The sequence below is a fragment of the Ixodes scapularis genome, unplaced genomic scaffold, assembly GCF_016920785.2.
Source record: "Ixodes scapularis isolate PalLabHiFi unplaced genomic scaffold, ASM1692078v2 PGA_scaffold2__306_contigs__length_199485367, whole genome shotgun sequence".
Lineage (NCBI taxonomy): Eukaryota > Metazoa > Arthropoda > Arachnida > Ixodida > Ixodidae > Ixodes > Ixodes scapularis.
The window spans coordinates 103534085-103677350 of record NW_024609857.1 but is presented as its reverse complement, the minus strand read 5'-3'; the positions used below and the strand labels follow the sequence as shown (position 1 = coordinate 103677350).

Sequence of the window (143266 nt, the reverse complement as noted above, 5' to 3'; positions counted from 1 at the left end):
GCGACACGCCCGACCACCAAGCCGATTTGCACGAAGACGTCGCCGAGCCGTCGCTCCCTTCTCGTGGCTGAAGACATCGCTCGCGCAAACGTCGAGCACGACGTGTCTAGTTCGAGTTGAATATGCACGCGTACGATTTCTTTATTAGCTGCGAATGTCGCCAATGCGTGGTGCTTCCCGACTTCGACCCGGGAGTGCTTTTGCTAGAGGAAAATCGACGGCAAACTTTCCAACTTACAGTTTACCGGCTGATTTATTACTAAGGAAAGAGATCCGCCAGTAAACAGACGCCCCAGTAGCTCAGTGGGAAAGACGTACGCTTCACTCGCGGTAAAACCGGGTTCGATTCCCCGTAAAACTGTTTTTTTTTTTTCTTTTTCAAACATTTTCCGATGTTTACATATTTCTTTTTTTTTTTTTTACAATTATCACTGAAGAAACAAACAAAAAAATAACAAACAAATGTTGTGGACGACACTTCGCTGAATTAAATGGTATGGGATTTCCTTTTTGACACCTGCGAACTCAATGTAGTCACTTTCCACAAAATGCAAGGAGCATATAAATCAGGTAGCGTCCGCTTTCCGAGGTGCCCGTAAATGTTCTACAGGAATTGCAGCCAGCCATTGGTCCCGATCCCGTTGATCTTTCGGAAACTCTGTCGCACAATGCCCCTTTTTTTTCGGACGCAGGACATGTGAGCCAGCTCTTCACGCAACATCTTGGGTGTATTCTTTCCGGAGCCGATCATGGAAATTCACCACGAGCACTCACTACTCATCTCCAACTCCTCAATGTACAAAACAACTCATCTTGGAGTACAGAACAACGAGCGGAAAAATACATAACTGCAAAAGGATCGCACGACTAGCAGTTCCCGCATGCCGCATCGCACGCTGCATGTCGTGTCGTCTGCTACCGGAGAGGAGAAAAAAAAAAAAAAAAAAAAAAACGCACGGTCGAGTATAGCCACGTGACTTCCGCCACTCACTCTCTTCTCTCCACTTCTCCGACCTCCGTCGGGTTTCGGTTTCGGTATCGAGCAGTTGCGTCTTTCGACTTTATTAAAAAAATACGCGACTCTGTTGCAAAATATTAATTGGGTAGTCCTCCGACACCATAATAAAGCGCCTGGCAAAAAATGCAAAAAAAATTTTGGGGGATGTCAGTGTCCCTCTAAGGCCTCTGTCGTAGCTAGCCGATCTCAGTGTTTGCGAAAACTTAATCTTCTATCAGCATAAAATTTGAGTGTGAGATACGTGATGACACGAGGAAGACAGCATTGTAACTTTTGCGCAGTTGTGAGGTCGAATTTATTGTGTTTCCTTAAAAGTTCATGCGCCAACGCTGGGCTGAACTTTGATAATCCTTTGAAGATACGGCTTGCTTTTCGCCCAATGAAGAAAATAAGTGGACGTTTGGCAAACAAAGTACTGTAGGGCTCAAGGTGACCAAATTTCCGTTGTAGTATTCACTGGTACTAGACGGGATTACTGACATTGAGCTCAAAGATGCACTCGTGGGGTGAGGTGACTAAGCCACGTCTACTACGTTTGCATACGAACGCACAATATCCGGTGTTTCGGGAACCAAGAAAAGTGTCCCGGTCTTCGTTTTGTATCGCTCGGGAGTGTATTGTACATTCGTAAAAAGCCAGATAATCGAAAACGCAAGCAGCGTGTTCGGTCGCGGCGTGATAGCATTAGATGAAGCTGCTCAGTCGAAACCGAAACTGAGTGACCAACTATAGTTCCCAGAGTGCACTGCGTGGTATTTCGCCGCGATGGGGCGCGTCGGTTATGGAAGAAGACTAAAACGTGGACCACCCACCGCACAGCCTAACTGCCATGTCATCATTCTATATCTTTAAACAAGCCATACGTGCACACTAAAGTCACTGGATATGGAAAAGTAGCGCCATTGCCTTCCCACATGCTAGCCGAACACGAACAAATACCAACATACAGACGACAAAACCTCTCAAGGTGATTGACCCGTTGCTGTCGGTTGCTATAATGATCGCCATTTTGGACCCTTTCTGCCCTTTCAAAGGTCACCAGACGACGCGGCGACGTCACAGCGTTCACGTGACCCGCTCCGGCCAGCCCGAAAAGCCCATCTCCTCTGCGTGCAAATATCGTCCGCTTAAAATCATATTTAAGCGTCTACCTTTTTTGCGGTTTCCAAGTCTCTTGGGGTTCGGGCAAGCCAGCGGGCACGGAGAGAGTAACTAAATATCAGTGCATTATATTTTAACCGGACGACGCGGAAACATCCTCCACCGACGAGGGCGACCCGCGGTACCGAAAGCGCGCAAAATGTGACGTCTTTGGTCCTGGGCTTACTACTGGTCAGAGCCGCTAAAAGCTTTTTTTTTAGTCGAAATACAAAATATAAGTGGCGCGAACCGTTTCAATTACTGATAAAAGTAGTTTTTGTTCAGTATTTTAGATCAGAAATGACCCGTCGACATACCCGCCACCACGCGGTGGAAAAGGCGGCGCATACTAGAAAAGAGTAGTGGGATCAGGCACCGGACACGGAAAGGTCCCGGATGTTCCCGACGGCGCTGCGGTCGTTTACGGACTGGAGGATCCGACCGGCTTCGAGCGCTCTGAAGGCCTTCAGCGAGTAGCTTTGTCTTGCGTTTTGGCCATTTCGCGGTACAACAGCGCGAAGGGACTCAAATTCTGAACTGATTTTTATCCCGTGTTTGCTGTCGTTTGTGGCCAATGAAGTGTCATGCCGAATTAGTGTTTTATTCCGCAGCAAATGCAATGAGAACCGCTCTGGCAGCCCGCTGTATGCAGCCTATCCAGAACACGCTTTAGTGGCGCCCTCTCGCGCCGTCGACAGGGAGTGCGGCAGCCGTGTGCGCTCGCTGAGCTGACTATCTCTTTTCTAGCAAAATGGACAATTGGGCGAGTTGGTAAGAGTTCATAATTACTTACAGCGCGACTGGGACAAGGACAGACAGAGGAGAAACACAGAAACACAGGGGACAGAGGAGAAGCACAGAATAACAAACACAGAATGCAGGGACGTGACATCGGTGGATTTGTCAGCGCTTGTCCTGTGTCCTGTCCTTGTCCTGTCAGCGCTTGTCCTGTGTTTCTGTGTTTCTCCTCTTTCTGTCCTTGTCCCAGTCGCGCTGTAAGTAATTATGATCTCTTTTCTAGTTCACGGCCACTCAAGCAATCAAGGACGTCATGAGGGAGGTTATTTTTTGCTTGTTTTTGTAATCTTAATTTGCCTATAACTTTTAAAATAAAGCGAAATTCGAGAAGAGAAAAGTTTCATTAAGTTACTACGACCAGTGCGCTCAGGTTTGGTGCAAATAAAAAACCAGACAAGAGATGGCGCAAGCGGTCGCGACGCCAACTGCCACCAACGAACGAGCAGACGACGCCGAGAGCCGCCGTAGTTAGCAGACAAGGAACTGCAGTTCCTCGTTGTTACCGCGCCTGTTTTTGTTTCTGCGACTGTCGCCGCCTGCGGAACGCGCGCCGCTTGAGTCGAAAAGATTGTCTGCTAAAGACGCTGGCGACGCTGGCTCTCGGCGCCGTATGCTCGTTCGTTGCGCCATCTCTTGTGTCCCGTGCGAAACGGCGCCGTGTTGTTTGAAGACCGGTAGGTTCGCTGTGTTTCCATAGGAGGTAAGCCTTTTTCTTTCTTTACTTTTTCCTCAAGTAAGTTCGCTCTTTGCAAATTTTACAAAAAAATGCACCATCTGTGGGCAACGCTGCACAAAGTCGTAGCGCGATAGGTTAAGAAACCGAATTTTCCGGTCGATTTAAAGAGCCTACCGTCTCCTTGTTTCACCCTGTATAATACCCTAGTTGGGATGGGGTTTTCTTTCGTTAGTTCAATGGACCTTTTTCCAGTAAGGAGCGCCTCATGACGGTTTCGCCGCCTACTACAAATGGAGGGCAACCTAGAGCACTATATAGCTCCTACGGAGCAGAGTAGCGCAATCCTTTGAACCCCGTGTTTCGCCGACAACATGGCCGACAGAGCGGCTTGGCGCGAGTCACGTGGTACTCAGGGTTCCAGGAGGCGGCCCGCCCTATGGGAGAATACATGAAGATCGATACAACACGGCTGATTAAAAAATGAACGGCGAGTTCACACTTTTCAAAACTAGTCTGCCGTGAAGTTAGTAAAGCACTAAACACTTTATCAAAGTTTTAATAATATCGGATGCGTGTGCAAATTTTGAGAAGACAATTTCCAAGGCAATGGCGTTTGAAGCAGACGATTTTTGCTCGCAGCGGAGATGGGCTTTTCGGGTTGGCCGGAGCGGGTCACGTGAATGGTGTGACGTCGCCGTGTCGTCTGCTGCATGATGCCGCTCAGGGAATTTTTAAAAAAAAGTCAGGTCCTTGCGGGGCACAAAACTTAGCGCAAATTATTCTAAAATGTTCCATTATTATGTCAAAAACAATTGCCACTCCGTACACCCCCACAATACTGAAGAAACAGCGATTGTCTCACGTTCTCCATGCATTTCTGACCGCAGTTGGAACCTCCGGGCGTTCGCCGCTAGTCGCCGAGAGGCGGCGTTCTAGATTGCGCTACTCTGCTCCGAAGGAGCTATATTAGCCCCGAGAACAGAGCCGTTTATACTGAGAGAGTTTGGCCTTCTTAAGGAGATTTTGACAGTCTGACAACCACAGCAGCGTAGTCTGACAACCGGGGGATGACTACTTCCGTCCGCCATATTGTGGCTCTGACTCATAGGAACTCTACGCGATTTCTCAGGAATGAACAAGACAAAGAAGTAACGCCATATTGTGTTATCGCGAAATCCGCTTGTTCTAGCGGCCAACAAGCTCCGCCCATCGGCCAAACTCTCTCAGTATAAACGGCTCTGCCCGAGAACAGAGCCGTTTATACTGAGAGAGTTTGGCCGATGGGCGGAGCTTGTTGGCCGCTAGAACAAGCGGATTTCGCGATAACACAATATGGCGTTACTTCTTTGTCTTGTTCATTCCTGAGAAATCGCGTAGAGTTCCTATGAGTCAGAGCCACAATATGGCGGACGGAAGTAGTCATCCCCCGGTTGTCAGACTACGCTGCTGTGGTTGTCAGACTGTCAAAATCTCCTTAAGAAGGCCAAACTCTCTCAGTATAAACGGCTCTGCCCGAGAAGTTCGCCTGGCGCCCCCTTGCGGCGAACCGGGGTGACGTCACGGCGAGGAGAGAATTTTTCTCCGACTCGGCCCGCTCTCCCTGTGGAGGCTGTGACGACGCTAGCTGTCAGCGCGCTCGTTTCTATTGAATATTTTTTGGCGTGTTTTTCGTAGGAAGTGGAAATTTTTTTATGTGCCTTTATTGAGGTATGGCGTGTAGCTACAGGCGAAACTTCAACCAACATTTTAAGCATGGTTGACAGGGCAGGCAGCTCATGAATCACTGCTGGTATATGAAAATAAAGAAATATGGCCACAATTGCAGGAGCATCACTATAGATTTACATCTCGCACAATAAATGCTGCTGATGGTCTGAAGGAATTGGCAGGTAATGTATACTATTTTTTTTTTTTTGTATCTCTGTTTTTAAACAAAATCGCCGACGCAGAAAAGCTGCATGCTGCTCGAGCAACATGCTAAATACAGTCTGGGCCATGGAGAAAAAATCACAAGTAAGACAGCCCAAGTGCAGGGGCAAAGTAAAAAAAAAAAACAATGAACATTTTTTACATGCATTTGACCTTTGCTGGATTCGGATAGTATTTCAAGGGACTACACGGGTGGTATCTGTAGACTTGTTTATATCAACCCTCAAGTAATGTATAAGTTATACATTACTTGCTTACGTTTGTTATAATAACAAACGTAAGCGAAGGTGTCTAGCTCGTTATTAGTCCCTTAAGCGCTAAAATTGAGATTTTACTTAAATCGAATTGTCCTGAAGCTAAAATACCAGAAGCTTTTCTCACGCGGACTGTCGCCCTACACAGGTTCCACATTTTCTGCTGCTAGTGCTGTACCTACCACTGGACAGCCGTTCGAATGCTTGCTGTTCCTCCTGTTTTCCTCTGCTGTCAGAGAGTCCAGCTCTATGGACTTTGGAGGCTGAGGAAGCTTTTGGGGACCTGCAGCAGTGTCTCCTTTAATTGGAAATGATAACTCAGACTAAACGGTGTATTTTCGGAATACTCAAGGCTGGAATAAAGAATGACGGGAAAAAGTATAAACATTCCATATTATATACGGCACTATTGCCGTGCATATTTTGGCAGTTCAAAACATATCATAAAGGTAACTGGCGGCCATTCGGCCGTTTTTGCTGCTACCATACAAACTAATTTCTAGTAATTGTGCAGCTTCTAAGAAATATGCCAGCATACGTGTATAAACTATATAATTAATTCACAAGGAAGCTACATTTATGTAAAACAGCCCTGTTCCACGAGCACTTCAAAGATCATCAGATGCAGGGCCTTTAAAACATCTGCGAACCAGCGCATGCAGAGTGGCAGCGCATAGTCGAAGTCGCGAGCTAATTTACCGACCACCCAAAGGCCCATGATATAAATGCCACTTCAAATGCCTTGAAAGCGGGATGTAATATCGCCTTAAATCATGAACATGCAAGGAACATAATTCCGGCGTCCGAAACACTTGCGCCACCGCTTCACCGACCCCTCGCAAGATTGCCTGGTGTCGTGTGGACGGACGGGGAGGTTCATCGGCGGAATTGCCTTCGCCGATAGCTTTCGGGATTTGTAACCTAATTTTAAAAGTTAAAGGGACAAGCAGACTTATAAAATGTACGGAAGCCCGTCAATATCGGCCCAACTCAACGTCTTTTACGCCGGGTAAACGAAGTCCAGCTCCTCGAAGAGCTTGCGGCACACAACGCCAAACCAGGAAACCGGTGCAGGGAAGCGAGCGGATGCGAGATCGCGGAGCGGAGTCCTCCCCCTGACGTCACGGTACACCTCACCCAATCCGGGCGCGGCGACCGCAGCGACGCTTGTGTTCGCTCTCGGGGCTAATAGTGCTCTAGGGCAACCGGGCTCGCCTTCTCCCATGGAAACAGATTAGTGTCGCAAGAAAACAGTGCCCCCCAAGAATGGCCTGCAAAAAAGTGCTCGATTTCCGCCTGATGACGTCATATTAGAAGTGTCATGCTGTCGCCGATCGCGAATCTGGCGGCGTCTCAACAGTTGTGGTGTATATGGCAGACGCCTGTTCTGCCGTCCGTCGCTCTCCCCTGTGACAGTCCACGGAAGTTGGGACGCCTTGGGCGCTGTGACGACAGCGACACTCGCGTTCGCTCCAACGTTACGTTCGCTCGTGCTTTTCGCAATCATTTCTACGGCCAACCGCCAGGATCGCGACAGGGAACAGCATGACAGAGCCGTTTATACTGAGAGAGTTTGGCCTTCTTAAGGAGATTTTGGCAGTCTGACAACCACAGCAGCGTAGTCTGACAACCGGGGGATGACTACTTCCGTCCGCCATATTGTGGATCTGACTCATAGGAACTCTACGCGATTTCACAGGAATGAACAAGACAAAGAAGTAACGCCATATTGTGTTATCGCGAAATCCGCTGGTTCTAGCGGCCAACAAGCTCCGCCCATCGGCCAAACTCTCTCAGTATAAACGGCTCTGCAGCATGACATAGGGAGGCTGTAGTGGCATGACACTCCGGCTTCTGTGACGTAATTTGTTGCCACTTTGGGACCACTTTTGATGTATGGGCGGGATAGGAAACATACCAGTCGAAGACGCGCTCCAGTTAGTTCTGTGGTTATTTCCTCTATAGTTATTTCCGTTCGCTCGACGTATATTTAGTTAATATTATTTTCTTGTTTTATTGATAATATTTTGATATGGTAATTAATATTATTAATAGTCATAGTAATTCGCTAAATTAAAATTTGTGTTTTTTTTTTTAATTTTATTTTATACAATTTAATTTATAAGCTGCTAGCGCCACCACAACTCCTTCCGTTATTTTCTGCGCAAAATCGTTTCTACGAATGACGTCATTCTTGTGTCCATCCGTGTGCAGGGACGTGGCATCGGAGGATTTGTATTAAATCATCACTCGGCGGCCTTTCTAGTTCGGTGGAACTCAGTGTGTTTGGTGTGGACCGTGAACCCGAGTCGTCGGAGAGTCATGGGACTCACGATATCAAGCCTTTTCACACGCCTCTTCGGCAAGAAACAAGTGCGGATACTGATGGGTGAGTCCCTGCCGGCAACCTTTCTCCTAGGCCTACAGAACAGATGCCAAACCGCGAGCTACACCGTTGCCTTGCATTCATGGAGAAATATATTTTTGGGGGCCTCTATGCTCGCGCTTTATCGGCGCCCAGCTTTTGAAAACGTACTTAACTCACCTGCCGCGCCTACAGCATTCCATCTTAGGCTTAAGGCTGTGAATGGATATCGGTTCCCTCCGCCGCGCTCATTACTTATTGCAAATTGGTAGTTGTGCGCTACGTAGTGCCGATCAAAATAACAAGAGATCTGTGCTAACTATCCGGTAAAGGGGAGAATTGGAGAGCCACCGTTTTGTGTGCGCTTGTTTGTGTGTGACAGTTGGCTTTGTGTTCGTTTCAGTCGGTCTGGACGCAGCTGGCAAGACCACTATTTTATACAAGTTAAAGCTGGGCGAGATTGTGACGACCATCCCCACCATTGGGTTTAACGTGGAAACGGTGGAATACAAAAACATTTGCTTCACGGTCTGGGACGTCGGAGGGCAGGACAAGATCCGACCCCTGTGGAGACACTACTTCCAAAACACCCAGGTATGCGTCGCGCGACTCGCTATCTTCCATGCTGGCGCAGGTGTTTCTGGCTCGTAAATTATTTCATAAACTATTGGGAGCGTTTATTGACAACGTTTTGTACGCTTTAATGCTATGTGATAGGGTGTGTATACAAGAACTGCCCTTGATTGGGTTCCTAAGTATCGAATTCATAATTTCAGGATGGCAAATCACATTATCAGCAGTGTGCAACACTAGAGTAGATTGATGTTCTATGAAAACATCATGATTTTCTTTGAGCATGCACCGATACCCATCCTTGACGGTTTAATGTTTAAATGGATACCAAAGGTGTGTATCACTGGCTTTGTTTGCAACTGATAATTGCATATTGGCTGGTTGATGGGCAAAAACAGTGTGATTGAGTGTGCGACTGTTTAGTCTCATGCTCCACTGCTTTGTTACAACGTACTGACTTTAGTATGGGGCATGGAACCGTGGTACAAATCGCTTAAAGGTTTTTGCATCCCAGGGTAAAGGAAAAGGGAAAAACTTTGCTTTGTGGATCATATAGGGGCTCTGAAGGCGATTGGTGTGGTCATGTAGCTCTGCAGAGAGAGCCTGTGCAAATAAAATGGTAGTTAAAAGAACTGCATGTTCATGTCAGCACTTTTAGAGTTATATATAATCGACCGATTATAGCGTAGGCATTGAGCTTGTTACAGCACTGATTCATTTAAAGTGTCCCTCAGAAACTTATTCATTTGAAGCTCTTTATTGCCTAATGTCAAGAGGTTCATTGGTCATTCCCAACATATGTCTACATTTTTCTAAACCCTTTACCTGGGTGATGTTTTTCTACAACAAAAAGAAAGTATGTGTCCAACTGCAGTAGTTTTGTTTTCGTTCATCTAAGAAAGTTGGGTTAATAAGCAGCTACTTGACAGTTTTTCTATATCCACTGCAACTTCGAAATTGTGCTGGCTAGTGGGAGATTTCTACGGAGTAAAACTGAACCATCTACATTTTTTGGTAAAATCACACCCATCAGTCTACCACAAATAGGTGAGGTACTGGAGGAGGCACAGGCAGAAGTGCCTGGCTCTGAAAGTGCTTAGTGTGAGGCAGGCTTGTTGCACATCCCCCCTGCGCTTAGAATTCACACGACTCACCTTTCTTAGCTTTTATACTCAAGCTCTCCGTAACGCTCGCCACAAGTGGGAACTTGAAAAACAAGGACATTTCAAGTGCACACATCCAGCATATGTCAATGTGCATATGAGCATATTTCAGGTGCATTCTTGAAATTCTGCACATTTTAGGTGCATGTAAATATAACCTAAAATCTTGGGCATAGTTTTTTTTTTTTCCCAGTTTTTTAAATTTAATTTGGCATCCTCTGCTGATGAAAGAGCAATTGATGCTGCTAGGGATGTGAGCTTCATTGGTGGCAACATGTAGCGCTATAAAAAATCTGAGTAGCTTTGGTGTTCTTGGAAGGTCTCTGAATGCTCTGCTTGGGTGTGGCAGTTCCTTTGCCTTACCGCCTACAATGAGCACTAAACTGCTTGCTGGTTGTGTGCTTAGTGTTTTTAATAGGCACATTTTTAGGAATCCAAGGTTGTTTATGATGCTTTGTTTTTATAGTTGGATAGGCATGTTAATGCCAGATTAATGAACTGCATTCAATTTCATATAGCCTTTTTCAATATATGTATCCTAATGACAAGGCAAGTGTTCACGTTATCAGTAGGTGTTCTATTATCAGGATAAATAAAATCTTCAAGCCTGCATTATGCTGTTGTGCACACAATCGTTTCCTTTTTCAGGTTCCATTCGAGGAAACAGAGTTTTATAAAAAGTTTGGAGCACTGAACAATAAGTTTTCAACCTGTACCGAAAATCCCATATCTATAGTCTGTTCTAACTCAAGAAGGTAGGGCGAGGGTAAGACGGGCTGGGGAGGAGGAAGCAGACGGAACTCTGGAGAAGAGAGATGGAAACTTCCTCCTCTCTCTAGTGTTCTGTCTGCTTCCTCCTCCCCGTCCCGTCTTACCCTCACCCTACCTTCTTGAGTTGCAACGGACTATAGTTGCTTAGTAGACATTTCTCACACAATGAAATTGTATTTTTTCAGGGCCTGATTTTTGTGGTGGACAGCAATGACAGAGAACGCTCGTCGGAAGCACAAGATGAGCTGCAAAAGATGGTAAGGAAAGTTCTTACTGCAATATGGCATTCTTTTTCCAGCATAGGCTAAAACAAAATCAAAATAACAAGCCAATTGCACATGTCGTTCTAAAATAATGAGTGATGGAAGCAATGAAAATTTATACTGGAAAGTTTCCTCGGAGATTCAGTCAGAAGTGCAAATGCAAAGTTTCAGTGAAGAACATGCCAAGTGGCATTATCAAGACTGATAAAAAGGCAAACATAATTTTTCAAACGTGTTTATAACTAGAGCCGTGGCCAGATGGAATTTTTCACATCTGAATCTGACCAGCATCTGTGGACTACCTATAACCAAATCTAAACTGCATCTTCAAGCTTTATCTATTTATGCCACACATTGGTTGGTAAGTATGAAAACATTGCTGGCCAGGTTTTGAGACAAGATCTTTTACCATAAGCATTGTATATCCATCGCTCACATTACCAAAAGCTTGGCAAATGCCTATAAGAGTTGTCTTTAAAAGAAGGCAAATAGGGTTTTCAGGAGACCACATACTGTGACAAAAAATCTCACGTACTGTAGTGAACACAGGGATGGAAGTGTTGATCCATTTGTGCCAAATTATGCCATGAACGAAAGTCTGCTACATCTTGCGCCAAAATGCCAATTTTGCTAAGAATTGTGCCACACGTGCGCCTATAGGCCTAAAGCAAAAAAATTTTTTTTTTTATTAATGGTCAGCTCTAATATTGAGAGAAGTAAAAGGAAAATGGTATAAATATGAATTTCTCAGCATCTCTACTCACCGTATAGTTTCTTTCGTCTTGGGTCAGAGCACTGTCGAAGGCTCAAACAAATACAACCAGAAACACACATACTAAAAGCATGAGTCACGGGACATTCTCTGCACTTGATTGGTTTGGATGACTACAGAATACGTACAAGGAGACGGCGAATGCCATGATGTTGCGCTTTGATGCTGCGAATCAACCGCTCTGACCTGTTGATGCGCTGGCTGGTTGATCGCTGACATCTTCTAAATTTCCAGATGATGTCGGCAAAATAGTAGGATTGCCGATTGCGGCTACTGGGATAAAACAAAACCAGGGTCTTATACTCGTGATAAGATCACTTGATTATGATGTCCGCCACATGCCTCCGTTCCATGGCTGCAGAGTACTGTGGCTCTTGCGCTGCTCGCGTCAACCTTTGCCTCTATCCAGCGTGTGCGCGTCGAGCTTCACCGCTTTGCACCGGAGTGCTAGGAGCAGCGGCAGACCTGGGGGTGCACCTGGCTTAACCCCTTAGGTGCCACTTTTTTTTTCCTAAAGTAACCTAAATGTGCCATATTTTTTTTTATTTGGAAGTTTTATTCCTCTAGTATTACACATAAAATTTGAAAAGATTGTTACACAGAAACCAGCAGAGGCGAAAACAAATCTACCAACTAAAACGAATGCTGCCATCTATGATTCGCGCCGCAAAACTACTCGGACAAGCCTAGCTCGTCCGTGGAATTGAGGACTACCGAAAAAACCACTGGACGAGCTGAGCTTGTCCATGGCTTTTTTAGACAGAAAGTGGCTGACGAGCTCAGCTTGTCCAAGGCACTTAAAGGGTTAACACGCTAAGCCCGCAAATTATGCTCAGGATTATTAGACGTTAACCTTCTTTGTCCTAATTGTAATATCCGTTTAAAAAAAGAAAGAAAACTGAGCAGGGAAAGAGAGAAAAAAACATGGGTCTATAGACCAACTCATGTTTACAAACAAACAGGCAGCACCCCTAGCGGACGCCACCGGTGCTGCACATGCGCGATGGAGTTTAGGCAAGAAGTTCGCCGTCGTCCATATTCAAACCATTGGAATACAATGTTGTCGGCATCTGTGAGAGTCCCCGTGCTCTTTTTCGCGTTGGAATTGTTGATTCTACGTCTTCCTGGGCAATGTTTGACTACTTTAGCGGCCTCAGCGAAATTACTGAGGCTCGTTACACTGCAAAACTTTGCGTGAATAATCTGACATGCGGGGATTCATTCCGCGTGTACGTCGCAGAATGGACTCTAAAGCCTGATTCGCGTGATGAGATTTTGCTTGCTATTTTCAGTTGCGACATTGCTCGGGCTGCAGCATTGTGAACTGTAGCTGAGATGGTCGACGTCTATATTAAAAATCACAAGCAGAATCGGACTAAGTGAATCGGGCATAAACAAGTCGGTGATGGCCACGCGTAACAATGATAAACATCTTGTGTCTACTGCTTACACCGAGCCTACTTCAAACCCCAACCAACTTTCAAACTCAAGTCTTTTGAGGACTGCACTTATTTCTGATCGGAATTACCAGGTCAACATTCCGTCTATGGGACGCTGTCGTTTGAACGAGCAGACAAGCGGAAACGCTTGAAAGAGCAGACAACACTTTGAACGATCAGGCGGTCGTTTGAACTTGAAGATGCACTGAACGTAGTCCGCAGGTAGTCCGTACAACTTGATGGGTTGCCCGCGTAATGTTGGAACAAAACAAATAAATCTGACGACCAGAAGTACCCATGAATTCTACCCAAAATGCTTCCCGCACGAGCAATCTTGGTCCGACGGCACCTGGATTTCGTTTTTTACGGCACCTATCCGTGTTCTCGGACGAACCGACCAGGCAAAAGCACATGAAAACTGACCTTCAAACCTTTCCCGACTCTTTTGGTACAGCGGCAGTCGCGACGTTTTGTGAAGAAGGCAGGTGTTTACCTGGTTTCTTCCAAAAGAATGCAGGAATGCATGTTCCGCATGCGGACTTCTGGTGACTTCCGCCCACAGGCCCAGACCAGAAGCGCACCCGACGCCACCACCGCGCCGTGACGTAACAGAGCTGAGTTTGTGTATAGACCCTCATTTTTTTTTTTTGCCTGCTACAATACCTGCTACAAAAACTAAAATGCCGCTTCCATCATCGAGTGAACAAACTCGGGGTTCATGTGGGTCCTTGAAAACCTTGAAAGCCCTGAAATTTCTAGCGGTGCTTGTGAAAACCCCTAAATTTCCAAATAGCCAGATTTTTTTTTTTTTTTGCAATAAAATTTTTGACATTAATCAAATATAATTATTTATTTTACGTGTATGTTAACATGGATTTTCAAGATTTCAACTAGGAAGTTTTTTATATGGCACATTTGGACCCATTTAGCGGACGCCCGTTAAGCGCCTGGCCACAGTGGTAGCAGTCCTGGTGGTTCCAGGTCCGGTCTCGCTTGTTCGTCATCTTGCGATCTTGCCCCTCGTTCGTCTTGTTCTCTCGCATACTGTTTGCTAGCTACCTCTGGTTTGCTTGTTCCACGTCTGTTTTACACCACACATGGTGAATATAGTTTAAATTGTGCGCGATGCCCGAGAAGTGCAACTTCCAGAGGTCGTGGCTGGGTCATGAAGACTACAGATACTGAGAAAGCAGAGGCAACAAATGACATCAACTACATTTTCACTGTTTTCCTTAGGCTGTTTGACTCAACATTGTCAAGTCGAACAGCCTAAGGAAAACAGCGGAAACAAAGATGCAAGAACTTCTAAACATCAACCAGGAAATCAAGGAAAAGCTGCAGTAGCTCTACTGAAGCCTTTATTAGCACCTTTTTAGAAAATGCGCCTTTTCCTAGAATAAAGAATTTTCGCAGTGCATTTTAAAAAGTTGTTATATTATAAATTTACTAGATAGAGTATTTTAAGGGGGCCTTGACAATATCTTTACAGGCCCTTAATGGTCCTCAAAAACCCTTGAATTTCTTTCTTTGAAGCCTCTATGAACCCTGAAACTGTAGTCACATAACATGCTTTTGTCCTTGGGCATCGACTGTTTAACGGGACGAGATTCCAGCACATAACGATATCAAACAGTCGTGAGCCGAAGTGGTCCGAATTCCTGCAGCCTTGCACACCTATACTTGGCGTCAACTGTTTTGTGCTACGATTTCTAGGCCAGCTATGCTTTCTCGGTGCTGCAGCCCTGCACTTCTGCGAGAGCACGTGACTTTGACTTGCGTCTCATTTGCACACTCTCGTCCAGTAGCTTTGATGGCGTTGGAGCACTGCAGGAGCTACGCCAAGTCTGATAATGTAGCTCAAAATAGTGGACGTCGAGTATTAAAGGGATTGTCCGGTCGAAACCGGAAGTACTTAAGTTATTGCGCTCGTTACGTCGAGGGAGCCTTCATATAGACAAACGTCATTTTAATTTGGATATATAATCTCCAGTTATCAATTAAACCTTTCATGATCCTATGTACGAAACTGCACCCCGAATTTCGGCAGTGTCAATGGCTAACATCCGTAGATGCTGCGTGACGTCACAAAACGCAAAGGTTTGTCGGATGGTCGGGATAACAAGCGTTGGTCGATGGATGTCTTGTATTTTGTTTCGAATTATATAGTCTCCTAGGCAGTACCCTACTGAAATACGTTTTTTTTAATGCAGTTCCCAAGCACGTGCAAAAAAAGTCACGCCTTTTAGCAGGATGTTACTCGCAGAGAGCCATAAGCTTCGAGAAAACGTATGCCGTTTCGCGCAAACACAACTGCGACAGACGCCGATCGAACTAGGGGCGCTTGCAAAGCAAAGGATGCAGATTTCGCCTCTGAAGCAGCACTTAGGTACACGAAGCGGCATCTGGGTACACATTTCGGCGGATCCATTGGATCGGTGATGAGGCTGCGGGTCATTCCCGCAGAGGCGACGTCCGCGGGTCGAAGCAAACGACGAACCGTTCAAATGCATGTCGGACTCGTCACTTGACTTGGACGAGCTTGGTGAATCGTAGCTACGCTCCATTTTCACACGCAGGTCAAACAGATATCGGGCTGCACGCGTGCTAAATACAACTTCTGGTGTCATTTCGAGATGGCCAAGCTGTTGGTTTCGGTTTCGCTGCACAATCAAGGTCTGTTCGATTTGGCCAGGAAGTTGTGAACTATAGTTATTTACAAGTCAAGGAGGTAGCGGCAAATGCCCCTCAAAGGGAATCTTTGCATTTCGACGGTAGGTTCGCGGCATCAGGGTGATTTTGCGTCGGGAGTCACTGGCGGCAACGCGCGGTCGGTATACCGGTCACCTCGAAGACGAAGGCCTGACGATAGCGTACGTCTTGGCCAAGACGATTATCGACCGTAACTTTGGCGTCAAGTTAAAGCGAGAATCGGCAAAAAATGCCGATTCTCGGTGTTTTTCCCAGGCCCGTTAGTGGGCGTCCATAGATACCAGCGGACAAAGCATGCAGTATTATGCTCAGCTACGGGGACATGCGAGTGCCAACGCACTAAATCCCAGACCTCTGCAATGTATCGGAGTCGTCAATATGCATCCAAGAGCAACTGAAGGCGGAGACTATCAAGAGGGCAATACCTTTCCCGTGTCTGTAAGTAAGAATATCAACACTGTGGATCCCCACATAGTATCAAAAAGAAACAATTTACGTGATCCAATATTTCAACACTCACCACAGGGAGCCAAATCTACGCTAGCAGGCGCCTAAAATGCTTTTAGATTATCATAATCAAGCAAGTTTCTACCCTTGGTTAGGATCTCGATTCCGCGTTTACCGCGGGTACGTTATTATCATAAATGAGAGGAAATGCAACCTCCGTATCGGCGTTAAAACATCGCACATTTGAGCAAGCGCTGCGAAAAATGGCACCGCGAGCAGAGACGGACGAGGAGTTCTGCTATCGCCGTCTGCTCTTGTCGTCTGCTTCTGTACGGACGCTGAACCGAGTCCGGAGCCGGTGCAAGATTTTGAGGAACTGGGTCTGAACTCGTTCAAAACTGGGATGAATCGAACGCACCAGTGCAGCGGTCGTGCAACTTACGGTTGAATCGAATGCACCAGTTCCTGCACTGCCGAACTAGTTCAGCCAGTTCAGGCGAATCGAACAGACCTAAATTGACTGATCCGATTTGGGCGAGGAGTGGGTGGACGTAGTTTAATATCGTTGGCCCAGCATCACACCTCAGCTTACAAGCCTTCTGTCTGCTGAGAGCTCAGCTCGTAGCTTTCTTCTGTGAGATGATTGCTGCATAAGCAGGATCTCGATCTGGACGGGAACCCAGTCCCTACGCACGACGACGATCCACTTTGCTCGTCACTGCACGTCTCGCGGAAAAGTGTGGAACGTCATGTCTTGGCTCGCATGTGCTGCCCGGTGGTTGTGGCAGCCAACCGCGCAACAAAAATCTCACCCAACCACGAAACAAGTCGAGCACAACAACAAAAACGAAGCACGCTGAAGCGTTCACTCGCAGGCAAACAACGAGACAAAAATGCTCGCTTTGTGTTTTGTGACGTCAGAGCTTCAATGTTGCCAACGAAAGCAACGTTTACGCTAGAATGCGATATGAGCACTATAAATTCAATTACTCACGCAGAGGGGCATATAAAATTCGGACATTGCACGTACGATGCTTCTCGAGGCAATAACAATGATATTCAATTGTTTTCTCGAATACAAAATTTGACCGGACAATCCCTTTAAGTGTGCCACACTCTCCTCTTGCATACAAACTGAAGATTTCATAAACTAATTAATATTTACCCTTGTTTGCCAGTTACTTTGACATAGATTAATTAGTCAAGACACCAAACCATGCTCGTAGAAACATAATAAGAAAAGATGGTTCTAAAGGCTGAACTCCATAGGAGGAATATGCTGCGAATAACCGAGGAATTTTGCCCAGCGGCGTTTGCTCTGCGCGTGGAATCAACACAGCGGCTGCTACATTGCGCGCAAATCGAGCGTGCCGTCGGGTGGCGTTCGCCAGTTATTCGTCACATAATTCGTTCCATGGAGTTCAGTCTTAATGAAAACTTCCGCATGCCTTTGCAGGAAGAGGTGTCCCTTGTAGCAGTGCTAAACATATTGCTGCAGGATTTTAGAGATTTGATAGCTACTTTGATTGCACAACTACTTGAACAGATGTTTCAAGCATGCCTGCACTGTGTAATATATTGTGTGTCTTGGGGGAAACACTCTAGAGCATACATGAACTGTGAGGGTGGGAAGAACTACCCTAAAGGTATTTGGAAACAAATGCTGAGCTACATGGCAAAAACAGCTAAATAGTGATCCTGAAATGCATTTGCAAAAACATTGCATCGTGTCTTGGAAGTATCCTGAAAAGATAGCTGAAAACGTATTTGGGAATACAAATGCAAGAATACATTTTGCTGGCGGCAGAATACTCTACTGAAATACTATTTCTAAAAATATTCGAGATATTTTTAGAAGCTGTAGCACTAATTATGTGTGCCCAGTAGCAAAAACAAGAAAGAAGCAGGGTGTACATTACTCTAAACATGTTTGATATAATTATAAACAAACTAACGAGCACTCACCCTATGGTGCAACTTGAATTTCAGCATTCATGCTCACAATAAATTTTTCACAGGGTTACCTTTTTGCTTTTAGCATTCTTTCTATACATAATAAAACATTTTTTTTTAGTTAAAACCTCACAAACCTCTAAATCAGGGTCATGTCTCTCTGAATTACTTTGAGACATTCCCATGCTTTTGTGCAATCCGGGCACCTCAGTCAGCAGTGATTTTATTGCGTCATGGTGGAATGAGCCATCTGTTGGTTAGATATGAACACCGATATTTTATTCCCATTCGTGATTATGTGAGGGGAGTATATATACACTTGTAAAGCTCCTCCGGCTTTGCCTTTAACAGCTTGAATCTATGAGGGTAGTCAACTGCCTGAAGCATCGGGAAGGCATTCGTCATCTTTGCATAATATGGGGAAGGGCATTGTGTCTGGCCAGAGGCACAACGTTCCAAACGAACCTTGGTCTGCATAATAACGAAGCATTGGCATCTCCTTCACGGCACCCTCCTCCAGCACACACAAGCAAAGGCTAGATCTTTTGTTTGGAGGGCAATGATTCCTCAGAAGATTGTAATATGGTATTAAGAATACGCCCAGAAATGCATTTGAGTATAGCAATACAGATATTGTTGAAAACTTCTATTACAAAAATAGAAATACAATTGTGATACTTTTGTCTCGCAACGCTGCCCACCTTTCGTTAACAGCAGAAAGTTGTGGAAAGACGATGCAGAGCCTTTTTCCATTCTGTGGCACGTTTTAATGCCAATTTGTCTCTGTCCTTTTGTCGGTCAGCTGAATGAAGATGAACTTCGGGATGCTGTACTCTTGGTCTTCGCAAACAAGCAGGACCTACCAAATGCCATGCCTGCGTCAGAACTCACCGACAAACTGGGCCTCAACAACCTTAGAAACCGAAGTGTAAGTAGTTTCCAACTTGCCTCGTGTTACAATAGACCCTTTTCAAAAGTGTGCGCCATTGTTTGATCACACGCTCCGACCGAGCATGTATTGTACACGAGGTCTGCATCACTGTTTGGCACAAACCTGGCTCGGCTCGTGTCGAGCGCGATTCCCCCTTTAGCGTTCAGGCGAGGGCTCAAATACAATCGCACGCTTTGTGCCCAGGAAATGGCGACAGCGAGTGTTGCTTGATGGAGTTTTAAAAGGTGTTTGTCCCTGAACATTATCAAGAATGAGCCAGGATTGTTTGGGGATGGTATTAGTGGTTCTGGAAGTATCGGCAAATTCCGAGGGAACTGAGCTGGAACGTTATGGAAGTCACGGGAATTGGTGAAAACTTACTCTTTTGGCATGCCATGCTTTCTTTGACTCGTGTTCAAACAGTAGACCTTATGCGATATTGCTTTGTGGTCTGACAACACTGAGAGCGTCTTCATTTTAATGTTGGCAAGCGTCGTCGGTACCGAAGCACGGTGGAGGCATCAGAGAGAGTCGTACTGGCAATATGCGATGGCGCAGCAACTGTTTTCCGCCTTCCGACCATATTATGTGGACGAACAGTTTAAACAACCTACCGCAACTGTCTGACAAAACTCTCGGAGGCCTGTGCACGCTGGCGACAACCACGTCGAAGCAGCGGACCAAGTCCTATGCCTTCGCTGTGGAAGCTTACACACTGCGGGTTGTCGCCAGCGTGTGCACAGGCCTCCGAAAGGAGTAGGCCGTCATGCCTTTCATCCTTGATAACACCTTTACTTCTTTTTTCGATGTGAATACGCATGAAGTCGTACTGTCACGCGAATACATGACTCAAGGATAGTTTTGTTTTTAGTTGTTACTGGCGGAAGGTTTTTTGGTGGAACGTTCTGTGTTCTTCTAAAAGAAACTGTGCACTGGGCAATATTTTTTAAGCGTTGCAAAGGGCTAAAATTGGTTTCGGATAGCATTGACCTCAAGTGCACGGATGTTGTGCTATTAGTGAAGATTTATTCAACCCTGGCAGAATACCTGCACAGTGACTTTCTCAAAACTACCCCCAAGCTTCTTTGCACTAAACTAAATTTCTACCTCGGCTGTGACAAAGGAAAAAAAAAAAAAACTGGGTTGTAAAATGAAGTTGGCATTGCCCGTATTGCTTCATTCGACGTCCGCAACGCAAGTTTTTGCCGCTGCCGACATAGAAGTTTTAGCCACTGCGATGAACGTAACCATACTGCTGTTAACCATACGCATCTTCAATTACGGTTGGTTGCATAGATTATTAAAACTGCCATCTTTTTGCCTCGCTTAACAGCCTTGGTCGCGTCCGCGTGCATCGAGTTGCTTGCGCATCAAGAAAAAGGCAGGCTGACAATATAACATACATAAAGAAAAAAAAAAGTCATAAACAAATTTGGTTCAACTTCTTGAAAAGATTAGGGCCTAATTTAATAGTTGTAAATGGCTTCACTCCGCAAGATAACGTCCGCATGTTTCTTCGCGTTGTCACCGATTGTTTTTGTCAAAAGCTGCGTCTCAAGTAACAAATAGAAATAAGGAAAAAAATGTGAGCCCTGTTCACATTTGTTTGTCGCTGGTTTGTCGCTGCATCTGCAGTGGAACACAGCAGTCGTTGGCATCGCATCTCTCGCACGAAGTGCCGTCGCTTGTTTACATTGGGTTTTTGCCGGTCGGGTCTCTGGTTTCGTTTTCTCGCCGCTAACAAGATGGCAACCATAGTTCTCGGCACGCTACTAGATGGCGCTCTACATTTCGCATATGGTCTATTCAAGAACAGTCTTTTTTTTTTTTTCAACTTGAGTTTTTTTTTTTTTTTTTTTTGAGGGAGGGGAGTTTGTGGGAGGTTACTATCTACAGAAGTAGATAGTAACCTCCCACAAATTGTACCATTGTCATTTTTATTTAGGACTAGATTTTATCATGTTTATTGAATATGGGCCTATTTTATCCTAATTAGTCCTGGAACTCGGGTGTAAATATTAAAAAAGAACTGTGAAAGATCGATGCATTTGTAACTAGTTATAGTAGCCCCTAGGCAAGCATTGTGATTGCCCTTTTGCCAGACTGACTGCTGGGATTAGTGCAGGCACAATCAGTGCAAAGTTTATTGCTGCGTAGGTGAGTTTCTTTGTGTATTTTTACCCTTGTGGCAAAGCTGATGTGCCGCAGGCTGGAAAAAAAACAGTACAATGTAGGCAGTGACAAGAGGCTGCGACCAAATGAGGATGTTATAACAACTCATTACCCCAAAGAAAAGAAAGTTTTGAGCATGGTTCATATGATGCACAAAGTAGTTATAAAAGTTGGTTGTCAGAGATAGAAATCATTCTGCTCATTTGTTTGAAACGTGTTTTAATTAACAGATAACTGGCCTTAAATGCACATGCAAGTATCTTGGTTTACCACATAATGGGGGCAATTATATTGGTGTATGAGGAGCCCTACATTTTGTTCCTTTGATTCTTGAGGTAGAAATGAGTAATCTTGGATCATCAAATCTTCTTTTAGTTCTTCAGCCTGCAACAGAGAACTACATCAGTTTTATGAAATTCAACTAATGTATGTGCTATAATAAAACATTTTAAAACTGCTTAATAATCCAGGATTGTGCAGTTTATAATTTCTCTTATAAATGTTAATGTAAGTAAGCTAAAGTAAATTTGGCATAATTATAAACACATCTTCATATTACACTTGGCAAAAACTGCATTTGGTAGGTTACACACCAAGTTTAATATCAGACACAAAATTTTATCCATTGAGTTACAGCAAGTTACAGGTTCTTAATAACAAATGTGGATAGTGGCACGCATATGACAGTTTACTGTGCATGTGTTGTCGTTTTCCATTTGGAAAGATACAAGAAAACAAGTGGCACCAAATGTTGGGTACTCGAGTGCTTGCTGCGAGCAAGCCAAGAAGTTCACAAGAAGTTTAAGGCTGCACAAGGTCTGGATGACTAACCCCCATGACACCTGTTGGTTTAGAATTGTACCAAGCAAGAGATGCTCTTTTTGTTAAAAATCTGATTACGCTGCTTTTTTTTTGTGTGTGATAATTTGCGATGGTGGCACTTTGATGTGTATCTTTGTCATCAAAGTGCTCGTTCTGTCAAAAAGTTTGATTACGACACTTTTGCCTCTTGCAGTGGTACATCCAGGCCACCTGTGCAACGCAGGGAACTGGTCTCTACGAGGGCCTGGACTGGCTCTCCAACGAACTGTCGAAAAAGTAACTCCCTCCCTTCTTTGGGAGAGGGGGAGCGGTCTGCTGGGGGAGAGGGCAAGCTGCCACACGGGCAGAGAAGGCACAGGGGGAGGTGATCGGCCGCTGGCAGCCTAGCTTTATTCAGCCGACCGGAGGGACGAGCGGGTTCCAGACGTTTGGAAGGGGACAAGCACCTCCAGCATTGTTCCTATCTTTTTTTTTTTCTTCTTTGAGGTTCTTATTTAATGTTCGGAAGGAAGCACCGAGAACGGGGAGTTTTACACATGTAACGCCACTGTTTGTGCTTGCTCGTTTCAGTTTATGAAGGTAATAAATTATCGCTCTTCACCTTCCCTGTGGTGCTGCGTTTAGTGGTGCGTGCGAGAATGGTTATAGTTTCTTTCTTTTGGGGAGGCTTCTTATTTTGGCAGGCAACACTTGTCTGTGTTTCACTTTAAGATGCGTATCTTATTACATTGTTTTACATCTTTTTGTACAAGGGGAACACTGAAAAGGCACACCAAAAATTTAGTCATGTTGAAAACCTAAGTTTCCTCTTGCAGGTGCTGTTTCAATGTGTTGTCTGTATTCAGTGTCCATGTGCGTGTTTGTACACAATTTGTTTTTACTTGTTCTTTCGTTGGCTGTTGCTTGTAAATACGCCAGTGCAGGAGTGGACATGATGTCATGCTGTACTCTGGAAACTGTCAGGCAATTCATGGGACCAACCTGACTGGGGAAATGGCTGGCATTGCACCAATGCAGGCAGTGGTGTTGGCATATGAGCCCCCTTGCATTGTGCCCAAACAGAAAGGAAATTCCAGTGATTTGGCTTTTGGTTTGTGAAACTGAAGTTCTACTAAAGCTATTGTTGTGGCACCTGTGATAATGCACACTTATTATTCTTGGTTGGTTGGATGTTCTTTCCCCCTTGTTTTAATTTGAAGCAAAAAATCATGTTGCCTAGCCTTGACAAGTCATGAAATAAATTTGGTAGGCAGATGCGTTCTGTCTGTGTTTGTTTGGAAATTATGGTTCATTAAACTGAGTCCAAAGGGAGTCTGCTGACAATATATATGCTGTATGCAGACTTGGGTAACCTTTCCAACACCATTTGTCTTTCTGAAGCCAAGAGATGCAATAAGAATTAACTCATTATTTTCAGTCTTAATTTGCTTCTTACCCAAACCTAAACTTCGTTCTCCCTAGCTTTTCCTCAGTTTTCCCTGCTATCCAAACATGACGTCACCGGCAGGAAGCAAGGTGCACGGCCGGCAATCTGGTATGCCCGTGCCTACCTTGCTAGTGTCTAACAGCAGGCAAACGGCTGTTTGTGCAATCTGAAATAAATATTAATCTTTTTTTGCACAAAGTATGACCTTGGCCTATGTGCCAAATTAAAAGAAAAACAAAAAGGAGCAATTGTGTTTTTGAGAGATCTAACGTGATACACTCGAGCTGTGGCTCACTTGTTTCGTTAAATCGCTGGCGTAAATCTTCTATCTCATGCCAGAAATCATGCTGGCAAAGAAAGGTCGGACTCGACACATCTTTTGACAAATTACCCAAGCTCCACGGACAATGCTCGAAATGTGGGTACCAGTGCTGCACACGCTCGTCTTGCCTGAAAGCACATGCCATTTGTTTCAGATTCGCTTTTGAGGAGTTGCTGTTGCAGATGCCAGCACGTGTAACTACACTTGTAGCCTGCATGTGCTCCTTGGTGTTTGGGTAATTTAGCAAAACGTCTATAGACCATTCCAGAAAAGCATTTCTGGGGCCCTAATCTGGACACTTGGCGGAAAAGTCGGCGAGAAATTCGGCGGCTATGATTGGCCGGCGCCAAGGTCAATTGTGGCGTTGGCCAATCGCGGCCGCCAAATTCCTCGCCGTCGTTTTCGCCAAGTGTCCAGCTTAGGGCCCCTGGTCGGTGTCATTTTCAGCGTTCGTGCGTAATTGTGCATACATTGTTCGCCTTCCAAGCAATGTATGTGCACACTGAACGTAACATATGTGTTCTTTGATTCTTGTTAACGTTGAAATAATGCATAGATGGAATGAACCACATTTGTGTATGCCAGGTAGTGGGAAGTTACTGTTCATGAAGATAGTGCTAAAATGAAAACTAAAACAACTCCGCAACCACAAAGCCAAACACCATCAAGGTGCAATGACAGGCGTATAATATCTACAGACAAAAGCTAGTTGCATGAAGATGCAATAGTGCGTAATGTATAGGATTGCATCATAAAATTTAAAATTCAAAATAAAGGCAACAAAAAGTTGCCCAAAGGAAAATTCTTACCGATACGTTTTTCGTTGTCGGAGTAGAATGAAACTCGGTCAATTACTCGTCCACTAGTGCATATGGGAAAGGGTAATTCTATACAAGATTCTTTTAAAACTAATTTCTGGTTTTGCACAGCTTCCATCAGCGGTAAATTGACACGCCTTCAACATTTATATTTTCATAGTTCAAAAAATATTTTTCTGCAATAGAATAAATTAATGTTTCGCCAACTGTTCTGCGACAACAAAATGCATGCCCACAATTTGACAGGCATATCAGGCAAGAAGGGAGTATTCGCTGGCGGCCATAGCTGTGTGCGCGAATGCTGAGCGCGTGCTGACAGCAAGCTTCCACAGTTTGTTTGCAACGTGCATTCTGCACCATCAAGATTGCCGGTCTTAGCAACCTATTCATGTGAGCTCGTTCTGAGCATGCGCCCTAAACAGCACCCACAAATATGGCGTCCAGTGAATACTCGCTACGTAGTGCACTACGCGGAGAGCTCATGCCATTTGGGTCACCCTTTTCGAGCGGCGCGTGTATCACTGGGGCGGGAGGCCGCGTGTAACACAGCCTCCCGCCTGCGTTCACGGCGCTTGGCGGCGACAGTATGCGGCTGCTTCAGGGGCGGCGCCAGAATTTTTTTTCTGGGGGGGCGCTGCATGATTATACTGAATTCGGGGGGGGGGGGGGGGGGGATTAGTGTTTTCGTTGTTTATGTTCACTTTCATAACTCTTTCTGCTGACGAGCAGAAATCTCACCTAAAGTACACTTACGGAATTGTGGAGGGCTTAGCGCTGAATATAGGCATCATCCAACAGAAATTTAGATCGAACGTTTTTATTGGATATAATTTAATCCATATTCTCTCTCTTGTGTACTTAAAATGTCCCTCTTTTGTTTCTTCTGTAATAATTCCCATTGAGTATAATAGGAACCTTATTATTTTTATGGCGTTTTGTCTGTCGCAGTGAATATCCAGATTATTTAAAAAAACATTGCAAACTCTAAACGAATGTGTCCTTTAAAAAAAAAAAAAAATTATCTCGGACGTGCGCAAGTTCGTCAGCGGAAAAACCACGAGGAGGATCGCACTGCGTTTTCAAAACTCAAACTTGTTCGATTCACTCGCCTGGTCCTCTCGACTTCATTTATATGTAGGAAACCCACGAATCTTGACATGACTTATGCGTGACTGAGGTTTCGTGCTTTCTAAAGCCAGATTGTTTGTCCAGAGCTTCACAGATGCCAAACGTGGATTTCTCATTCGCTTTGGTAGAGGGATATCCAAAAACGGAATTAACTTGGATGGTGTATTCTAGCCAAGGAAATAACCTATACCAGTCAGACTGAAAGCTTACAGCCTTTTTTTTTTTTTTACTTTTTCGGTGGGAAAGAGTGCACTATCGGCTGCCGCGGCGACTCTGTCTTATACTTGGAAATGTCCAACTGACCTGAAAGATCGTCGTTTCCCTCCGATACGGTGCAAATTCGTCTCGTCTCACGCACGAAGAAGAAAACTTGTCGCTTTCACTGTTCCTTGTTCCGACGAAGGATGACGGACGTCGCTAGAAGCGCTGGGAAGGCCATCAGGAAGACTGTACGGCTGGGGATGATCCTTCCGCTGCTGCTCGATCTCCGTCCTGCTTCTTGACGCGCTTGTCAGAAAACGAAAAAAAAAAAACTGCGGTTTATCTTCTTTGCGATTTTGTGTCTCCTTTGGAGTCTTGAAATCGGGCTCAGCTGCACATGTTCGGTTCAGCAGCATAATTGTAGGGGCACTTTTTTCGTGTCCGTCATCCTAGCTGGTAACATTTGGCACCGAGGCTGAAAACTTAGCAGAGCAAGAATGGCCCTTGAAAATAGATCGTTGTGTTGAGACCCGCAGGGCCAGTTTGGTCGAGGTGATAGTTTATGGCCCCGCCCCTGGGACTCTCTTTGTATCCTTCTGAATACTTTCCTAAGATTCTACTGGGGAATCCCAAAAGACAAATAGACAAACCGGCGTTGTTTCCAACGGCCTCGCTTAGAGTCCCGCTCACCTCTTTCCCCCTTGCTTTTGGCCTTTCGTGTTTTGAGCAGCATTGCACTCGAGGCCGCCGCAAGGCAAGCGGTGCGTTCCGCGAGCACTACGGCCGCCGTGTCGCCTCCGATAGGTCGCGCGGCAATGGCACACACCCAAAAGAGGAAGAACCTTCACGTTTCCTAGAACAGATTACATTCCCCAGGAAGTGAGCGGAACGATCGAGGGTCCACTTACACCAAGACAATCCAATTGAAGGAAAGAAATTACGTTGGACGGTAGGATGACACCTACAAGGTTGAACTCCTGGATCCCGCAGCCGCGCTATTGAGTGTGGAAGCCAAGGCATTAGTAAAATCCTTCCAGACGAACAGTCGAACCGGCATCGTCTACCAAGCGAGGTGTCTCTCACCTCTTCCACCTTGCTTTCGGCTTTTCCCGTTTAAGCAGTCCTGCACATGGTGCCGCCTCGGGGCGGTGTAATCCGCGAGCAACATCAGCGCCGTGCCGCTGCTGAAGGTCAAGCGGCTATGGCACGCACCCAAAAGAGGGAGACGCGTCCGGATTTCGGGAATTCTTCACAAAAACCAGAAAGCTTATTCTCGACGAAGGGGTCCTGCTGGGCCCGCTTCCACCGAAAGAAGTCAAAGTAAGAAAAGTACGCTAGACGGGAGTGGTATGTCTCTTGTAAAGCTGTTTCTTCTAAAAATAGTGTCGTGCTTCTCTATTCTTATATTTTATTTGCCTGCTTTGGCTTCCAAGGACGGATGGCTGGCTTGAAAGGACGGATGCTCCGCGTCCATTGCTAAAGTGCCCGTAATGTGCGACGTTAACTTTCCTTTTGGGAAACCACGACCTCTGCTTTGCGGACTGAACTCCCCAACCCCCCCCCCCCCCCCCCCCCGGCAGCTTTTTTTTTTTGGGGGGGGGGGGGGGGGCAGGCAGAAATTTAAGGGGGGCGGCTGCCCACCCTTGCCCCCCTGTAGAGCCGCCCCTGGGCTGCTTATTACAAAACTTGACCAGTACACGCCGCTTCGCGGCGTCCAGCCGGCAACCCAAGCCCCACTGTCCCCGACCGCACCTCCGGAAAGGGAATCCCATACCATTTAGTTCTGCAAAGTTTCGTCGACAACATTTTTTTTTCAGTGTTTAATGTAAAAACAAGATGTCGTAAATATCGCCAAATGCCTTGACAAAACAAAATGTTTGAGAGAAAAAAAAGGTAGGCCCACCGCTGACACCTAACCACCATGCCAACGGTCGCCAGGCTGACCCGGCCTAAGAGCCGCAAACAAAACTGCAAAACTTCCAAGAGCCGCGGAAGCAAGGGGGGGACTTTTGTCCAGACCAGAGCAATACACGAAACTCGAACTACTTCCAATCTATCGGATTCAAAAGCAGTCCAACTGTACGTAAGGCAGCAATAGCGCAATACTACCAAATCGCAACCTGCATTTCGATTTAAAACGCGTTCCACTCCTCTTTTTGGGGAAGTGCTTGTGTGACCGGGAGGGAGGCGGGGGAGTCTGTCTGTCTGTGTGTGTGTGTCGTGGGGGGGGGGGGGGGTTATGGGAGGGAGCCGCGAGCCGCACTTTATCAAGTGAAGAGCCGCAGCTTGGCCACCCCTGCACTATGCTATGCCACCTTTTTTTTTCCTCCTTTAACAAAAACAAGTTTATTTACATATTGCAGTTACACATAACATGCGTGGACACTTTTACATGTTTAGTCATTCTATTTTGAGGACAGAGAGACACAAAGAATGTTTTTTTGAGGACAGAGAGACACAAGGGGGATAGAAGGGTAGGAGAGGGCATGACGTCCGCCGCGTATCCTCCCTTGATGCCTCGCCTCTTTTTCATTTTCTCCTTACCCTCCTCACTTATCAGGCCAACGTGACCACATCACGTGATCGTAGCTAGGCTTCGATCTGATAAAACCTACCAGACGGAGCGTGCGCAAGCCTGCATGGAATCCTTTTAGAATCAACCATCCATCTCACACGTGACAGGTCACGCGCACCGATTGCCAGAGAGATCTACGGTCACGTTGGCCACATCTTTTTAGCTTTTTATGACTAGGCTTCACTAATATTGCATTGTGCCCCCTCCTAGTACTGATAACCTTGATTACTCGCCATTTAGTCAATGGCTGCTTCCATTGAGATCAGCGGCTGCTTCTATCGAAATGTTTACTCCTGTCTCGCTATTTTTTTTTTTTTTACTTTCGAGCGCTGGTAGGTTTGTGAAATTGTATTGCGTGATTCACATACGCTTCCGATAAACATATCCAACTTTTGGTTTTCCTATATGCGTTGTATATTAGTTATCGGCTTTCCCAACCGTTTAGGTTGGTTGAAATCTAGGAATATTTCTGTACCTCGTCGGGTGCTGTGAATTCATTTGCAAAGTTTCTCCTGGTAAAATATTTAATTTATGGGAGCTTGTTACGTTCCTTATCACTGGTTTTTCTACAGTTCTGTAGCACACTTCATGTTCTTATGTGTGAACCAAATACAGTCAAACCCGTTTATAACGAACAGTAGGAAACACTATGATCAGTTCGATAGAGCAAGTAATTCGATAGAGCAGAAATCATTTCCAACGAATTTCCACGATCCATTCGTTGTAAGGCGAGAGATTCTTTTCCTTTCTCATCTCTTCGCTTCCGCCTTGTAACAACGTGCTGGAAAGTTTTTTTTTTTTGCATGCGTGCAGAGTTTGTTTTTTTAGTTGATCTCTTCTTCTGAATCGCTTATCTTCGTGGGCAACCATTATGGGATGAAAGTTTTTTTTTTTTTTTTCTCTGCGTGCGTGCAGGGTGTAGTTTTTAGCTTTCACCCCTTCTGAATCGCTTCTGTATGCTCAATTTTGTTCGCAACTTGAGCTTCTGGAATTTTCTTTGTTTCCCATTTTTTTTTTTTTTTTTTTTGGGGGGGGGGGGGAAAGGAAAGGCTAGAAGACGATTGTTTGTTGCTTTTTTGGAAGCCTTCCGGGGGGGGGGGGGAGTTCGATATAGGCAATAATTCGCTGTACGTGGGTTCGTTCTAAATGGGTTTCGCTGTATATATGAGGGAATATCTTATGAAATTGCCAGTTGTAGGAGGCAAGTGGCATAGCTATAATTGAAATAATAGCTTCTTTAACCCAAGTGGAGCCAAATGGTGCTGACACTGACCTCTTTGAAGCACAAGGTGAAAATGGTAAACTTTATAGCTGAGTGATCACATAAAAGGGCTGGAACAGAAGTATTCTGACTGACCACTTGGGTCCAAGTGGTCTTCTTGCTGTAACCACTTTGGTCTTCTGACTGACCACTTTGAAGGGAAATGGAAGCACTTGGGGCCAAGTGGTTTTCTGACTCCAACCACTTGGGAGGCAAGTGGTCCGCAGTCCAAGTGGAACCACTTTAACCAAAGTGGTTTTCAAGTGGAACCTCTTGCTGGCAAGTGGGACCACTTGCAAAACCACTTTGAATTTTCGCCTGGGCTGGTTAACAGCCTACTGTCAGAAAAACGTTTTTGCTCGCGCCCTCACGAATCTAGTTGCTACAGTTGCTCACTGGACCGTTGCCTTGCCGCAATCAACCCCTAGCCGGCCAGAAAGCATGGGAGCCCCAGTTAGCCCCGCCCCTGTCCTTCCGTTGCCGGGCGCACTGGTCCCTGAGTTGTTTTGCCTCCAGTCTCCTTTATGTGCTGCCATTCCCTTCCTTCGTGGTATTCCTCTCCCGCGGCAATCGAGAGGAGCCACCTCAGCCTAGACGTGAAGTAGTCCCATGTCCGCCTAGTGTCGGTGTGACATTTCACCATGGCAGTGCGCGCCAACCAAACGGCCTGTAGACCCAGCAGGACGATTGCCGGGGCTCCTCCGAGGTGCAAATACTTAAAGGTTATCCACTCGACTTCAAAGTCCTGTCCAAATGCCACCCCGAGTTCGTCCCAGAAGAGGTACGCGTTTGAGCATTCGACGAAGACGTGTTGTATCGTCTCACTCGAGCCACACAGGTCGCAGTTCGTAGACGGAACGAAAAGAAACCTCGCGTTCAAGGTGGAGTCGGATGAAGTCCGCTTAGAAAACTCGTTGCAAACATTCGTTTTATACGAGTTTCGCGTAGTGCGTATAGCCATTTCCGGCCGGAGTGCACTACGGAGTGCGTATAGCTTTACTCATCAGGGAATGACTCTATCGCAGATCGGAGCTTAACACCTACTTCCTAAAGCTCTGTAGTACCAGACATGAAGTGTGCGAGTTGAAAGACATGTCAACTCAAACTTTAACTCTTGTCCACCTTAATCCTGCCGACGAGTCGTACGGAGAGGGAAAAGTAAGGATTTTTCATTGTTGCCAGTAGAGTCGCCTTTTGGAACTTCTGCGGCCAGCGTAATTTGAGAATTCATTAGCACAAGAGAAATTTTATTTTCATAAAATATTTTGGCTATCAGTTGATAAAGGATTATTGAGACTATGGAGAAATCATGCACTCCGAGAGTAATTCTGCAGATGTGTGTGCATCTATGCATGTCAGCTGATGCTGAAGCAGTCGTGAAAGTATTTTGCTGAAAAATCTAAGCGCACTTTCTTTACCTAAAAGTAACCCGTGTATCAAAAATAGCCATAACCAAAGTGTTCTATGGTACCACGCCAGGACTGCAGCTGAAGACCATGTCACCTGGTGGCACCACGTGGTGATTATGGTAGAGCACATCCTCGTAACTACAGCAAGTTATGCATAAATGGGAGAGGTCACACAAGGTATAGATACAAATTGTACTACTCCTTATACACCGACACGCGGGCTTGACGTCACGGCGCTGCGGCGGCGCTGCGATCGCGCCGGAGCCGGGGGGTGTGGGCAAAAGCGCGCACGTTTCTCATGGGCGTCATAGCATTTCAGCATGCCGCGAAGCTGTCTTGCCCTTAATCTCACCGAAATGTGCAAGAAAAGTAGCGGAGTGAGCTTCTACATGTTCCCGGCAAACTCTGAAAGGCATAGAAGGTGGATAATATCCGTGGATCGAAAATTATGGTCGCCTTGCGCGCGAACGACCGTTTGCGCGGCAACCACTTTCTTGGAGGCAAATGCGGCTTCCATTTCAATCTCCGTCCCGAGGCTTGCTTATGTGCAGGGAAACCGTCGTCTGATCGAGACCACCCGGAGTTTGTTGCCACGGTGTTCGCGCACAAAGCACCGGCCAAGCGCTCGTCGGAGGCTCGCAACGCCCGTGCTACCAAGCAGGAAGGGATCGGCAGCAGAACGGCAGTGTTGTAGGCGTTACCGAAAAAAAGTAACGAAATACGTTACTCGTTACTTACAAATGAAAGGTACGCGTTACTGAGCTACGTTGCCTAAAAATAAAATTAACGCGTTACCGCTACCGATAAAAAGTAACGCACGTTACTTCTGCGTTACTTTTTAAATTAAGATTTAAGACGTTTTACGGTTTTGACGATACAGGTATGCATAAGCTCATATATCAAGAAACATTCTGTTCATGCAGAAACTGAACATAATTACTCTATCTCTTCTTACGGTTTCACCCAAATACTCACGAGAAAAAAACGCAAAGAAAAACATAGCTTGACGCCTAAAAACACGGAAAAAATTGAAGTGTAATTGTAGTAACGAGTAACGAAACTACGTTACTTGAAATAGTAACGTACGTACGTTACCAGTTACTATGTCAAAAAAGTAACGAGTAAGTTACTACGTTACTGAAAAAACTAACGCGTTCCTGGTAACGCCGTTACTTGTAACGTGTTACCGCCAAGGCAGCAGAACGGACAAAGCGTTACTGCTTGTCATGCCTTGTGGTCATGAGAGTAGGAAGAATAGCATACCTTGACTTGAAGACGCTGTGTGCGTTTATTTAATTAATAAATACACTTCCGCGGACCCACAGTCTGCTGATTTCGCCGGCAGTGCGGAAACCGAATCGAAGTAATCGTAGGCCTCGAGAGACTTATACGCCTGCTCCGTGTCGGCCGTAAACCGGCTGGGCGAAAGAACTAAATAAACGACGACGTGAGCCGTCGACTTCGGTGGCAGCAACTTCACGTCGGAAGTCCAGCAGGCCTTGTTTACGGCGTACGGATCCTCGTAGGCAACGCCGTCCACTCACAGTTTGTCTCGATACCGCCGCCGTTCAGGCTCGGGTAGCGAGCTCAAATTGTCGGCCATAGCATTCGACATGCGTTGCCAGGAAACACGACTCACAAATAAAGCTAGAAGCGTCTCTACAACGTCAACAACGAGCGCACGCCATACAACGCAATGGCGAAAACACGGAGAGCCGGGTTGCTTTTGCCCACATAGCTACCGCGCATGCGCGGCCTTCCGGCCGTGTTGGTAAACAGAGCCGCTCCGCGTGTCGGTCTATACTTATGTTCCCTGAGGTGAAAATTATGCCGGGGACACTGTTTGTCCTGGTATAATCCATAGATCTGTTTTAGCAAAGTTAATAGAAGGAATAATCTTGACCTGCACACATGATTGATGATTCTTGATCTATAAGTCACAAACAGGCTGCTTGCATGTTTTAAAAAAGCTTTTTCTGCTTTCTCAGAATTCAATTTTTTGTCACACAAAATATTTTGCTCATAGTATCTTTCTCTAAACTTTGAATTTTAATACTTTTATCAGGGTTTAATACTCGATAAACCAGAGTGCAGCAAAACTAATACTTCTGGAAAATGTTACCTAAAATATTTTCTAATTGGCAAAAACTTTAATAACTCATTTCTAATCGTTGGCAAGAAAATTCAGCTCATGACAACTTTTTCTTTTTTTTTTAGAATGATCCTTAACTTGTAATGGTGGTTTCGTTGTACTTTCAACTCTTTGCAGAGCATGATGATTTGTGGCATTTTTTATTATTGATATCGTAAAACAGTTGGGCGGAAACATTTGTGATAAAGTTGAAGCTTTCTTGAAAACTGATATGAAAACAATCACTTACGTTTGTGCTCAGAATAAACATTTATAATAGATGTGGAAATTTAAAATAAAATTAGCTTGGAAATGACACAAAAATGTTGAAGACCAAGCTCACCCCTCACTGAGAATACGGCCATTTTACAATAAGCGCCCACGCCTGAATTTTGTAACATTAGGAAAATACACAAAGGGCATATCTTTACATAATGTTGACCTAAGGAGCACCCATTCCCCAGTTTTACATGTTTATCTCCAAAACTTGAGTGGGCACTTGCTCGGGACTTTATGGCAGTGAAGTCTTGGCAAAAGTCATATATCAAAATTAAATGCATAGCTTCTGGAAAGTTGGGTTTAGCAGAATTGCACGCTTAAGAAACTTGACTTGTTAGCCCTTGCTAATCTAAAACCCTTGCTAATCTTTACAAAGCATGCCTACCTGTGGTGTTATGGTTATCCTTTATCAGTCTATCACCAAACAAATTCTTCTTGGTCAAAGGTGAACGGCTGAGGAAATGTGTTGCAATTTTTCTGGAGAAGTTGCTTTTGCTCCAGTATCATTTGAAGAGTCCAGGTTTATTTGCTACATTGGACAAGGTTGACAAAATTCTGGCTCCACAGATATCAAGCACAATTTCAAAGAAGCTTGAACCATCAACAGCACTAACAAACATTCTTGTTAGAGCAATGACATGATATAGTCCATCATCCAATTTGAAAATGGTATTTTTGTCAACACCATCTTGAGATTGCGCAGACATGCAACCTACCAATAGAACTTATTCGAGGCGTGCAGCGTCTGCAGCACCAAAAGGAATGTCGGGAACGCTAGGCACAACTGGTTCTAGCAGACGACAAAGCCGACCTTGGAGGCAACTGCGAGCAACTCCAATACCCTCTCACTCTCTATAATGTCCGATGGCGGACGCTGTGGTACAGGTCTATTAAGTTGCAGGGCTCTTTGGTAGAAAGGAGATTCCTTAATGCATAGAAACCACTTGCACAGCATATCACGAGAATAAACGGAACACAACATAATCAGCACACTCTCCTTTGTTGAGCACCACAAAAATGGGAGCCACCTGCTTCCATTTTGGGACTTCTATGTGAAGAAGAACGTACCAAAATGTTCATTATCTCATGAAACAAATGAAAGTCAAATTTTTTTGGGGGAAAACTTTATGTAAAGGTGTTTGCACCAACATCCAAAAATACTGCAACATTTTAGGCAATAAATGAGTTGCACACAATTAATGGCATACAGATCTGCCTGAAGAATTTCAGACTTTTAGCCAAAAAGGACAATTCGTCTTGGAGCATGAAAACATCCTGAAATGTTGCCTCCTAGCAAGCTGGCAATGCAAACATGATGTTATGTAGTTCCAGAATTCGCTCATACACCTGCAGGAAGAAAAACAAAAACAGTTCAGAAAGATTTTTAGAATATTTTTTTTTCCAATGCTGTGGGTGAGCTTTACTTATTCACATATTATGCACATGCTCCCCCAAAACAATTTACTTTTATCTGCAGAAATAGACTATGCAGTGCCGTATAATCAGTCTTAGACCAAACATAGTGCTAGCAGTTCGGACCAGATGGCAGTTCAGAACGAACCATTATCTTATTAAGAAGTTGCAAGTGATTTTCTGAACAGTTTCTGAAACTCAATGGAAAAATGGGGTCCATTCCCAGTAGCTGACTCCATCCACCTCCATGTATCTGTGGGCTCAGGGGTGTGGGCTAGCCCACACCAGCTCGGAGCACGTGGAGCGAAAGCTTGTGCTGCAGAATCCAGGGATCCTGGGCTCAATCCCCATCCCTGCCCGTTTCAATCTGGATGAGCATCGTACCGGCGTACAGTCGTGCATCACTACTGCGTGGTGCACGTTAAAGACCCCAGGCTGGCAGTTGTACTAGACTGGCTAAATTGTTCATCTACAGCTGAGACACCAGACGCCTATTGGGGCTGACTAACTTCCAACTGTATAAACATACATACACACAAGACAATTACTGTGTCTATTTAATCGATCCGGAATAAATCGTAGTAACTCTCCTTAGATGAATATACATAGGTGCTTCGCACTTGATTAGCAGGCTTAAAGGGCAACTCCGCTCAATTCCAAAAAATCTAGGCTTGCATGTGATTCCATTTCACAAAGCACTACTAAACAGCTCTACATCTTCGGATTTGCGAAATGTGGAATAATATTTGTGTAATCTTAATTTAAACATCAGCTGATACCGAAATTGAAACTTCGGTTGCGTCAGGCAACATTGGTCTCGAGTTGTCAGAGTCATGGCCACGTCACGTCGAACCACGTGGTCTTGTGACGTTCGTGGGGGCGAGGTACAGGACACGCGACGCGGGATGGCCCGGGGGAGACGGGGAAGGGAAGAAGACGAAAGAGGAGAGGGGGAACGAAGAAACAGACCGATAAGCGCGCAAGGCAGCGCAAACTAGCTCATCCGCGTTACGGTGATCACGTGGACGCCGTTGAGCCAACAGCAAGAGGAGAAACCCATGACGTCATCGTTCAATTTCGCTCTGAGAAGTAAAAACAAACAAAATGTGAGAATGACGTAGTCATGCCTCTGACGTAGTGGTTCAACGTTTGCCGCTCCAACTCCGTCGCATTAGGGAGTTTTCGTAGATTGTTTGCGCCGTCCCGCAAGGCCCTCGCAACCTGCTACGGTAGCGGGAACTCCACAGTCAAGGCTATCGGCGCGCAGGCGCAGTAGCCACTTCTTCGTTGAGGAACGCTTAGCAGCGGGGGCAGCGCGGTCTACGAAAACTCCCTATGGACTGCGCTGACGATTGCGCCTCACGTCGCAAGCTAGAATTGGCAGATTTCGGCGACTTAGCTCATTTGAAAGTTTGCTGGCCAGTTTATTAAATATATAGACGTAATTAGATCGTAATATTTGACATGGGGTCTTCCTATATGATACTGAAGAGGGCCGCATAGTTTCCTAAATATCAAAAATGAAGCGGAGTTGCCTGCTTTGATGTTGACACAACTACATCGGTTCAGAATTATCTAAACAAACACAATACGGTAGACCACAGGGGCCAGTAAACAAAAATACTCCACTAAATTTAGTGACTCGAAAAAAGAAAAGACGCTTTTTGGTTAGTTTTGGCACAATATTTGCACTTGGGAGCAGGATGGCATGGCGAAAGTGTATTGGCACACAATGGCACGATCGGTGTTGCACTTTGACCCCTGTAGGCTTCGTCGGCTACCATTTTCCCATTGAAACTTTTCGAAAATTGCCCACAACTTTTGAACCGGATAATGGCAAGCTCCGAAACTTTGGCATCTGGTCCGGACAGCTAGCCACTACATTTGGATGAAAGCTGAGCATTCAGCAATGCAGTTTATTTCTTGGGGGACACCCTGTACATATTTGCACTTCTCAAAGACTGCCAATGCAAATTCTGTCTCCGAGATGCTGCCACCACATCAGCTCGTGTGCACTGGGGTCTTCTTTTAGAACTATCAGTATGTGAGTATGTGCCCCAGGTTTATGGAAGCTAATGACCACCATAAAAAAGGAAAAAAAAAATCTGTCATGGTAGTGAAAGGTTGACTCCCTGCTAAGACTGAAGATGCATACACTAATGACTGAATGGGGTCTAGCATCTAAAGTTGACGATAACAGGATACAAGATGAACATGATTTCTTCTTTGCACAATAACAATATAAGCAAGTCAGGTGATGCAGGTACCTTCAGCTCTTTGCCTGAGCAACCACAAGAAATGTGCTCACGATACGCATCAGCATGTAGCAGGCAGCAGAAAAGAACACAAAGCTGGTGGATTGCCTAGAACCTCTGCCAGCGACTTTCATTGCAGCAATTATGATTCTGTAAACCTCTCAATATAAATGTATTCTGCAGATTACTATCACCAGGGGCAACATGAGCAGTATGTTATGCTACATCATGAGGCTCTACACCACCTGACTTTCAGGGGGTCATACAGGTCTTTGGGACAAATAATTCAAGGGTCTAATTTCTAAAATAAAAACAATATGTGTAGCTTTTGCTTCTAGAGCTTTCGTTTTTGTAAATGTCTTACTGCGCACAATACAGAATTCATGAATTGTGTCCCGCCCTTGCACGAAAGCTGCACTAGTGAAAGAAAAGCATTACCGGCTGCATAGTTGGCCTCCTCCGTTTGTCTGGGTCAATGCAGCTTTCTGCGAGTTCATGAACCTTTCTTGCCAGATCCATGTTCCACTCTCCTGCAGACTCATCAAGGGCCGGCACAATGTCATCAGGGTGTTCCTCACTCAAGTAGGACAGCTAAGGAAGCAAATCAAAATGTGAGGAAGTTACGGTTGTTGTAGCTAAACAGAGTAACCAATAACAAAATAAGCTATACCTATAGACCGACACGCTGTTTACAAACAAGCTTGCGTTTGCCCACACCAGGTGTGGGTACTGCGCGTGCGCAGAAACCAAATTCGCGTGAAGTGAGGCATCTGCGCATGCGCAGTGCCGTCGACAGTGCCATCGCAGCTGCCTGACGTCAGGGCCGCGTGTTGGTCTACAGTCGGTGACAGATCAAGAACGAGGTGGTCGCTCCTCCCAACTCTTTCCACTTTAGCAGAGTGAATGCTGGAGTGGAGGCAACCTCCCCTCCATCGTTCACTCTGCTGAAGTGGAAAGGGGTGGGAGGAGCTTCCACTTCGTTCTTGACCTGTCACCGACTATAGGATTCCATGTTTTCTGGTTTTGTTTTAGAGCGCAGCTCTTAGGGGCCCGTTCCCGGCTTGAGCGGCGTCGCCGTAACCAAGGTCATCCCAAGGTCACGTGACCCCTCCCAAGGTCATCTCAAGGTCACGTGACCCCAAGATGACCCCACGTGACCCTTTGAAGGTCACGTGACCCCCAAGTCACGTGGTCGCCTCCCCAAGGTCACGTGACCCCCGAGGTCACGTGACCCCTTCCAAGGTCACGTGACCCCCAGGTCACGTGACCCCTCTGAGGTCACGTGACCCCCCGAGGTCACGTGACCCCTCCAGGTCACGTGACCCCAAGGTCACGTGGGGGTCACCTTTGGGGTCACGTGGCCTTGAGGTCACCCCCAGGTCACGCCTCCCCGAGGTCACGTGACCCCCTCCCCGAAGTCACGTGACACCCCCCCGGAGCATATTAAAGAATGAGGGGAGGAGGAGGAGAAGGGGGAGGGGTCTACCCTCCCCTCAGTACCCTTCACTCCTCCTCCTCAAGAGCTGCGCTCCAATTCGGCGTTACAGGGATTTGTAAACGGCTTTCACTTTTTTCGTTAAATTCGTAGGGTGTTTTTCGAAGTTTTTTTTTGCTGAAAACTTGGGGTTTATTGCGAGTTTATTTTGGTTAGATTCTCAATTCTTTAAAATTCGAAGCTTATTTTACTGCATTCCAAATTTTTAAAAAGTGAAAAGAAACAAAAAAATACAATGTCCAGGTACCATTTTCTCTTGTCTCGAAGGAATCTTGACGAGCCTTTCGCCAGTAGTTCGAAATTTCACAGGAAACTGAAGTGGTATACCCTCAGGACCATTGACTGTACAGCATCTTATAAAGCTTATTTGTAAAACACCGTCTCTTTAGCTTTTTATTTTGTTGTTGTGACCTTAAAATTCCGAGTTTTTCGGATAAATCCGAATTGACGAAAAATTTACCACCGAGTGCTTCAGAAACAGAGGTGCAAGCTTTGGCTGCAGTAGAAGTGGCTCACCTTGTCCAACATTTGCAAAACTACTCTATGTACTCCACGACCCCCGAGATTGTCGCTTTGCGCAAAGCTTTCCCTGGCCGCTTCTTCCATTCTTGACCGTAATGGAGGAAAATGGCTTGTGGTAGAGTGCCAACTGCTTTCACAGCAAATCGCTATACTCTGTTGCAGGTTAAGAAAAGCAGGACTTTCCTTAACCTGCAACAGGAAAAGCAGTACAGGACCTCTTGCAAAGCCCTCCACTTTCCAATTCAGTAGAGCGTTCACTTTGCTAAAGTGGTAAAAGTGGAGGGCTTTGCCTTTCTGTCTGCTTTTCTTAACCTGCAAGAATGTATAGTTTGGCTCCAAGATCGTGCAATGTCGGCCTTTTAAAGTTGTTACTTTACTACTTAATTTTTGTAGCGTCGCAGTATTAAAGGGGTATGGAAACAAAATGTTAATACATTTATTTCCTTGTTTAGATGTGGTCTATGTTGTGCTGACCGCCCAGAAACACTAGCCTAGACCAGTGTTTCTGGGCTGCAGGCAGAGAAGTCAAGAAAATTAATTTTGAAATGAATGAATAGATTTTAAAATTGCGTCTGGTGGCGGTCTGTGAAGCTCCATTAAAATGCCATCACGTCATGAGTTTCTAAGAAGCAGTGCCAGTTTGCGGCAGTATGGCTCTCTCGTGGAGTTATTTAGTCCTGAATGTGGCTTGCCGGAGAGCGTTCATAATCTGAGACTGCAGCCAAAGCTACAAGTGCAAGCTAGCCCGCGCTCCTGGTTTTGAGACATGCATTTCTAGAGAGAGTGCTTGATCGTTCTGCGGAACAACGCTTCAAAGCAGCGAACTCGAGCTCTCATGGCTGTGGCATTGGCTGGAGTCTCAGCTCCACAGTGCTTCTGCAACGTGCATTCAACACAATCAAGATTGCCGTTCTTTGCAGACGTTAGGTAGGAGCTTGATCTGAGGATGTGGGGACCTCCGTCAGGCCAACCATACGCCATTGTTGGGTACTGATGGTCATTTCTACTTACCGGTTTCCTCGAGCCACTACTTCTGCAGTGCGAAACTACCATGGTGAAGCGAAAGCTCACGGCACATAAAATACCGGCATGGCCGCTACTGACGTTACGGGCAAGCTATGTATAGGCCATAGGGCGTACAGCCCTTGGATATTACTACTAGGCGAGATTGTCACATGCTGATGCCACCAAGCGGCAAGGCTCGCAGCTACAGTACCGTTGACCGTGCGAAAGCTATTGATGTCACAAGCGCAATACGGATTGCGCTTTTCGCTGGCCCACTTTGAAGCGAGGGGTAGAGAGCTCACGTCATTTTGTTTCCGTACCCCTTTAGGAAAAGTGGCTTTTGGCCACTGGTACCGTGCAGTGCCACTCGTTGCCTCGGAGGGATCACGCACTTGGAACGCAAGCCCCGAGGCTGAGCGCACGGTACTCCGCGAGCAGTGATTTTCTCGTAAAGCACTGCCACCTCTGGGTGGCACATTCCTTCTACTGGGCAACCAAGCATTTGTAATGGCTGTGGGAAGCTTTGCTCACTGGTAAGAGATATTTCAAATATAAGCAAAGGACATATCAAGCACAGGCCCAAGCAAAACTTCTGACCACCACCCCCCCCCCCCCCCCCCCCCCCCCGACCTAATTGAAGTGTTTCTCTGCGTCGGCTGCTTCTTTGAGAAGCCAGTGCAATGCGGGGAAGCTTTGTGTGTGTGTGCCGGTGTGAAGAGGCGAAGCTTGACGTTAGAGTGCCAGCGCAAAGCAGTCGACGAGAGCAGCGTGGCTGCTTTATAAATGATGGGTTCCGCCGGGCCCTTGTACTAATCCTATACTGCTCCGTGAGATCAAACAAGGGCCTACCCCCCCTTCCCCTCGAGGGTGACCAAAACAGCTGAGTCAGCTCTTCTTTTCCTTCAATAGTGTCTTTTGGTGTTGGTCGTCGCTGGGGGCGTGTCCCTCCACACTTCTGGCTTCACCTCTGGTGGCCTCATGTCGCTTCCAGAAGCTTCCTACTTTCATAGGCCTACCCTACCATAGGCTTGTCTGCTTTTCTGCTCTCGAGCCTAACAAGCATCCATACATATTTCTTCGTAGTTTTCTCTAACTTATGGAGGGGAGCTTGTTGGGTATTTTACGGATTACGACGCATTTATAAATGGTAATGCATTGTATAATTAGTGCTGCGAATATAGATCAGCTAAAATATGTGCGAGAACCAAACTACTTGTATTCCGAAATATGAGCTCTTAGCTTTGGTGAGCTCCTCCTTATGATTTCGTGTTTCCCATAGTAATAATTAAAAACGAGTGGGTTGGTGAATAGATATGAATACTTGAAGTGGTAAAACATCGAGGGCGAGGCCAGAAACAGGACTTCTTTCAATTTTTACGTGGGAAAATCCTTCAAAGGAAGGATTACAATTCTTGGACTTACAGTTGCATTCTCATTCCTCAGGTCTTTGTTGGGCCTTCCAGCAGAGATCAGAGAAGCTAGTCCTCCCTTTCACCAGTGCTCACTCCAAGTCAGTTAAGCATGGCATAGTGAGGCCACTTTTCAAGTCCACACCCTTCAAGTCGTGTGCGCATTTCTTCGAAAGTAGCCTCAAGTTGCAGCATCATAGGTTGGAAAAAGCAGGCTTTCCTGCAGACCTACTTCGTTCCACTCTTGAGAGATTCATTCTCAGCCCACAACTTCCGCAAGCTTTTGCCAAAAAGAAAGGTTGTTTTGCTGTGATTCCCTACATGCACGAATCCGCGCACCGTGTAAGATCTATCACGTCCAAGTTCGACACAACGTGGCTTTTTAAACACGCCAAAAAGTTTGTGAAGTGTGAAGAGAGAATGGTTTATTCAATCCCGCTAAGCTGCAGCAGTCAGTACATCAAACAAACTAGGAGGTGCATTAATTATTGACTCAGAAAACACAACTTGCAAGCATCAAAGGCTTCAAATGAGTCTTTTCACCCAATCGTCGTTCACAGCCGTACGTGCGATAACTGTACTCCTTCTTTCTCTGATACTAGAATACTGGGCAAGCACAACAACAGATTTGAGAGAGAAATCATTGAATCCTTTGACAAGGGGACTGTCAACAACATTTCTTTACCTTCATTATCACTGGCAAAGACAGGTTGAATTCTTAAAACCAGAGATGACCAGATTACTGATACCTCGTCGTGACGCCAGCGCTTTTTAAAGTTCTATATTTATAGCAAATTCCCTTTCTTTTTTAACAATTTTCTCCTATCCTTTTTCAAGAACGTTGAAACCTTTGGGGGGCGGTTTTATATTTTGTGCCATTCTATGTTGTTGGTCATGAAAGAAGTCCTGTTTCCATCCCCTTCCTCAGTGTTTTATCCTTTCAAGTATTCATATTGCTTCCTATATTTTTCGTGTTCTGGTATACCCACTGACCTTTTGTTGTTAGCCTTCCGCGGTACAGGAGGGTCCCCACCCCGACGCCAACAGAAATCGGAGTACTGAGATTCCCTACTCACAATGTCTCTGGCATGCCCTCTACTGGAAATATAGAGTGGCAGTGCAGTCAGTATCTCCATGATGACAACACCAAAACTATAGGTGTCCATTTTAGGGGAGACGACGCCACGGAAGGCTTCTGGAGCCATGTAAACTGTGGTTCCAACAATTTCTGTGACGGCGGTGGCGTTTCCGGCCAGTACACGTGTGAGGCCAAAGTCCCCCAACTTGGCACTCCAGTGTTCATCCAGCAGCACATTTGCACTGCGAAAGAGGCAAGCATGCAACCTACTTTAGGACTTCTCAATGGATGCAGAGGACTGTGCTCATTGTCACTAATTTATTTTCTTAAGAAATTATTTTAATAGAGAGATATATTTCTTAGTTGAATTAAAAATTGTATAGGCTTGGTGCTGCTGGCTTGGTGGTCCCCAAGCCAGCAGGTTCACAAAGTTTTTCATTAGCACCTTCAATTTGCTCGAGATATTCAAACATAAATTCATTGCACAGAGTCCATTTTGAGCTCAGGGACGACACTGAAATACTTTATAAAGCTTTAGAGCAGTAAATTTTTTCTTGCTTATTTATGTGCATGAAGTTTTTAATGCTTGCACTCATGCACCCTCCTGCATACCATTTAACGGTGCAAAGGGAATAAGTATACGCAAATAAGTAAATAATTGACTATATATGGTTGGATATATGTTTGATGCGTTTTATTATATCAAGAAGATCACAGTTTGTCTGAAAATATTAAAAATGGTTCAAACAGAAGCAGCTAACCTCTTTTGTAATTACATTAACAACTCAGATTTTTCGAAGCTGAAAAGGTTTACTATGTTTAATAAAAAAAAGATACTGTAAACGACTTATTTTTTGCAGGCTCAATACTTCACGATATAGGTCAAAGCTGAAGTTTTGGAATAATTCGTGGGTTCTAATTTTCATGATGCAACGGGATCTTAATATAGATTCCAATATGTTTACAGTTTACTGGAATTGTTTGCGGGACCTATTTCTCTCGAATTGTAAGCAATTCGCAAAATTCGCGAAAATTAAGTTGTTTACAGTATGTCAACCTCATGAACAATGCCCGTTTGTATTCTTCACTGTAATGCACATGGAAAGTCAATAATTACAATCTTTAGACCATTCCATTTAGCGCTCTCTGGGCGGCACCATTTTGTTCGACAGCAGCGTCCTCTCCATACATCCGGGAAATTCAGCGGGTTCGGCGGGGTAAAACGAGAGAGAGGGCACGCGCCCGACTCTGCTAGCAGACAACAAACCGGGAGGTTGCTATTCTCCATCTTTGGGCTGTATCGGCGGGCTTTACGGAACATCGAACTCTCACTCGTGGCTGCCATTGTGAAGTGGTTGGCATTTCTAGAATAGTATATGGCTACTCCAAAATCAGCCTATAGCTCTCTGTTGTTCTATTTCGGTAAATGATTAACTAGCATTTCTTTTTTCCGTTGCTTAAATAGCAGTTGAGCCAGCTGGCAGTACTACCCTCAACTACTGCATGTATTGCGGCAGGAGAGCACATTTTTATTTATTATTTCAGACTTCCACTCATGGTCGCTAAAGGCCTACACCAGTACAAACTTTGTATAGTAAAAAAGGTACAGCAACCGGATTTACTTTTTGCCGAAGAGACCGGCCAATCTGACACAGTTTTCCCTATTTTCTTTTTGCAATTGGACAACAGCGCCATTGGACCCTGTTAGTCTTTTTATCTAGCATAGTATTACACGATAACTGGCATACCAAAATCTGCGCATCCGCGCTCGGAATTTCCAAAATGACGCTATTTTAAACAGGGTTTTTACGCCAGCCGGATGCTAGGTACAGCCCACTCGGCGGAGCAGACGACAATGATTGAGAGGGGGAGGGCATTTTTTTTTCTCTATTACCCTCTCTGCTGTGACCCTAATGGAACGGTCTATAGAGGAGCCTAGCAAATGATGAGGCACCAGTAATGTTGGGACTCAAAAATGGGAACTGTGCCGAGGCTCTGAACATGTGATTGCCATCAGCCATGTCCCAGCATATGTCATGTTCTTGAACCCAAATAATATCTCTACCTCATCATTTGCTGGACTATACTTTTGTAAGTCATAATGATCAGCCCCCATAGGAGCTGTGGGGAAACAGATGCACAGGCTCTGTTCAGAAAAATTAAATGCCTCTTCAAATAAATACAATAACACATTTCAACCTCAGCCACAATGCTGCACGGATCAACAAGAGAGCCAACCAGGGAAGAAACTGTTTTAATATGTTCCACACTGCCTAACTGTTTGGCATTCAATTTAATATTATCCGCAAAACTTTACCTTTGTAGTAAGTTTGCTCTATACCTAAAATTCACTTTCATCACTATGTCCTTGGGAGTGGCATAGCAAACTGTTTTCCAATAAAATGGACACTCTCCAGAGTTTGCCTTGAGAGAGATAAAGGGTGGAAGGTAGAACAGCATAACATATAGAATTTTGACCTTGTCCATATACGGGTAAGCAACTGAGGAAGAGGAGGCGAGAACGCCACAGTGCTGAGCTCCGACTGGAATGATTAGTGGGTAGACACAAAGCTAAGCTGCCTTTGTCTTTACTCACTGTTGACATGTGTATGACCACGAACGACGAATGCTGGCATTCAAATGTGTTCGAAGAGTGAGTAGAGCCAAAGGCAGCTAGCTTTGCCCCCACCCACTAATCATTCCAACCAGAGTTCGGCGCTCTGACACACCCTTGTCTCCTCCTTTCTCTCAGTTTCTACCTGTATAACTTAGGCATGTAGCTGTGGGGAGGGCAAGGAGGCCTGGCCCATCTCACAAAATTCTCCAGTGTTGCTGGCACCTCATTTTCCCCCCATATCCTCCTCTCCCCCCCCCCCCCACTCCCCTTTAAGAAAGAAAAAAAAATCCTGGCTATGTGCTTAATAGTGGAAGAAAACCTCTGAATACCTTTTGACATCCCTGTGAATGAGTGGGTCTGGTGTGCGAGTATGAAGGAAGTTGATAGCAGCAGCAACTTCTGTCAAAATAGAAATCCTTTTTTCCCAGTACATAGGAGCTACATCATTCTGTAACATATTTGAGAGACTTGTATCAATATTCACAGCAACGATGCTCATTGAATGCAAATTAGACAGCACATCTTCAAAGTCAGCATGATGCCTCATGTTGCATGTAGAGTATGCGTGCACGTTGCATGCATACTTCGCTTCAAGACAACTTGGCAAAGGACGAAAGCTGTGGCCCCCATGAGTCAACTGAAATGACAGATTGGAGCACGTGATCTCTCCACAGGAAGAATGCATGTCAATGATATCTTGTCATGCGTCTCTCTTCAATGCTCCGATTGGCATCCTGGGGTCGCACTTTTCGCCCTTTGCCATGTTATGCTGCAACGGGGTCACATACGTGAATTACAACCATTAGAAAGACTGCATGCAGGCACTTTGGCTACACTGGTAATTCACAAAGTAATTCACTAGAAACAGCACAACACAAAGAAGAATGACCAACAGGCTTCTCACATCCTAAAAAATGGCATCCTATCCAAGCCACACCCTGTGGAGGTCAGAATCGGTTAGGTTAGAGGCAGAAGCTTGGTTCCTGCAAGCTTTCATAACTACTTTATAAGAAAAATGCTTTACCTCTCTCGCAAGACACGACTGTAGTGAACCATATTCCATAAACTTGTAGACGATGCAACAGTGCCTGCTGTCATTTGCAACACCGACTAGCGGTAGAAGGTTTGGATGTCTAAGTCTAGGGAAGAAAGTAATTTTTATTTACTCATCTGTCAGTATTCAGAAGCAGTCAATGTTGCTAGATACTGTGAGTTGATAAACTCTCATTGATGTTTCACAGCAGAAGCCAGTTCCCCTCTCCCCTAATGTTCACCATGATATCTAAATTGCCATAGTAAATGTGTTCTAATGTATAAAGAAAAAAAAAGAGTGACACTCTAATCAATTGGTGATGAACCAGTGTAGAGAGAGAGAGAAAAAGAGTGAAGGTTTTGGGGGCGGGGAGGTACTCATTGGAAGTTTACTAAGTGAGTTCATCTAATAAGAATGAGCAATGTAAAGGGAAGAATATTTATAGTTACCTTCGTAGCAATTCAACTTCTGACAAGAATTTATTTGGGAATGTTTCCTTTAGGCACTTCACAGCCACAGTCGTGCCATCTGGCAGGGTTCCCTTGTAGACAATGCCAAAGGCACCTTCCCCAACCTTAGTATGGAAGTTCCTGGTAGCCCTGACCAGAACAGCATATGGAATCTCCAGTGCATCACTGGACTCTGTGCTGTTCACATCTGGAGCTGCAAATGAACAATGCAAGATGTCCCTGCCATTGTTTCCCTTCACACTTTTTTAATAGCATTTCCGTCATTGTAGAGCGTAAAACAATGTTCAATATGGACCTAGAAGTAAATATCTAATCATGCACAGCTGTTTCCAAACTTCTATGCAGTCAATGAAGGTTATTTGCAGCATGCATAGGCTTACCCATTTTCAAATTTTCGATGTGAGGCATACTAGAAAATTCAAAGACCAAGGTTGAACAGTAAATAGTATTCTGCAGAAGTTATTCAGGTTCTGTCAATCTGAGATAGCATATAATTCACCTGGACAATTATTTTCATTGTGTTTGCAGAACAATTGTAAGAGCTTGCTGTTGCTAAAATCTGACATAACTTTGCCTACACAAATGGGTACTAGCATGTGTAATATTCAGCTAGCAGATAGGCTGAAAATTGCCCGCCGAGTTGTCTTCTTTAGATTAATTTTTTATTGAAAAACACCAAAATGCATACTCACAAGCCTCATATTAAAAGATTTGAGGCAGTTCTGAGGTCATACCTGACAAAGCATTCATATACAAAATATGTTTTTTGGCTCGGTAAACCTCGGCATGATCGTTAATGCACCGAGACTTGTATCTCTGCTCTGCTGATAGCCTATACCAGCCAATGGAAGTGATGACAGCATTGCGTGTTCTGGTGGATGGGAATGAGCTTATGTCCCACTCAATGTTGGGGGATTCGGCAGTTGTAACGGTTTTTGCTACTAAAGTTTTCAACAAGTTGCTCCTGTCAAAAACTTATTTTATTGCCACATGCTATGGCATCAACTGATGAACCTTTGGCTGCTGTTTAAAGAGCAACCTGAACAAAATGGCAGGACAAATCACTGCCCAATAACATAACTACACCTTCATTGGTGTGCTCATATCAATAAATTTCAGCTGCGTTTCAGATTTTGTTGTCTTCGTCCGTTTTTTTATTGTTCCCCATCTCAGGGTCTACAAGATGTCATTCTGCTCATTTTATTAAAAGTAAAGGTCCTTTATATGCAACTTGTTTGGCGTGTCTTCTTCTTGTCCTTGTCTGTCCTTTACGCTTTAGATATTTAGCAGAAATTCAAGCATGTGGCAAACAAGCAGCATGTGCTTGGGACTTCGTAGCAAATTGCGAGGAGCGTTAGCTATCATCATACAATGGTTTCAGATGCACTCGCCCTTGTTGCGTGTAGATATCCCGGAATAGACCTTTCGCTAAATTACCCAAGCATCAAAGAGATAATGTTGGGAACGTAAGCACACATGCTGCGCGTGCTCGCCTTCCCTATAGAAAATATTCAAAGTAAATAACCAAAACAAAGCATCCGTGAAACATACATGCAAATTGCCACTTGTTTTAGATTTTTGCTTTCAAACAGTTAGAGCTGAAGACGCCAGCATGCGCAGTGCGTGTACCTACATTCCCGGCATTCTTTTTGATGCTTGGATAATTCGACAGAAGGTCTATTGCTTTCAAATATCCGATCGTGTGGGTTCCCCACCGCCCCCGAATTTCTGACCAGAATCCTTATACATAGTAATGAATGCAGCAGAATTGTTTTCAAGAGAATACATAAAATTCTGTGATGTAAAAGCAACAAGGGGAGTTGTCTACTTTTGTTTCATACAAGTAACATTATGCTATACCCAAATGCAATTTTCTCATTCCCCCCCCCTCCCCCTCCTCACATAAGAGACGAATGTACAGCTCTCTATGCCAGTCGCAGCTCGGCATCACATGCTTAAGATAGGCCAATCATGAACCTGGATTTTCCCCATGGTTTTCTCCCAAGGGCAAATCCCAATGAGTGGAGCTACACGCACTATGTTGTGCACCTTGACCGGCAATGGCCGTACGCACGACACGGAGAGCTCACACCATTTGGGTCACACTTTTCAGACGGCGCGTGTATCATTGGGGAGCGTGTTAAGCCAGCGTCCCCGCCAGCGCTCACATTGCTTGGCGGTGACAGTGTGCAGCTGCGAATTACAAAAATATTAAAGGGAGGTGCAACGATTTCCGGACTTCGGTCAAAAATTTGTGGAAGTTTCCCTCTGACACTTCTGAAGTAAAGAACAGAAAACCGATTTTGCCTGCGTGTCCTAGTGGTGTAAAAAAAAGATAAATATTGGCATTTCTGGTGCCCCTCAACAAACTCCTAATCTTCAGTGTCACACCTGGTCGCACTCCTAGTGACGTAATTCGCGGTGCGGAGTAGGTTCCTGTAGGCTCTCTTAAAAGACGCTTCCTGTCCCTCTCTCTACTGACATTAGAAGGCGTTATGCTGCAGCTTAGAGCCTAGCGAGGTCACGTAAGCTTCTCGCCATAGTTCCTTTGGCTGCCACTCGCGGCTATAGGAGGCGGAAAAAGCTAGACTTCTGACATAATGGGTGTAACAGCTTCAAAAAACAAGGACGATGAAAGGAAGAGACACGACAGGGCAACAGCTGTACTCGCAACTGAAAGGGTTTATTTGAAAAGGAAAAGAGAACACATACGTCAGTACCAGATAACACAATGTGCAATCAAACAATACGTGGAGGGCATATTGTTTGATTACACACTGTGTTATCTGGTACTGACGTATCTGTTCGCTTTTCCTTTTAAAATAAAACCTTTCAGTTGCGAGTACAGCTGCTGTCCTGTTGTATCTGTTCCTTTCATCGTCCTCGTTTTTTGAAGCTGTTACACCCACCATGTCAAACTTTTACCAACTCGCCAAGTTTGTGGGTGTGTGTGTGTAACACCTTGTTACAGCTCGACCTTGTCTTTGCAATTATGCAGTGGAATCGCAACATTTTTTAATGAAGGAGATGTTTTTGCTATCCTCCGGGACACGATAAACAACGTAAAAATGACGAGATGCAAATTCTTTTAATCTTAAAATCGTTGCACCCCCCTTCAACCCACTTGGCCCCCCCCTCGTACACGCCGCTTCGCGGCGTCCAGCCGGCAACCCATGTCCCGCTGTCCCCGATTGCACCTCCAGAAAGGGAGTCCCATACCATTTAGTTCAGCAAAGTTTCGCCGACAACATTTGTTTCTTTTTTTCAGCGTTAATCGTAAAAAAGAGATGTCGTAAATATCGCCAAATGCACTAAAAGAAGCTATATAAAAAAAAAAGAAAAAAAAAATCTTACACTGGGGATTGAATTTGGGTCTGCTGCGTATAAAGCAGACACCTTCTGCGCCACCGCTTTGGAAACCTGTTGTAACTAGAGCACTATATTACTCCTACAGAGCAGAGTAACGCAATTCTTTGATCTGCGTGTTTTGATGACAACATGGCCGACAGAGCAGCTCGGCGCGAGTCACTTGGTACTCAGGGTTCCAGGAGGCGGCCCGCCCTATGGGAGAACACATGGAGATCGACGCAACATGGCTGATTAAAAAATAAACGCCGAGTTCACACTTTTCTAAACTAGTCTGTCGTGAAGTTAGTAAAGCACTAAACACTTTATTAAAGTTTTTATACTATCGGATGCATGTGAAAATTTTGAGAAGGCAATGGCGTTTGAAGCAGACAGTTTTTGTACGCAGCGGAGGTGGACTTTTTGGGTTGGCCGGAGTGGGTCGCGTGAATGGTGTGACGTCGCCGCGTCGTCTGTCGCATGATGCCGCCCAGGCAATTTTTAAAAAAAATTACGTCCTTACGTGGCACACAACTTAGCGCTAATTATTCTAAAATGTTCCTTTCTTATGTTAAAAACTATTGTCGTTCTGTAGATCACCACAATATTGAAGAAAACAATTTTCTCACAATCCCCATGCATTTCTGCCCGGTGTTGGAACCTCCTGGCGTTTGCCGTTAGTCGCTGAAAGATGGCGTTCTAGATTGCGCTACTCCAGAGCCGTATATGTAGAGAGTTTGGCCATTCATTGGGAAGTATTGGAGACAAATGAGGAGGCGCCGTTGGTTGAAAGCGATGCTGGGCGTGTTCCAGGGCGTCTTCAGAAATTCAAATGTGGCCAATCAGAAGCCGGAAATAATACCCTGGCGCTGGTCGCAAGAAACAAACTTGATAAGTGCATCGGAGTAACTCTCGGTGACTGAAAATATGGTGCACGTGATGTTTCAATCACGGTCATCCAAAATCATGGTGGAAGAGTGCGACTAGCGGAACGTTCGACATAATCCGTACGCCAAGTGCCGAGGGCCGGAAATCTGCCGTCCGAGCGGTCACACTCTGTCCGAGCAAAACAGAGTTCAAGCCATGCATTCATTTCTTACATCTTTTTGTGTGATCATGATCGAAACATCACGTGCATCCTATTTTCAACCATGAAAAGTTACTACATTTATCTCTTACATACTTATTAAAACGACCAAAACTGTTTGTCGCTACCACCGCTAGGGGATTCTTATAGGCTTCTGATTGGCCACAAGAGCATGCCAAACCCTCTTTCTGCATCTGGCACTGCACGCCCTGGCTCTGCCCGCACCTCCCATTGATTTAACTCTGTATACACGGCTCTGCACTACTCTGCTCCGAAGGAGCTATATAGTGCTCTAGTTGTACCTATTCGTTTTATAGACGCTTTACACACGCGCCAGAATACAGCCGCCATTGCTGACCTTCTCTTGTTTTACCGAGATACCGAGCCACTGAAATTGGCGTGGACGAACCTCCACAAAGGCCAATGCTGGGGAGCAAGACAGAATAAAATCTAAGATGTCAATAACCTGGCGTGCTATGGTAGTAATGAAGTGAACGTAATAAGGGGAACAAAAACCGGAGGTCAGTTATGGCGGCGCCCATGCACTGCTGCTGCAAAGTGTCTATACGAGTTTCGCGTCGTGCGTATAGCCATTTCCGGTCGAGGTGCACGACGTAGTGCGTATAGCTTTACTCAATCCCAATACGCCTCCCCTGTCATATGCAAATTGTGTAGGGCCAGAATTGAATGCCGGCGAAATTATGCTGCACAAACGCAGCATCATTGTCGTTGCTGTGGGCATAAAAGTATACCACACCATATACTTACTGGAATCGGTGACAGACTGGGGCGGGGCCGATGGCTCCATATCAAGTTGAGATAGCAATTCTTGGACAGACTCATCACCCTCGTCCACAGGCGCCTCTAGAGTGAGGGGCATGGCAATACAATTATTGTGTCCACTGTCCTAACGGGTGAAATGAATATAGCAACGGGAATACATACCCTGAAGCACATCGGTCGCTATGATCGAAGCAGCACGGTACTGTTCAGCTTCTTTGAGTAAACACAGCAGATCTCGTATTTTAGGACGGTTGCGTCCAGTTGTACTCCACGACTTCAATATTTCGTCCGTGCGGCTCCGTCTGGTTTCGTTTTCAAGAACCCTAAAGAGTACGAGAAAAGTGTAACTTTAGATCGCCCGTCGTCGAACTGTCTGTTGCCCCTGGTTACCAAGCATGATCGGCGTTAAAGAGTTTCCTGTCGGAGTGATCTGGATGCGTGATGAGGTAAAGTATTTTTTTCCATCCATCGCCTGCGTCCAGAAGGTTGACGAGTAGCGAACGCGCTCGTCCGGGAAGAAATCTGAGCTCGGTGTCTGCGGTGACCACACTTTCAGCAAAAGTTCCAGTGTCGCACGTTCCTCCGTCACTCTCCATCGCTAACTACGGTGACCGTACGATGATATGGGAGAGCTTGAAGAATTTATGAAGGGATGGCAGGACATAACAACCGATAGAAACTCCCCTTCGCTACGTGCCGACCAGTCCCGAGAGAAGATAACAAGCACAGCACCCAAAAAACTTTCCGCGCTTTCCGCACCACGGCCCGCACGGCCCGCACCAAGCAAAACCGCCCTCAGTACCAAGCCAAACGGCCGAACCAAGCCAAACCAGCCAAACTAGAGCAGATAAATAGATAGATCATGCAAACTGCAACTCTCCGTACTAGGTGGTAGCTTGCGCCCCCTAGCCTTACTCTCGGTCGGAAATGGTCTCAATTTCCTTTCCCTTCACTCCCAAACAAAGAATTATTAATTTATGTGTGATTCCGCGCCTTCCTGGGTATTATTTTTAATCAATACTATAACATTTTCTTATTGGTACAATTATTTTATTATTGTACCGATGCCGCGTGGCCAATGTAACTGTCAACTCTGTCAACCATTCTTGGCCGTCGCCGTCGCCCCCCCCCCCCCCCCCCCCCCCCCCTTTTTTTTTGTTGTTTTGATGGGGCAGTTCTGCATTTGAGAAAAAAAGACTTGAATTGCGTTCATTTGACCTTTGAAATAACAGATATCCCAATTATGTTTCAATGCGACGCGCCGGAGGGCCATAAAGCAATTTCAAAATAGGGCTGCACCCCCGCCTCCCTAGCCTTGGGCAGCCAAAATATCCGTTGATGACGTCACGTACAGCGACTGCCTTTCGCATTTTTTCGCGTTTAGCAATACTTGCGTAGCTAATGGTTTGGGCATTTGGGTTCACGGGGTAAAAATACACTAGAATTCACTTCTACCTCATTTTTTTTTTCAAGAACCTCCGTAGCTTCCTTTTAATTCACGTCTCCTCAAGGAGACGGGTTTATGAGGATTCCGGATTATAAAAAATACCACATTTTGCTTTCAATTCCTTTCTAAGCCTCAAATGGACAGTGGCAGGGTATTTATGTTCACCAAGGTTTTTATTTGTACATGACATATGAGAGCCCAACTACCCAGAAGACAATTTGCGGCTCAACATTAATTTTCTTTCCGCCCGAAAACCACCGATTAAGAACTGGCTGGTTTGAGTCGCGCTCACTCTCTTCTCCATGGTCACGTGACTTTTTCTATGGTTGAGACACAACCACCAAAGATAATCGACGTCGTGGGTCATCGAAGGCACACACTCAATACTAGAAATGGACGAAAATATGATACCCATTTTTCGCGGCTTCTAAAAAGCTGCAGATACATTGACTGAAAAAAAAAAAAAAAGAAAGACGTTTACAATTTTTTGTGATGCCGAATTAGAGAGAAGAAGAGAAGGAGGGGAGGGTATGGAGGGGAGGTATGCCCGTCCTCCCCCTCCGTAACCTCTCCTCCACCTCTCCTGCTCTCCTACCATTTAGCGGAAAATTTTCCCTGAATTTCCCGCTAAATTTAGCGTGGAAAAATTTCCGCTAAATTTAGCGATGAAATTTTGCCCTAAATTTTGCGAGGAAATTTTTCTGCTAAATTTAGAAGGAATTTTTTTCAGGTAAATTGTTTTGTTAAATTTAGCGGTTAAATTTTTTTCTGCTAAATTTAGCGGGGAAATTTTCCGCTAAGTTTAGCGAGGAAATTTTTTAGCTAAATTTAGTGGGCAAATCAGGGAGCTCTCGTAGATCGTTTCCGCTGTCCCGCAACGTTCTCCGCAACCCTCTACGAGATCCAGTACTCTGCAGGCAAAGGTAGCGTCGCACATGCGCAGTAGTGGCGGCTTTGTTCCGGAGAGTGTAGCGGAGGTGGGAAAACTGGCTACGAAAACTCCCTACTTTCACGCTAAGTTTAGCGGTAAAATTTTTACGCTAAATTGAGCGGGGAGATTTATTCGCTAAATTTAGCGGGTTAATTTTTCTGCTTTTTTCAGTGTTGGACAGAGTACTCGATAAAAGTATTTAAGTTACTGAATACCTTTTCCTAAACTATTTAAAATTGTACTCAAGCATAGCCTCCTCTATAGGTTGTTTGCACATGACGTCAATCCGCCATTTTGTTGTTAGTTTGTTTCTTCAAACAAATTTACTACATTGAAGGATTACACCGTAACCGCTTGAAATGATGTCAGTGGTGCTCTACGCATTTGAGAACGCATGTAAATCCTTGAAATGCTCGAGTTTGGCACACGCCAGACAGATAGCAACAACAAAATGGTGGACGAAATTACGTCAGTGAAAACACCCTATACGGAGAAAGCCTGGCACATCGACGACGGAGCCATAGAGCGCGCGGCCGCAGGAAAAAGGAGAGGAGGAGCGCGCCGAACGGTGACCAGTATGGTAGCGCAGAGCAGAAAGGGCAGACCTAGACAGCGAGCGCTTGGGTCGTGAGCGGCCGCTCCCCGAACCACGCTTGTGTTTGTGTTTTCGTCACCGTCGTTTTCGTACTCCGGGAGAAACGGGCGCGGCGATTCGAAAGGGCGCAGGGAGAAACGGGAAAGGGTGGACGTTGAGTTTCTCCTCTCCACGATAGCGACAAGAAAAGATAGAGAAAAAAAAGATTGTTTCTGCGTTTGGCCGCTCGCTCTTTTGTGGCGCTAGCGGTCAAGGTTCTCTCCGCTCCCGTTTCTCCGCCCCTCCTTTCCCATTTACGGCGGCCGTCTTTTCACGCGACGCGCCAGGCTTTCTCCGTATATAGGAGGCTATGACTCAAGTTACTTTCACCCTATAGTATCTTGAGTAGAGTACAAATACTTAGAAATGTAACTCAATTAGCTTTGAAGATACTTCCGCATGGTGTAATTTGTATTGACTTCAGTGACAGTTGCGGAAATCTGGTTTACCAGAATGGTTTGTTAGCACGCAACAGCACAATACGGCACAAAAACAACCACAACAACAAAAACGTAAGGTTATTCTATGAAGTCCAACTATAAGGATCAGTATATAACTAATACATGTTACAAAACATTTCTAAAAAAAAAAAAGAAGAAAATAAGTTGTTTTAGCTATAGTGGCATTGCTGAATAACTCGTCCTGCGGCACACATTGGACACATCGTTTAACTGCAATCCATGTTCCCTATATGGGGGGTTCACTATAAACGAACTTGGGATACGGAAATGAGTGAATGGATAACAAAAAGAGCCCCATAATATTCACGGCACTGGTCGCACCTTCTTCAAGTAAGTTGCGTTCAGAAAGGCACTCAACGTTGGGGACGCTTTGTTGGCATTTTGAGAGGTCATCCTGGTCGTAGATCGTTTCCTCTCCTGTTCTCTGCTTATCATTGTTCGCTTACAGACAGTGTTCGCGAGAGCAATAAGTGCTGGACTGACGCCCAAAAGAAAAGAAACAAGCAAACAAAAACTCGACGTTCTGCCGTAACGGGGCGAAATAGGCAAAAAAAAGTCATTTTTTTTGTTTATAATGCAATTAAATTCAAAGGTGCAAGCGAGCTGGACAAGAAGGACGAAAATACTCCCTGAACAAAAGGGACAAAGGAAAAACACAAATCTCCAACTTTTTGGAGATTTGTGTTTGTCCATTGTCCCTCTTGTTCCCTTTCTCCAGAGAGTATTTTCGTCATTCGTCTTGTGTCCGCTTCTCATTTTCTTCTATTTTGTTTTCGTTACCTTTTGACACTGAAGTCTGCATTGTTTTCGTGGGTCGTTTCCCGTTCTGCGTTGCGCCTCAGTGTGGCCATCTTTAGTTTCGTAAAACCACTCCTTTTTGTTTGAGGATATTTTTTTTTAGGAAACTCTAGGAAACGAAAAGAGCCCTTGGGAAGGCGAGGAGAAAACCTTAATTGTACGAACCATGGGATGCAATATGAGTCACAATCGGCACAAAAGCGATGTTTCCACGAGCTCAATCAAATGGCGAATTCCACTGGGCGTTTTGGAGCGCGCCATGATCAGTTCACCAGATCCGGAATGGAGCACGCGATCCGAACGGAATCGCGCCGCCTACGGATCCCCGATGGATGGAATATGACCACTGCTCCGGGATCGGCGGATGCCTTCCCGTCATTCACCTGCCCGGGAATCGCGGTGCTAACACGTGTTCGACTCACGAGAGGCAGGGATGGCTCAGGAGCTTCTAGCAAAGTTTGCCGGAATATCGGAAGCTGTTCGAGCAACTTGACGACGAACTGTCGTCAAGCAGCAGCAGCAGTAAGGCGGGCGGTTCAGCAGCCATTACGAATTCTTCTGAGGCGAGATGGGCGAGATCACGCGAGATGCCCCACGAGAAAGGAAGTCACATGTGTGCGCCGTGGGCTGGCCCGGCTAGTTTCCGGTTGAATCCACCGAAATCGGCGGAGCGACTTTTCTAGGATCCGGATCGAGATCTGGAGCGGGAGCTAATCCAAAACGACAAGTGGAACACGTCCGTCTCGATCCCGATCGCCCTGTAAAATAGGATCACTCCAGAAAAGTCTATCCATGCGCGCTTAAAAATGACCAGTGAAATTCGCCATAAGTCACCGTAGCTTATCGGAGCTAGCAACAGGATTTGGTTGCTCGAAAGTATGTTCACGTTTGCTCGTGCCACGCCCACGCCACTTCATCCAAAAAACTCGAAAAATGGCGGAATGTCAAAAATGCATTTAAGATAATGAGATACTCAGAAATGTAATTAAAATAGAGTATCAAATACTCTCGAGCAAAGTATTTGCAAGAAACCAAGATACTTCAAACAGTATTTGAAATACAGTACCTTGAGTACAGTTTTTGAGATAGGTACAAGTCTGTTCTTTCTTGCTAAATTTAGTGGGGATTCCGGTATATTTCACGGGGAAATTTTTTCGCTAAATTTAGAGGGAAAATTTTTCGCTAAATTTAGTGGGGAAGGGTAATTTTTCCGCTAAATTTAGCGGGAAATTTTTTCCACTAAATTTAGAGGGGAATTTTACCGCCAAGTTTAATCGCCGTGTGACGTCACTTGTGACCCTCGTGACGTCATGTGTGACGTCATTATGGGAAACGTCTCATAGTGCAACACGCGGTTACGCCGACGGCTACGCCGCTTAAAACGGAAACGGGCGCCTAAAAGCTGCGCTCTAAAAAGTCCGAGGACATCTAAGCAATTCCTGTGAGTTGTGAATGCGAAAGCATGAATGTCGTTCTTTGACTCCCTTAGCTCGTCTGCGGCGTAGTGGCGTGGACGGCCGAGCGCGCGCTCTCGTGAAGTGGCCGCGCCGCGCTGAGTTCGGCCGTGCAGCCTCTCCGGCGTTTGCCCGAGCGGGCGCTGTGCCAACATTACCTAGATAGAAGGCCTCCGCACGCGTCATCACAGTCAGATCGATGGAGTTGTGAGATTAGGCACGAGTGCTGATGTCAGTGTTTGGCTGGGGCTCGTGTCCAATCATCGCGTCGAAGGTCCGGCTCGGGCCCAATAGCCGAGTTAGCGCGATCCGACTCTGACGACGTGTCATGAAGGGAGAGGAGACTGTGCGGAGGCCTTCTGTCTAGGTGGTGCTGGCTGTGCTAGGCCTGTGCGGCCAGGCCCGCACCGCCGCACCTCTTACCGGCGGCCGGGCCGCTGCGTGCGCTGCGCCGCCATGGTGAGGGCTTCCCTGGCGGCGCCCCTTGGAATTACGACGCACGATGGGAGCCTCGTTTCTTGATGACGTGGGCCAGCCAATGGGAGCCTATCCATCAGATTTCTGCTGCAGACGACAGGCTTCGCTCCATTGGGACAGGGGAAGGTGTCGTTTGGCGCGGCTTACAGCTCATGGCGTCGGTTCGCTCCATGGGACAGTTCATGTTTTCGGATTAAAAGTTGCACAGCCCCACGTGACTTCCGGCATCTTCCTTTCTATACCTCTTCCGCCTCCCCATTTTAGTTGCGGTTTTGAGCAGTTGTGTTCTTTCACTTTATTAAAAATATACGTGACACTGTAGGGGGTAGGGGTGTTAGTGATTTTTTAAAAATAAAATTCAAAAACATACTTCCACCATCTAATTTTATCTTCGTGAAAAATGTCAACGACACAATCTCATTAATCGTGCGGTGTACTCCAGTAATGTGACGGGTAAATACGAGGGCTGTTTCCTAACCTCCAATAAACTGGGTAAAAACACACAAAAAAAACGAATGATGAAAACCGTTTAAATGTACACAAAAGTTAGATACATACTGTAGTTATAGAATAGTTTATTCAGTAGTGCCCACGATGAATGCCGCCAATGTGAAGTTGAAGTTTGCGTCTTCGGGGCCAAAGTAATCAATGAGAAAATCATGACCACGGGCATACACGGCAGTCGCCTCTGAAATTTCGTACCAACAGAGCCTGCAAAAGAAATTGTAGAATTAGAGCGATTGTTATTTACATCTTTATCTCTGAAAATTATACACGGTAGGACACTGTTTTTCGAAAATCTTTGAGCTCGGGATGGGATTCCCGACGTTACAAACACTCTGCACCAGAGTGCGCTACTTGTCCAATAAAACTCCTGGGCGCTTCCTGCAGGTTCGTTCAGCGGAGGTGTGGAAGCTCACATTACAGAAGACGCGGCGCCATACGCCTCCAAAATGTGACCGCCTGGGAAGTCGGGCATCCTGGCTTTTCCGAACCAGGATGGATATTATTACTCTTATGAACTGTAAGCCCTGCTCTCAGAGCATCATTCGATTTGTTAATTTGTTTACCGATTGACTTATCACCATCACGTGGCAGTTGCAAGTGATATCACCTAATGCAAAACCAAAACAAATAGGTAAAAAAATATCAAGGATGGTTGGTTATGAATCTTGAAGGTCTCAGGCATAAATGCCACTTAAAATGCCTGCGAGTGATGGGTATAATTAAAAAACTGTTAAAGCTATTTTTCTTTTTTCGACTGTTTGTGGGGCCGGGGGAAAAGGCGGGGGGGGGGGGGGGGGGGGGGGGCGGACGTCTGCTGTTTAGGTTGTTTGTATACTTTTTACGCACAGGCCATCTTATTTCTCCTTTTTTTTAGTTACCTGGCTTCTTTTTATCTTTTGCTCACCTCGTATCTACAGATATCGACACAGTACTTACGAAGCGGTTTTCGGATTTTGCAATTTTTCTCCTACTGCTGAATTGCGGCGATTTAAACTATGCTTATTTGGGGCACCGCCCTAGGAGGTGAAATTTGGTATCAGGCATTAACGTGCTTGCGTAAAATGCGAAAAAAGCATCAATGTTGCGTTAACTTTGTCTCCACGCTACACTCCGCCTCCTGCAATGAATCTACTCAATGAAGCAATGAGCGAAATCCATATTCGAAGTTACGAAAATGAAGAAGGGACGGGGAAGACGGACCACAGACGACAGGGGCTTTCAATTTGCCACCAGTCCCTAAGCCCCGAACTCTTTGAGCTTTGGGGTTTCGGGCGGAAAGTTCAAGCCAGTAAACGTCTTTGATGCAAGTTTAAAGTCCGCGTTGTCTGCAATGTCTTCCATGTGCATCTTTCGTTTTCGTAACCTAGTCACCAACACGTTCAACCATCCTGTCGTTCGAAGTAAGTGCGCTTTATTAGTGGTTCTGTTTTTGCCTCGTTACAAAAGCGGAAGAAGAAAGGAGCAAAGGTGAATAAAACACTATTCACATCTCCGAGGATGCGGCGCCACCTAGCGTAAAATACGCGAAGGAGAGAAGAACACTGGCTCAGCCTGGCGGCGAAAACACAGAACGGAAGGACGGAGATTAGATGCACGCCTATCGGGTCGTGAATAGTTCTGTAAACTTTATGCTATATCTCGTTGCATTATATGCTTACCTAAATACGTGTAAAAAAAAAAGCGTTTTTGTTCGTTTGTTTTACCGCCAAACTAAATCACGCATCATGTACCGAACACTTTACCTTATTCAAAAGTTATAAGCAATTTTCTGGAAGTTAAATGGAAAAGTGAGGCCCGTTCCCGGCTTTGTTCGGGAGCTCCATCGGCTGTCACATTCCCATCGAAAATTTCCGAAAATCATGTAAAACTTTTGAATAAGATGACGGCAAACTCTGAAACTTTGGCGTCTTGTCCGGACCGCTAGCGCTACGCTTGTGCGCAGACTGAAGGTTCGGCGATGTGTTCAGTAGTTTATTTTTGCCATGAAAACAACAGCAACAAAACATTGTAATTTTAATAACAACCCCTGCGGGCCGAATTGCTAGTTGGTTGTACATCCTTGAGAAGTAAAATGTCCAAAGACAGGGACGGAAGAAAGTAGATGCTAACAGGACACGGCGCACTTTCAACTGAATTTTTATTTTGAAAAAACATGAGGGAAGCAACAAAATATAGAAAACAGATGCGCTAAAAACAGTAATCATAAAAAGGCTACGCCCCTTCACGCGTGACTTGCTAATTGTGGATATACGCAAACTCCATGTCTGATTAAAGATTAAAACAGCGCAAGAACATGGAACAAGAACATGAAGGTAGACAAACAAGACAAAACAGCGCCTTGTTTGTCTGCCTTCATGTTCTTGTCCGTGTCCTTGCGCTGTTTTAATCTTTAATCATGAAATACCAACTAGCCCAAACTTCTACTTTAGTCCTTGTCTGAGAGCGCCATCTAAAGGGTGCTAACACACACATCGTTGCCATGCGATTTAATGATGATGATGATGGTGATTAATAATAATAATAATAATAATAATAATAATAACACTAATAATAAGGTAGGACTCATAAATTTCGCGCGCAAATTTAGTTTTGAATTTGGTTATCACTTTAGTTTCTTTAAAATCTGGCTCTGGGGCTTTATTTTGGAAACGACCATGTCTGCTGAGCGTACGAGCTAAGGTTCAAGAAAGGGATGTTACCGTTTGGCTCCGCTCACTCTAAGCTCGTAAAAAGGGAAATTGCCTCCACCTGCATTGCCGCCCCTTAGCAAAAAGAGGCCGTACTTCAAACGAAGTTGAAATATATTTAGTACGAATATTCATTTTGTATTTATTCTGTATGATTTTGGCCGCATTCGAAATACGCGCGTAATGTATTCAAAATACATTATAAATATGAATAAAAAAATATTTTAGTTATACCAAAAATATTATTCCTTCACACTCAAGATGCCATTTGTGCATTAAAAACCGGTTACACAATTTTTTTTTATTTTCGATTTTGTCAGCAAATGGTATCCCTGTGGTATTTGAAGGCACTACTAGATACATCTCACAAAGCTACATTAGAAACGAACACAAACACAAACACCATGACGCACAGAGCAGCTCATTCACAGTCCCGCTGACTGCTCTAGAGCCTTATATAGCCTACATATTAAAGGTAATAATTTTTTCGGTGACCACCTCTGCGCTTATGAAGGTTCCAAATATTCAATCTTCTCCTCGGGAGTCTGTCAAAGGGGAAACAGTGTTTTGAAGTTCGTGGACGATATCTCTTAGTAAAAGGCATTGGTACAACTAATAACAATTGGCGCAGTCCTTAAAACAATATCCACACAAACGGCTCATAAAATACATGTTATTGCTTCTCTGCGTAGCAGCACTCAGGACGAAGCGAATCAAGGCAGTATCTTCACTTTAAAATACTGTAAACGACTTTATTTTCGTGAGGACCTAATTCTCGCAAAGTTCGCGAATCGCCTACAATTCCGAAAAATAGGTCCCGTGAACAATTCCGGCAAAATGCAAAAATATAAAAATCTATATTGCAATCCCAGCGCGTCGCGAAAATTAGAATTTGCGAATTATTCCAAAACTCCAACTTTGACCTAAATCGCGAAATATTGAGCCCACGAAAAATAGATATTTTACTGTAGTTGTTTTGCCTTTCCATTTTAGTAGTTGACTATTTAATATGGTAGTTAATATCACTATATTAAAGTCACTATTCACATCACGTAACATTGTGCTAACGAAACCACTTTAAACGTATCTGTTCACAGCACCTGCTGAAGCTTTCCAGCATCAGCAAATGTTGTAGTTGTAGTCCCCGAACCCCGTTTGTGATTGGTGTGCAAGGAACTGATCAGGTGTGTCCTTGATAGAAAAAAGGAAAAAATAACATAAAATGGGCTGATTTATCAGTGCGATGCTCCGCAATTCAGTTGACAAACTAATCAAATGTTGTATTTAGGCGCTTCAGTGTACTCCATATCTACTTGAAGTGAACTTCTAGAAGGGGAGCTTTTCAATATTTTGATAGTTTAAGTCAAACTACCAAAGTATTGCAGTCAAAAGGTACTTAGAGTATAACACAACAGTATTTACGATTTTCAGGTATTTTAAGAGTATTCTGCACGTATTTTTGATTGCTCCATTTTTTTAGGGTTGGAGTATATTTTGCATGAATTAAATAAATATTTCAAGAAATTTACGTGAAAGGTATTTTGTGCCTATTAATTTAGTATTTACATATTTCAAAACGCATGAAGGGAACTTCAAATGTAGTTTAAGTAAAGGTATTTTAAAATGATTTTTAGAAGTATATTTTAGTACTAAGTAAAAAAAAAGAAGTTTACATTTTCCGTATATTTTTCGTGTACTTAAAATTATGAGCTGTAATTCAAATACACTCAAATTAGAATGTGGTATATTTCAAACGTATTAGTTTTCGCTAAGGGGCCTCGCTTGAAAAAAAAAATGCTATTACCGGATGAGCAGTAGCTTTATTTCACAGCTCAACAAACTGAAAGTTGCGGTCTTACTCCCCAAGTCTTCTCTGGTGTGCCAGAAACCCTCGCGAAACACAAAAAATACAAAGCAGTGATGAGCAGCGAGACGGTGCACTCAGGAGGAAGGGCAGGCCTGTTGTCCTACCCCACATACTCAAATTATCGCATAACCCGAAGAAAGTGGCTAATCGGTTTCATATGCCGGTTGTTTTTTCTGCACCGAATAAACTTGCCAACCCGTGTACAAGGATCACCGAAAGCTCAGATGAGTCGGCGGCGACAGAAGAAATTTGTATAAAGCGCCACGCAACTCAGTTTTGTGAATGTGTCACTAGTGTGACGTATGGAATTCCCTTGTCCTGTGGGAGGGTGCACGTGGACCAGACAGGGAATGCGTCAATAGGGAATTGTAGTAGACCGTTTTTCTCCTCCGCTACGGTATTCCTCAAGAAAACGCCGCAGATGCGCATGCGCGCCGCCAGCCTTGTCTGCATAGTTCAAGGTCTTGTGGCGGATTACGGAGCGCTATCCGGGTGCTTAGCGGGCTGCGGAAACGGTCTACTACAATTCCCCAATGACAAAACAAGAGAGCAATGCTGCCGCTACCATACAGTCTCCTCTGGTCATTTTGCAGTACATTGTGACCGCTGTGAATCTAAACCAGTCTTTAAAAAACTAGAGTGGTGAGTAAATTCAAAACAAAATTTGCTCGCGCGAAATTTATGAAGCCTTCCTAATCAAATCGCATGGTAACTTTATCGGTGTTAGCGCCCCATTCGCTGGCGCTCTCAGACAAGGATTTTGCTTATATCCGCAATGAGCAAGTCATAAGTAAGGGGGCGTAGACTTTTTATTTTTACTGTTTCTAGCGCATATGCTTTAAATTTTCTTTTGTCTTTTCGCTCGTTCGTTTTTCAATATAAAAATGCCATTGAATGTACACCGTATCCTGTTAGTATCTATTTTCTTCTGTTCCTATCTTTAGGCGGCTTACTTCGATTGTAATTTTTTTTTTTTTTTCGGGGACACCCTGCACGTTTGTCTATGCGAACCTTTCGTCGCCTCTGCACCCGTTGGTATAAACGCGGCTATGTTCTGCGCGACGAAGATTATTTTTTAAGAAAATAGCTTCGTCTGTTAGCCTGGTTTTGCTAAGTGGGACCCGCGGTCTTTCATAGGCAGTGCACGTCCTTCTATGTACCTCTCGCCCTTGTACATGTCGTGGCTCCTCAGCTCGAACTGCAGATCACAACTTCCGGGTCCGTGTCTTGCATTGTCAACTGAGATGCTGGTGAAAGTCAGTCCCGTTCGGCTTCCCTCGGGCCCCTGTTGGACCAGGGACACAGAGAGATATCACGACCGGTTAATCCTCATTCCCCAGATGAGAAAAAAAGAAAAAGAAAAAGGAAAAAAAGATCGAGTTGAACAGTTGTGACGGCAAAAGTTTTGCAGCAAACACGTAAGAAATAAAATAACGATCTCAAAGGAAAGTAAAACTCAAGAGTGGACCTGAGGACTGCTGTGAGAAAAACAACAACAAAAAAACTAAATGGCGAATGAAATATAGATGGATTGGTGCAGCATAACTGATAAGGTTGCACTTAAACAGTAATTAAGTTAGAGTTACATGCAGTTGCTTGAGTTAAAGCGTAATAGAGTTACAAAAATAGTTACATTATCATATATGTGTCTAGTTAGATACTCGTCAAGCAACTCAGTTCCAACCACGTTTTTAATATATCCATTATGTTAAGGTATGCTGTGGATGGTCACTACCAACGGTTTAGTGTTTGCTGCGTTTCGTTTCGATTCAGCACACTTTTCACTTAAGTAGTTGAGATAATGACAACATAAAGCGTTGATAGGGAACTATATATGTTCCAGTGGGACATCATTGTCCCATATTAGAAGCGCTGAGACGCACATTATCGGCTCTGGAGTCAAAGCAGACGCGCTCAAAAGATATTTATAGTGCCTCCTTAAAAGTGCACCTGAAATATTCTCCAGCTCTGTTTTTACTCACGCGAATCCACCATGTACAGTGACTGCTGCCGTGCTCACTGGCCGTAAAGTGTACCGTGGCATTTTCGGTGAGAACTTCTCCGCACATGCCTGCAACGTGAAGTATAGTTTACGCCAAATTATGATTATGCCACAAGTTAAGTTATGAGTTTTCTTTTTAACGAGGTTACCTTTTTTGGTCGCTGTCTTGTGTTCACAGTAATCTCCAATTGCATCTGCCGGACAGACACAGGTGCAGCTTGGACCGAGGTATCCACCATGAAAACATCGGGTGCTTTTTAGATTCGAACACCGCTCTGAAAGTGGTAGAGTCATACGCACAAAAACTAAGTGTCACACTATATCTCGAATATCTCCTTTATTAAAAACTCAACTTCTTAAAATATGAAGGCAATGAGCAGAAAAAATATATCGTAATAGCGTTAAGAAGTCGCACCGACATCTCAGCAAACACATACAACGACAGCTTAATAACGTTAGCCGGTTATGAAATTAAACCCCGGAAGTCTGTATTTTAAAACCCTTTGGGAATGACGCGTCAGATGCGGAATGTAGAGCATGCTGTTGATTTTACTTTTTTAACGTCTAATCCAGATAAATGGTATCGAGGTTATACACTCGACGAGTGCGAAATGGTTGAAGTTACCAATTTAAGGCCCGTTCACACACTTGTAACCGAGTAAGACCGACTGAGGCAAGGCTAGTCTTTAAGCCTCTTGCGAAGGCGTACACTCTAAAAAAAGCCCGTGCGTCTGCTTTCCCTCACAACACCCGAAGAGCCAATCACCGCAACTTACCGAGGCGGCTCAACGAATGGCAATGCCGAGACATATGTTTAGAGCAAAAAACGCAGTCTGAGTTGTGACATTAAGCAATGCAAGCGTGACGTTCTGCATTGCTCCGTGTCACAACTCAGACTGCGTTTTTTGGTCTAAACATGTTTCGGCATTGTCATTCGCTGAGCTGCTTCCGTAAGTTGCGGTGATTGGCTCTCCGAGTGTTGTGCGTGAAAGTAGACGCACATACATTTCTTAGATTGTAGGACCGGATGCGCAGCTGCAGGCAAGGTGCTAAGCCGTCGCAAGAGGTTTAAGAACCGGTCTTGTCTCAGCCGGTCCTACTCAATTGCAGGTGCGAGAACGGGCCTTAAAGGGGTACTCCGCCGATTTCTTCGTGGTCCCCGATTTGCTCGAAAATTTGCTAAACTCGCCAAACAACATCGCCAAAATAGTATCCCAAATATTAGGTCAAAATGATTTTTTTTCACGAAGTTATTGAATTTACAATTTTGGTCCTCACCGTGTTTTTCAAACTGAAAGTCTCTACTGGCAACAATGAAAAAGTGACGTCATTGGAAGTGCAGGGGTTCACTCTTTGGACTGTAGAATTTGTTCCCAACTGATTTGAAGCAGTTTCATGGTGTTAAATGAATGCCTTGGAAGCTCGCTCCAGTCCCCGCGCTCCAGCACGGAACAAATAATTGGCATATTCTATTTTTTAGACTGCTCGCCCGACTGGCAAGCTGAACTTCCATTGACGTCACGGCCCTGAAAAGGGCGGGTATATTTGAATGTCTGTTTTTGCATCATTTTCATTTGCCGATTTCGCAATAACTATTATGAACTTCACGATATCAAATAGCATTCCAGAAAGGGTAAAGGCCTGGGAGTCAGAAAATATAGTTAGTTGAGGTAGCTCAAAAATCAGCGGAGTACCCCTTTAATGATACTTTAAATATGTTGGCACGCGATGTAAAGTGAGATTGTTAAAGTACTCAAGACATACCATTGCATCGATACAGCATGTTAAGCTTCTTGATGTCTATGAATCCTGGCTCCTCTGTGTGCAATGTCTGATGCAAGTAGAATGGGTCCATTGGATACAGAACCTTGTCATCCTCTGCCTCGATGTAACCTGCCGCACCAGGGTCCTGCATAGATCACAACGGAACGAATATGCGACTAGCCAACCGCGACGCTCCGCCATTTTTGGTTCAAGTGCGTCCCAGCATGCATGCTCCAGCTTTAAGGTACTTGTTTATAAAATTAAAATGCATTCAGCGCTTTCGATGAGAGCGCTGGATGCATACACTCATGTAAAAAAAAAAAAAAAAAAAAAACTTGATCGGAACAAGTTGCCGTTAGAATCAGACAAAAGGGTTACAACATAATCCGCAAGACGCCCGTCGATATATTGGTAATTTCAATATTTCAGACACTGAGCTGCTTGAGCATGGTCGATTGTCTCGAACGTTTAAACTAAGGCCGCTTTCTCACTTTTTTCCGGTAGGTGGTTTTGACCCTTTTACGCGCGCAGTCAACGTACCACTTCGCTATTCTTTTCAAAAAGTTATCACGAGAGCGTTGACCGGCGGGCCAGTCAGCGCCGTAGCACGGAGCACTGACTGTGGAGAGCAAGTCGTCTGCTTCTTGCGCAGGGGTTGCGGTGACGTCAGGACGAGGCCGAGCTCTGATTGGCTATGACTGAAAGGATAGGGGATACACCTCAATGCTAGACGCTCGAGATCTACCCACTATTTATTTTTTCTATCAGCCAATAAGAGCTTGGCGTTCTGACATCATCGCTCCGCATAAGGTAGGGAAAGCCGAGCAGCGCCAACCTCCTCAGTTCGCAATTCTGGTGCTGGCTCGTCCCGCCAATGTTCGTCGCAACCCTGCGTTTTAAAGCTCAGAGTGTGTCATATGGCCCAGTCGTTGTTAAAGTTTGGCGATTTCCATGGCCGAACTCATAAAGACGAGCGGGAACCTAAATATCCACCGAGGCACTGACGGTACTCGCGCACGAACCGAGCAGACAAGCACTGTGCTCGCGTCCAAACCGAAGTCACATTTGGCTCCAGTGTATCGAGGTTGGAGATGAACCCACGGGCTTAGGTAGGCAAGTCATTTGCTGCATAGGTGTTTAGATAACGGGAAGCTAGTATGTCCCGAAATGTGTTTGATTTTTCCGCTCTAGGTGAGAACTTTAGCCAGTGCACTAGAGACGCTAGCGGTTCCTTTAACGTGCATGACGATGCAGTGAGTGGAGCGACCGTCAGTACGAGGCTCATCCAGATCGAAACAGCAGGGGCGGAAGTCGAACCCGGAACCCCGGAGTTCTGCAGGGCTTAGGTGAAATTTACTAATTGTCCAGGCATGGGGCTGAACACCTCGCTAAAAATCAAGAATTTCAAAAGAAAGAAAAAAAAAAAAGAATTGATTACTCCTATCAGGTTTCTCCCCAGGAATTTCTGAGGTGTGGACATTACCCGGGGGAGGGGGAGGGGGGGGGGTTCGTCGCGTCTGTTTATTGCCATTACCCCTGCGTGGTTTATTGCGTTTAGTCTGTCAGTAGCCATGAAAATAAAGACATATGCATACAGAATACATGATACAACGAGGCGGAGTCTGGTCGGTTGGCGTGTCTTGCATAGTCTAGCTCGCTTACTTGAGCCAGGTAGTCCATCGCGGAGTTCCAGTCGAATCCGGACTCGGACTCGAGTCCCAAAAGGCGCGTCCGGGATGCGTATGATTCGCCCTCGCTATCGTAGTTGTACCGGTACCGGCTCGGCACGCTGTGCCAGGCCACCAGGAAGTTGACGTCGCGGTCGGCGGCGGCCTGGGTGTGCCGCAGTCCCATCGCGTGGCCCAGCAGGTGCGCGTAGTGCTGGATGCAAATATCCCAAAAGCAATCGAGAATACTTAACTGCTTGCTTTGAAAAAGGCTAGTGTCGGTAAATAGGACTTCGAGCCAGTAAAGAGTTTTAGCAGACCGTTCCGATAACGTCTATAAACGATACCCGCAGCGGCGTAGACTTTCCATTTTCCTAGTTTATTTTAGGGGGTACATTTTACAGCGTATGTATATCGCCATGTGTCTGTCGCTGTGTGCGTTATTTTCTTTACATGCCACTACTAGAAGCCGATTACATGGCACGTAAACAGCATCTCGGTAAGAATCATGACCCAGGGGCTCTGCCCCCCCCCCCCCGGATCTCACCAGGGGGGGTACGAGCCCCGATGCCTCCCCGTAGTCTACGCCTATGGATACCCGTATCGGGTGTCGTTATCAAAGTATCCTCCGGCGCCTTTGCACATGCGTTATCGGGTGTCGCGATATCGGGGTTATCGGAACAATCTACTAAAACTCTCTAAAATTCGTTACACAGAGGATTTGTAAACTTCTAGATTTATAAGTGTGAAAGGTGCCGAGCTGCTTCTGTTAGCCAATTCAAAAATTATGAGATGGCAATTTCATATAATTGATATTACACGAGCGAATACTTTAACCGTAACCAAACTTTCTGTGGCACCTAGAAAAACGAATGAACGAGCGTGCGTAGCTTTGACTGCACTGCTTCAGAAAGTTTTTTCCCCCGGTGTCTGTCCTTTCATAATTGGAGTAGAACTGCTACATCGTGTTCTGTGGTATCCGTTCATTGATTAGAACGGAGAAATGCCATGCATCATTTCTTACACTCCCGAGTGCTTCTTTATAAACAGAGTATACCACTAACTAAAGCTGGCCTCTGCTCACACGTTTCTTCACAAATGGAGCTTAAATTCAGCTAATAAAAGTTAAAAAACTTAAATATTTGAACAATTGGCATTTTAGAACAATCGGACACAGCGATCTGCGTCGGCGTAGAGAGCATGACTGACTCGGTAGACTGGCGAGCATTTTGTATATATTGCGTCGTCACTTACATTAAGCATCAGAATTGAATTGCGTCGAATGTTCGACAATAAATAGCTCGTATTATAGCCTCCTCTATACTGACAAAGCCTGGAAGATCGTCACGTGACGCGGCCGCCGAAAGTGAAAAGGTAGAGCGGCAGACAAGAGTCTTGTAACGGGCGCCCCGCTGCGGCGAGACGCCGAAACAGACTTGTCCCGAGCGATGGAATGTCCGCTCGTGCTTCTCGCGTTCCTCGGGCCACCGCTTCTTTTCTCGTCGGGTTTGAAAACGATGTTTCGAGTCCTCGCCACTGCAAAAGCTGTGCGCTGAATACCAGACTCCCCAAGAAATGTCCTGTGCTACCAGATCCTCGCGCTCCAAATCTGCGACCAAGCAATCGATGGCTCCGTCATCGAACTGCCAGGCTTCGTGAGTATAGTGGAGGCTATGCTCGTATTCACTGGGCGTCTTATTTGAGCGCGGGGTTCACATCGCATGCTCAGGACGATCTCCCACTTACCTTCTCAAAATAACTAAAATCTTGGTGGTGTGGAATGCACGTTACGGAAGCGTTGTGAAAGTTCACCGTAAGCTAGCGCTTAGCAGAAACGTACTCAAATATGGCCGCCAGAGAATACTAAAGTCACTGGATCCTGAGAAAGTAGCGGCATTACCTTCCCTGCCTGCTATCGGACACCAACAGATACCAACATACAGACGACCGAACCTCGCAATGTGATCGGTCTCTGTTGCCATGGCAATTGCCATTTCGGTCCATTCAAATCTTCGAAGGTTCGAACGCAAAAAAGCCTCCGATCAGTCGTTACGTCATACTATAGGACCGGGGTCTCAAACACGCGCCCCTTTACTCTCATGGGATGCGACCCGCAAGCCTCCCGCGGATTCGAGCCCCCGTTCCCATGCCTCGAGCGCCATTAATAATAGTTCTGTATTGTCGATTCATTTTCGCTCGAAAAAGAACTCTGCTCATATAACATGTTCACACAATTTGTACTATTCTGTTTTCTTTTCGACGGAGTACTACTTCGCCTAAAAATTTGCTTCTCGGCCCTTTCTCGTGTAAATCAACCGGAACGGCACTACCACTACCAGGCCACTAGTGCAAGCTCTTTGTTCAGGGTGGCACGTCGGCTGCACAAGCTCTTGCTCAGCAGGAACAACTGCCGAAGATAAAGCTATGAGCTTGGGCTTCTAGCTGACAGAAATACATTTAAAATGGAAGTGTTTTCTTATAATGCTGCTATAATAATCTTGAGGAAAAAAACCAAAAAAACTGCCATATGAAGATATGTATATGTTTTATGGCTGTTGAGCCTTGTGATTTGTGCGACGGGTCAAAGACGGTATGCTTGTTCTCAATCTATGAAAACTGCCAGCACGTTCGTGTTTTAAATCTTTTTATAACATCAGGCGTGGGCCCAAAGTAGTCATATATACAAATGAAAGCTAAAGATGGCAAAACGGTGAGCTTACAAAAAGTAGAAAGCACAAGGTTCCTTCTCTCGAAAACCTCTGGGGTGTTACTGGGACATTTGACGTTTGCAGCGTGAAAAAACACAGCTGTTTGTTTGTTTATATGTTTGTCCCAAAATAGCAAAACATTGTCCCGAAAGGACGAGCGCCAACGGAGAGGGGGGGGGGGGGGGGGGTTCCTTGGCCCTCGTTCTTTTTGGGGTGAGCAATCTGGCCCCCAACCGTGAATAAGTTTGAGACCCCTGCAGGATCTTTCGACCGCCAAGCGCGTGTCGCTCCTGTGGGCAGCGCGTGCAGTGGCAAGCTTGCCAGGTGTATTCACCCGCATTGACACCAGTCTCGACGTCTCTTTCTGACCTTTTTGAAAATAGCCAGCGTGCGCGTGCATAGCTTTGATAGGCGCCGAAGATGTGGTACTTCAGCGGCACTTTGAAAATGAATTTCTGCAGCCTGCGTGCACCAAATTTAAAAATAATCTCGACATTCGTAATCCTTGAGGCCAGATGAAGACGATTTAGGTGTTTTTCTTTAAATACAGAACCGCTTCAGTTTCCCTTTAAGTTGCCTGTCAAGATTAGCGGCGAGATGTTTTGGTGGCGTCCTCCTATGGTTCCCCCTTGTGACGTCAATACCTTGCGAACAACAAGTTCGATGGTGTTTGTAAATAGCATGGTGGAAGCCTGAAATTATTGCGCTCTCAAAGCAACACTGCCAACACCGTCGAAATTAAAGTTCTTTCATTCCTCTTATTTCCGTCGATGGTATACCCTTTCCGACGTCATAGTCAGCTTTTGGGCCAATCGTGGAAGGCCGACCACAGTGACGCTTTCGGTCGCGCACGTCGCCAATAGAGAGAAGGCGAGTGCGCAGCCATTGGTATCGAGGACAAGAGTAATGCTCCTTTTTAACCTCCGCTGGATTCACAAAAAATTGAATTTCTCAGAATAGACTATTTGAACGAAAACTATGTCATTGGACGTCTTTTGTGAAGTGCCGCTGGAGTGTGTGATGCAACGCACCGTGTCAGGGAAATAGGTGCTGGGCACTGCGATCCTCTGCCTGCCCCCTTGCTTGCCCAGGTAGGAGTACGCCCTGTGGAAGCAGAGGCAACATAACTCCACGAGGCACGACATTTAAACGTGAGATTGGTCCACGACTGTCGCCATCTCTAATTAAAATTTCTCTAACGACGAAGACGAATTTTTCTTCTTTTTTTTTTTTACTTTGCGCAAGCGATAATGCTTGAATATATGTGTCCCGACAATAACTATCTGATTTAGCTACTTTTTAAACTTGTTTTTATAATAAAAGCTAATTATACGAGGAAACTGTGGAAGGTGCTGCACAATTCGTTCACCTAACAAAACTCTAGGTGGGAAAACTAGAACCAAGGGTAGGAACTTTTTAATATCTAGCATTTTCGTGTTGTTTTGAAGCGCCAGAGACATGCACGACAAGACGTCAGACGGTTCGTACGACGCCTCAGAAAAATGTCTCGATCTGGCCGAGGGCCGGACTATCATGGCGTCACACTCGTTCACGTGACGCCCTGACTGGTCGGCACTTAGCCGGATCGGGCCATCTTTCTGACCCGTCGAATGACCTGTCGGGCGTAATGTCCAGCTTGTGTGTGATGTTTTACAGGCTATATTAGATTTGAACATGACGATGGTCCGGTAAAAACGGGGCATATCACGCGGAAAGAGGCAGAGAAAACTTACCAGTGAGCCCGTACGAAGTTTACGTAATCTGAAGTGTGGACAGCCTTGCGTAGCTCGTGAAATCGAACGCACGTGCTCTTCTCCCACTGCTTCATGGCACTTCGGATTTGATCCGCAAACTGTGTAACTGAAGATAAAATGGACGTGAAGAACGAAAAAAAAAAGATTTCAGAAACATCGTTTTATATGAGCAAGCATGGTTTCCACTCAATCGCACTGTTCTTTGACTGTGATGAGAGACGTTTTCGCTATTCCCTTTAAAGGTGAGCTCCGGCGGTTTTATGAGCTATCTAAACAAAGCGCAATTTCGAAATGCACATGCTTTGATCTTCCCGACTGATATTTAATATCTCTAAATAAAAAAAATCGCTATTGAGAAAACGGCAAATAAGGGTTATGCCAAGGTTATGCCCAAAACCGACATTCAAATATTTCCACGGTCCCCAGGGTGAAGTGACATGTTGTATAACAAGTTGAAAGTCGAGCCGTCAGTCTAAAAAACGCATTATTTTTTGCTTTTCTTGTTTCTTTTTTTAGCTTGCGCGATTTATTTAGTCTTTATTTCACACCATTGAACTTCTTGTAACCCGTCGAGAACAAGCCGTACTGCCCCCACATTAAAACATTTGTCGTCACGCTTTCAGTGTTGCAAGCAGAACCTTCCAGCATCCAAGACACAATTTTAAAACATAATAACGAAAAGAAAATGTACTGTTACTTGAAATTAGGCTTACTAGTTTAGATCTGTCTATTAATGTGTACACCAATTTTGATGCAAATCAGTGACTACAAAAACTTCATCGAAGTTCCTCCCCAAGGTGAAACACCACCCTTGATCAGTGTGAGACGGCGATGAGATATCGCTTCCAGACCTGTACATCAATGCAATAAATCGCGTGTGGTGGCGCTTGGATACAGTCTGGTATTTTTTTATACCTTGAATTTACATGCCATTTCAGTAAATACCTCTTAGAATTAATCCTTGACGTTCATAACCTACCAAACATGATCTTTTTTCTTTAACTTATTTGCGGAATCTAGACAATTCCGCAAATATTTACTTACATACCCGTTTTACGCGGTCGTCGCCATCATGAATGGCGGAACTTTTTTGTGGTAAAAAAACATTGCCCCTGCTCTCGTCACACCATTCGAAAGTGTTCATGTTTTAGGCATACAGGTATCACTTTCTAGTTTTCTCTTGTCTATATTTTTATATTTTTTCAGTGATATATATTCAACACATTTTTGTTTAAAGTGAGTAACCGAAGATGGGCTATGCAGATCACTTCTATGCATAATTCGTGAGACATAAAGATGAAATGTATTGACAAATTATAATTTTCAATTCCCCAATAAAAACACACAGGCTACTTTTTTTATCAAGTATAAATTTAACAAAGATGAAAAAAAATTACCACGTTTTAATATGAAAATATCATATCTGATCGCGGCAATTCGGTGATATCTAATATTTTTGTTAAGAATCGCTACCATCAAAATTAAGAAAAGTAACAATTTCTATGGTTATAGGGTTATGCACAAAAGAACAGCAGGCGCTGCTTTCGGCAGTACGTGAACCTCATCTGTCTTATCCCATCTTGTTTGTGAACTTAATAGAAGTTTCGGTGGCGCACTTATCAGCAAATGCTTTAAGGGTATTTGCAAGTGCGTTTCATCAAGTACCAACAGTATCTAAGCTAGCAGCCACAGCACTTTGCAATACCTATAGCTGCCTCAGACGTGTATGGGGTGTTCAGACACCCGATTTTTCTGCGTTGTCGAATAAATTAACATTTGAACCCAACAACCATAATTTCTGCCATAAGTTCACAGTTATTCTGCACTCCACTACATAGCCAGGAAGAGAAACATGAAGGCTCTTCTTGACCTCCCCTTTTTCTCTTCAAGACCCCATTTTTTATACTCATACACACTTCTGTCGCCCCCTCTTGTCTCTAAAGGGTGCCAATGATGGGTGGGTTTCACCGCATATTACTCATAATTTTCTCCACCTGACACGTGCTCCATCCTCCTGCAGCCTCGACATAAGGGAATCGGATCCTTCTGCCGTCTTCCGTGGTTCTCCAAGCAATCAGTTATGAGTCTGGCGATTTACTGATGAACTCTGCTAGCATTCAGTATCTTGTGGTCCTTACCTTTTCTGCCGATCTTGTATGGAATGCTGGCGTTGGGCCAGAGGTAAGATCGTTCGTCTCCGGACTCATCTACGCCATAGAGTTGTCGCAGCTGCTTCTCCCCAATTCGGATGTCTCGCTGGTAAAGGTAGTCGCCGTTCGCCAGCCGATGGATGTTCTTCATCATGCTTGTGAACTGCGTGGTGCAACGCGTCGTGGCAGATATGTCCGAGGCATTATATAAATCGTGTGGGGCCCTAGGATGGGATCGTAAATTCGGCAGCGTACTTTGCGTCTATACGTCAACTTAGTCCCTTTAGTTTTTTTTTTAATTTTTTAAAAATATTGTTTACATAATAATTTTTTACTTTATGTTGACTGCCCGATCTCGAAACCAGCTCTAGCGCGATTTGTATATATATCTGAGATGATAGAATATGGCGGTCGCCAATGTCCCCGTGTGAACATGTGGAATCTGTACGAACACGTCGGTGTAGCGAATAGAGATATGAACGCGCTGAAAACGCCTTAGTACCGGCGTGCGGTGTTGTATCACTACCGTGCGGTGCAGCTTAGATACCCCAGGCTATCGGTTGTCACTGGATAAATTTATCATCTACAGCTTGAGCCGGTGCCGTCATTCTGTGGCAGACCAACCTAACGCTTATAAACACAGCGTCTGATTTGCTAGCTTTGCCTCGCTTGCAGTCGGGATACATTAGATCGTTTCGCCCTTATCCGTGACCGAAGCGCAATGTCTGAGACCAAACTGATGGCTTCAGGCACGGCCGGACTGGAAGCGCGCGCTCTCTTTCTCTTCTTACGGCCTCTGCAATCGCCCGGAAGTCAATGGCATTTTTTCTCCGTATGTAGTTCACTTGCTTGCCGCCAGGGCCGCAACCACCTCGCCCCACTTCACCCCACTCGGAGAGTCCTTTCGAGCTGCTTTGCGCTGGTGTTCGAGCTTCGTAGGTTGTTGTTTTGGCAACGGTTTATTGAACTTCGCTCCGATTTAAGTCATGCAAGGGCTATCACAGCAGCCCTTGATCACATTGTCAAAGAAAAGGCCCCTTCTAAGCAAATACAGATGTCAGACACTGGAACTGAGCAGTTGGCAGCGGCTGTGCCCGACTTGGTTACCACTGACCTGAAAAAACTGAAAGAGCCTTGTGCTCCATCTCCCTCCGTGACATACTCTGGTCTGGTGTACGTCGGTGGCTATCTGGTGAAACTCATTGGTGAGTTTGGGTGCGCCGCCTGTGTTATGCTGTTCACTACGAGTAACAGAGGTGATCTTTTGTTCGTCTTATTGCAAGGCCAGATTAACAGCGGACTTCATTATTTAGATCCTAGGTTCCTCGCACTTCTGGACAACAATGTTGCTTTTTTATTTTTAAAGGCTGTTAAGCAACTTCCGTGTACAAATGTGCACGAAGTTCTGCAACTACTCATTGCACCCTTTCTTGAAGACGCGCCAATTTTAAGTTGCCCAGAGGGCATTGACAACAGTCACTTAAAACGCTTGGCAGGTTTAATTTGCAACAAGTTCCTCAGAATACTTCTCATTAACCATGCAAAGACGGTCCCGGACAGAAACGAAAAATCAGCTGGACATGTGCACAAGCCCTCGAGGAAACACTTTAGGCTGTAATATGCACTGTGCGAAAATTGTGCAGACCACTACACCCTCGTCCAGAGCAGCTGACCGACTTCATGTGCGGCCTATGAAGTGATGATGCAGACCACGGCAATTGATAGATTGGGCCTGCTTACATTTCACGAGATTTTACGAATTTTTTGTCATTTAAACTTCCTCCACGTATAAGGGGTCCGTCTCCTTCTGTTCTTGAGTTGCAACAGAAGTCCTGGAGGTAAAGACGAGTATAGTTTTTCCGCAATTGCATTCGCTGTCTCTACTTACTTCTTTTTACTCCCGAATCTCTCGGAGATGTGCGTCAAATATTCACCGTTTTGGCTCATCTGAAGCGCATTAGATAGTGGCTGAAGGTCTAAACGTAAGAATCCGGTGTCAAAGGCTATAAAAATCTCGGCCGCAAGTTGCGACAGCGCTGAGATACACTGTCAGACGCGCTCTGTGCAAACGGCAAAGGGTATCCCATGGGTGAGGTGACAGCGCCCCCCGCGAAATGCGGCGGGAGGTGTTGATTGCCCCATTTGCAAAGGCCGTAAGAAGAGAACGAGAGCGCGCGCTTCCAGTCCGGCCGTGCTTCAGGAAGGTTGCCGTGTGCGCTAGATTGCGCAGGCAGTTGGACGACCCCGAAACGACTAGAAGTGTCACTGACTTTTTCGGCTTGGGTAACATGCTTTTACAAGCTTCCAAGAGCTGCCCGCATGTGCACGCCGAACGTATTGACAGACGGGAAGTAACGGTATGATTCTTTTTTAATGATTGTAACACGGTGCAGTAATCGTAGTGTTGAAAGTAATCCCCTCAAAACAATACAGCAAAAATTAATACATCTGGTCTATTGTTTTCTCTACTCAGTATTTTTTAAAGCTGAAATGAAGACGAAAATTAGTTGAGACGTTGCTAGACGTTGCTGTGTATTGTTATTGCCACATTTAGAAAGGAAAGAACTTACTCGATTCAAGTCGACAAATGAAAGTCTGTTGGCAGGATTTACGCATGAGAGACCCAAATACATTTGTGTTCAACATTGAGGAATAGTGGGTGCGCTTGGTGCCCACGGCCCAGACTGACTTCCGTACTTGATAATTTCTAATCGCAATAAATGTGTCTTAATCTCGAGAGATAGGGCCGGCTTGCACCAGAACTCCGAACGCCATCTTAGATAACCCGTGAAGTTAAAAACGCCCAGGAAAAAAAGACTTTGAACTAAAATTCTTACCTTTCTTTCATCACTTCTCGAATCGATCTTGAATTCCAATTTTTCAATCGCTTCTTCTTCAGAAGATCCTGCGCTTTCCTCCGTTGTCGTTTCGAGGGCTGGAACTGTCTGCGTAGAGAATAAATTTGACTCACTCAGCAACATCAATTTCCTCTATTTGAAGAAATAAAAACAGCAATAGCTTTTGAATAAAAAAGTTTTACCAACTTCACTTACTGGCGAGATGTTAGTTGGTGCAGTAGGTACGTTGTCCGTCGAGCTCCCATATTCGCCGAGTGTCGTCGAGACCTAAATATAATTGAAGAACGTACGAAGTTAGGAATAATCATATCTCCAGCACACGTATGCGGTTAGGTCAACGATCCTCAACTTACATAACTTCGTGATTTTGCGCTCGTGACACCAGCCAGGACGAGGAGGATCCCCGGTAAAAGTATCATCTTCTGCACCATGTGTAAGATCCGGAGAACTTCCTACGACCACACAATAACAGTAGACGTGAGGGACTTAACATTGACAGTTTACCAACAAGTCGCACGAACGTGAGCCTGAGCAGAGCAGGCGCAATAACCGAAAAGAACCAAAGTTCCGAGAGACCTTTCCAAAAATCGCCTTCTGCGCGCTGCCATCTTTGTCTGCTGGGCTGTGGAAGGCCTTCTGAGCATGCGCCATAGCTCTGTTGTTTGGCATATCAGACGCGGCACATCGGTCCACAGCTCAGTGACTCAGCATTTTTCCCCCTCGGGTGATAAGCGCTGGATAGGTCTATGCGGAGAGCAAGTCGTCTGCTTCTTGCACAAGAGTTGAGGTGACATCAGAAAACCGCCGAGCTCCTGAATGAAAGATAGTGGGTAGACCTCAAAGCAAGCTGCCTCAAGGTCTACCAACTATCCTTCATTCAGAACCAATGAGAGCTCGGCGGTAGGGTGGAAAGCTGGGCTAGTTGGTAGTTATTCATCTTGGAGCGCTCGTCCGTCGTTTGTGTTTCTTACTCTGTCCTCGTCTTTTGTGCGCCTTTAAAACCAAGATGAGAGCTCAGCGTTCTGACATCACCACAACTCCGGCGCAAGAAGCAGACGAACTTGCGCTCCGCATAGTCAGAGTACAAACAAAAAGCAAGAGCAGACGGAAGGCTCACTTAAACTAAAAACATAATTAAAGCAAGAAAAAAAAAAGTGCAGGATCATGGCACATTTACAGGAGTAATTGGTTTAGCCGGTGAACGCAGAAAGACGACGACGACCACCGTGACGATGCACTTTTATCGCTGCTTGATTGGCTCCCTCGGGTTGTAGCGTCGGCTCCGCTCGGGCTTAGCGTGAAACCGAGTATGGGGAGTATTCAATGGCGGCCATGGCTGTGTTGCGCTATAGCTGCTCAGCGCGTGCTGACGTCAAGCTCTTTTGCAGCACCCTTCCGACGGCGTCATGATGGCCAATCTTGGGAATTCATGTAGGTGTAAACTCGCCCCGAGCATGCCCGGTAAACAGTGCACTCAAATATGGCGTCCACGGAATACCCCGTATAGAAACACCACGTCCTTTACCATTGCCGCTTCGAAACGTCCTCGCAATGCCAACTCAGATCCGGATAGGGCAAGTAAGGGAGTACTGACGCACATTCCCCTCCTCGCCCCTTGATATGTAAAGTGCCTCCGAAATTTATCGTGTATTCCGGATTCCCTTGCCTTCCAGTTTACCCCGTAGTTACGCAATGCATGGCATCTAGCCCACGTATATACTGTGCTACGGGCCGCCGTTCTAAAACTCGGCCACTGCGCTTGCCGAGGTCTCGCATTGGTGTCACGTGAGTGTAAACAGGACGGATGCCCATGGCTGCGTGTACATGAACGCGACTTTAGCGTATCCAATCACGATTTGACGGTTGTGATTGGGTGGAAGAAGAGAAAACAAGGGGACTAGGCGTGTATGCTTGGTCCCCCCTTTGTTCGTTGCACTACGGTCGCGAGATTAGTAAAACTGGAGTAAAAGAAATAAGAAAAAGAGCGACACCACTCTATACAAGGCTTGTACTTGACGTCAATCCGCTCCTCTTTCTGGTGGCTAGAAGCGCCTCGTTAACGCAGCGGGAGCTACGCTCTCCCGCGTCCTTTCCTTCATTATGTCTGACTAAGTGACGTCATTGCAAGCTTTATATAGGCCAAGTGGACTAGCGTAAACCAGAGCCGTATATGTTTGGCCATGATGAGGAGGCGCCATTGGCCGAATGCGGGCTGGGCGTGTTCCAGAGAGTCTTCACAAATTCGAATGTGGCCAAACAGAAGCGGGAAATAATACCGTGGTGGTGGTCGCGAGAAACAAATTTAATAAGTGCGTCGGAGTAACTCTCGGTGACTGAAAATATGGTGCATGTGATGTTTCAATCACGGTCATCTAAAATCATGGTGAAAGAGTGCGACTAGCGGAACGATCGACATAATACGTACGCCAGGCGCCGAGGGCCGGGAATCTGCCGTCCGAGCGGTCACACCCTGTCCAAGCAAAAGAGAGTTCGAGCGGCACATTAATTTCTTCCATCTTTTTGCATAATCATGATCGAAACATCACGCGCACCCTATTCTCAACAAAGAAGGGTCACTACATTTAACTCTTACGCTGGTTTAAAACGATTAAAACTGTTTCTTGCTACCACCACTAGGGGATTCTTTTCGGCTTCTGGTTGCCCAAGAGAGCATGCCAAGCCCTCTTTCTGCGTCTGGTGCACGCCCTGGCTCTGCCCGCGCCTCCCATGGACCAAGCTCTCTATACAAGGCTCTGGCACAAACCAACTCGAAGCACGTGGAGCGCCAGCTCGTGCTGCAGAACCTAGGGCCCTGGGTTCAGTCCCCACCCCTGCCCGTTTCGATCTGGATGAGCATTGCACCGGCGTGCGGTCGTGTATCGCCCTTTTGTGGTTCACGTTAGAGACCCAAGACTAGCGGTTGTACCGCACTGGCTAAATTGCTCAACGACAGCTGAGAAACAATTCGCCCGTTAAGGCAGACTAACTTTAGGCTGTACAAACACAAAACACAATTTTTTCTTCATGATATCTCTAAGGGATACTACAACGAAATTCGGAAGCTTATTTGTTCAAGGGAGCAGTATCACATCGGACACCGCATTCTTTTGGTGAAAAAGCACAAAAAGGAATATTAAAACAAATAAAACGATTAGCAAATCAGACCTGGTGGACGTCGCTAAAGCCTCGTTTGTAACGTCCGTCTAGAAACGACAGGTATAATGACGACGCCTCTCTCGCCTAGTACTATAGCCTCACTTGCGCGCGAACGTAGCTTTGGCAAGCTTCACATGACATCGGCCAGATACCCTGCTTGCAAACGTCTTGCCTTGCAAAAAGCGTAGCCCCCCGACTGTGCCATGGCGTCAGCGTGAACAAACATAGCGATGCCCATGGAAGAAAGCCACTGACAGCTGAAAGAAAAAACGCGGGGCGGGACTTATTACGTTTATGCTTCTTGCTCTAATTCGTTCTCCGACGCTGTGTCGAAGAACGAATCAGTGACTTTAGGTGATAGACCCCTTTCTAAAGCCTTCCTTCCGCTGCAAGCTGTGGAATCCCTCTACAATGGAGGACACAAAGGACGTGAACACATGGTACACACAAACTAAAACCGAAACGTCGGGGCGTGCACTTTCTGCGTTTGGTTTGATTAGAAGGCCAAAACAGATCTTCAGCAATATGTCATGAACGCGGTGAAGTTACGCTTTCGGCGCTGTTCGATTGGCTTGTCGCCGCCTAGAGTTGGCTGCACTCAGACATTTGATGAACCCATGTATAGAAATGTTATTAATTCCATTTCCTTGCCATCTCATAAGATGAGATGACACGCACGTTCCTCTGTGTCGGTCGTTCCGCTATTATGGAATAGGTTTCAAGCTCCTAATAATTGGCACCTGACTTCAGAAAGCCACCGAGACGTGGGTCCGGCCATATACTGATTGTGTACGAGCGCGACGAACACAAATGTATTCAACGCGTCTGCATAATGGCGCGTTTACAATTACAGATTCGCGGGCGGATCCGCCCAGGCGGAAAGTGGACTTTGGAGCCGGGTGTCGAAATCGACTCGTCGCTGGCGGAAAGTCTGGATATGAGCTCAGGACTGCTCCAGACTCCAGAAATAGTCTGACCAACACGCCCCAAGCCAGCCTCGCTAAACGCTGCCCGACCGGTGTCCTGGCCAGGCCACGGTCTATATGCATTGCTCAAGAAATTCAGGAGTCTGTCGCGCCCAACCTGGATATAATTAGGGGAGGGGGGGGGGGGGGGTGTTGGAAGGGGGTGGTCTTAGATTTATATAAATTGCTCAAGAATTTTTTTTTTTTTAGGGGGGGGGGGAACGCGTTTAACTTAACCTGGGGAGATAATTGGGGGGAAGGGGGGGTGAGGGGGTGTGCAAATCACTGCACCAAACTCGTCCTTTGCAACTCTTCCTAACCAGACAGGATCGCAAATATTAAGGCTAATTCTGCGGTCCCACGGGGTTATATCCGCAGCTGAAATATTTAGCCGCTAATAGCTCGCGATCCAAGAGTGCTGACAGCATCATAAAACATTGCTTTGATTGCAGGACCCGCTCAGTGCAACCCAGAAAATGAACCATGTCGAAAACCGTACTGTCAAAAATGGTTTCTCGAAAAGTTTACGCAAAAAAGAGCCATTGATCTATGATTATAGGGACGAATTTGGGAAGGGAGAGCTGTAGACCTGAGGATGTTGAGGGCCCCAATGCTATTACTGCGCCACCTCCTAAAGCTGGGGTCACACATTACGCATCCTACGAATACAGTTTGCAGACAAACTTTAATTCCGAGCACCACAACATCCCTGCTTTGTATGTCGCACAATAACCAATCCAAGAAATAGCTAGGAACCCGGCTTATGAAACACGGATGCGTCAGTGAGTCGCGTTCGATCGATGTCTGCAGTCTGTTTTTTTGTCTTTTGTATAAGCAGCCTGACACCGGCCTGACTTGGGCATGACATGCTAGCTTACAAAAGTAAGTTGCGAGGGCCTGGAGCTGTGCCAGTTGGTTAAACATACTTCTGAAAGTTTCCAGCGGAACGTAGAAAAAACAAAGAGAGGGAGAAAAAAAACAAAAACAAAAACAAAAAAAAAACAGACACACAGCTTTTCAGATTTAGTTACAAAAATATTCGCAATTGTTAAGCTTCAAGAAGTATTTTTCATATTTGAGGATGCGTTTATTGCCAGTATTACTATACATAAAGTAAGATTGCATAAACTGCCTTTAAACAACAACTTAAAACCATCTGTGAACTTTGTGCTGTACTTCTAGCTCCCATCAACCATCACAGACTGAGAGGAAATCGCTGAGGGCTTCGACACAGAGTGGAATTTTCCTCGTTGTGTTGGGGCCGTTGACGGGAAACACGTACAGATCAAAGCCCCTGCCGATTCTAGAAGCTTGTACTATTACTACAAGGTGCTCCATATGCGTATCATTGACTTTAACATTTTTGACTCTTTGCAAGAGCGCATGAAGTGACGTAACATACGCCTTTTCAGAGTACCTACTCTATAATGTTGATGGCTGTCGTGGACAGCAAGTTGAGGTTTGTGGCCGTAGAAGTTGTTGCGTATGGCCACCAAAGTGATGGTGGCGTCTTCAAGGCATCAATAATAGGACAGTGCTTCAGTCAATGTGCCTTGAATTGTCCACCACCAAATCTGCTGCCATCTTCCCATATTATCGCCCCGTACGTCTTTGTTGGAGACGAGGCATTTCAACTGAGGACCTATCCTGGCAGATACCTCAGTGATAATCTTGGGATATTGAACTATCGACTGTGTAGAGCGAGGTAACTTTTAGAATTGTCGCACTTGAATTCGAATAACAAAAACAGTGTTGTCTTTGTCCCATTTCCAGGAGGTGCGTCGAGAACGCATTCGTAATTTTGGTTACTGGATTCCGCACCTTCCGCAGGCCAATCGGCCTCTCCCAGACTACGCCACTGGAGTCATCTTTGCAGCTTGTGTACTGCACAACTACCTACGAGACAGTAAGTTGTACATGCGAAATACCTGTGCTGATGAACTTGACCACTTCGGCAACATTATTGTGCAGTGGCGCAAGAAGGCCTCTCAGCAGACGAATGCGTTGTTCCACCTGCCGTGGCTGAGATCGCGGCACCTAAAACAATCTGCCCGAAAACGCAACACAGTGGCCACTGCCGTGAGAAACCTGTACTGCAGGAACTTTGTAAAGGAAGGCGCAGTGTCATGGCAAAGGAACGCGCTGGCCTGAAATCCTAAACAGTGTCAGTGGTATTGTGTCGAATCCCCAGGTTTTCAAGTTTTTGTGTGTAAGGACCGTCTGGCCTATTTCAGTTGGAACAGGGAACTGATGCCATCATTAGAACAATACTGCGCCGCTGTGAGTTAGCTACTTTTGAACGGGCGCTGTGGTGTGAGACGGCCTGCGTGTCAGGCCCACTAGGTCTTTGAACAGAGAAAGTGAAACATCTGTATTGTACCAAGACCGTTGCTACCGGAGAGAGATGAAATTAGGGGCTCTCCTTGTCCATGTACGTTCTTAATGTGCTTAACTAGGAGTGGCCATAATTTATACTCTGCCGCCCGCGGAGGAGTGACCCAATCCTCCCAGCTTTATGGAAGGATAAGTGGGGCGAGTGTTTTCAGTGCACGCTCTGCAAGATCCCGAACTGACGCGCAGTCCTTAACTTGGTGTATGAGAGTTGTTTGGGTAGTCTCTGAAGTATGCGCATTTAGGTGGTTCAGAGAGGTCGGCAAAGTGCTGGAGGATAGTGTAGTGTTGAGAGGGAGTGTGTTTGTACACGACGAAGAAGCTTAGCATCTGTCCTCTCTGTTGTGTGGGGTGGGCACTAGGGAGTTATGTGGTTATGGCGAAACTATTACAGAAGGCACGGTGAGTTTCCTTCTCACCGTGCCTTGCGTTGTAGCTTCCAAGTCACCTAAGTGTCGAATTCGTCTGGCCATTGATAAGGGGTACTCGGATCGTCGGAGGCGTGCGTAGTTAAATGGGCGGCCTCGCAGCACCGGCGGAAAATGCAGATATTTGCCTTTTTGCGCCAGTGCACCCCAAGACTCCAGCAACGTGTTATGTTTCTCTTTCTTCTTATCTAATGTCCGCCAGGAAGGTGAGCCAGTACTTGATTTTTTTCTTTTGTACTTGCAACTTTTTCGTTTTGTTAGTTGTTATCTTTCAACATTTGAAGAGAGTAATGAAATATATATATATATATATATATTTTTTTTATGGATCATCCCTGCCTGATGTTACCTCTCTAGTTCATTTTTACACTGAACCTGTTACCTGTAAATCAGTCAAACTTTTTTTTTTGTATAAAATGGGTTGTGGTTTTTGCCTCTTTTACGAACAAACTGGCGGACACTTTTTGTGGCAGGTATTGCCCAAAGAAAATCGACAGTACCGGCTGATCCCCCAGAGGGAGGTAATATTTTCCTGTTTTAGTTGGGCCTATGATGCCCAAGCGTATCTTTACTTAACATACAATGCGTTTTATCAGCCGATTCTCATAAAATGAACGCCACGCTGGACCGACGCTGGACCACACTCTAGTGGTGCAAAACTAGCGATAAATGGACTATCGATACTGTCGATAGTTTTTCCAAAACTATCGGTAGTGTCCCAGAACTATCGATAGTCGGCTATCGATAGTAATACTGATAGTTTTATTATAGTCGACTATCGATAATACTATCGATAGTTCTTTTACTATCGATAGTCAGACTTCTGGCGACTATCGAAACTATCGATAGCACTATCGTTAGTTTTGCACCACTTGCAGCGGGTCTCTCTTTGCCTGCTTGTCTTCCAGGTTCAGCCAGATTCAGCGGGCTACCGCATAGTTTAGGTTCACAACAGTGGGACTTTTTTGTTTTTCTTTTTCTGTTTGTTCCGAGGTAGAAAGGGCGACTCGTACAGAAGGCGCCAGCTAGTGCCGCCGAGGATGGCGCCGTATGCTCCGCATGCAGTCTGCGTGCGCGCCGCGAAGTTTCGCGCGCGTTTGTAGTCGTATTCGCGTGCGGAGCGAACACAGTTGCCCCACCGCCCCTCACCTCCCTTCCTGCTCTCTTCGCCCAAACTCCCATCTTCGCCATCACTGAAAGCTGAACCAAATTTGGGATGGTAGGTGTGGGCTATTTGGTGTCCCATTTGGAAAAAATGAAGCGAGAAAAAGAGAAGAGGGAGTGACGCAAACTACTAGTGTCGCAAAACTATCGATAGTAAACCGTCGACAGTACTATCGATAGGTTTACGATAGTCAACTATCGATAGTTTTCCGATAGTCGATTAATGATAGTTTTTGTTACTATCGATAGCTTTTCGATAGTCGAACATGGATAGTTTTTCGATAGTCGGCTATCGATAGTACTATCGGTGTTTTTTTTTTACTATTGATAGTCAAATTTCTGGCAACTACCGATACTACCGATGTTACTATCGATAGCTTTGCACCACTACCACACACACATCGTGTGAGTGTGTGAACGTGCAAAACACATTCTGTACTCCCTCAGTCTAGGTCAGCATGAACAAGCTTACGTAAATGTTTAGCTTTTTTTACTCAAAACAATATTAGTGATTGCGAACATGACAAAAATAAAGATAAAGGAAACGACATAAAAAACAAAGGTTGTCAGATGTAAAAGAAAGCCAAAACAATCATGTTGGTGAAATAATGACAAAGGATGCAGGAAACCAAATTTTCACAGGATTTGTATGAGAAACCCACAGGCATTTATCATAGTCGGACCATCCCAAAATGAAGGGGGGGGGGGGGGGTGAGAGCTCAGCTGGGAGCAGAATCGTTTTTACGGAGGCTCTTTCGACGGAAAATAGTAAGTTTGAATTGCTTTTTTGGGCAGAGAACGCTCGTGCACACCATGAGCGCTCTCACGAAATCTCGCTTGAAAGCATGCCACGGTCGCTCGTGAATCCATGGAACGCGATCATGTGTCTTCATACCAGAAACAACAGAAGCAGGGCAGATGGGCCAATGTACTCCACGCGTGCCCCGTGAGGACCTCGGAAGGAAATTGCTGCGCAGCACTGGAAGGAGCTATCAAGGCGCCGCGTTGATTTATCTCGCGCGTTTACATATCAATTGTTGTTGGCACTCCGTAAAAATGGGAAACTCGATTTTTATCAAATAGCTTTAATTACAAAATGGCGTTCAGCGCTTCTCGGTTTCTTGACAGGCCTTCGTGCCGTCTCCAAACAGATTTGAAGAAAGTATTTTCTACTATGCAGCGAGTAACATATGCAAAGTGATCGAACACAAGTCTCAATTGTTGTCGCCTGCTATTTTACGAAGGAAGCAACCACAACCCTCGCGTGGTACGCAAACGCCAATTTGTTTTAATGCCGATTTCAAACTTACATCTCCCTGCGAAAAACATTCACTCATGAGGAGCACATCCGCCACCCTACCCCCGCTGCGAATTTTGAAGACGACGACGTAGGTGACGCCTTTTTCGTATTTTTCATTTCCACGTTACTATGACCACCGTGACGTCTTTTACGAGCCGCGTTTTGCTGGTTGTCCGTCCCCTTCGCAAGAGCGGCGTCGCAAGGAAAGTTGGGCAAAATACGGGATCACGAATTTGTCGAATTCCCACCGCAACTGCGTTGTATCGCAAGAACGGCGTCGCAGTTGCGAAATCGCAGGTAAATTCGCACCATGTAAATCAGGCATAAGTTGCGTTCAGAGCGACCTACGCGACAGGCTGATACAACAGTGACGGAGGAGTCACCGGGACTGCTGTTCGCATCACACGACACGAGAAGCAACGTAAGGCACACCTAATTCGTTAGGCCATTGTCAGTCAAGGTGTTCTCTGCGGCACTGCTGTTACTGCCGTTTTCGTTGCTATGGGCGCAATGAACGCAACACCTCTCGCGTTACTTTAGTGGCCATCGCGCCAACCGCCGACAACGTGCAATCACAGAAGCCACAAGACACGAGCAGAACTCGACAAATGACCTATCCACGCCGGATCAGCGCTTTTCCGCTAAATGCCGTTCGTTTTGCTGGAGGGGTGGAGTCGCGAATGCTTGCGAACAACTTTCTGTGACATTTTTGAAGAGAGAAGAAGAGGGTGTGCGCAGCTTTAATCGACGCACAAGGAGCTTGAGCGCGCACGATCTCGTACCACTGACTGCATAACCTCAAATTGTTGTGCGTATGTTAATACAGCAAGAAGTTAGTCTGCCTCAGTGGGCGTCTGGTGTCTCAGCCGTCGATGAGCAATTTAGACAGCGCGGTACAACCGCTAACCTGGGGCCTTTAACGTGCACCCCGCAGTAGTGATACCCGACCGCACGCCGGTACGATACTCATCCAGATCGAAATGGGCAGGGGTGGGGGTTCAGCCCAGGATCTCGGGTTCTGCAGCGCGAGCTTTCACTCCACGTGCTCCGAGATGGTGTGCGCTAGACTACTCGGGTACCGATCACACCCACATAAAGTTGTGCCTTAATAAAAACAACAACAAAAAAAAAAAAAAAACGCGAACGAGTCAATTTAGAGGGTACAGAATTATACCCGTGCCACATGGGCAACCCGAATGCCATTTACAACGAATGACATTTGTGTGACCGGCGAATCAGCTCGCAAACTGCCGCGCGTGGAATGCGCTACGCCCGGAGTGTCGCCCGCTGACCAACAATGACAGTCGCTGTGCGTAGCAATGCAAGGGTGTACTCACGGGCGCCTTTAACGAGCGAGGGACGACTTCGCTTGCCTTCTCCGAGTCAGTCAAGTGTTTTCAGAAGCGGAGTTATCGGCGCCCGAGACAAAGCGAGCGACGGAAATCTGGAGGCGTGCCATCGCGAAACAAAGAAAGAAAAGGAAGACGGCTTCCTTTGGTGAAAGGAGGAACTTCCGGCTTGTTATTGCGGACAGCGTCAGGATTAGCGGATGGAAAGCAGGAACTGCCGGTGAATGTAACTTCCATCATGATTGATCAAGATGACGCAAAATATTTTTATATTGTCTTTTGCAATTTTTTAACATCGAAAGTTGTTTGATTTCTTAAGGTATAATTTGATAATTGCACGAAGAAAAATTTACCTTAGAGATTTATTTCAAACCACTTGTCAATATATGGGGTGTTTCACAGAACGGGGTGAAAATCGCGCCTGCGAAAAGCACGCATCGCGCGCAAGAAAAGTGATGTCCTTTTGCTCTTCCCCCAAGGACCTATTTAGGAAAATAATAACGTTTGATATAACTAGGTTCTTAATTAGCATTGAGTGATTAACTTCTAGAGCGCAGCTCTTAGGCGCCCGTTTCCGGCTTGAGTGGCGTCGGCGTCGCCGTCGGCGTAACCGCGCGGTGCATTATAGGACGCGTGACGTCACTGATGACGTCATCGGTGACGTCATCGGCATCAGGATCGTCATGAATGACGTCATCAGTGACGTCACTGATGACGTCATCTGCATCGTCCTCGTCCATGATGACGTCATCAATGACGTCACTGATGACATCACCGTTATCGTCACGTGACTTCATAGGAGTCCCGTGAAGTCACGTGACCCCCGTGAGGTCACGTGACCCCGGTGACGTCACGTGACCCCGGTGACGACACGTGACCCCCGTGAGGTCACGTGACCCTCGTGAGGCAACGGTGACGCCCCTCGGAGGGAGGAGTAGCAGACAAGATGAGGAGGTGAGGAGGAGGGAGGAGGGATATACCGTTCCTTCAGTACGCTTCCCCTCCTCCTCCTCAAGAGTTGCGCTCTAATCCGGCGTTACAGGGAGTTGCAAATGACTTTCATTTTTTTTAACTAGTAGATTTCAAGACTTGGTTTCAATTAGAACCGTCTTTAGCACCATCAAAAGCCACCAAATCAGCGCACTTTACATAAACATAAGGTACGTGTAGCTTAAGATGGTTAAGGAAAGAATTAAAAAAAAAAAAAAACAAGAAACAATACAACAACACTTTATTCAGCGCTGAAAACAGCGTTGGGTCTAGCATTGATGCAGCACTTTCGAATACTGTCGTTGGCGCAGTGTCACGTATCGAACCTGATACGCCGAAAGGTTGTGTCACGATGCTTATTTTTAAATACTTATTTCCGTTGAGATCAACGGAATTAAGTCAAAAAGTTGATAAATGAAATTTTAAAGCCATAATAAATAGATTGGCTGAATACTCGGAGCGTTTTCAGCTCCTTGCTTTGGGAAACAGTGTAGATGCTACGCGGGACATTTAAAAAAAAAGTGTTTATTAGAATGAAATGACAAATACGTTCCGGCTAAGTTTATACGTGCGAAAGCAAAAACGGATGAGCCATAGATGACCGCTGCCGTTCGAATACTCATGAATAAACGCAGACGTGGTTATCAGAAATGTAAAAATTCTATGCAATTCTGCGTCTGTGAAACTCGAGAAACTGAATTGAACCTACGCGGTGCGCAAGTTCGTCTGCTTCTTGCACGGGGGTTTCGATGACGTCAAAACGCCGAGCTCTTATTGGCCGATTGAAAAAAAATAATGGGCAGATCTAGAGGCATCTAACATTGTGGTCTACCCACTGTCCTTTTAATCAGAACCAATCAGGGCTCGGCATCTTTCTGACGTCACCGCAACTCCTGCGCAGGAAGCAGACGACTTGCTCTCCGCGTAAGAAATTTATTAGCACGGCAAAACGAGCGCACTTTGACAAACTTTCAGAGGAGATGCGACAAAATATTAAAGATTTCTGGAAATCGTTGCGAGGGAAGCGTAAGGAGGCTATGGAAATTCCAAATACTTTATATATTGACAAATTAATTGAAGAAAGTGACAAAAATAATCAATTTCAATAAATATCTGTATTTCTGCCTCTAACGCCAGAAGAAAGTTCTCATCCCCTTCTCGACGAAAATATAATTAATCATATGCAACCCGTGGTCATTAGTGTTGAAGGCATAAAGAAATGCTTAGATGAGCTTCATGTTAAGAAGGCGGTAGGCCCTGATGGATCGTCAAATAGAGTTTTAAAGTTGTGCTCATTGATTGCGTCGTGCTATTATATTCTGTTTTGTAAATCTTTAGAAGAGAGTGTGCTGCCATATGAATAGAAAATGACGCATATCACGGCAGTTCACAAGCATACGTAAAATAAACTAATAATAAAAAAGAACGTTGAGAATTTACGCCTTAACACACTGAGCTGTATATGCTGTAAGATTGTAGAACATAGTATTTATAGCTGCGTTGCTAAACATCTCGATATGAACAGTTATTTTTCTCTTACTGAGTATGGTTTCAAAAAGGGTCTCTCATGCGCTACACAGCCCGTCGAACTTTAACGTGATTTGGTTTTAACCGCAAAAAAAGAAAGTGAAACTTTTTTCTTTTTTTTTTTTAAATTTCTGCAAAACTTTTAAGAGTTATTGTTAAACAAACTGAGCTCCCTAAACGTTGAGGTAACGTATACCGATAGGTTGGAAATGGTATTTCTGGAAGAAGGCAATGTGTCGTCAATAATGGTGAAAAATGTGATTTTATCGACGTGGGGTGTGCAGCAAGGGACAGTCCTACTACCTCCTTTATATCTTGCATTTATCAATGACATGCATTGGCATTACCTGGTCTTTTAGGCTGTCCGCGGATGACTCTGTATTGTACAGCAGAGTAGATAATTCTAGTGATTTTGCTGTTTTACAATCAGACCTAGATGTATTATCGAAATGCTTTAAGACTTAAGAGTTGGATTTCAATACTGAAAAGTATGTGCAGAACACTTTTGGGACGAAACGAAATCCTTCTCCCTCATACTATTTTATCAATGATAAAAATTTGGGTATTAAGACTGACGTTAAATATCTGAGGATTACTTTGTCAGGAACCCCCTTTAAAGAGACAGCTTTATGGGCGACACTTTGCAGAGATTTCGTCCTCGTAGGTTGTCGTCGCCGCACGCGCGCGAAGAATGGAAAAACTTTTTTCTCTTCCCTCTTATCGCGAGGAGAGGGAAGTCGGGACTTCCCGTCGGCCGTACTTACCGTGCCCGGGAAGAAAGCGAATAGGGCCCTGGGTACTTGCCAAGTTTTGTGCAACGAAGGGATAATCATCGTGTCGTCTGCTTGAAAGACTTGTTTTCAAATGGCAGTGACTGTTTAGACGTTCATCGTCAAAGTATCTCAGAAACTATTTAGACGTTTATGACGTTACTCCTGTAAAGTATCAAAATAGTGACTTTGTCAGGTTTATTATTTTGACGTCCCCCGCCCCCGACAAAGCAGCCGTGGCAGTGGTAGCCGTTTCACGGTTTTGTCAGTTTTGTTGTTTCGTTTTGTCTAGTTTCTGATTGGGGGGGGGGGGGGGGGGGGTGGGGGGGTGTTACCAGTGTTGTGTTGACGCGTTGACGGAGTCATCTGTAGCGTGCCTAAAAAGTTTCGTTCCTAGTTGATAGAGGAGATGTTTTATTTGGCATGCATGATGGGACTGGCTAGACATTTGCCACTTTCGGACATGACACGCCCAGCGGCAATGTTCTGAGCTCTCGCACGTCATTTTGGCACGCTTTCCACTTAAACTTTTTAAATCTACAGCAAAGGCGAGCTTGATATCCCTCTGGATTGCCTGCACGTAACGAATGTAATTGCGTACACTGCGTAACATAAAACTTTAGCACGCTTTTTGTTCCTCCATATCGTGCGAGCGCGTCTTCGTATGGTTGCAGCCTTGGTTTGCATCTGAATCCCGCCTTGTTTTTAACCGGACTTCGTGAGTTTGTTGCTTAGTTTAAATTTTATTTTCAATTTGTGTATAACGAGCGGGTTAAGTAGGAGACGATCGAGATGTTAAATAAAAATCAGGAGCCATTCCACTCTGCGAAGGTGTATGACCAGCGAAGCTGTTTAGCACACGACACTCCCGCCCCGATGAGCCGGAGGAAACTAGACACGCGCGACGGGACCGCCGCCCCGGGAGGGCGGAAGCAAAGGAAACTGGGCACGCAAGCGGCTTGGCACGACGACAAAGAGAGGGCGGTGCGAGCGTAGACATGGCCGACGCAGGTCGCACAGTGGAAGATATTTGAGAAACCTTTATTATCTACCTGAGAGTTAACCGATCTTGAAAATGGTGCCTATTGATAACTGAATATACCTATTGGTAAATTACCCAAGCATCAAGGAGAATGCAGGAAATGGTGTCCCACGCGCCGTATACGTACCGGCGTCTGCGGCAGTAACTGTTCTAAAGCAAAAGCCTAAAACAAATGGCATCTTGCACGCGCGATCGTCAACGCTTTATTTTGAACATTTACTTAGAATATTTTATACGGGGAAGGCGTGCGTGTGCGAAGCGTGCAGCGCGTGAGGCGGTGCGAGCGTAGAGTTTTTGGTGACGCACACGAAAAATCCACAGAACCATAGCCATAAGCAGTTTCGCTGTAAAAGGTGTGAATGCAAAAATTTCCTCCTTGATGTTTCTTGACCGGTGCGAACGAACAAAGGTTCAGGCGTGGTTGTACAATATGCACGCAATTTCCAATCAACTACAAATTTTATGGCACGAGATTCAGCTCCTTTGAATATATAAAAACGCAAAATTAATCATAAAAAAATGACGGTGCCGCATTCTGTAATGTCGGGCACAACCAAGCAAACGTTTCGTGCGGCTTGATAGCTTATGTTATACTTTGATAATTTTTTTAGCATTTTACATTACTTGAAAGGTTATAAAAACTGTGGTCGACTGCACTTTTTTTTTCGAAAAGTGCGTGTTGAGTTGCAACGCAACCTGCAAGAAAGATGACATTTGTTTGACCGCCACTTTCGAACTCCTTCTAGTCAGAACTTCGAAGCTCCAAAGCTCCAAAGTTCTAACGGTACTAAGTTTGTGATGTCAAAATAAGAAGAAACAAATATTTTGACGTTGCACGTGAAAATAATTTGAAAATATTTTACGTCTTCAAGAAGTGGCGTCACATAAGTTAATATAATACGCAAAATTATTTTGAAAGTGAACGTTGAAATAGTCACTACCTTTTCAAACATTACTCGGGTTATGTATAATTCCATTTTGGCAGTATCCAGTTGCTGCTCGTAATGCTGTATAGTTTAATGGACTATGCCGAACATTTGTTTTGGGCTGCAGCGAGAAAAAATCAACATAATGTGTCATACTGAAATGAATTCCGAAACAAAAGAAAACGAAAAAAAAAAAGAAAAAAAAAAGACAAGAGCAAATATGCAACAACGTATCAAAATACACCCTTTTCAAAAATCTATCCGGTAACATTGATGGTCGCCATTTCTTGGGCACGAAGCGCTTGATTGGATCCGAGTGCTGGCCGAACGCTGACGTCATACTCGTATCCAATACGAGCTGAGCCGAGCTCACGCCGAACGATGACGCAGCCTTTGCGTCCAATACATACTCAGAGTGTGCGAGCAAGCAATGGCGGAAAGACGATGGCGCGGACTTTTGAGAGGGTCTACATCTGGAGGGTCTACTTTCCCGCAAAGCGCTTGGGAGAGCCTATGGTTGCCATCTGCGGAGGACCATGGCCAGCCTTCTCGGACACGCTGTATTAGTTCCCGATTCGCACGCCGCGTGGCGTATCAACCTTGAGCAAGATAAACGGAGAATTCGAAGCTCGGAAGCACTATCTGAACCTCGTCTCCTGTGCATCTCTCCGGCCGCCGACCCTTTCACTGTTTGCTTCTGGCCATCGCTTTCTGAGATCAAATGCTGCATCACCTGTGACCGGCATTTAAGCAGAGAAGAAACTTTTTTTTTGTCGCTACCAGCTAACAAGCTTTCCGATTTTGCACAACAAAAATGCGTGAACCGCGTTTCTGATTTGATACTACGCTGAATATATAGCAATAAACGCGTGAACTTTATGCTGTGAAACCCGAGCACTGCCCATTACAGATTATAGTATATACTTAGGGTTCCGTGTTTTCGGAGTTTATTTTTAGTCAAATTCGGAGGGTGTTTTTTGGAAGTTTATTTTTGCCCAAGATTCGGAGTTTATCGGGGTTTATATTTGTTTGATTGACAAAAATAATACCTGGAGAAAGGAAACAAGAGGGAGCAAAAGACAAACACAACTCTCCAAACATAGCTAGGTCCCGATTCTCCGAAATTTGGAGCTTAATTTTGCAGTGTTTTCTATGAAAAATAAATATATAAATAATAACCGGATATAACGTATGCCAGATAAAAAAATAAAGATAATCAAATGGCTTAGAGAATCAAACTGCGTTGTTAAAATAATGTTTTACTTTTTTTCATGTTTTTTTAAAATTTGAAGCCGCAAAAAAGAAAAAAAAAAAAAAGAAGAAGAAGAAGGCTTTATATCAAACAAGCTTACAGTCGTGACAGTATCAATGGAAACGATGGTAATCCCAACTCTATGAATAAAAAAGAAATCTTCGATTCGGTACACGATTTCTAAATTTCTAGTTTTCTGATCACGTAAATTAGTTATATCAATAACATTTGGTTGTAATTAGAAAAATGCTTGCAAAACGACATCTCTGTAGCTGTTTCTTAAGTACCGTAAAAATAAAACTTTAAACACCAACGATATAGATGCCGAAAGTGGGACCGACGCCTTAACGTTTGCTGATCATGACCTATAGCTTTTTGCAACGGAAAACCGTGCGCTGCGCCTGTGCACAAAACCCAATGACTCGGCACTTCAGGCTCTTAGGCAAAACATTCCGTAGCAGCCACAAAAATTGAAATAGCATTACCCAATCCAAGTTAGTTTATATGATTAAGGTAGTCGTAGCATGATATAAAAATGCTGTGAATATGGTTCAGGGTCATGATGAAATAAACTTGACGCCAAAAAAAAAAAAAAGAATTGAAAAACCGAAAAAAAAAACAACTGGACGACGCCCCGTTTTTAGACGTCGTACGGTTTTTTTTCTATTTCTGTTCTCTGGACCTATTGTGCTTCTAATTCACACCTCAGTCTCGGGTTTTATTCATCATGGTTTATATTCACCAGCTCACATGAACGTTAACTGTGGTTGAGGAATGTCCGTATAAGGTAAATACAAATATGCCCCTTCCATTTAAAAGATTCATTAAATTGTAGATTTATTGTGTTGCTTACACTGCATGTTATACAGTAGCCGGCGATATAAGCGGAAACGGTGGCTTTTTAGAAAAATGTAATGTGAGACGCTCAGGCGCGTGAAGTGTAAAAAAAGGAACATTGTGGTGGACTGGCACGTTCCATAATTTTGCTTTACGACATTTCGTTCCATGGGTTAAGACGTACGGGAACATCATGCGGCATTTTGTCCCGCTCGGTTGTTCCAGCTCACAATGCCGGCCGCTGTACGTGTTGTGTATAACCGAGTTATTTTGATAATATTGACGCCCCTGGTTATAACGGTGATATTTATGGTGCCCCGGTCACCCTGGGGGGTGGGGGTCGTGAGATCAGAACATAGGTTGGTGTGGCAGCTGTGCCGAACTGGTTTTGCTTAGAAAAGGAAGAGGGGGAGAGTGGAACAGAGGTGCATAACTCATATAACGCGTATAGCTTATACACTCGAGAGAGAAAAGTAAGCATCAAAATAATTCAGGAAGAGGGAAAAGAGAGAGGGTTACACAGGACAGATAAGCTAGATTGGGTTATGATGAAAGGAAACAGCAATCGTGTACTGTCAAGGCGGGTTGAGTTGAGAAAGTAAAGTAGGTGGTCCTGGAGGCTGTGGTCTTGTAGAGCTGCACTACATTTTTTGCCCAGCGGAGTCACTCGTGACAAAAAAAAATTATTTATAAGAACTCTGAGGACCGTCAATTTTAATCTTTGTGCACAAACTATCTGACAGGCTTCCCGAAAAGCAGTCAAAATGTTTCAGTGCCGACAACAGCTTAGAAAAGGGGAAACGGCGCTTTGTCTCGCTTTTCTCATATAGTCCCATGTCAAGTGATGGCGGCCAGGGGTGCCACTCGACCCCAGCAAAAACAAGCCTCGGTCCGTGATCCAGCCTACTACAAGAGAGATCAGTTCGAAAGCTGCGCGTCGGCGTCCGCTCCAGTCTTCGTCCGTCTGCTATGCGGAGCGTAAGTTCGTCTGCTTCTTACACAGGGAATGCGATGATGTTAGAACACCGAGCTTTTATTGGCTGATTGAAAAAAAAATAGTGGGTAGAACTCGAGGCATCTAGCTTTGGGGCCTACCCACTATCCTTTCAATCAAAGCCAGTCAGATTTCGGCGTCGTTCTAACGTCACAACTCTTCCGCAAGAAGATTACTTGCTCTCCACATTCCGCCCTGTCTAAAAACTTCTGCAACGCTTGCAAGACGCGACCATGAAACTGGCGTTCTAGCGTTCCATCATGCACGAGCCACGGTTCAATACAGGCGTCCCTGCTGGAAAAAAGAGCTAAAATCTCATTCATTTTTGCACCAAAACCAATGTGCATGAATGAGCAACCCGATGAAACTTGAATGTGAAATTACCCTAGAAACCCACAAGCTGAATATAGAAAATGAGACAAAATGGATATGTATTTCGGTGCGAAAATGAATGTGCCCGAATGAGCAAAATAGGCAGACTGCCATGAGCGGTTATGTGCTTTGTAAGGAGGATTCAATCGTTTTGAATGAGAATGCAGGATAGAAACGAATAAGCATCAATGAGCTGAAGAAGTGAAAATCCAGGAGCAGTAATGTGAAATTTTAAGGGATTTGTATGTTATGCTCATTGAATTTTTAATATTATTTCAATGGCAGAAAATATCGCGGGAAAGGTCTACTGTAGCTGCTTTTAATGCGGCAAGCACACTAAAAAACAGCTACAGCAAACCTACCTTGCGGCGAAGTGAGAGACACTCCAGTGTTGAAACACAAATTTTACTTTTCTGAAATAATACATGTGGAAACATAGGAAGCGTCGTCATTGACAAGCATAGTTCCAGAGACACTTGGTCCGTTATTCTTGGTCAGTACCTAGCGCATGCCGCACGTCACGGCCCAGGTCACGTACGGCGCTGTTTATGTGTGTGGTCATTGCTGCCATCCGCTCAGCCAACACATCGCCACTGGCGCCATGTTCACGTAGCCAGTCCTCATAGCATGCTGGAAAAAAAATGCAACTATTAAACTCTGCATAATTTTGACAGAGAAATTTGTAATATTTAAAACAACCTAAGTGTGGGGTAATTTTAATCTTGCAGTATGCAGATATCTTTTTATCTTTTATATAAATAAAAAAAATGAGATACGTCTATCCTTTAGTTTATATTTGTGGGCATGACGGACATAGACGGCTGGATAACTGTCAGAATATGTCGACAAATTACAAATATATGGCAATTAACTTTTTATTTAGTGGTTTAATGAGGCATGTTGCAATCAGGCACGTAGCCAGGATTTTGTTTTGGGGGGGGGGGGGGGGGGCGCCCATGACAAATTGATGCATGAGGGGGAGGGGGGAGAGGAGGTCCCAACAAAATGTAAGATTTCGGGGGGGGGGGGGGGGGTGGCGGGCCTCATGGGGGCCCCCCAAAATAGCCATTATTACAGGCTAACCCAATTTCGACAATTCGTAAAAATTTGTCGCTTTGAAACGTTCATTGTTAAAATTTTCTTTTTCGTTGCCTAACTCAAGAACTGCGCACCAAAAAGAATCTGGGAAGTTTTGCCGATAATGGTCCATAGAAAAGTGACAGTTGTTTTAGTCATCTCGTCACTATCTGTACAGCATATCCTCGGTAGTTGCTCCACAGTCAACCACCAATTGCAACATGCCCATTAAACCATTTTTTAACAGGTTTGGTTAGTTAGTCAATACAGGTGATGGTTATCCACCCATGTAAAAATTATGGAAGAAAAAATGCCCTGCATATTTAAAAGATGCCTAGTTAAATGCATGCAACTTTTACCGAAAAAAATCTAGTGCACTACTGTGAAATATAATATACCAAACAGGTAAAAATAAATGTTCAAAAGGTTCGATACGCTGCACATTATTTCGTGTAGTATTTTTTTTAGTAACATCTCCAAAATCTCCATTTGTTGGTTATATTAATCTGTTGCTTCTTCTTCACCTTGTAGTCAGGTCATGAGAAATATGGCGGCCCTGTTGAATGTAATCAGTTAGTGATAAAACGGAGTAAACACGGAAAGTGCCGTAAACTACAAGCTACTCACCTTCTAGCACATTAAGTTTTGTTGGAGTCAGTGGTGGCTTCGCAGCACCTCCATCATTTATCAAACGGTTAGACACCTTGCCACTCGTAGATCGATTTTTCAAAATATTGCGTCCCCATATGGCAGTAGCCAGACTCCTCACAAACTTGGACTCTTTTTTTTGTCGCTGACAGGCGACCCATTGGTCCAAACTAAGGGTAACACTGTCATTTACACAGACCTGCAAATGAAGCAGAGCAATGGATATAAATAAAAACAATAAAGGCTTCATTTGTAATCCTACGAAGCTGTTGGAAATGACAGCAAGTACACAAACTTCAAATTAACCGACAGTTCAAGCCAGCTTTATTTCATGACCACAATCTTAAAACATTGATCGGCCATTTTCTAATTGCAGATTTTAAGAGCAGATATAAATCTAGCTTGTGGCTTCTTTATAATTTTGTCCTTTCCAGTACTTTGTCAAAATATTAAAAAAACTAAAACGGCAACCACAGGCTATAAAAAATTTGCTGCATCAGCTTACCGTTCTTCCGTCAGTTCTGAGTTTAGCCTTCTTCACGATATCATGCTTGGTGTTTGCATTTATTGAGCATCCTTGACGGCGCAAAAAAAAGAAAAAAAAAACAAACAAAGTTAAACATTTTAAATCACCATGGTTGTCTTAGGCTTTTTTTTTTTTTTTTTTTGTAAAATTCATGCTTCAGAAGGAAAGAGATACGCACCTGCTCCAGTGCTCTCGAGCTTTGATTTGATGCTGTTTACACCCTCAAGAATCACATCCAGAATGTCTGTGTTTTTGGCCTCTCTTGTCCGCATCTTTTCAACGTCTTCCTTAAGTTCCCTTGTAGTTTTTTTTAGGGCAAGATACTTCTGATGGAGATCGTCGTACAACTTTTTGGGAACAACAGCACCATCATCCCCACTGTCTGTATCACTGTGGCTTTCGTACCTGGCATGCTTGGCACTCCGAGCCTCTGGGAAAAGTGGGTTCTTACGCTTCTGAGACAACTTTTCTGAAATTATTTGCTTCATCTTTGCTGTTGCTTCTCTTGTACGATTCAATTTCTGCTGAGCCTGCACTATTACAAGCACCATGTAGGGAAAGCTCCAGCATCTTTTGATTTCATTGGCGGTCACATTTTCATGGACACTCTTGTCAAAATAATAATTGTAATTTACACCGACATTTCTTTGCTCTGCCAAAGAAAAATTTAGTATATAATTGCAATAAGGATTTCTTCCAATACAATTTATGTTTTCAATCACAGCAAATTATATAGAAAATTAGTAATTTTTGTGTAAAACTCAATTATGCAGTTTCTTAAATGAAATTTTAGAAAGAAAATCAGGTGACGGATTCTCTGGGTGCTATTCTCACTGCATTACTGCACTCGGCTTATCAAGCCTTTGAGAAACATCACTAGTATGTTGACTAATTAACGAAAATCTGTAAATTAACTGTTTGGGGCTATGTTGCAATTGTAGTTAAGCAAACCATTGTTAGGGTACTATCGAATTGAAACAATCTGCAAAAGGGCAACAAGCTTTTAGATATTCAGAGCTGAAATTACGCCTTTTGTGTCCTGGTTAAAAAACTGCATACTGGAAGGAGCGCGTTATGTTGCGCTCACATAGTCGTTTTGGTCTGGCTTGCGGGTTTTCAGTCAAGCCATGAAAGGCAAAATTTATATCTAAAAACTTGTAGCCTTTTATAAATTGTTCAAATTCGGCAAGGCTTTAATAATAGCTCCATTTAAAAGTGCAATTGCAACACTGTCTAATAAACGGTTCTAATGTCAACCAATCACAATAATTATAAGGACAACATCCACATACATACCTATTACCTTTTCGTTTTTCTTAATAGAGAAAAAGAACAAAAATTGTTATATATTGTTTTACACTAGACAAGATGTATCAGTCATACTTAACCTCATTTCTCTGAATATTACAGAAAATTTGTAATCTTCCAAGGTGTGCTTTAAAACTATATGGGGGAATAAATAATGAACTACAGTACCAAAAAACCGAACAGACTAAATGGAAAAACAATATAATTTTAATTTCAACCAGAAACCAGCTAAAATCAGTTTTTTTTTGTGAAGTATCAATTTTCATACTTTAATCTGTATTTACCTGTTAAGGCCATTGTTTTATTCAGTTACCACTTGTAGTGACATTTAGTCTTTTATTTCATAGTGTAAATAATTTTTCGTGGCAACACAGCTCATTTGTACATATTATGTGAAGGCACCGGAGGGGTTCTATGATAGTTCTAAAAGGATAAGAAGCAACAAAATGCTTGCCATTTCGACCCGAAGAGCTGCTTGGTCGTCTTCCGAACTGCTGTGCTCAACAACCTGGTCAAGGACTTTAGGTAGAGGGATCCTCTTGCCCCTTTTGATCCTCTCCTCGATCGACGACTTTGAGTCTGCAAAGTGGTACACACAATAACATATAGGGCAAGTCTCCTCTGGTGTGCTGCTGTGAGGAACTGCATTGATATATATCACCTGCCAAAAGTAGTATTTGGGCTTTAAAACAGCCCGGCTCCCCTCCGTCTGGAGTCAACAAAGCATCATAGAGGTGACCCTTCTTGTAGTCATCCTCACTTCTCGGTTCAAAGTTTTTAATTGCAGATGTACTGATGATAGTCTTAGGTCGTGCTGTTCCAGTAAAATATTGCACATATGCGAAATTCATCTCTGTAAGAAAAGAATACAATCGAATTTAATGTGAAGTAATCGCATTATGTTCAAACAATTCCAACCGTCACATCCGCATGTGGTGGAGAAAATGTGGCTGATCAGCGAGGTAATTTATTACACAAACAAAGCACCAAGGCAAGACGAGACTACACCAATTCCCGATTAATATTTTTATATTAATTATACGCCTTAATCAACCGTGACAGCGTGCGGTCTAGAGAAGCTCGTTCTAACGAACGCAGTTTTAGCGAAAACAGTTTCTTCGAGCTGCCTCGAAAGTCGAAACTCGGTTTCGAGAAGATGGCAACCCCCGGCATGCTGCTTCCGATGTTTCTCTGATTCATCAGCCTAGCTTGCCGAGTACTCAGCGATGAACCCTTGTAGGTGCGTGCTCGAACTTGAGATTAACATTCCTTCGAGCGACAGCGAGCGCGCGTAGCATGGTTTGCTTGCAAGTGTAGGTTCCCGCCGTGCACACATCGCATTTCTCTAAACCACACTTCGATAAAACGTACTCTTTTCGCTTTATATATAAAGAAGAAGAAGAAGAAGAAGAAGACGAAAAAGAAGTGAGAAAAAAAAAAAAAAAAAACGCGTGCAACGCAGTTTCGTTTCGCCGATCCAACCATGCGCCGGCGCAAACTGCTGCCTGAATCGCAGTTTCGTTTCGCCGATCCAACCATGCGCCGGCGCAAACTGCTGTTGAACTATATTTTACTGCAATAAAATCTTACCCTTTCTTCCTGTAGGAATAGATGTCCTGCGGTCTTTTCAGCAACTGAAAGCTCATACGCAGCAGGTGATGCAACCAAAACTAGCAGCTCAACTGGCTCAACCGGCTCAACTGAAACCGCGCGCCGACTCCGGCTGGCCATATGGCGAGACGGCCACCTAACACCCATGGCAAATACAGAAGAGAAGGATTACTCTAATAAAAAAAAATTAAGTTTCATTTTACAACTTAGAATTATATTTAGTTCAGGACGTTGTTATTAGCACTATAGACTGTAAAGATGGTTTCGTTTACAATGCGGTTTATGGCGCGATGGCGTGCGTTTCACGTTTTCGAAGTACCCAGGTCCCCGGGTAGCCATCCCGCCAATCCCGCTACTACAGCCACTGTACCGCTACTAATCCCGCTTCCCGCTCTTCCCGCGTCATTCTTCGCCATTATTGCTCGTCAAACAAGCGCTACGCCGATTCTGCCGAAACTTCTGCATATGAAACGGCATTATGGCCAGTAAGCAGCGGCCGAAGCAATACCGACGTTACCTGGCACCTTTATCCGAAGAGAGCGTGCCGCGGTCGACGCGTGCTCGGTGGCATCAGACCGAAAAGGTAGGCTTTTATAGTCGGTGAACCGTAAGATTTTATTGACGAAATCTTTTTGTTGTCAGATTCTTGCTGAAGGCGCCCCGCGACCTTTGGAGCAGAAGTCAGCTGCGCAGTCTCACAATCGTGGAGATGTGAGTTTGTTCATTTCAAGCGTTACTTCATGCATGGTCTTTCGTTGTTAAATACCGTGTGCGTTCGCTCTCGTCTTTCTCTGTATCGAGCCACTGCTTCCAACCTCCGGCTCCTATGCTTTGCTGCAGTGCTTCTGGGCTGGGCTTTGTGAGCGAATATCTGACGAATAGGCGATGAAGCTCGCCCGACGGCGCTCGATGTGCGCGTGCGAACGCCCCGGGGCGAGCTTCGTCGCTTTTTGAACACAAATATGGCAAAACTTGCAACTTGCTTTTTGGACACAAATAGGGGAAAACTTGCACTTGTATGGGAAAACTTGCAACGAAAATCTGAAAGAAAATTCTATCATGTAAGACCCCACACGGCCCAAGACCTCAAAAGCCTTGACGATGTCAAGAACGACGACGACGACGTCTTGGAAATCGAAGACGTCTTGGGCGCCTTAGATTGAAATCTTTGGAATACGGACAAAAAATTTAAGAAAGCGCGAAATTGACGTGTGGTGCTACTCGATCGAACATATAATGTCCCTATAACCTAAACTCATACTGTGCGTGCCGTTCTTTCTCATGTTCAAGCTTTCTTAATTTTTGTCAAATACTGTAAAACGTTTTTATTGTGCGGCCTTTATATTTTTTAAATCCGGCTGGGACCATCATGGCTTGCACGTGACGTCAAAGCTGCTCTTCTTGCTGGTGGTGAAAGCGTGCCGTTAATGCACTGGAAGCTGCGCCGACTCGTTTCCGCCCGCTGGTAACGCTTGTTTTTTGGTTGTAGAATTAGTACTGTAAAGGCTATGCACCACCACCAGAGAGGATCAAATTATGTTGGTGCAGGCTATTCCAGGGGTCCAAATCCAGGCCTTTAAAGGTTGGATTATTTGTGTACGGTTAAACTAAGTTCTAAATCTTTTCTAATTAGTGAAATTGTGGCTCGCGAGCAGCAATAGTTTTACAGCATCTGTTTCATGGGGTCCATCTTGTGGGGAAGGAGGATGCCCTGCAAGAGCACGTTCTTCAGAGCATGAAACATAATTTTCACGTGCCTTCCCGCTCGACTGCTGGTTTAATCTACAGGGTGAAACAAGGAGACGGCAGGCTCTTTAAATCGACCGGAAAATTCGGTTTCTTAACCTATCGCGCTACGACTTTGTGCAGCGTTGCCCACAGATGGTGCATTTTTTTTGTAAAATTTGCAAAGAGCGAACTTACCTGAGGAAGAAGTAAAGAAAGAAAAAGGCTTAGCTCCTATGGAAACGCAGCGAAGCCACCGGTCTTCAAACACGGCGCCGTTGCGCACGGGAGACAAGAGATGGCGCAAGCGGTCGCGACGCCAACTGCCTCCAACGAACGAGCAGACGACGCCGAGAGCCGGCGTATTTAGCAGACAAGGAACTGCAGTTCCTCGTTGTTACCGCGTCTGTTTTTGTTTCTGCGACTGTCGCCGCCTGCGGAACGAGTGTTGCTTTTGAGTCGAAAAGATTGTCTGCTGACGCTGGCACTCGGCGCCGTATGCTCGTTCGTTGACGGCGTTCGTTGCGCCATCTCTTGTGTCCCGTGCGAAACGGCGCCGTGTTGTTTGAAGACCGGTGGTGTCGCTGAGTTTCCGTCGGAGCTAAGCCTTTTTCTTTCTTTACTTTTTCCTCAGGTAAGTTCGCTCTTTGCAAATTTTACAAAAAAAAAAAATGCACCATCTGTGGGCAACGCTGCACAAAGTCGTAGCGCGATAGGTTAAGAAACCGAATTTTCCGGTCGATTTAAAGAGCCTGCCGTCTCCTTGTTTCACACTGTAGATATGAGTATGTCTGCTCCTGAGCACTGAAATGGGTCTCATGTACGGTTGGTTGGTGTGGGGTAGAGTGCTGCAGAAGCTCTACCTCCTGTAGACGCTCGTTACCTCCGAAGCGCCAAAGCACAAGTGTGCTTCGGTTACGCATTCATGCTTGTGCTATCAAGGCTAGAAAGTTTTTGCTGCCGGGGGGGGCGGGGCGGGCGGGGGGCGGGCGGGGGGGGGGGGAAGTGAAGGGGGTGGGTGGGTGGGTGGGTGGGTGGAGGTGGAGGAGGAAGAGGGGCGCAGCTTCCCGTGTGGCTTCAGCCTGTCAGCGACCATGGTGCCAAATGGCTTCCGAAGGACAGTTTGCTGCACCAGCACATGTGTTGCGCTCTGAAGGTCTTTTGCAAAATATAGTGCCTGATACTGCTCGCATTGGTGTTGATGATATGCCCAATGCTATTTGATGTGAGACAGTATATTGCCTTTTTTTTATTTGTTGCTGTAAACACTCTTTTATAGGGTCCGCCATGTTCTGGACAAGGGATTGAAGCTTGTTTGACCACTGGCCACCTAAGTGAGACAGACTGCAGTGGGCCAACTTCTCGACAGAGTGAGATTTCTTTGGCTGAAATGTCACCGGTGTTGCTCTCGGGTGAAATTCCGCAAACTGAAAGTATGTGTGAGGAGGCCGAGTCTCCGTGCAGCGCAGACAGCCTTTCGAGCTTCTCAGTTAGCTCTCCGGGGAGCTCAGAGTGCGAAGAGAAGGACATTCAGAGCGAAGGAGAGCAGCCTGGCTCTCCTACTGAACATGTTTCTGATGCACCATCAGCATTCAGCGTCAAGGGTTTTGACTTGACTACTCAAATTTGCAAATGTACAACAACGACCGTAGCGGAAGTGCTTGTTCTTCTGCTGTCATTTCTTGCAAAGCACCGGCCTACTGTGTCAGCCTTGGTTGACATCCTGCAGCTCTTCAATGTCGTGTTCCAGAAGGACATCCTGCCTAGTACAAAGTACCTGCTCAACAAAGCATTTTCCAGTCCCTCCCTCATGATGCAGTATCACATGTACTGTGAGTATTGTCTAGGATATGTTGGCATCCGAGAGCAGCTACGTTTGCAACAGTCAACATGTCCACATTGCCACCAGAAATTTTCAGTGACAACTTCACCCTACTTTCTCATGTTACCCCTTGCACCACAACTAAAGTTCATGTTGGAAAATCAACCAGGGTTGGTCCAGGAACTTCAATACAGGAATGAAAAGAAACACAAAAATATATCCTGTCTTGAAGACATCTTTGATGGCACTCTGTATCAGAAACTTTCCAAACCTGGTGGCCTCTTGTCTTTCTGTAACAATTTTTCATTTTCTTTTAACACTGATGGAGCTCCAGTGTTCAAATCTTCCCGTGCCTCTGTGTGGCCTATTCATATCATGCTAAATGAACTACCACCAGTGTCCAGGGAAAAGAATTTGCTGCTGGCAGGCTTGTGGTATGGTAAGGGGGAACCAAACATGGATATGTTTCTGAAGTCGTTTGTCGATGATGCAAAGCATCTGGCTACAATAGGAGTTACATGGAAGCATGTTGATGGTACCCTTATTAATAGTAAATTCGTTGCAACCTGTTGCTGCGTAGACAGCGTTGCTCGTCCTGCGATGCAAAAGTTAATGCAGTTCAATGGCTATTATTCTTGTGGGTGGTGTTACCACCCTGGTGAGAACGTAGGTAATGTTGTCAAGTACCCTGTAGGCCCAGAATGCTACCCCGACAGGACTAATGAGACAATGGAAAAGGAAATGGAACAAGCATTTGTAACGAAGACAACCATTTTTGGTGTCAAGGGCCCGTCTGCATTGATAAACATGCCAAAGTTTGGGATAGTATCTGGGTTCGTACCAGACTACATGCATGCTGTCCTTCTTGGGGTGGTACGGCAACTAGCAGAGCTATGGTTCTCGTCTGTTGGTGAAAAGTTTTATATTGGAGAGCCCTCGACTGTAGCTAAAATTAACAAGAGATTAGAAAGGATGTTTCCCCCCAAAACTGTTTCTCGACTGCCAAGGCCCATTTCTGAGCGACGGTTCTGGAAGGCGTCGGAGTGGAAATGCTGGTTGTTGTACTATGCTTTTCCTTGCCTGGATGGCATTCTTCCAAGAAAATATCTTAAACATTTTGCTTTGCTTTCACAGAGTGTGTATGCTCTGCTCAAGGACTCTGTGACGCATACAGATGTGAATAATGCCGACCTTATGTTGACCGAGTTTGTTTGTGGGATGCAAGAGTTGTACACGAAAACGTCAATGACATATAACGTCCATCTTCTCACTCATCTGCCGAAAAGCGTAAAAGAGTGGGGCCCGTTATGGGCCCATTCTGCTTTTGCATATGAATCTGCAAACGGCTTTCTTTTAAAATTAGCAAAAGGGACACGAAAAGTACCTCTGCAAATAGCCAAGAGTTATCTTTTGTACCGCTCTGTGTACTACTTCGTTAAATGCTACATCAGGCAACAAACAGTGCAAGAGTTTTGTGAGGGCTTGCTTGGGTCAAAGCGCTTAGTGCATACAAGTGAGGTGGAGAAATGCCACCTTATTGGCAAAGGCTTAAAACATGGAAGTAGCCACAATTTTTTTGGTAGCTCTGTTGTTTTACCTGGCAGTGTCTGTACTGTGTATAAAAGGGTGATTGCAGGAGGTGAGTTGTTGCACTCTAAAGAATATGGTAAATGCAAGCGTCGCAATAATTCCTTTGTACAATTGAAAAACGGGTTGTGTGGAGAAATATTGAAAATCTGTGTATACAAGGAAAATGGTGTTCACCGTTGTGTGCTACTTCTTGAAGAGTATGTCTCGTCAAGAACGCTTCATGTGACCCATGTAAATGAGTATTATTCTAAGCAGAATGTGAGGATTGTCTCAGCAGACAATGTCTTGTCAAAATTTGTTGTCATGCGGTCAGGCAACAGGTTATTTGCCAGCCTTTTGCCCAACTATTATGAAAAGGAGTAACCATCATGTCATGTTAGTAGGTATGTTTGATTTGCCTACACCACCTGCACTGGTACTCTCAGTGTATTTACATCACTGTATCCTACTTGTTGGTGCAGACTATCTTGAGGACTCTTTAGGGGCTTGTTGTGTTTGGTCTCCAGGATCGAAATATTGTAACAAAAGGACGAGGACAGAACCACTTGTGGTGTCTGTCCTTGTTCCATTATGTGAAATGCCTTTAATCCTGGACAATGCATACCGTAATTACATTGCCCTGCACTGTACACTTTCTGCACCATGCAGGTGGGTGCAGCTAAATCAAGCATACCTACTGACATTAGCAGGGTGTCTACCAACCTAAAAAAGCTATAATTGCAAAGGAACTTTTGAGCTTCTGAAAAAGTCAGGGAAATCATGAAAAACTTAGCTAAATCTGAGAAAATGATCACTGACTTAACAGAGCCATCTATGTAGCATTTTGTTTAGAGGGAAACAGCCATATGGTTTTGGCGTCAGCCTTTCTTGGCATGTGCGTCCCTCCTGCCGCACGGAACTACAAGTGTAGCTAGTTCTGAAGTTTCACATGTAAAAGAAAACCTAGAAAAGTCTGCGAATTTGACATGTAATAGTTTGGTAGACACCATGATTAAGCAATAATGTAGGGATAATTGCTCTTTGGGAGAAGTCTGTTTTCATAAAGATGAAGGTGACTAGGGCTGTATTAAACAAGAACACGTACAATGGGTTACTGTATGCAAAATGCTTTACTTTTGTACTGTGAAAGGTTGCAGCTTCCAGTTAAAATAAAGCATTGTATTTGAAAGAGCAGTTGTGATATTCTTGTGTACCAGTACCTACTACTGCTTTACAGGCTGCTGCAAGTTTGTTCCCTGCATGAAAATCTGAATGTTCATACGATTGGGACTTCAGTTCTACTCGGGGCACTATAAAAAAAAAAAAAAATCTTGTGCCATACGAAAGCCAATTATACCAATTATTTTCAGGTTGGCATAATAGTGAGCATAGATAGTTGTGCGACTGGGGGAGGGAACCCTCTGGTGCGGCCTTGGCATGGTAATTGAGCTTGTATTTAGTATATAACAAGTCGGTGATAATACGTCAAGGTATGGACACTAATGAGCAAACTATTAGTCCTAATAAGTGCTTGCCGACTCTAGAGATTGACTTCACTTGTCAACGCCTTCACGCTGCAGCTTCCCTATAGTGTTTAGAGTGGCAGTAATAAGCGAACGAGGCATCACGCAGATTGGTGCTAATGGTCTTCATAGACTCTGCCAGCTATCGTCTACAAACTTGGCTTTGGAAGTTGGTTGCCCCGGATTGCAGCTTCCCTGTAGTGTTTCTACAAGCACCAATGAGAAAATGGTGAGATTGCTTGAGATCTCCCTAAAGTTGGCTTCACCTGCTTTATGAAGTAACCCTTCCCCCGGATTTTGTCTTTCCTGCAATGTATCCCATGGCCCGAATGAGAAAATGTCTTTTTAACCACATTGGTGCTATCGGCGCCAATGTGCTCATAGGAGCACATTGGTGCTCATAGAAACTTGCCCGAGTTCTTTCCCCAAGGTTGGCTTCACCTCAATCAGAAAACTGCCCCTTTTCTAAGATTGTGGCTTCCCTGCAGTCTTCCTATGTGCACCAATGAGAAAACTCTTGGTTTTGCACATTCGTGTTACACTGCACATTGGCACACATTAATTCTGACTACTTCCTCAATGTGAATGTGCGCCTCATTTCCAGCAGGGGTCTGTCAGCGTCTGTAGAGGTGCGGTAAAAGCGACCGAAAGGACAAGATAAAATAACAAAATAAATATCTAGTCCTTCCAGCTTTCCCAGCTTTTTTTTTTTCAGTGGGAAATACATGTGTCGTCTTCTTTTTTGGTTTGTGCGTGCTTGCGGTGTCTGTGTCTTTGGGAAGCGGAGGATGTATGTGCGGGGGGGTGTATACGCCTCGCAAGTGGTCTCATTTTCGTCTTCTGCGCATGAGAAAGGGAGTAGCGGTGACGTCAGAACGCCGAGCCCTGATTGGCTGACCGCGACCCCCTATCTCTGCGTCGTCTGCTTCTTTGCAACGTCGTCTGCTCGGTACGTCGTCTGCTCGGTACGTCGTCTGCGTCTGTCTTACCTTTCCTGCGACTTTCGAAAGTGCAGGTCTTTACGAGCGAGCTCGACTTCGCCTTTCAGAGAGGGCAGACGAAATAACTCGAGCGGTACGTTGTTTTTGTCTAACAACTAGCAGACGCGCATCGAGGAGGGAAGTCAAAGGACTCACTGGCGAGGTGTCTGTTGGAACTTTCGCGAGGACGGCATCGGATTCCCTCTGCGGAGAAGATGCACGCGAGGAGCGAGCTGAACCTCGCACCAAGGCTTGTCTCGGCGGAGACGATTTACGATCGCGCGCGGGGGTCGAGATGTAAACTTCGTACCCGCAGCGGCCGGATGCAGCCGCGAAGATTAACAGCGGGGAAAGTGGAGACGGACAGAACGAAAGCTGGAACGCTACCGATCGGAGAACGAGAAAGTGGCTCGTCTGTTTGGAACGTGTGTAGTGTGTGTAGTTTAAAATAAAAGTGTTGGGGTTTGTTGAGATTGATCGATGATATCTCGAAACGCCAAGAAGCAACAATTCCCTCAACAAAATAATTGGTGCCGAAACCCGGGACAGAAACTACTGCACTACAAATGAAGCCGACGAGCAACGTGTGATCGAATCGCCAGCAGACAGAGTAGGGAACGTAACGACTGAACGGGCGAAACCTGGTAATCAACGGTCATCATCTACGATAGACCGACACAAGCAAGCAGCACTGCGAGCCAGGACTGAACGGCAATGGACGTCCTCAAGAAAAAACGAAAAACGCATCGAACGCAAGTAACGAGGCTCCTCAGCGAGGCATAGGATTTATTACAATCAGCTACGCCGACCGTCGATGATCTCGATATATTGATCGAAGCTCAAAGGAAAGCTCAAAAGGAAAGTGAAAAGCCCGGAGGACAACCAACGAACAAGCGGGAAGCCGAAGGAAGAGCGGGAAGCAAGAAAGGTGACATCAAAAATCATGCTTCCCAAATTAGAGCTCATAAAGTTTAACGGACACCGAAGAAATTGGCAGCCCTTCTGGGAGCAATTTCAGACCGCCATCCATGAAAATCCGGAACTATCGTCCTCAGAAAAATTCAACTACTTGAGGTCAGCCCTGACTGGTGATGGAGCAGCCGCCATCGCAGGACTGCACCCAACCGCTGAATGCTACGCCCACGCCATCGAGCTCCTGCAGTAGCGGTTCGGGAACCAGGCGGAGCTGATCCAGGACCATATGACAGGGCTCATGGATATCAATCAGGTGCCGTCATCACGCAGCGTCAGAGCTCTGCGGCGGGTCTACGACAGCGTCCAGGCTCACATCCGGGGCCCTCGGGCGTTGGGTGTGACGGATCAGTCATACTGTGCCATGCTCTACCCGGTTCTGCTTCGTGCGCTTCCGGACGACATGAGGCTGGAGTTCAACCGCAAGATGTCTTCGGGGAACGCCGAAAACGCCACCGCCGGGGGAACATCAGCAACCGACATCGGCTCCGACTCAGCAACGGAGCAAGGACCCGTTAAGGAGGTGCGCGCGCTGCTGAACTTTCTCAAGATCGAGGTGGAGAGCCGGGAGAAAACATCCAAGGAACAACTCGAAGACGCTGGCGGTAAGCCTACTCATTGTTTCCCCATGCATGAACATCCGAAGAGGCGCCTAAACAACGCCAAGACTCGGAACGCTACCGCTACGGCCTTGCATGGCAGGATGGACAGCATGGAATGCTTTCTTTGCAAATCAAAGGCGCACAACACACCAGACTGTAACGTGAAGATTGAACTCAAGGAAAAGAAGCGCAGGCTGCAAGCCGATCGCAGGTGCTTCCGGTGCACAAAGCCGAACCACACGGCAAGAATGTGTCGCGGCACGCTCCGTTGTGACAGGTGTCGAGGGAGGCATGTATCCACTATGTGTGATCCAGATTACTTTCCGGGACGAGCTGCCAGCGGATCGGATGAAACGCGGAAGAAAGACAAGACGCCTCTCAACCTGCATGTGAGCGAGAAGGGCAACAAACCGGCTGTCCTTCTGCAAACGGTTACCGCGTGGGTGGAAAGCAAGAACAGAAGAAAGTTGGCCCGCATTCTCTTCGACAGCGGTAGTCATCGCTCCTTCATTACAGAGGAGCTGCCGAGGGGTCTTGGTTGCAAGCTTCTCGGAACAGAGGTTCTTACCGCCGGAGTGTTCGGTGGCAAGACTAGCGAACAAACGTACCGTAGAGTACAAGTAGTTTTGAGTAATCGTCTAACCGGCCAGACATACGAGATGGACGCTTTCGAGACGCGTTCTATCTGCGAACAAGAACTTCCAGGCCCGGATGAAGACATCCTCGTGAATATGGAGGAGCTCGGACTAACGGTTGGTGACGACCTGAACGGACTCGAGTGCAACGGAGTAGGAATCCTCTTAGGATCGGAGCACTACTGGGGATGCGTTACGGGAAGAGTCCGTCGACTGAGCGAGAACCTGACGGCAGTGGAGACCGCCTTTGGTTGGGCAGTACATGGACGCTCCCAGGCGACTGCAACTGTTGTCAACTGTTCCCAAGTGATCGTCCTCAGAGCTACCGTGAGCGACCAGGAGAACACGGCTGTCCTGAGAGGATTTTGGGAGCTTGAGAGTAGGGGAGTTGTGGACGCAGAGGTCCAGGATCACTCCGATAGCGACATCATGCAGCGCTTTGAGAGAGGCATCACCAAATCTGATCAAAGATACGAAGTCAGCCTCCCTTGGAAACCTGATGTAAAGCTTGATTGCAACCGAGAGATGGCTTGGAAGAGACTTGAAAGCCAACGAAAGAGGCTGAGCAAGAATCCTGAGCTCATGCAGAGATATGATCAGGCAGTCCGGCTTTACGTCAAGAACGGAATGGCTGAGAGGGTCGAGAGAGACGATAATTCGGGTGAACGGGTGTACTACATGCCCTACCAGGCTGTTCTGCGAGAAGGCAGCAGTACGACGAAGGTGAGAATCGTTTTCGACGCGTCTTCTCACGGACCGAACTGCAAGTCACTAGACGACAACATGGAGAGCGGTCCGAACCTGAATCCAGACCTTGTTAGCCTGCTTCTCAACTTCAGGCAACACCCGGTGGCACTGCTTGCGTACGTCGAAAAGGCCTTCCTTCAAATTGGAGTAAACCCGGAGGATCGCAATGCTCTGCGGTTCCTTTGGTACAAAGAACTTCCTCAACCGAACCAAACAACTCCGGAGGTGGAAGTCTGGCGTATGACGAGGGTCATTTTCGGAGCCACGTCCAGCCCCTTTCTGTTGGCCGCGACCCTACGACATCATTTCAGAGAAATGGAGAGCGTATTCCCCAAGACAGCAGCGCGACTCGGTAGATCGGTCTACGTTGACGACCTCTTGACGGGCGCGGAAAGTGAAGAGGACGCCCGGACATTCTGCAACGAGGCGATCGAGATATTTGGAGCAGCGGGGATGAAGCTTCATAAGTGGGGCTCCAATAGCGCAGCCCTGTCGAAAATGCTTGAAGACAAGGGTCCCGATGAGAGACCATTGGGACAACAGACGGGTGTGTTGAAGGTACTCGGTCTGACGTGGAAGCCGAATGAAGACAGCCTTTCCTTTTCGGCAGAACACGTGATTGAGTTTGACCGCCAACGAAGAAACACCAAGCGTTTCGTGCTCCAGACGACAGCACGACTGTATGACCCCCTTGGTTTCCTCTTCCCTTCGTGGTGCGAGCCAAGATCTTGTTTCAGGAAATCTGGAAGCTGAATCTGCGCTGGGACGATACACTGCCGGAAGAACTGATGAGTGGCTGGAACAACTGGTGCGACGAGCTCACCACACTTCAGCAAATTAACGTGCCCAGATTCTACGAAAGCGAGCTGAAGGGCAACGTTGTACATCGAACGTTGCACGTGTCCTCTGATGCCAGCACCTCCGCATTCGGATCCATGATCTTCATCTGCTGAACGGATGACACCGGAGAAACGACCTCGGCACCCTTACTGGCTAAGTGCCGCGTGTCGCCACTGAAGGAAATCTGCCTTGCTAGATTAGAGCTCATGGCATGCTTGATTGGATCGAGGCTGTTTAAGTACGTAAGGACACACCTGGAAATCAAAGTAGATGAAGTCCACTTCTGGACGGATTCCATGATCGCTCTGCATTGGATTAGGGGAGAACCATCTAGGGGGAAGATGTTCGTGAAAAATAGAGTACAAGAAATTCAAGCAAACAACGAGAAGGCAATATGGCACTACTGGCCGGGGAAGGAAAATCCTGCCGACCTGATGACACGAGGGCTGTCCGCGGATCGACTGCTGTCTGCACCACTCTGGTGGAACGGACCAACTTGGTTGCTATTGCCCGCGACAGAGTGGCCTGGGGAAAGTGACGAGGAGCTTTCCCACGACGGGCTCGAGGAGAGGAGTTTAAGAGCAGAGCTCTTCGAGGTAACTGCAACTGTACCGGAAGAGTTGCTCGACATCTCAAGATTCAGCTTGGCCTTGAAACTTCACAGAACAACGGCCTGGATTTTACGGTTCATCTATAACCTCAGATCGTCAGAAAAAAGGATGGGACCACTGACAGCCGAGGAGATCCACGTAGCGCAAACACACTGGATAACGAGAGCACAAAGATCAGCGTTTGCCTCCGATATTGATTGTGCAACAAAGAGAATGTCACCCTCACCTGGGTCGCTCTTGCGTGACTTTCGCACTTTCATACACGAAGAGGGATTGCTGAGGATCAGCGGCCGACTCCAGTCATCGAACCTGACGCAAGAAGAACGCCACCCTATTGTACTGCCTAAAGAGCATCGATACTCAACGTTGCTGACTATCGACGCCCATCGCCAGTTACTGCACGCGGGAGCCAGGGACACTCTCGTGCAGATGCGCGAGAAGTACTGGATCCTCCGCGGAAGACAGCTGGTAAAGAAAGTGGTGCGCGCGTGTGTGACCTGCCAGCGATTCAACGCGACTCCTGCAAGTGCTCCAACGGGACCCTTGCCGGCGGATCGTACAACGCGAGCGGACCCGTTTGAAGTAGTGGGCACAGACTTTGCGGGATCCCTGTATGTTAAGGCGAACGACCTCACCAGAAAATGTTACGTCTTGTTGTTTACATGTGCGGTCACCCGAGCGGTCCATTTAGAGTTAGTGACAGACATGTCGACAAAGAGCTTTCTGTATGCCTTTCGCAGATTTGTGTCGCGGAGAGGGGTATGCCGCGTCATTTATTCGGATAACGCTTTGACATTTAAGCGGGCCTCAAAAGAGCTAAGTGAACTGTGGAAGACACTCCGACACCCTGATGTGTTTCAGCATTTTGCCAATGCTGGCATAGAGTGGCGATTTATTGTCGAACGAGCGCCGTGGTGGGGAGGTTTTTATGAGAGGCTCGTGCGCTCAGTAAAGGTGTCATTGAGGAAAGTGATCGGAAAGAATTGTCTGGGCGCGGAGGAATTGGCCACGGTTCTCACCGAAATTGAAGCCGTGGTGAATTCGAGACCATTGACCTTTGTGTACAACAAGGTGGGAGAGGGCGACCCTCTCACGCCGGCGAGCTTTCTAATCGGTAGACGGCTGACGGCGCTGCCGGCGGCCGGGGGAGAGCCGCTCGCTTCGACACCGGAGACTCTTCGCGGTCTGTGGCGAAAGCGAAAACGGATGATAAATTTATTTTGGGGGACGTGGGAGGCGGAATACCTCCGAGAACTGAGATCTGCTTATACTAGTCACCAAAAGCAGTCCCCTCCGCCCCGAGTGGGCCAGTTGGTCCTTTTGAAAGAGCCACTTCCACGACTGCTTTGGAAGCTTGGAAAGCTTGAGAAGGTATTTTATGGACGCGATGGAAAGGTTCGTTCATGCGAGATTCGCGTACATCGCGGTACAGTACTGCGAAGGCCAGTGCAACTAATCTACCCCCTAGAAATGACGGAACTCTAGAATGTGCTTGCGCCCATTCGGTGGGGAGTGTGTTGGAACTTTCGCGAGGACGGCATCGGATTCCCTCTGCGGAGAAGATGCACGCGAGGAGCGAGCTGAACCTCGCACCAAGGCTTGTCTCGGCGGAGACGATTTACAATCGCGCGCGGGGGTCGAGATGTAAACTTCGTACCCGCAGCGGCCGGATGCAGCCGCGAAGATCAACAGCGGGGAAAATGGAGACGGACAGAACGAAAGCTGGAACGCTACCGATCGGAGAACGAGAAAGTGGCTCGTCTGTTTGGAACGTGTGTAGTGTGTGTAGTTTAAAATAAAAGTGTTGGGGTTTGTTGAGACTGATCGATATCTCGGAACGCCAAGAAGCAACAATTCCCTCAACAGTGTCCCGAGGCGCCGAGGTTTGTTTGCTAAGAACCGAGAGTGAGCGTGTTAGTGTCCGCAAGTTCCCTACCAAATACTTTTTCCCTCCTTTCGTGTGCGGCGAGACCCCTCATTCTTTAACGGCGTCGGCGGGTTGGCGCAGTTAACGTCGTCTGCTTTACGTCTGTTAGTCAAAGCAATGGCTGCTTTACCTTTCCTGCGTCTGTCGGAGATTCACCGTTTTTTCACGGGCGAGAGTCACCGTTGCCTCGGGAAACAAGGATATAACATGAGGAAGAAATTGACCTCTTAATCTATAATTGAGGTCAGCGATCAAAGTATAATACGGGAAGGGTTCACAAGGGTCGCGCGGGCATATTCCATTCAGCACGCCAACCTGACGTGGGCAGACGGCCGCCGAGTCGCGGAGTGCCTGCTAGGCCTAACTGCCGTGATCGCTTGGTCGCGTTCGGTGGAATCGTGGCCGTTGGAGCTTTTCCCGGGTGTTTGTGGATTCAGCGTTCTTGTTCGTCGTGGTCTGTTTCAAGTACTTTTTACTTTCTCCTTGCTGCTTGAAGTCGGGACGCGTGAGAAGCGCACGTAGAAAAATAAACGTCCGTCGGTCGTCGTGACCGCGACGCTGTCGGCCATGCTGATTTGATCGTAAGAGGTGCGGAAGACAGTTTCGGAGCTGTCGTAGGATTTCGGCGTAACCTGCGCAAAACTTAAGAGAATTTCGTTTCGTGAATACGAATTTGTTCTTAAGTTTTGTCTTACGCACATTTTTGGCGTAAGATCGTTTCGTGAATCTGGCCTCTGCATTTTCGAAAGTCACAGGAAAGGTGAGACAGACGCAGACGACGTTGCGAGCAGACGACGTTGCAAAGGAGCAGACGACGCTCAGATAAGGGGTCGGGATCAGCCAATCAGGGCTCGGCGTTCTGACGTCACCGCTACCCCCTGCGCAAGAAGCAGACGAACTTGCCCTCCGCATAGGAAAGGAGAACTGAATAAACCTTTTAGCGGTGTTCGAGACGTTGTCTTCCTATCACTTTGCCTTTCTCTTCCACGTTTTGATGCTTTATAGTTTTCTCGCTTCCAGTCTCGGGTAATTTAAAGAAATGGTTTTCTGTTCTTGTTATTCTTTTTTTTCGCGTGACATCTGCAAGCAAGGTGGGTGAGCGTCATGACGCGCAGCTAAAACGTGACCTAAAAATATTCGCATTTGCAGGCCAGTTGAACTAAAAAAAACTTCAGAGATACGATACTTTCGTTTCGAAGCAAAATGACGGGAACAAACCTGGACAAACTTGATGCAAGCCGAACGCCCGATTGACTCTAGCCAAATCGCTCGCAAATTCTTACCTGTACTGGTATCTTGTAAGTATTGAAACCATGGTTGCAAGCACAAGATCCGCCCAATTCACAGAGCAGCGAGGCCGCTTTTACGGGTACCAATATCTTTATTCAGCATCAACACGGGCAACGGAACAGATCAACGCAGATCAACCAACATAGTTAAAGGCCAGTCCCGCTACCGCCCGCTACGAAGCCAAGCACCCGCACAGCGCCAACAGCGCTTCCGAAGGGTGTACTTGCGACAGTTGTTTGATGAAAACTAGATTGGTTGAGGAAATCTTCTAAAGACCTCGGTGAACGCAGAACGACTCGCACTTATTAAAATAGACGAGCTGGACGAATTGCTCTCGTTGATCACTCCGCAGACGCTGCCATGTTTTGTTATTGTTTAAAAATGAAGTGGAAACGCAATCTTCGGATATTTTTTAAAGCAATAATGAATATATGTAGACCTATTAGTTTTATCACACATAAAAAAATAATGTTGATATAAATACTATTACGGCACGAAGAAACCATTTTATAACGAACATTTCACACATAAATCATCTCTCCAACCAATAAAAGCTGAGAAAAGGTGCTTAGCTTTGTAAGCACCGGACGGGGCCTAGAGACGGGCTACCCCCACCTAAATTGTGTCCAACCGCGTAAGTATTGCTAAAAAAAATTTTAGAGTAAATATTTACAAAACAAAAAGATTAAACCCTTTGAAATCCTTTTTTTCGTTTTTTTACACTTCAGTGTTCCTTTAAGCTACATGTAGGTAACTATAATCGGGAAACCCTTGTCAGGGAATGAAAGAAAAAAAAATTTGGTTGGCAATTTGATCACGCTGTTGTGTGATTACTCAGCTACGAAAGCACCTAAAGTTGTAAGAAAGCGAGACTACAGATGACTCGATTGGCAGTAGTGTTTCTCGTGTCTGCGATCATTGTTAATTGCCTGTTGGCCTGAATTCGGGCATACAAATAGTTGTGTAGTGGTACTTCTATAGGGTGTTTGAAATAACCGTGGCTCGATCTATATGAGCCGTAAAAATCGGAGCCTGGACGTAGCAATGTAAAATATTCCTAAAAGGTGTATTATACAGGTCGGTTTTATCTTGTAAAATTACATAGCGTAGCAGCTACCTTTCTGTAATAAATAGGGCCAAAAAACTTGCCAGGGTCAACGGCTAACGGCCACGCAACCGACCGACTCGACTGGTGGGGCGCATTTGGCGCACATATTGATAGATGGCGCTACCTCCTTATCGAAACTGCTCGCAAAGACCGTGGTCTACTCAAATGAACATAAACTCTTTCGAATGTACCTTTGGTTTAAAATTAAATGCGGACGATAAAAGCAAGACTTGAAGTAAAAAAAGAAACGCGTTTTCATGACATGGCGCTTTTGCGGCCGACGGATTTTGTCCGTGTATCGTCTGCTTTCTTTCGCTGGACGACTACACCTTCTGACGCTGTTCCCGAAGCAAAGTCAAATTTGGGGGTTTTACGGGCCAAACCAACGACGGGCATCTGGCACGCCCCAGCGGAGGACTGAGGATTAATTTCGACCACCTGGGGATCTTTTGACGTGCAACCGAAAGCTCGGTTACACGGCGTCTTCTCCGCAATAAGCCTCCGTCAGATTGCGGGCACCTCGGAGCAATATATATATATATATATATATATATATATATATATATATATATAATGCGCACCGGCACTCGACTCAGTCGTCTACGTCGCCCTCCGCCGTTGACCCTGTCAACTTTTCGGCCTAATTTCTTTTACAAAAAGGGAGCTACGCTTTGAAATCTTACAAGATACATCCGACCTTTCAAATACACCTTTGCTGAACAGTTTAGATTGCAACGTACAGGCGCCGATATTTGCGGCCCATTTTAGATTCAGCCTGGTTATTTCAGACGCCCTATATATCCGAAGATTAAACTTGCGCAAGGGGATACGCGTGACGCATCAACAATAGCTTAATATTTGTTATCATAACTTTTTATTCTTAAATTCTTTTGAGAATTCCTAATAAACCGAACTAACCAAGCGTTCTGCGCATGCGTGAAGCCGCCATAACTTTAGTTTCCAAGAGGCATGGCGGCAGTGCACGATGCAGCTTGTACCATGCTCGGCACGCGCAGAGCTCCGTCGAGCTTGTCGCACGTGTGGAAAGACTAAGGTTCCATCGATGCATTGCGGCATCAGTGGCGTACCAAAACTGGCTAGTAATCATTGGTCTATAGAGTGGCGGTCTACTAAACCCACCGTTAATGCGCCGCTAAACGGAGGAGTTGTACTGTTTGCGTTCAGACAGCAGAAAGTCAGCCTCACGGGGCGTCTGAAGTCTCCCATGAAGATTGGAAATTTGGACACTCCAGTAGCACTGGTAGTCTGGGGTCTAAACGTGCACAACGCAGCAGTGATACACTACCGCACGCCGGTACGATGCCCAATCGAAACGAGCAGGAGTGGGGATTGAGTCATACTGGAAAATGTGGACCAGTCTAACTCTATTTCAGAAGGTTTATAACTAGCTAATTATTTTGGCCAGAAGTAAAACAAAAACGTTTTATGTTTTGAATTAGCGTGCTCAGAGGTTCTTCTAGTTAGGATGACGTACCTTGGAACCTAGCGTTGTACCGGAGGATACTAAAATGGAAATATGTTTTCGGTGGCATCTTGGTCACGCGTCGAGCTGTCTGAGCCTGCTGGGACCGTTGCGGAGAGCCGAGATGTCGACTTCCTGTTGTCAGAGAACGTCTTAACGACGTCCTTTGAGGACGTCCCGGCCACTCAGAAGTTCGCCTGGGCGAGACGACGCCCGTTCTCGGCGGCACCCGCGGCAGCAGGCGTAACGCAATTACCTCGCGAGGCAATCATCGGCCATTCGTTTACAGTAGGAAGCCAAATTTAATTTGCTTCTGCCCAGCGTGGATGGCTTGCATGAAACGTACCGAGTCCTAGCCTTCTGTTTCTTTTGACGGAACCTGTGTATACAGTAGCGGTAGTGAGGGTTGTACAGTTTCCTCGGTTTCCGCTTTCTTGCGTTTTCGGCAGCTTTTTGCGTTGCGCTCTTTATCTCCTTTTGAGACCGAAATTAACTCTAAATTTTGGGTTCTGGCCATATGTGTTTGCTCAGGTGTTTGCTAACGTTTAGTTTTAGTTCACTTTGAACAGCGTGCTGGCATTTTTTTGAGGTCCGTGTGGTATACACAATTTTCTTTTGCAGTTTTAGTACCGGACTTTTAAATAACCTGTAGTGCTCGACGATTCGATTCTGTTTCTTTTATAGCTGCCTGACTTAGAATAGAAGAATAGAGGTATCATTTCTTTCATTTAGTGGGGTTTGCCAAGCTTAATCCCAGTGTGCCTTTCGCTCCCAACAGACTGCCACCAAGAATAAAAGCTGGAACTGATAAACGCCAGTGCACATCTTTCTTATAAAACCAAACTAATAAACAACCGCGAAATATAGGCTGACCCAAGCCACCAGGCTCGATCAAAAATGGACCGTAAAATCGACGCCTTCACCTAGCAATCTAAACTTTTCGCCAAAAGATTATCTTCCAGTTCAATTTTTCTAGTAAAATTACAAAGCGTAACTTTCTTTCTGTAAAAAAATAGGGCCAAGAAACTTGCCAAGGTCAACCGCGGCGGCGAACAGACGACCAAGTCGAATGGTGGAGCGCGTTTGGCGCTCGTATTGATAGATGGCGCTACCTCTTTATCGAGACTGCTCGCGACCACTGCGGTTTATTAAAATGAACATACTCTCCTTGGAATGTACCTTTCGTTCAAAAATAAATGTGGACAGTAATATCTAAACAACCTAAAATAAAAAAAAAAGTGTTTGCGTAACGACGGCGCTTTTGCTGCCAATTGATTTCGTACGCGTACCGTCTGCTTTCATTCGCTGCTCGGCTACACCTTTGGCCGCTGCTCCCGACGACATCTATCAATGACCCCGCAACTCGACTCGGTCGTCTGCGTGGCCGTCCGCCGTTAACCCTGGCAAGCTTTTTGGCCCTATTTTGTTTACAGAAAGAAAGGTATGCTTCGTAGTTTTACAAAAAAAAAAAAAAAAAAAAAAATCGACTTGTGAAATGCATTTTTGACGAAAAGTTTAGATTGCTACTTGCAGGCGTCGATTTTTACGATCCATTTTATATCAAGCCTGGTGACTTGTGACTTCCTATACACGAACTCATCTTTGTTACGTCACGGCGCGGTGGTGGCGCGTCCGGCGCACTTCCGGTCTGGGGCTGTGGGCAGGGCCGGATTAAGGTAGGGGCTAAGGGGGCTGCAGCCCTGGGCCCCCGACTCTCTGGGGATCCCCATGCAGCTCGTAGAAAAAAAAAAAAAAAGCCGAAATTTAAAAATATTTTGGAAAGCGATGTTGTTTTGCCGCAGCATTCGAGAATAGGGAACGCGCACTTCGCGTAGCACACCCCTGTCCCTGTACAAAGCCGGCCCTTTAAGTGGGTGACCGGCCCCTGAGGGTGCTTGTCCGCTTTCTTTGGAAAGCGGCTTCGAGCAAACGAAGAAAACACGCGGGGGCCCCACGATCTGGGGTTTTCGCTCCTCTTTTCTTTTTTTATCAGGAAGGGAAATGTCATAAACACTTCCCCCTTCACCCTACTCGCACCGCGCTCGTGTCTCGTGCGCGAAAACACGTGTTTTTGAGCAGCGCTTACACTTTGAAAGTGCGGCCTTTGACGCTGCTGGGGAAGGGAACAAAGCTGCATGGCTCCTCCGCGGTGGTCTTGCCGGAGTGCTCCCTAGTTTAATCCAGACGGGAATGGTAAATCTTTTTATTTTGAGGCTATTTCGGAGCGCTAGTTTTACGAACAATGGTGGCCCTCTAGGCAAGTGCACGATTGTTTATGCCGAAGGATGCACACATGGTTCCACTTCGCGAGAAGCTGAGTCCGGGTGGCGCGGAGTAATTACTTTTCGATACACGACTTTTTAGGGAAGCGACAGTTTTGTCCGTAACAATGAGCTTGAAAGCCCTGCCTATGACAAGCCTGTAGAGATACCATCAGCCCCCAAGAAAAAGCAGCACATGGTAGTAATTTTCAGGATTCCCAGAAATAAAAGAAAGAAAGGGAACTCTTCGAACAGCCTATGAATGACGGTCTTATAGTTACTGGACTTTACGTTTCAGTTGCAGATTGGCCGATTTCGACGAGACGATATCTGAATTTTCAAGCTTGAAGAGTCGCACGATGCCGTTTTGAATGTAAAGTTAGTTCGCATTCAGATTTTTGCTAGTTGTGTTAATAATTGTTGCATTTAAGACACCCGTGACAAACAGTGCTGTTTATTCCCTCTTTCATTTTATTGCACGGAGACATGTAAAAAGGTCCAACATGATGGCCCTTTGCGTTCCTTTGCAACGTAGGGATACTGACAAATCACAGATATCATTGCGTTGTGTATAATATGCGATATGTACGCATTGTATAGCTAAAATCTGCATTGTAAATATTGTTAATACTTGTATATTTGCGGTACCTTTTTGCACTTTCATTCAATTTCGAGCGCGATTGTTTGAATAAAATATGTTTCTCATGGAAAAGGTTTTGTTCTGCACTTCGGTTTATGCCTACGTGGCAGAGCGATCATTGTTGACAATCGAAACTCAACAAGTTGTCCCTTAGACGATAATCAAACGCGAGCTGTAATGAATGTGTCGATGACACTGAAAAATATAGACTCTACTTTCTATTGATTAAAAACTACAGAAAACTGCAGTATTTCAAAGGTTCATTGCCTTGACCAGACCGCATTATCATCATCATCGTCGCCATCATCATCATCATTAGGGCCCCTGAAACGTCCTTAGCCCAGGGCCCCGAAATGCCTTAATCCGGCTCTGGCTGTGGGCGGAAGGCCGCATGTGAGGCGTGTATTCCTGGGTTGTTTTGAAAGGAACCTGACGAAAACCTGCCTTTTCGTCAAAACGCCGCCACTGGGACTGTACCAAAGGAGTCGAGAAAGGTTTGAAGATCAGTTTTCATGTGCTCGATTCGTCCGAGAACGTGGATATGTGCCGTGAAAAGGAAAAACCAGTCGCCGTCGGACCACGATTGCTTGGGCGGGAAGCAATTTGGGTTGAATTTACGGATACTCGTGGTCATCAGATTTACTTGTTTTGTTCCAAAATGAACGCCGGAAAACCGTCAAGTTGTACGGACCACCTGCGGACTACGTTCAGTGCGTCTTCAACTTCGAACGGCCGCCTGATCGTTCGAACCGTCGTCTGCTCCTTCAAACGCTTCTGCTTGTCGTCTGCTCTTTTAGACGACACCAGCCCGTCGACTAAATGCTGGTCCGGTACTTGCGATAAGAAGTGAGTGCAGGCCTCAAAAGACTTAAGTTTAAAGGTTGGTAAGCAGGCTCGATGTAAAGAGTAGATACAAGGAGATATTGATAATTGTTGCCAATGGCCATCATCGACTTGTTATGCCTGATTCACTTGGTCCGAATCTGCTTGCGATGTTCAGTATCAACGTCGACCATCTTAGCTACGGTTCACGCTTTTGCAGCCCGAGCTACGTCGCGACTGAAAATTGCCAGCGAAATCTCATCATGCGAATCAGGCTTTAGCGTACATACTGCGGCGTCCACGCGGCATGAATCGCCACATGTCACATTATTCACGCGAAGTTTTGCGGTGTAACGAGCCTCGGTAATTTCGCTGACGTCGCTCAAGTAGTCAGACATCGCCAGGGAGACGTAGAATCAATAATTCAATCGCGAAAAAGGGCAGGGGGACTCACACCGACGCCGACAACATCGCATTTCAATGGTTTGTTTATGGGCGACGGCGAGCTTCTTGTTCACATCCCCATCGCGCATGCGCGGCGCCGGTGGCTTCGCTATGAGCGCTCCGGTTTGTTTGTAAACATAAGTTGGTGTATAGTAAACACCGAGAATAACCCACCCCCCACCTCGAAAAAAAAAAAAAAAAAAAGAAAGAAAAAGAAGATAGTGCAATAGGGAGCGTTTTTGAGGTGATTCAATTCTTTAGTCGAGCATCTGCTTCACGCCTGCAGTGCTCTTCACCACGGCGTTTACAAAACGCGATACAAATAAGAAATGGCAGCCTCCTCGGTAGTGCAGGGCTAGACTGTTGGTGTACGCAACTAGGCGATTCACAGTTAAAATCATGTCAATGTGTGTGTAACCTGACGGGAGCTTATTGCCTTGGCGGTGCCGTGCAGCTGATATTTCGGTAGAACATCCAGAATTCTTAGTAATATAAATTAACCTGCACAATTTTTTTCGAGATGTGCAAGATGTTATTTTTAACCCTATACATTTTGTACGCAATAGTATCAGCCCGCAAAGTTCATTTGACCGCTTATCAATATTTAATATAATTAAGTTTTTTAGTTTTTTTATATCACAACGCCGTCTTTTTATACACTCTACAGTCTTCCTTCTCGCCTTATGCGCTCAGAGTTCTGTTCAAAATCTGCTATAGCTTACAGCATTCTTCACTCCCCTTCCCCTCCCCCTTAATTTAGGGGGACGCACTTTATTTGAGCTGGCGGTCGGAGGCCCTGCGTCTGCGTCGCGAGACGAATTTTCTTGAAACGCGGTCACTAAACACGGTGGGAGATCTCCCCAACACGAGTATACGTGAATCGCATTCGGAGCTCGCTGAAGTTTCTCAGCGGGCCATCGACAACTCGTACATTCGCGCAAACGAGATGTCCATGCGTGGCCACCGTCTGGTAGCCTAAGATGGCCGTGCCACGCATTACATGCTCTAGTTGAGCTGCGCTGTTTGCACGCGTTGCACTTGTTCCGGACAAACAGAACAACAAAAACGCATACTGGATGTGAGGTTTTTTTTTAACCTTTGAAATAGTATGTTTCGATTAACGGACACACGCTGTTTTCCTCATCGCCGGAGCCCTGGCTGCAGTCAACAGGCGCTGTGGGTGGTGATACCCGCAGGTGTTAGCACTGTTTCTGACTTTTCTTTTAGCTCGAGTATCGACTTCCTGCGAGCTCGATTGATATGTGAGCTTCGGCGACCTGACGGATCGACCTGACGAAAAAGGCTAATGACGCCTACACAAGGCGGTGGGTTGAAGGCGAGCAGAACAGTGTCAACCGACAATTTGAAGAGTACTTTGCACGCAGTTGGGCTGAAACTCGAGGATCAGCGAAAAAAAAAAAATATAGAATGAGCAGCATTTGAGTCACTGGCGTAAGATGCGGCCGCCATAGAAACATTTTGGCATTTCCGTGGCGGTCGTGGTGCGAGCAAATGAAATTGCTTCAATTACGACTTGTGAAGCGACACGTGCGACATTTCTTGGAACGCGAAAGTACCGTCGCTTTCCGCCGCGAGCCAGTAGCGGTCGGACACGGCTTTCCAGGTTTAAATCAATTTTGTGTCTCAAGCCGGAAGGAGTGCGTCGCAAGCTCCACTATCGAATCACTCGGCCAAGTTTCTTACGACACAGTACGTCAACCGTTTTTATGACGAACGCAAACAGTTCCTGTCACTTGCGTATCACCGACGGCACAGTTCCGCCTTCCACAGCGTCTGCGCGTGCAAGGGAGTGTATCTGCTTGGGTGTTCCGCCAGCACGTTTACATATCTCTCGGTTTCCTTTGTGAAAGTAAGTGAATGATAGAGTCCTCGGTAGTTTCTGTGTAAAAATAAATAAATAAATAAAAGGCGACGTTTTTCTTGACGGGTGCTGTCGGCTGCAGTGTCTTAAATGTTGAATACCTGGGTGAAGTTTCCACCAGCCCACTTTCAGGCAACTTTACCCTCGGAGTTCAGTCAATTAACTCAAATGTCGACACGACACATGAGTTCTCTCCAATTAGAAGCTGGCTGCGCGGCAATTTATTGTTTGGAAAGAGAGAGCGAGAGTGAGAGAGAGAGAGAGACAAAGAGGTAGACGCCTTTGCAGTTCAAAAATCGTTATGCGTATTTTGAGTTCCTTGCAGTTGAATGACACTCGGACAAAACTAGAAAAGAAAGTTTAATATGCAACTTGGCAGCCAATCCCAAAGAGTTCGTTTTCTGTTTATTGAAATGAAGAGAAGAAAACCCGTTGGGTGTTTCATAAACAGAACGTATCGCCGCCCCGGAAACGAAAAAAACACCACGATATTAGGTTGCTGGTAACTGCGTAAAATCTCATTTTGACGCCCGGTGGATTGTTTGGGTTTTATAAAATGTCTTCGCATTGCCTGTTTTTCGCGAGTTGTCTGACTTTCTTTCCATGCTCTTTTGTTGTAACGGACATCAGAATGGTGCAACTTTCGGCATGGCTTTATTACACGAAGCGTCATTTCTTGCTAAAACGCAAGAAAAAAAAAAAAAAAAAAAAAAAAAAAAAAAAAAAAAAAAAAAAAAACATTAGGGCGGGGAATGGATAACGGCCAAATTTCTCATTCCGTGGAATAAAAAAGTTTCCGAGGAAATATAAAGATTCTGATTTGCGTTCTATCATATCCACGCAATTACAGTCCTTTGGGAACATTACGATCGTTTGTCAAGAATCCAATGCATAAAGAACTGTACAACCGTGGAATACAAACTATACGCGGCCAAAAGTTTAATTACTGCTTATTGATATTATGTCATCGTCATCTAAAATATTCCAGGTGAACATTGGGATGTTTGTTGTTTTTCAGTTGAAATTTTCATGTTAGTGCATGCCAGAGAGAAAGAGAAAGAGAGATGGCGTAGAAGAAAGGGTAAAACGTGGGTCATGATGCGCCTGTGCGGCGTCGTGTCACCATTCGTTGGGGGAGGGAGAGGAGGGGGTAAAAAGTGGATTGGGTAGAGAAAGTTGTGAAGAGAGCTGTGGAGATCCCATCGCCACTTCCGCCGTGTGCCCGTAAGGTACCACTAGCTCCGTTTGGAGCGCTCCGCACGGCCTTTAGAGCAGCTGGAGCGGCCCCGTGTCCATCAGGTAGCCGATGAGGGCCCTGGGTCTCTCCGGCCGCAACATGTGCTTCGGCGTGGTACACGGCAGCCCCAAGCGCGCGAACGCCGCTTGCAGCCCAGCACGCTCGTTCCTATGCTCCTCGCAGATGAGGAGTAGGTGGGCCTCGTCGGCGGGCACCCCGCAGGTCTCACAGTCCGGGACGACGTGCCGGTCGAACCTGTGAAGGCGAACCGGTGTCGTTGCCCAGCCCGTCTGCAGTCGTGAGATGACAGCGGCCGTTGGCCGGTCGATTCGGCGCGGAACCGAGGCGTTGATGTCCAAGAAAGTTGGGGATGGAGTTGGGGTTTTCAATTTGTCTCATTTTAGGTTTGCACGTATTGACCGTGTTCCTTGGTTCGTAATTCGCTCTTCGGCGTTCATAGCAGTCATTTTCGTCATATAATTGACCGAGGAGTAATAATAAAACACTCTAAACGCGACACAACCTGCTTTTCTTAAAGTTGTCAGATACACTATAGTGTATCTGACATAAAAAGGGCATACATTCTATAGAATGTATGACCTTTTTCGAAGGTGCTCGCAAAGCATTGACTCGCTCGGCTGTACAAATTTCTGGGCCGAGCTTGCTAGAAACAACGCCTTAGCTGAGAACGGGGGAAAAAAGCACTGCCAAAGCGATTTCATAAACTGAGCGGGACTCAATCGACGTCTCAAAACGCTCGCGTGCCCCAGCCTTTGCAGTGTTTTCTTTCACCCAGTCTCAGCTGAGACGCTGTTCCAGCAAGGTGGCCCAGGTTTCGGTTAGTTCATAGTTCTACTTTGGGTACCCTAAAATGAAACATATTAAACGACTTCTGTTACAGTGAAAAATACAATTAAATTTCATGGAGGGGTCGGTCGCTCGTGGTCACTGAAGGACCAAGAAATGCAGGGCCCGCTTCTTTTGTATGGTCAAGAGTGTGTGAATTGATCGAATAAATGTTTAAGACACAATTTTACACCGATCCCTTTTGACTTGAGTCATCTGGTTTGAAATAGGGCGGGGAGGGTGGTTGATTTGAAGGGGTGAGAAACCTGCTTACTCGATGACGTCCGGCAGAGGGCCGAGTTTTGCCTGGCGGTACTCCGTTTCCCCAGCTCGGGCGATCCATTCTGACCACCAAGTTTCGTCTTCGTTTTTTTTTTTCTTTATTGACCATGCTTCGTCTTCGTGCTCTGGGGATTTTGTTCAAATATTCTTTATTCTTCCCTTTTAATGGTTAGATAAAAAAAAAAAAAAAAAGACATAGAAGAGAGTACAGAGAACACACGCTTCCATTTTTGTGATTCGTTCTTCTGACATTTTTTATAGGCTAATGCTGCAATCTACGCATGTGCGGATATGAAATTTACGCAACAAGTGTTATATTACTGTCACATATTCATATCTGTATAGGTTCCAAAGTGCCTATCCGAAGCTGACAGAAGCCGACAGGCCGACTGCCGGCCGAACACTGACGCAGCACTCGTCTTCTCACTGATTGGATCTGAGAGTCTGGTTCTCTTTGGCCACGGGCTGATGCCAGGACTCTGTTCGGCGCTGTCGCGTTCAAATTGTACTCTTTTTTAGGCACGCTCCGTCAACTGCGTCTCACATTCTAACAGGCTTCGAGAAAGTCGTATTTACGCCGCAACCGGAGAAGGTGGCACCCACAAGCAAGACATCCACGGAGCGCTCACTTAGCACGACACAAGGCTGCTTCGCGCCATCCAGCCTACACACGTGCACACAGTTTCTGCACACTAACACCTCAGGTTCTGTGTTACCTCTGCCTTTGCCACGAGTACGGCAGAAGGGCGACTTTCTTGAGTGAAAAACAACAACAGCAGCAACAATGAAAGCGAATAGTGGTTTTGCCCGAATATTTGTTTAATCGGAAAAAAATAACGAACAGTTTCTTAAACCTTTCGCAACTGATCCGTGCCTAAAAGAAAACCCAGATGAACTCGTGAAGGTTGTTCGCAATCTTCCACTTGTCTATTTCTAAGCAAATTTTAATCCAACTATAGTTTTTGACCGCGGCCTCACAATAGCCAATGCCTACAATGGGAGGGAAAGTAAACAACACATTTAACAAAATTAAGCCTGTAGAGATGCCAAGCTCTATTTAATTGAGGGGATTTGTAAATATTCTTGCTATATGGGAGACAGCTTTTCTTCAATCCCGAATCATTAACACATGTTATCAGGGCATCTCTGCCTAACATTGACTTGTGCATAACAGCCAGTTTAGTTTTGAAAATTTTATTACAATGTACATATCAACACTCAAAAAGTTTCAGTTTCTTTTATAAATCAACCAGGCGCGCCTGTGCATCCTACCGCTTCGGAAGTCAACCCCAAGATTCTGGGACACGATCTACTTGCGCCCTCTCTTGGTAGGTGTGCAATATCGCTGAAAAACAGTCGAATCTAGCGATCCGAATAAAATCACGCAAAGTTCCCCCGGAATTATTGAGATCATTGTGCTTGATAAGTTCAGGAAAATTTTCACCACTTCGTCACTCTTTCTCTAGGTTCCCAGGAAATAAGAGTGATTTCCCCCATAGACTGCCATTGAAATCTCACTTTATTTTTCACGTTCAGTGAGTTAATAAAGCAACCCGTCAATATTTCAATAAGTTCCCGCAGGTATATATTCTAGAAGATTTATGCTATCGAAATATTCAAGCAGTTTTCATGTATATTAATTATCCCAGGTTCCCAGCGAGATAATTAATTACACCTGTAGCTTTCGCCGCGTAAAGGCATCTTTCCAACAAGAAGAGGAGTGCTACGGGGAAGACTACTTTACACTCGTCAGCAAAGGCGCACTTTTTGGCGATGTGCGCCTTTGCTGGGACCTACAGAAAATACCTCAGACGTTTGAAAGTTTTTAAAACATGTACCCTGGTAACTGTTCAATATGATTCCCGGGGAACTTTGCGAGATACGTCTTGGTTGCCGAGATACGTAGCGCTGAAGTGGGCTCCTTTGACACGATCTCTCCCCGAAGCAGTGAACCGCGCATTTTTTGGCGAAGTGCACCTCCGCTGGGAACCTACAGAGAACGCCTCAGACGTCTGAAAATTCTTAAAACATGTACCCTGGTAACTGTTCAATATGATTCCCGGGGAACTTTGGGAGATACGTCTTGGTTGCCGAGATACGTAGCGCTGAAGTAGGCTTCTTTGACAAGATTTCTCCCCGAAGCAGTGAACCGCGCAATTTTCGGCGAAGTGCGCCTCCGCTGGGAACCTACAGAGAACGCCTCAGACGTCTGCAAATTTTTAAAACATGTACCCTGGTAACTGTTCAGTATGATTCCTGGGGAACTTTGCGCGATACGTCTTGGTTGCCGAGATACGTAGCGCTGAAGTGGGCTCCTTTGACAAGATCTCTCCCCGAAGCAGTGAACCGCGCATTTTTTGGTGAAGTGCACCTCCGCTGGGAACCTACAGAGAACGCCTCAGACGTCTGAAAATTCTTAAAACTTGTACCCTGGTAACTGTTCAATATGATTCCCGGGGAACTTTAGGAGATACGTCTTGGTTGACGAGATACGTAGCGCTGAAGTGGGCTCCTTTGACGAGATCTCTCCCCGAAGCAGTGAACCGCGTATTTTTGGCGAAGTGCGCCTCCGCTGGGAACCTACAGAGAACGCCTCAGACGCCTGAAAATTCTTAAAACATATACCCTGGTAACTGTTCAATATGATTCCCGGGGAACTTTGCGAGATACGTCTTGGTTGCTGAGGTACGTGGCACTGAAGTTGCCTACGTTTATGGAAATGATCAAACCGCTGAGTGTTTTGCCAAGGTACGGCTCAGCAGGGAACCTGTGAAAAAATTGCAAAGTCTTGGTCATGGTGACAAAACTGAAGGGCACAGAATGTTCGTGCGCAAAGATTGGCGAAGATTGACATATGATGTGCCAATGGACGTTTTGCAGAAATACGGGTTCGAGAGTAAATGGATCTGTCGCCCTTTCTCTCTTCGTGCTGGCCGAGAGGAGAGGGACGAAGGCTTCTTTGTATTTACCTCAGGGCGAAAGACAATCGTAAAGATAAACAAAAGTGGTTTAGAGGGAGCTTGATCTAGGTCACCTCGACACAATAGTCTATTCAATTGCTGAGTCAGCGCCCACAAACATGGCCGCCACACGATAAAGCAACGGTTTTATTGGAGAGCTCTGTAAAAATAAAAGAAGGCAAAGCAAACTCGCCAATCGGATAACCGCTTTTGCCTTCAGCGGTCATGCTTGTGTGTAGTGACTCAACATTAAAAGACGCAGTGGACATGCCTGCGGCCAGGGGACGCTCGTCTTCTAGCCATGTACTCTCGAACCAATATTTCTGCGTCCATTGTTGTGTAAGCTTTGCGTGGTAGGACGTCATGCTTTGCGTTGTTGGCGTTAAGTATTGCTCCCTTTGCGAAATATCGTACGCTGCGCCTGCGTCCACAGCCGAGTGACTCGGCATTTTTTGCCCGGGTGATAAACGATGGAAAGGTGTATACTCTGTATCGCTCACATGAGCAAAAAGCAGACGATGTTCGATCTTCTGATTCGCTTACGACGGCTGTAAGTTTGGCTGTATTGCGCGGGTTTAGTGAGACGGAGTACAGTTATATAACAGCTGAATTATGGAACTCATAGCGCATGCGCGATATTTTTGATGGCCGTTAATTTCTTGTCGCTTCCCTCTTGACCAATCTTTGCTGAGTCGGCTTTGTTATCGACGATGAGTTTAGATTACGCTGGCAGCTTTCCGGCACAAAAGGCTGGAGCGATCGCGGCTAATACAATCTGGTCTTCAATGCTTGTGCGTTCGGAGACAAGGTCGCGGGACAGGATCCGAACTTCAGTGAATTTTTATGAAGCGGTATCATGGCATAACCAGTTTGTGCTCATGAGCTTTGCTAAAAATATTACTTTCCTTAGAACGAAGAGTGCGAGCAGTTTTTATTCCCATTGACAGAAATTGACAATTCCGACGTTTTTTTTTTCCTTTGTGTCATGTTTGAGAAAATGCCTAATCCATAAATTACGCTGGCGCATTCGCAGTCAATACACTCCACAATAGAGACAACCTCCATCGGTTTAACTATTTAAGTAGGATTTTGATTGATGCCTCCCCAATTAGCGTCGAAATTGTTGTTGACTGAGTCATAGTAGGGAATCCGGGTGGAGAGCTGGCTGAAAAAAAAAATAGATCAGCCGCTGGAATGCCGCTCGCATAGACATAATCTTATTGCTGCTGTGAGTTTTTTCTGTTTAGACACGATAGGCGCCTTTAAACCCACGTACTCGCTGTGTTTGTATCGTCCCTCATTTTTTCCCCAGTCTCGGGGTTTTGTCTAAAATGTTATTCGCTTAGTTTCATTATATTGCTCGCGATTACAGCGTAGTTACTTTACTACTGCTTTGATATTTATATAGTGAAATATCTTGAATTTTAATGAATAAAAGCCTAATTTACAACTCTGTATTGATCTTCTATTAAAAAAAAAGAAAATAGCTACTTCCAGTAGTTACATATCAAATGAAGACTGGTTAGGCATGCGCCCTTTTCTCGAGATATGTTTTTCGAGGTTATATATGTTTGCTCAACGTATTAACATAAATATTTATATTCTTTTACGTTGTGTTGTCGCACGCGGTTCCTGTATTTGTGGTACAATATTAAAATTTGCGGAGTAGCAACACCTAAAAAGACAGACATAGAATTTTTACATATACTTTCATGCTGGCAGTAATCCAGGCACAGATTAAGCAAGAATGAATACAGTCGTGCATGTAACATAGTACGCTGGATGGGATACATAAGATCTAATGGAAAGAAGAACGACCTAGATGGGGCGCTTTCTCGAGTTTGCTGTCCATCTGTGTTTGTTTTGAGATAAGTCGCAGTACAAAATGCATTTACTGTTTCCATGTAGTAGTAGTAGTACAATATGTATGTATCGCTTCTCAGAAAACGATTCATGTCATCTTTTCTGGGTTAACGCCATCTGGGGTGAAAGGGAAGGAAGGGGGAAGGAAAAAGATAGCCACGTATGCTTCGCCAGCCCTCATAGACGGAGAAACTCTAATAGATTCCACTATGTGTTTTCTATGAGAGTTTCCCATTTCGGGAGGGCCCATCCTTCGTATGATGTGGGCCTCGTTTCCTTTTCGGGAGAGCTTATGCCACGCTTCGCGATATCGTGAGACCCCGGCCCAGTCCCTTACGAAGTGCGAACATATCGCCAGGGCCCTACAGTGTTCAATGTTGGGGGCGATTCATAGGTCGTCTGGGTCCGTAGGTCTGCAAAACCTTGTCTGCCAGAAAGGAGTGCTTTTGGGTGATAGCCGTCTTGGTCTGATGCCGCCTGAGAATCACCTGTTCCCACCGGCTCTAGCCCGGTGAAATTGGATGAGAATCTGGTGGGAGGAGGGAGATTAGCCTGAGTTTGCAGGCTAACAGATCATCTCTTTATCCTCGTCTGAGACCGCGCTATGCCGGGCCTATCTTCTCGCGGTTCGGGGAACCGCAAGTGAGTGGGTACATCCGTACTGCTGGGCAATCGCGGTGTTGTTCAACCTTTTGTTTCCAGGAATGCCTTCGTCACCCGAGATCCAGTCTATGACGACTCGGTTATTTCACGAAGCTTCGAATTTGAAGTGTGACGCCGCCCTGCCAATAGAAAAGTGTGCATTTTCTGAAGGCTTCTGGCGAATCGGTGCACATGAGTGATTTGGGTCGCTGGTGACTGTTTGTGGCTTCCCTGGCCACCTGTAATATGACCAGCCGCTTTGCCGTCTTCGGGGTGCTCGCCTTGTGTGTTTCTCCTCTCCTCGTTTGACCGCGGGTAGGATGGTCCCGACTCTCAAGGGATGCACATTCAGGCTCGTTTGTGTCCGCGTCGGTTTAAGGGACGTCAGTGTCATCTTTGACTTGATGAAGCTTCTTTATGTGATCCTCGCTAGTGTATTGGCGCTCCTTTCTCTGGTCTTTGCCTTGGTTCGTGGAGATCGGCTTGCTTGTAAAGACGTCCCTCGTTTTCCATGGCGACTGTTGCGTCACCACGATTGTCCTTTTCAATTTTACGCAGGATAAGAACAATGGTTGCAATACACACAACAAAAAAATTAAAACCACATTCCACTGTGTGGGCTCGAGCTCGTCGCTCCAGCCCCTATTTTGGTCACGCGAGAACGGCTTCTCGGACCAATAATAAACAAGCAATTTTTGTTTGTTGCCCCCACGCATGAAGCAGCGTTGCTGATCGATCTTGTCTCCACGACATTTTGGTTGCACGTCAAAATACCCCTAGGTTTTCTTAATAATCATCAATCCTTCGCTGGGGTGTGCTGTACTTAGTTTCACCTTCAGTCCGAGCGCAGTGGATGCTACGCGCCGTCCCAGCCAATCCAGCGCCGGGGGAGTATCGCGTGATCTCGAGCTCCGCGTGTCGCTCCGCCCAACCACAAGGTCACGTGATACTCTCCCGGCGCTGGATTGGCTGGGATGGCTCGTAGCGTCCGCTGTGTAGATGCTCTGCGTTGGTTTGGCATGTAAACGCAAAAGAATAAGGTTCCTTATAACAGGGCCGGCTTGCTCGAACTAAGGCACCCTAGCTCGAACCATTGTCTGAGATGAGACTGTCTGAAAGAAAGCACTGCCAAAGCTAGCGCATGAGCGGAGTAGCGCGTGAAGTCGCGTCTCAAATGCTTACGCGCCCCATGTTTGGCAGGCTTTCTTTCCTTCAAACGGTCTCATTTCAGACGCTGGTTCGAGCAAGCCGGCCCTGATGTTCCAAGGCACATTTATTAGTTTTTCCTCGCCAACACTCCTAAGCTGACAGTGTGGTGGAAGCTACGTACTTGCTGGACCAGTCACCTGTCGTTCTTGCCCCACGTGATCCCACTCTGGGTGAAGCGATGACAGGCAGTCGATTGATTCGTCCGATGAACATGTAGTTTACACCGCATTGTCAGCTTAGGGGTGAACCCGAGTGTAGGTAAAATGTCATAGACATTTATGCGCGCTTACAATCAACTGACGACTGGGTGTTGTTTTCCTATCACGCAACCAGCGGAGTGAACAAACTGATACCCGGCACCACCGTGCAGGGATATGATAAATGTAGGCCCTTACTCAGTTTGTTTTGCTTTATTGCAAAAGGGCTGCGACGGTTTAAAAGAACACTTCCTTGCCGCGGAATAATGCCTTGTCGTCTTTCGGCGCGTCTTCATGTGAATAGAATCAGCTCCCAGTGTGTTTTAACGCGATAGCGTTAATGAGCTCGTGTCGCAGAAAAGCTGACGTCGGTGGCGTGACGCGAAATCCCGGGATTGGTCGACAGGGTGATGACGTCACAGCCACATGACCTCGCGCGGAAATTTCAAACAACCCACAACGCTCACGTGAAAAGTGACGTCACGCGTGGGATGAAAGTAATAAAAGGATTACATGTAATGCGAATTAAAGATCGCCGCATGTCTCAAATGATTTCACTTTATGAAGTAATCCATTTCCTACGAAGAAACATTTGAAGAATTTTATGCGGGATTTGAACCCACGTTCTTTCGGTTGCGCGCCAGCACGCTACTCACTACGCCACGTAATGCAGCTTGCACGGCTTGGGAACGAAGAGTGTTGTGTCATGAGAACTAGGTCGTTGTGTGACTCAAGAGCATGAGAAGCGAATGAGAAGGCGATGCGAACGGGGCCCGTTAACGCAATCGCGTTCCACTCTTAAAGGCGAAGCTTAAGCGTCCTCCAAGTTTCTCTTTTTTTGCGTCATTGCCGTGCAACCTTAAGCAGAATGCGACATTCTACATTCTTTAAAAAGAAAAAGATAAAGATTAGTTTTGTGTTTTGGTGGAATGAGTTATCTACAAACTAGCAAGGTACCATGCAGGCCCCAACGGGGCGTGCGTTTGTGAACTAGTCTTCTTACGCTGTGCTGGGTTTTCTAGAGCGGCGTGTCAGTCTTGTACCTGGTCTAAGGTGCGAATAACGATTCGTAGCCTTGTTCGCATGATAGACCCTCATTACAAATCGGACCGCCAGGCGTTCAGTTTTTCCACTGAACTATTCAAATTTTACACTGTGCATCGACATGCTTATACATCATAAAAAGGGCAGTTTGACACTCTCGACACCCATTCCACGATGTTCTGTGCGTCTTGACAACCCTCTTCGTCCAATTTCCCACTATATTCAAAATGGTGTTTTAAAGCATGTGCGTGGAAGTTCCACTAGTAAAACAAATAGAATTGGCGAATTTTCTTAAAAACCATTTTGAATAGTGTTACTTACAGCCAGCGCCAACACAGATTAAAGGGGCACTAAAGTGAATTCTTAGTTTGCAGTTGACGATGGATATTTTTTGTGAGCATCTTGCCAGAGGCACTGATTTCAATCATGCGTCTAGGACGGACTTCTATTCTCAAGTTCGTCGTCACAGCGGGAGAACATATCAAATGGGTTCAGCAATATAACATCAACCGTGATGCTGAACACGAGTAAGCTACTTTTCTAATATTGATTGAAAGGTCAAGGAGTTAACAGACATTTTTAAAAATTACCCAATCATCAAGAAGCATGTTGTGTTTGTAGGTACACGCGCTCTGCGTGCTGCCGTCTGGAGCGGTAATTTTGAAACCAAAAGTTTTAAGCAAATGGCACGTTGCCCGCGCGTCCATCAGTGTGTGAACGTCAGAACGCACTGGTGCACGTCGCGTCAAATTACACTGTAGCATGCTCCTTGGGCTTGGATAATTTCGAAAAACATCTATGCTTCGTTTCCCGTTATCTGCGAGCGAAGCCAAAGGTACAAGTACAAGCAGGCTGCCTTGAATAAAGCTTGCAATCCACAGGCACACGTGCGAAACAGGAACACTCAGAGCGCTGGGCTCGCATTTCTAGCTTTGACTTCGCTCGCGCATAAGGCGATACGAAATATATTTGCAACTTGTGGACGGCCTTGAGACACACGACTGAGGTGTTTGAAGCATGGTAGGCTTAGGGTTCCTAGGTAGGCTTTGCTTGCTTATTTTTTTCCGGCCTAAAAAGAACGCACGCGAAATATAAAAGTACCACGAGACAACGCGCCCTCGTGCCGCGATTGGTGGGCGCGTTGTCACGTGGTCGAGCGTCCGACACTTCTTCGCTAGAATAATCTAGCGTGGGTTCGCGTATAGTACCAGCTGGGGTGAATACAGAACTGACTCTACAATAGTAGGTAACACTTCCCCCCAAACCTCGCTTTACTCCGACCGATAGGCTTCTACGCCTCTGACGCGTGATGAAGCGTTTTCTTCCAAAATGCGGTCGCTGGGTAAAAAGATTAAAGGGTGTGAGGGGGAACGAGCTATAAGAGAGGAGGTTAAGATAGCGGTGGACCGACGCACCGGCGTTTCAGAGTCCGTTCAAGGATGATACGCCACGTGGCGTGAAAGTCAAGAACTAGGCCGGCATGTCCCAGAAAGCTGGCCATGGTGCATTTCTGCGACACTTGTACTTTTCGAAGCGTTGATCGCGGCAGGTTAGTACGTTGAGTGCGCTTTTTTTCTGAGCATCGACGCACTGCGGAGAAGCAACACTCGGGGAAGCGAGCTTTGCAAGTGTTGCTTCTCCGCAGTGCGCTGGTGCTTTCCTCAAAGCGAAAAATACGAATATCGCATTTAATCACAAAGTGAATAACTCTACATCCGTTGAGCGCGTTGGTGAAAGAGTTGAATACAAGAAGGATTAAAGCATGAGGGACTAGCAAAAAACAACAACAACAAATCATTTCTTTAAATTATCCGAGACTGGGGCGAGAAATCTAAGAAGCATCAATATGTGGAAGAGAAAGGTAAAGTGAAAGGAAGACGTTTCGAGACGTTGTCATCCCATTCACTTTGCCTTTCTATTCCACGTTTTGATGCTTATTAGTTTTCTCACCCCAGTCTCGGGTAATTTAAAGAGATGGTAATGTTACACCAGCTCGCCTGCGCTCTCACTGTTATTTCGTTCAACAACAAATCTTTTGACTTGCAACGTACATAGTTTAATGCCGACAAGCACCAAGCTGTAAAATTCTAGGGGGTGAAGGGAAAAGGGGAGCCGGGAAAGGAGGAAAGGGGCGGGGAGTGAAGGGAGTAGAGTCCCGCGTAGAAAGAGGGATAGAAGAGTAGACCCAGCGGAAAAGGGAGGAGCGGTGGGAAAGAGAGACCGCATCCCGCTTGTCCTCAGCGTACACGTCTCATCGTCCGCGCCGCCGACAGTTCCGGTTCCTGGAATACAATCCCTCTGTCCGTCAGCACCAGAGACGGCGACGACATGTTCCTTTGAACGCCCCTTACGGTGTACGCCTCCAAAACTTCGCGTGCGTAGCGGTTCTCGCTAGTCCCGAGAAGGCGTGTGGAGGGGAACGCGGAGGCGCAAGGTGAGCAAGCCCTGAGGTGGGCTACCATGGGGTGCAGCGACTCCGCCTTGGCTCTGGTGACCCCCCGCTCTTGCTCGCGCAAGCGATCATTGACGCAGCGTCCCGTCTGACCGATACACTGGGCAGTGATGGGCGCCACACATGCACGAGAGGGACAGAGTGCACCCGCCCGGCTACACAGGGGAGAAAGGGGGTCGCGTGCTTTTTGGTGTAATCGCTCTTCAGGGTTGGCCGGCTGTTGACCAGACCTCACATCGCGCCCAACTTAAAGGCGCATCTGAACGCGACGTCCGTTCCAAGGCGGCAGGCGGCCGTCCTTAGGCGGTGCGCTGTGTTGTGGAAGTAGGGGATCAGTAAAAATTTTGATCGAGCTGACTTCTTGTCGTGGGGTCCCTCAGATTAGTTTTTCTTTTTCAGTATGGCTGCCAAAAGGTCGCGCGGATAACCCGCTCGTTCAAGGCGGCTGAGCTGCTCTCTAGACTAGAGGCTGAGAAGCGGGGACAGGATTTTGTGCGGGAGGCCGATATTAAACGTTTTGCGATTCCGGCTTTTACAGTTTTAGTGTGGTTGCTGGAAACAGGCAACACTGGTTTAAGAGTGCGCCGCTGAAAGCTCCAGCAGATGCTTTTTGGGGTGAAGAAGAGGCGCAAGTCTAGAAACTGCAGGTCCTCCCTTGCGGGATCCTCCCTTGCGAAGATCAGGCCCCGCCCGTTGTCCGTGAACGCCTGCTGGATGACTGCTGAGGATACAGCGGGGTCGTGGAGCACGAAGTAATTGTCCACGTAGCTGTAGACTTGTGCCCCCGGGGCTGCACCGTCAAGCCGATTTCTCACGGCTTGGCCTAGGAAGGAGGGGTAAACCTCGCTCAGCGCCGGTGCCAGACAAGAACCAATGCATACGCCAGATTTTTGTGTGTACATCCTTCCATCGTGTTCTATCGGAGTGGGCTGGAGGTGCACTATGATGAGCTGCAGGAAGACGCTGAGGGGGATTCTGGAGATGTTTTGGAACTTGGTCATGCCTTCTGTGCTGATGACTTCTACCGCGTCCAAGATAATTTTTATGTCGAGGCGTTAGTGCATATCGGTAATGTCTAGTAAGAAGAATTAGGTGTTCTGGCCTAATGAGATCAGCAATTGTATAGTCGGGAAACTTCCCGAGAGCTGGCAACGCAGAAGAGCTGATCCAGATGTATGGTCGCCAGAGTCCTCTGTAGGTACAGCGCCAGAAGTTTTTGCCAGCATCCATCCTCCGAAACGATTCCCCTGAAGGGGATGTCAGGCTTGTGGGTCTTGGCGGTGAAGAATACAGTCAGGTACTGCTTGGCAGAGGCCGAGACCCTTGTCAGAAGGGATGAGAGATTGTTGTTCTTGCAGATGGTCTTAATTTGCGAACGGAGCAAGTGAATTGTACTGAAATCACATTGGCTGCGGATTGATAATAAAGTTATCAGGACTCGCCACATTCTGCGTTTTTTAAGCTCAGTAAGTAGAATTATCACGGGACTGCTACAGTTACTGTTTTGTTTGAAGGTAACATGCGTCAGCTACATTGGTACAACCAGTAACCTTTGACGTTATGTATCAATCGCGCGTTTTATTACTTCATCGCCTCCACGTTTCCGCCGTATACTCTGCCAGCGTTTTAATCTAGTTGACGGGCAGTGTACGCAGTAAAAATATGAAGACATATGCGCTTGACTCCATGTTGTACAATAGCCCACAAAAAGAATAGTAAAAAAAAAAAAAAAGAAGACAACACCGCTACTTTTCATATACTTTGTTGGCGTATTCGAAATGCATATATGTTGGTTTAACCTTCCTATTCATGCCACCATCTACTCAGCAGTGAAAAATAGTTGAAGACAAAACGGGTTTTTATTATTTTCTTGGCTTCGAATGGTATTTAGATTCCGGAAGTATTTGTGATGCACCAAAGAGCTTTTTTATGCATAAGCGCCCGCACACTCATGCACTGACTACAACAGACACTAAAATGGAGCGCAGAGTATATCTGTGCGATTCACAATAGGTCACGTAAATAAACATGAAAAATAAAACGTTTGGAGTGAATACAATTGATATACCGACGTGTGTAGTGTCTAACAAATACGCAATACTCGATGCTCGTGGATGCGGGTTTGCAGCGAGGCCGCTGCTCGTATTTTAGACTATTCCACGTCGTTTGACGAGAGATAATGCACTCAGTCATTGTGCGCCGATTCGCCTTATCTTCGAACAAAACGAAACTGTCTGCAATGCCCGCAGCGGCCCGAGCATACTCACCGTTGAGAGTACGTTGCAGTACAATATACCTCGCATTTGTTTTGCTACTGAGGCCGGCCCGCGTCAGAAGTCCCCCAGTCTTGCTAATTTCCCATCTGGACACGTGATAAAGTGTCAAGAGGAAACTACTGTAAAATCTATATAGGTACGATACGAACATAACCTTTCCAATCCCTGTCTTTATTTTTTGTCCTGCTGGTTCGATAACTTTTTTTTTTTTTTGTCTCACTATTCACAAAACTTTGAGGGAGATAACTAGGAGGAGAAAAATAAAATAGAGTTTGAAATGTTCTGGCATTACATCTTGCCTAGACTAAAAAAAAAAAAAAGAACTTTAAGATTTAAAGTTTGACTTTCGGGACATAGAATTCTTAAAAAAATTAATAAAAACGAAGACACACCATACACAAAATACAAAAAAAAAAAAAAAGGAAGGGAAGGCGAAGCCGGAGAGCCAGTAGCATCGATTCTTCGGCAGCGCGAATAATAATAGATAGTGGCTCCCGGCCCGGCTTATCGCTCTTGACACCGCTCGCACCACACAGCCGAGCCTTTCCCTTCTATTCGCGCCACGCCGATAAGCCATACGGGAGGAGGCAATCTAACCCATTCGCAACGAGGCAACTTGGGGGGAGGGCATCGGAAATGATGAAAAGGCTGTCCCCCTGAACAGAGAAAGAGCGCTACACCAGTCAAGGCCCCAAAGAATGCCCCCGCTCCGCTTCAGTTCTCGTTCGTGTTGGGATGCGTCGGCTCTGCTTCGCGATCCCGAACCAAACCCTATTTGCATACGCTATGCTCCGCTTTACCTTACGATGGATAACAGACGACGATTACGAGCCATCAAAGCCAATTCTATACCACGGGAGCGTCAAGTGACTTTGGAAAGGGACGCAGCGACACGCCGAAGTCATTGTCACGTGATTTTTTTACAGTGCTGGATTGGCTGGGATGGCTGGTAGCGTCCTCTGCGCTCCATCGTGAAGCGGAGTGTATTAGTTTGCAGTATGCAAAAGAAAAGGGGGTTTAGAAGTTACGGCACGGGGGATGCTGCGCCCGGCCTGCCGGCACGAGTTTGAACGGTTTTTGTTTTCGACTTTGTTTATGGAATCTCTCCTGCGTTGTTTGGGGCGGTCCCTTAGCGGTGCTTTGCCACTGTCGCTGCCGAACTTGGCGGGCGCTTCTTCTTCTCACGCGTCTCGTGCTTAGCGTTAACCTTTTCCTCGTAATGGGTTCGAGGGTTAAAGAGAGCCGAGAAAGGACGATTTACGAGGCCGCTGCAAAATTCTCCTCAGTTTTATTTTATTTTTTATGTAGTACTTTTTTCA

At 45.7% G+C, this 143266-nt stretch overlaps 5 protein-coding genes and 1 long non-coding RNA gene across 6 annotated transcripts; 2 read left to right on the top strand and 4 right to left on the bottom strand.

Moving 5' to 3' along the window:
• Nucleotides 1–7972: 7972 nt before the first annotated feature.
• LOC8031219 (ADP-ribosylation factor 4) lies at nt 7973–23476 on the top strand. Its single transcript, XM_029974396.4, has 5 exons — nt 7973–8204; nt 8584–8774; nt 10873–10944; nt 19073–19198; nt 22389–23476. Exons 1-5 carry the CDS (start codon nt 8138–8140, stop codon nt 22473–22475), a joined length of 543 nt encoding a protein of 180 aa, XP_029830256.1. The 5' UTR covers nt 7973–8137; the 3' UTR covers nt 22476–23476.
• A 10772-nt stretch (nt 23477–34248) lies between these two features.
• On the bottom strand, nt 34249–53079 carry LOC8031220 (interleukin-1 receptor-associated kinase 4). The gene is made up of 9 exons (XM_002404719.5): nt 52648–53079; nt 52420–52580; nt 52243–52338; nt 47022–47235; nt 46564–46678; nt 45869–45987; nt 42921–43164; nt 37852–38004; nt 34249–35092 (listed from the first exon to the last, which is right to left on the bottom strand). The coding sequence occupies exons 1-9, from the start codon at nt 52851–52853 to the stop codon at nt 35036–35038; spliced, it is 1365 nt and encodes a 454-aa protein (XP_002404763.4). The 5' UTR covers nt 52854–53079; the 3' UTR covers nt 34249–35035.
• Nucleotides 53080–59017: 5938 nt separating this feature from the next.
• LOC8031221 (zinc metalloproteinase nas-26) lies at nt 59018–89243 on the bottom strand. Its single transcript, XM_029974388.2, has 13 exons — nt 89165–89243; nt 78777–78875; nt 78619–78690; nt 78403–78510; nt 75554–75728; nt 73395–73521; nt 72693–72765; nt 68949–69167; nt 67287–67431; nt 65672–65797; nt 65503–65591; nt 64681–64805; nt 59018–59170 (listed from the first exon to the last, which is right to left on the bottom strand). Exons 2-13 carry the CDS (start codon nt 78852–78854, stop codon nt 59035–59037), a joined length of 1473 nt encoding a protein of 490 aa, XP_029830248.2. The 5' UTR covers nt 78855–78875; nt 89165–89243; the 3' UTR covers nt 59018–59034.
• A 9087-nt stretch (nt 89244–98330) lies between these two features.
• LOC115330004 (BEN domain-containing protein 5-like) lies at nt 98331–100580 on the bottom strand. The gene is made up of 4 exons (XM_040207311.2): nt 100316–100580; nt 100117–100187; nt 99591–99810; nt 98331–98516 (listed from the first exon to the last, which is right to left on the bottom strand). The coding sequence occupies exons 1-4, from the start codon at nt 100407–100409 to the stop codon at nt 98371–98373; spliced, it is 531 nt and encodes a 176-aa protein (XP_040063245.1). The 5' UTR covers nt 100410–100580; the 3' UTR covers nt 98331–98370.
• A 1319-nt stretch (nt 100581–101899) lies between these two features.
• LOC120837747 lies at nt 101900–102828 on the bottom strand. Its single transcript, XR_005714974.1, has 2 exons — nt 102107–102828; nt 101900–102024 (listed from the first exon to the last, which is right to left on the bottom strand). It is a non-coding gene; the product is annotated as an uncharacterized LOC120837747 (long non-coding RNA).
• Nucleotides 102829–111876: 9048 nt separating this feature from the next.
• Nucleotides 111877–114584, top strand: LOC120837748. The gene is made up of 2 exons (XM_040207312.1): nt 111877–113577; nt 114369–114584. The coding sequence occupies exons 1-2, from the start codon at nt 111877–111879 to the stop codon at nt 114582–114584; spliced, it is 1917 nt and encodes a 638-aa protein (XP_040063246.1).
• The last annotated feature ends 28682 nt before the right edge of the window (nt 114585–143266 follow it).

Excerpts from the sequence above, each read along its gene's own strand:
- LOC8031220 (XM_002404719.5), bottom strand. The coding sequence starts at position 52,853 with ATGGAGAGTGACGGAGGAACGTGCGACACTGGAACTTTTGCTGAAAGT. Across the intron at positions 52,339-52,419 it reads AGCGACCGATGTGCTTCAGG|AGGCGCCTGTGGACGAGGGT; the intron begins GTATGTATTCCC and ends CCCTCACTCTAG. Across the intron at positions 35,093-37,851 it reads GGAGGCCAACTATGCAGCCG|GTGTATGAGCGAATTCTGGA; the intron begins GTAATGCTTTTC and ends TTCTTCCTGCAG.
- LOC115330004 (XM_040207311.2), bottom strand. The coding sequence starts at position 100,409 with ATGCGGACAAGAGAGGCCAAAAACACAGACATTCTGGATGTGATTCTT. Across the intron at positions 100,188-100,315 it reads GCTCGAGAGCACTGGAGCAG|GATGCTCAATAAATGCAAAC; the intron begins GTGCGTATCTCT and ends TGCGCCGTCAAG. Across the intron at positions 98,517-99,590 it reads AAAACTTAATGTGCTAGAAG|CATGCTATGAGGACTGGCTA; the intron begins GTGAGTAGCTTG and ends TTTTTTTTCCAG.
- LOC8031219 (XM_029974396.4), top strand. The coding sequence starts at position 8,138 with ATGGGACTCACGATATCAAGCCTTTTCACACGCCTCTTCGGCAAGAAA. Across the intron at positions 8,775-10,872 it reads ACTACTTCCAAAACACCCAG|GGCCTGATTTTTGTGGTGGA; the intron begins GTATGCGTCGCG and ends GTATTTTTTCAG. Across the intron at positions 19,199-22,388 it reads ACAACCTTAGAAACCGAAGT|TGGTACATCCAGGCCACCTG; the intron begins GTAAGTAGTTTC and ends TGCCTCTTGCAG.
- LOC8031221 (XM_029974388.2), bottom strand. The coding sequence starts at position 78,854 with ATGGTGCAGAAGATGATACTTTTACCGGGGATCCTCCTCGTCCTGGCT. Across the intron at positions 75,729-78,402 it reads CGAGAAGTGATGAAAGAAAG|TTCACAAGCATGATGAAGAA; the intron begins GTAAGAATTTTA and ends TGCACCACGCAG. Across the intron at positions 59,171-64,680 it reads GACATGTACAAGGGCGAGAG|GCTCTGTTGGTACGAAATTT; the intron begins GTACATAGAAGG and ends TTTCTTTTGCAG.
- LOC120837748 (XM_040207312.1), top strand. The coding sequence starts at position 111,877 with ATGACAGGGCTCATGGATATCAATCAGGTGCCGTCATCACGCAGCGTC. Across the intron at positions 113,578-114,368 it reads ACTACATGCCCTACCAGGCT|GAAATCTGGAAGCTGAATCT; the intron begins GTTCTGCGAGAA and ends ATCTTGTTTCAG.